At 56.3% G+C, this 135,563-nt stretch overlaps 3 protein-coding genes and 1 long non-coding RNA gene across 15 annotated transcripts; all 4 read left to right on the forward strand.

Annotated features, from left to right (window-relative positions):
* The first annotated feature begins 4,830 nt into the window (after nucleotides 1–4,830).
* On the forward strand, nucleotides 4,831–78,869 carry ATP2B4 (ATPase plasma membrane Ca2+ transporting 4). 7 transcript variants are annotated; one of them, XM_064173417.1, is made up of 22 exons: nucleotides 4,831–4,998; nucleotides 30,514–30,965; nucleotides 38,613–38,810; nucleotides 41,659–41,916; nucleotides 43,979–44,104; nucleotides 44,227–44,352; nucleotides 46,294–46,329; nucleotides 48,161–48,322; nucleotides 49,022–49,236; nucleotides 50,701–50,943; nucleotides 52,002–52,243; nucleotides 53,575–53,809; nucleotides 56,808–56,987; nucleotides 57,707–57,794; nucleotides 57,931–58,037; nucleotides 59,102–59,293; nucleotides 60,971–61,184; nucleotides 62,680–62,891; nucleotides 67,306–67,413; nucleotides 67,760–67,942; nucleotides 70,449–70,538; nucleotides 76,867–78,869. In XM_064173417.1, the coding sequence occupies exons 2-22, from the start codon at nucleotides 30,770–30,772 to the stop codon at nucleotides 77,170–77,172; spliced, it is 3,717 nt and encodes a 1,238-aa protein (XP_064029487.1). In that variant the 5' UTR covers nucleotides 4,831–4,998; nucleotides 30,514–30,769; the 3' UTR covers nucleotides 77,173–78,869. The 7 variants fall into 7 exon arrangements, with proteins under 7 accessions (XP_064029487.1, XP_064029485.1, XP_064029481.1 ...); XM_064173415.1 differs by having other exon boundaries at nucleotides 70,449–70,641; nucleotides 76,867–76,987; XM_064173411.1 differs by lacking the exon at nucleotides 70,449–70,538.
* A 2,078-nt stretch (nucleotides 78,870–80,947) lies between these two features.
* Nucleotides 80,948–83,451, forward strand: LOC135191272 (uncharacterized). Its single transcript, XR_010308786.1, has 2 exons — nucleotides 80,948–82,277; nucleotides 82,381–83,451. It is a non-coding gene; the product is annotated as an uncharacterized LOC135191272 (long non-coding RNA).
* A 4,761-nt stretch (nucleotides 83,452–88,212) lies between these two features.
* ZC3H11A (zinc finger CCCH-type containing 11A) lies at nucleotides 88,213–119,988 on the forward strand. Of its 6 annotated transcripts, none has more exons than XM_064173419.1 (18): nucleotides 88,213–88,443; nucleotides 97,488–97,560; nucleotides 98,943–99,143; nucleotides 99,377–99,496; nucleotides 102,396–102,519; nucleotides 103,536–103,739; nucleotides 104,424–104,540; nucleotides 105,836–105,916; nucleotides 107,141–107,251; nucleotides 109,677–109,739; nucleotides 109,999–110,094; nucleotides 110,374–110,439; nucleotides 111,771–112,271; nucleotides 113,582–113,655; nucleotides 114,944–115,274; nucleotides 116,363–116,532; nucleotides 117,084–117,151; nucleotides 117,937–119,988. In XM_064173419.1, exons 3-18 carry the CDS (start codon nucleotides 99,090–99,092, stop codon nucleotides 118,199–118,201), a joined length of 2,445 nt encoding a protein of 814 aa, XP_064029489.1. In that variant the 5' UTR covers nucleotides 88,213–88,443; nucleotides 97,488–97,560; nucleotides 98,943–99,089; the 3' UTR covers nucleotides 118,202–119,988. The 6 variants fall into 6 exon arrangements, with proteins under 6 accessions (XP_064029489.1, XP_064029491.1, XP_064029493.1 ...); XM_064173421.1 differs by having other exon boundaries at nucleotides 97,506–97,560; XM_064173423.1 differs by having other exon boundaries at nucleotides 88,213–88,424; nucleotides 97,506–97,560.
* Nucleotides 119,989–121,262: 1,274 nt separating this feature from the next.
* Nucleotides 121,263–126,214, forward strand: SNRPE (small nuclear ribonucleoprotein polypeptide E). Its single transcript, XM_064173425.1, has 5 exons — nucleotides 121,263–121,414; nucleotides 121,670–121,696; nucleotides 123,490–123,552; nucleotides 123,771–123,849; nucleotides 125,965–126,214. Exons 1-5 carry the CDS (start codon nucleotides 121,361–121,363, stop codon nucleotides 126,018–126,020), a joined length of 279 nt encoding a protein of 92 aa, XP_064029495.1. The 5' UTR covers nucleotides 121,263–121,360; the 3' UTR covers nucleotides 126,021–126,214.
* Nucleotides 126,215–135,563: the final 9,349 nt, after the last annotated feature.

Consider the following 135,563-nt stretch of genomic DNA (forward strand, 5'->3'; position numbering starts at 1 on the left):
TAGCCATGACTCCAAAACACACCACGAAGGAACTTGTCACTTGGCTGAGGTGCTTGGGGACGTGTTGGTGCTAGCAGGGGCCCAGCTGCTTGTCCTGAGGCCATGCTCCTGCTCCTGCCAGGCTTTTGGCATCTCTGTGTGCTTTTTTTCCTTGCCTGTGAACTGGAAGGAGCTTTCACAGGCTCAGTGTTTATGGTGGTTCTTGTTGTAATGGAAAGCCACCAGGCAGGAGCTGCTAAGCAGCAGCTCTGTAATTGCAGGCTGCCACTGGGTGGGAAGCACTTTGATTCCAAGGGATTTTGGCTAGGTCCTTCAGCAGCAAGTGCCCAGGGTGTAAAATCTTTGCCTCTCCACATCTCAGCCCCAAGTCCAAGCAGGCTGCAAATTCTCTGCCTTTTCTGGGAGCACAAATTGCCCTATTAACAACAGGTTCCCCGAGGCAGGAAGGTTGATTTCCTTCCAGGAGTCCAAATCCAGATGGTCAGAGATTCCTTCCAAGCTACAAAACCCTGTTTTAAAAGGCCATTCTGTCTCCATAGCAGTTCTGCAGCCCAGCCCCCCTGGAAGCACTGCCTGGTGGCTGCACAACCATCACACACTCAAGCTGTTGCAAAAGGTCAAAGCCCAGACCTGGAGTGGTCACTGCCATCTACTTTGTTGTATTTCTTTTAGACTCCTCAAGGTTGGAAAAAGGCCTTGAAGATCATTTAGTCCAACCAGCAACCCAACCCCACCATGGCCACTCAACCACCTCCCCAAGTGCCATGGCTTGAACATCTCTAGGGATGGGGACCTCCCTGGGCAGCCTGTGCCAATCCCTGCAGCCAAGAAATTGTTCCTAATCATAGAATGGTTGAGGTTGGGAGAGACCTCAAGGATCATCCAGTTCCAAACCCCTTGCCACAGGCAGGGACACCTCCCACTACAACAGGTTGCTCAAGAACTCATCCAACCTGGTTCTGGATACATCCAGGGAGGTTGTGGAGCACAGAAGCACCCAATGGGATCTTTGATCCCATTGGGTGCTTCTGTGCTCCACAACCTCCCTGGGCAACCTGTGTCAGTGTCTCACCACCCTCAACCTTTGCCAGTGTCTCATCACCCTCAATCTGTGCCAGTGTCTCACCACCTTCTGAAACCTCTCCTGGTGCAACTCGAGGCCATTTCCTCTGGTCTTATTTTGCTGGAGGGGGAGCTGGGCACCAGATGTTTACTCCCACCTTCTGTGATGGTCTAGATGATTGGATAGGGCTGGGTGCTAGGTTGGGCTGGGTGATCTTGGAGGTCTCTTCCAACCTGGTTGATTCTATGATTCTAAGATGCCTGAGCTTGTTTGGTGAGAAAGTTTGCTCCTGTTGTGAGAGCCTCCAGCCCTGGAGCCATAGGATGGTTGGATGGGACCTCCAGAGATCACCAAGTCCACTCACCCCCACACACACCCTGCAAAGCAGGACCCTTGGGGCAGGAATGCATCCAGGTGGGATTGGAAAGTCTCCAGAGAAGGAGACTCCACAACCTCTCTGGGCAGCCTGCTGCAGGGCTCTGTCACCCTCACAGTAAAAAAGCCCTTTCCTCATGGTGAGATGTGATTTCTTCTACCCTCAGGCAGGAATAACTCCACCCAACTGCCAAGCAAAATGCCAAGGACCCCACCACTGAAGATGACCAAGCAGTTATCATCCCAGGCTTCTTTCCTTCCTCCTTCTCCAGAGCAGAAGAGCAGTCTGATGTCAGCTACTGAAAGGTGGCAGACTCCATGCTGCCAACACTGGCAGTTCAGAAGCCATTCAGCTGACTTCAGCTAACAACCCCAGCACCAAACTGCCCATGCACCCTCCACGACCAGCAGATTCCCCCTCCCTGGGTGCTGCTGGTGGGAAGGGTCCTAGCACAGGCAGAGCAAGACCAGGCTGGGTGCTGCTGGTGGGAAGGGTCCCAGCACAGGCAGAGCAAGAGCAGGCTGGGTGCTGCTGGGGGGAAGGGTCCCAGCACAGGCAGAGCAAGAGCAGGCTGGGTGCTGCTGTTGGGAAGGGTCCCAGCACAGGCAGAGTAAGACCAGGCTGGGTGCTGCTGGTGGGAAGGGTCCCAGCACAGGCAGAGCAAGAGCAGGCTGGGTGCTGCTGGTGGGAAGGGTCCTAGCACAGGCAGAGCAAGACCAGGCTGGGTGCTGCTGGGGGGAAGGGTCCCAGCACAGGCAGAGCAAGAGCAGGCTGGGTGCTGCTGGTGGGAAGGGTCCCAGCACAGGCAGAGCAAGAGCAGGCTGGGTGCTGCTGGTGGGAAGGGTCCCAGCACAGGCAGAGCAAGAGCAGGCTGGGTGCTGCTGGGGGGAAGGGTCCCAGCACAGGCAGAGCAAGAGCAGGCTGGGTGCTGCTGGGGGGAAGGGTCCCAGCACAGGCACACCTGTGTCACCAGAGAATCAGAGAACAGTTTGGGTTGGAAGGGACTTTAGAGATCATCCAGTTCCAAACCCCCTGCCATGGGCAGGGACACTTCCCACTGGATCAGCTTGCTCGAGTCCTCATCCACCGGCACCCAGCTTTGGATAACGGCTCCAGCAAAGCCAAGGAGGAATTCCTGGCCGAGAGCCAGGCAAAGGGCCCTAGCAGGGCTGGGCTGACCCGGCAGAACCTGCCTCCTGCAGCACCTCGTTGCCTTGGGACTGCTCAGGAATGCAAAAGTGATCGAGGTGCAGGCCCTCAAGGGGGGAAAAAAAACCTCCACGTTACGAGCTCTAATTAGGGCTTGTGCGTGCAGATGTTCCACTGGTTTAACCTGAACCTGCCTGCGTGCCCCGACCGCGGCTGCGGCAGCAGCAAGGCGCAGTTAAGGTTGCCTACGCCCAGCCTTGCGCTGCGCCCAGGCTCAGCCGCTCCTGGCACAGGTTGCTGCGGCTTAGGCACTGTGGAGGCTTTCACAAGGATGAGTTTTCCACGCAGGGAAAAGTTTTCTACACAGGGAGGAGTTTTCCACTCAGGGAAGAGGTTTCCACGCAGGGAAGAGGTTTAAACGCAGGGAAGAGGTTTCCACGCAGGGAAGAGGTTTCCACGCAGGGAAGAGGTTTCCACACAGGGAAGAGGTTTCCACGCAGGGAAGAGTTTTCTACACAGGGAGGAGTTTTCCATGCAGGTAGGAGTTTTCCACGCAGGAATCTACACAGGGAGGAGTTTTCCATGCAGGGAAGAGTTTTCCACCCAGGTGAGAGTTTTCCACGCAGGGAAGAGTTTTCTACCCAGGGAAGAGGTTTCCACACAGGGAAGAGTTTTCCACGCAGGGAAGAGTTTTCTACCCAGGGAAGAGTTTTCCACCCAGGGAAGAGTTTTCCACGCAGGGAAGAGTTTTCTATCCAGGGAAGAGTTTTCCACACAAGGAGGAGTTCTTCACATAGAGAGGAGTTTTCCACGCGGGGAAGAGTTTTCCACCTTCTTGCTTCTGAAATCCACAGGTGAAGGTTGGACCTGCCTGAGCCAAGAGTCGGTCACCATCAGTCCTCCCTAGCTCGCAGGGGGGTGTGTGAGCCTCCCCAGGGATGCTGTCACCCAAGGGGACAGTGACACGCAGAGGATCACAGGTGGAGCCCCATGGTGGGCACATGCTCAGCCCCCTGTGCCCACGAGTAAACTGAAACCCACAGTGCCCATGAGGAACCCCCAGATCTGCAGCTCTGCCTCCATGTCCTGAGTGGGGAAGGCTTTGTGAATGAGAACACCTCCCACTGCCTGGGACATCTGCACTGCCCTGGTGTGAGGGGGGGTCCCTGCTGCCTGGGGGGGGGGGGGGGGGGGGGTGGGTGGTACATGAACCTCACTGCCATGGGGAGGTCCCAGAGGATTGGGGAGCTAAGGGGTGAGGGCACAGACCACACTGCCTCGGGGCTCCTTGTGCTGCCCGGGGGGGGAGGGGGGGGGAGGGGTCCCGCACTGCCTGGGGACCCCCACATTTCCATATATCTGGGTTTGCCCGGGGGGGTGGGGGGATCCCCAGACTGCCCGAGGGGGCTCACTACATTACCAAGGGGTGCATACACAACTCTGCTGGGGGTATTGGGGTCCCTGCACTGCTTGGAGGTGCAGGTAGGAACCTCCCCGGGAGGGTAGGGGGGGTGTCCCCCCCATATTGCTCCATACTGCCTGCACGTTTCTGCCCTCGGGGGGGGTGTCCCCCCACATTGCCCCATACTGCCTGCATGTTTCTGCCCTCGGGGGAGTGCCCCCCCCACATTGCCCCATACTGCCTGCACGTTTCTGCCCTCGGGGGGGTGCCCCCCCCCACATTGCCCCATACTGCCTGCATGTTTCTGCCCTCGGGGGGGGTGTCCCCCCACATTGCCCCATACTGCCTGCACGTTTCTGCCCTCGGGGGGGTGCCCCCCCCACATTGCCCCATACTGCCTGCATGTTTCTGCCCTCGGTGGGGTGTCCCCCCCCCACATTGCCCGGTACTGCCTGCAAGTTTCTGCCCTCGGGAGGGTGTCCCACCCCCATCGCCTGGTACTGCCTGCACGTTTCTGCCCTCGGGGGGGTGTCCCCCCCACATTGCCCCATACTGCCTGCATGTTTCTGCCCTCGGGGAGATGCCCCCCCCCACATTGCCCGGTACTGCCTGCATGTTTCTGCCCTCGGTGGGTGTCCCCCCCCATTGCCTGGTACTGCCTGCATGTTTCTGCCCTTGGGGGGGGGGATGTACCCACACTCTCGAAGGGTACACGCAGGGTTCTGCCCCGCAGCGAGCACAAACCCCTGCCGCTCTCTCCAGCTCTCTCCCGTCCCCCTTAAGCCGCCGACGGGGCGGGCCGCCACCTTAAGAGAGCCCCTCCCCCGGCGGGCTGGGGCGAGCCCTTCCCAGCTCGGCACGGCTCGGCTCGGCTCCGCACGGGTTGCCATGACAAGCATTTTCTCCCGCTAGCTTCAGGACCGCTCCTCCACCCCCTCCCCTACCCCCCGCCCCAGTCCCCCTCCACCATCCCATGGCCAGTCCGGCACCTTCGTGGGAGCTGAGGCGGTGAGTGCCGGGGAGGGACACGGGGGGGGGCAGTAGGTTTGGGTGTGTGTGTGGGGGGGTTAGAGTTGGTGCTTGGGTTGTTTTGGGTGCTGGGTGGGCGAAAGCGGCGCTCCCACCGCCTCCCAGGATGCGAGCTGGGTGCTACCCCCAGCTGCAGCAGGTGGGGTGAAAGAGTTTGGGGGTGGGGGGGCTCGGTGTGGTTTGTTCCCCTCTTATGGGGCTTCCCAGCCAGCCCTGGGGCGGGGATGTCTCTGGAAGTGAGTAGGATGCCCACGGTTCCTCCACTGTTTTTCATAGTGGGGGTGGGGGGGTGGGGGGGGGGGGCTGCGAGGCGTGGAGCACCTCCCCCCTCCCCTTCCCCACCCCCCCAGTATGAGGGGTGAGTGGGAAGCAGCTCCGGGTTGTGTCCTGCAACTTGTTGCCTGCCCTTCAGAAGTGGGGGGTGGGCGTGGGGCTGTGTTTTCGGTGGGCAGCGTGGGGTAGCACTGCAGAGAGGAGTGGGGAAGGCAGGATGCGACCGCCGTGGGTCGGGCTTCCATCTATCCCAGTCCACGCTGCAGCTTGGCACTGGTGCCAGAGGGAAGGGCAGAGACGGGGAGGGGGGAGCTGGGGGTGGGGGCTTGCTGCAGCCCAAGGACAGAGCGGGGAAGGTGCTGCGTGGGTGGTTTTCCTCATCCCTGGGGTAGGATGGGTGCTACTCCCAGTCTGGAACTGGGTGAGGTGTGTCTGGAGCGGGGAGGATGACCCAGACAGGGTGTTGCGTGGGGCTGGACCCCAGGGTAGGATGGCAGAGTTAGGGAGGGGTTGTGGGTGGCAGGGGTGTGGGGGGGTGGAAGCTGCCTAGTGTTTGCCAACACCACGGTCACGTCCCACACCTCCCCATCCTCCTTCCTGCACCAATCGACTGGATCAAATCCACAGCAGAAAACAGGAGTGGGGAAGGGAAAAAAATAAAGACAAGGAGGGGGGGGGAAGAAGGAAGAAGCAAAGCAGCCAGGCTGTGGCCCACATGGCCAACAGGCAGCAGCCTCTTCCACCTCCGGCACCCTGCCTGCAGCTCAGTCCTGCCTGCACCCTCTCCCGGAGCCTCGGAGCATCCCCTAGGGCTGCCCAGCCTGGCCAGGGACTGGGGTTGTGCCCCTCGAGAGGTTCAGATGACCCCGCTGCCCCCAGACTATGGTTGGGGGGGGGATGTTTGAAGCTGGGTGGTCCCTCCCTGCCTCGCTGGAGGCAAGTGGAGATGTTGAGAAGGGAGGGAGTGGAGGAGGGACAATAGGTTATTGTGCTCTTATCTCCGGAGACCTGAGGTTGGGTGGGGGTTTGGATTGCAAATCTCAAACCAGTGCAGCCAGTTTCTGCCCGTGGATGGGCAGCTGTGGACTGGTACCTAGGGGCAGCGAGCTGGGGTTGGGGGGGGAGGGAGGTGAGTGCTTAGAACTGCCCACGCGGGGCCGGAGGGTACCAGACATGTCCTGAGGCTGTTCTTTGTCCCCTGCCCTGTAGAGGGACGATGCTGCTGCTGTCGGTTGCTCGGGCGGGCAGGGTTTGTGCCAGCTGCCAGCGCTGTGCCAGGCTCCAGACAGTGCCCTCAATCTTTCGCTTCCTTGAGCACTGAAACGCACCTTAATTATTTAATCATGAGCGAGAGAAGCTGACGCCCCCGCGCTCCGCCGGCCCCACCCCGCAGCGGTGCGGGGTTCCCAGCCCACTTCCCACCCGTGACCTGCAAACTGGGCACTCGGATGACCCTCCCCTAGGAAATCCCACTCGTCTCTTTGGGATGCTGTCGGGGTCAGGGGGTGCTGCAGGTGCCCCCCTCCCCTCCTTCTCTTCCTCGGGTAGTGAAGGTTCTCTCAGGCCGAGCGGACTTGGTGGCCTCCCAAATGCTTTTGCTTGCCCAAAGCCCGTCCAGAGGCTGACTCGGATATGGGATTTGCCTGCCCTAAGGTGGGTGCTGCCACCAGTGCCTGGTGGAGGTGCCCACGCCGGGACAGGCAGAGTAGAGCGGGGAAGCAGCTAGCGGGCAGCAAAGCAGAGCTTCCCCATACCTCCAGAGCCCAACCCCTCGGGGTGCTGCCTCCATCCTCCCGCCCATGCCGGCGGTGGGGCCGCGGGTGCTGCCCTGGGCAGGCAGGGACCTCTGCGAAGAGCTTGGCAGCAAGAAGGAGCTGGCTGGCAGCGGGGAGGTGGTGCAAGCGCTGCAGGTAGAGGCTTGAGAGGGTGCTGAGGGCGGGGATGTGCAGGGGGGGCGGAGGGGAGATGCTGGTGGTGTATTTTGCTCTGGGTTGAGATGGTGACGGAGGGAATTCCCTGCGTCTGCTCGTCACGCTGGCGCTGTGGGTCGGGCTCTCGCCGTGTTCTGCGTGCGGAGCAGCTCTCGCTGTTACCGGGGCGAGTGTCGCCGAGCCCCGGAGTCAGCCTCGGGATGAGCGAGTGTCACCGAGCCTTGTGCTGAAGGAGCCTGCATCCACCCTGCTGGACCGAGCCCACCAGCGCAGGGCAGAGGGCAGGGAGGGCTGAGCCGCAGGGTGCCCCGCGTCCTTGGGCAGGGTGAGCAAGAGCAGGGCGGGACTGCTGCTCTGCTCTCCGCTATTGTTTTGCAGTCGAAAGCGCCGGGGTGGAGCTGTGCTCGGAGTTCCCCCCTCTTCACCGAGGCCTTCCCCGGCTGGCAGATGAGTCTGCTCCTTCCCTGCCTGCATCTCGCAGGGCTGTGCGTTCCTTCCAGGTTCCCTTCGCCTCTCTTGGGTGGGTTTTTTCCCCATCTCCTTTTTGTTTTCTTCCTTTCTTTCTTCTTTTTTGTTTTGCTTCTCCTCCCTTTGCTAGGCCCTGGGCAGAGCTTGCCCGCAGTGGTGGCACATGCCTGTTGCAGCAGCCCGCAGGGATTGGAGGGGACAGTGCCGAGCAGCAGGTCTGCAGCAGGGACTTGCTGCTGATGCCTCTTTGCTGCTGCTCCCTGTATCTGTTGCTCCCTAAGGAAGGGCTGGCGGCTGCTGCTGCTGCTTCTGCTGCTTCCTTGCCCAGGGCTCCTCCCCACCAGGGAAGGCTGCGCTGTGCTTGCAAAATCCCTGCTGCTCTCTGGGAACCAGAGGAGAGAAATTCTGGGTTGAACTCCTTGGCAAGGCGTGGGGTGGGCATCCTGCTTGGCTCTGGGTGCTGCTGTGCCACAGAGTGTGTGCTCACTGCGGCAGGGACTGGGGTCCGGGAGGCTTTGGGATGTGGCTGCTTGGTGTGACCAAGGCAATGGGATGCAAATCCTTGGACGTGCTGCAGAGCAAAGAGGTGGCACCTCCCCGGTGGTTGCCCAGCTTCTCTGGGATTTCTGGGAGTGGATCCAGGCAGAGTGAGGGCTGATGACTGATGGTCGTGGGCTGGCTGGAGCCCTCCTGGTTGCAGTGGATAAAGGCAGTGAAGTCCTTTTTGTCACACAAGTGGAGAACCAGTGTGTGGAAGAGGAAAAGAAATGGGTCTGGGTGAGCTGGGAATTTGAACCCATCCCTCTCACCCTCCTGCTGTGCCCAGCAGGGCAATAAGGACCCGTCCCGTGGTGCTGGTGCTGGAGATGCTCCAGGAGGAAGTGGCTTTGCTAGAGGGTGGCAACCTCCCCCCAGCAACCCTCCTCTCAAAATCACAGTGCCTCTTGCCCTGAGCTTTGACTGGCTGGAGGAGAGGGGCAGAGAGGAAGGTGATAGCAGCCTGCCCCCCCTGCCCAGTTGTGGCCAGCTGGATTTCCTGGTGGGATGGGAACAGGGTTTGTGTTTTAGGGTACAGGCCCAGCTTTGGGGTCCTTCAGTGCAGCCAGCCCTGGGAGCCACGTTCTCTGCCACCTCCTGCCAGCCCTTTCAGAGGCCAAACTAATAAAACCTCTGACTTTGATGTTTTAATTAGTTGCTTTTGGCTTTAATGTGGAGGGATAATAGAGTTTCCAAGGACTTATAAAACCTGGCCCTTTATTTGTTCATTAGGAAAAGGGAAAGAAAAACAAAACCCCAAACCCCCCAAAGCAAGGGAAAGGAGGAAAGCAAAATGCTCGAGGTGTGCAGAGCACATGACAAGCTGGTGGTGTGTCACCCACCTGGATGGTGACTCTTTTAAAGCACTAATTAAGTAGCTTAGATCCTAGGAGAGTTGTCTGTGAGTAAGAGGATGAGTTCGGTGTCCTCCCGCGTTTGTGAGCTTCTGGGAGGGGTCTTGGATTTAAACGTGGGAAGCTGAAGCATGTCAGTGTGCCCCCGGGGGATCAGGAATCAGGATCGTGGGGTCCTTGCTCAGGAGCATCCCTCTGCCTGCGCAGCGAGAGGCTGGCCCCAGCCTTGCAAGCATGGCCAGGCCACGGCTGCCCTGGCAGATGGAGAGGGAGGTGGGGACCTTGGCGTGGGTGTGAGGTGGGATGCTGAGTCCTCCCGGGCTGGCTCCCTGTGGGACATCTGTGCTTCTGCGTGGTGCCATCCAGTCCTAAATGCTACGTGGGCCCAGGAGGGGCCAGGCTGCGACGCCAGCCCTGCACACCACCCCCTGCCAAAATCCTGCGGGCAACTCATTTGGGGACGGGGTGGGGGAGGAAGGGAAGGATGGATCCTGTTGGGCAGTGCCAAGGGCTGGCTCAAGAATGTTCCTGGTGTCAGCAAACCCTTCCTGTGGTGAGCCCATGGGGACACAGCAGTCCCCTGTGCCCCCCCTCTCTTCTCAGCCCTGCCCAGCGCAGGCATCTGAGCTGGCACACGGCGGGTGCCCGGTTCGGGGAGCCCTCGTCGGGGATGGCAGGAGCCCAGGGCAGGCTTGGCCACTTGTCTGCGTTTTGTGCTGACAGGCAAACTTCTGCTTCGCTTCCACGGCAGGGATGAGTCGGCAGCCGAAGGAGCCCAGCGGTGCTGGGGGCAGGTCTCCATGCCCCCTCCCCTCCCCCCTTTCCTCGGTCCGTGCCATGGGCTGGCACTTGGCTCCCGCCGGAGCTGCCGGGGGCCGCGGGCAGCGCTGGGCTGCCTGCAGGAGTCCCTACCCGGAAGGGTTTGCCCGGCGGGGCCGGGGCGGGAGGAATCCGATCCCTCCTTTTCCCAGCCCGGGATCCCAGCGAGCTTCGCTTCCCGGGGCCGGGGCCAGCTCCCCGCTCCCCAGCCCCCTGCCTGGCTCCGGCCTCCCGCTCCATCCCGGCTGGCAGAGGAAGGGCTCCACGGCGATCCTGCGGCTCCTGCACCGCCGCTGCCATCTCTTTGTCTCCGGCACGGAAAGGTCAGCCCTGCCTAGCTCGCCAGGCTCCGTTAGGGAGCCGTAAATAAGCCAGCTCTGTCTGCTCCCGGGCCGGCCCCAGCATCCTCCTCTTCCTCCCTGGGCAAGGGAAGGGTTTGTGCGAGGGGAGGGAGCGGGCAGCGGTGCCAGCCGAGGGGGCTGACTGCAGTGCTGCGGAGCCTGGGGGGGGTGGCAGGGTGGGCTGAGGCCTGAGGCACTTGCTTCAGCAGTGGCAGCGTTGTGCCAAGGGGCAGAGCCAGGAGAGCAGCGCTGGGCTCCTTCCCCAGGCTAAAAATAAGCCTCTGGCCCTCTCCCTGCTGTCTCTGCTCCCACCGGGGGGGACACGCGGGGGTGAAGCTGGGCTGGAGGGGACCATAGTGGTGGAACTGGGCTGAGGATCAGAAGGGACCATGGTGGAACTCAGCCTGGCCCTTGCTTGGGTCTGGAGGTGACCTTTGCTCTTTGAGCATCGGATCCAGTGATCAGATTTGCAGGTCCAGGCTCAGATTTCGGACAGAAGGTGTCTGATTTTCAGCACCGTTTCCCACGATGCTAATTAAGGACCCTGCCGCAGCAGCGAGAGCTTTACTGTCCCTTCTCCACCCCTGGCTTGCCCGGGAGGTGCTGATGGCCCCGGCCAGCCCTGTGGCACGTCCTCTACTTTGCTCCTCTTTGCCTCTGTTCCTCCTCTGAGGTGCTCGATGCTTCATCTCTCCGCTTCTGCCCTCCCAGAGGTTCCGTGGCACAGCATCGCCACGCTTCAGCTCTTCACCTCCCTTCCCACCTGCTTGGAAGTAACCCTGGCTGCTGCAGGCAGCTCTGGGGCTGCAGGCAGCTCTGGGGCTGCAGGGATGCTTCTCAACTGGAGCTCAGAAAGCTGCTGTCTTGCTCTGCCCTCTCACAGGTTGTCACTGCTGCAGGCAATGAAGGGGCACAGGGATGAGAAGATGGCTCAGTCGTTGGGCATCTCCCTGCTCTAGCCTCCTTCTGCAGGGGGCTGAAGCCCTCATTTTGTTGGCTCTGCAGGTTGAGCCAGGCTGTACCCTGTGTGAGGAGGAGGAGGGTGTGAAATTCAGAACAGGGTGTCCTGGGCTCCCAGCTTGGCAGGGCACCTGTACAGCCTGGTGCTGGGCTCCCTGCCGGCTGCCTACAAAGGATGCTGTGACATCGCTGCAGCTGGCAGCGGCGTTCCCTGGGCTTCCCAGCACAGCCTCACTCGCTCCACGGGGGCTTCCTGCTGGCACTGGGATCTCCTCTGGGCACGTGGCTGTGCCAGGAGCTCAGATCCAGTGTGGCTGTGGTGATGGAGACAGCCTAGGGGAGACCTAGAGTGGGATGGAAGTGGTGCTCCAGTGGGGATTGGAATTAAATATCCCTGCCTCTGGAGCAGGATGGGTGCAGGAGGAGGGGACAAGGAGGACAGGGAGAGAGGTGGGCGTGAAAAAGAGGGGGGGAGGGAGAGAGGTGGATGGAAGGGTAGGGGAGGAGTGGGTACAAGGAGGGGGGGGAGATTTGTTCAGGGAGGAGGAGAGAAGAGTGCATGAAGGGACAGAGATTGATGCAAGGAAGAGGGGAGATTGGTGCAAGGAGGAGATTGGTGCATGATGGAGATTGGTGCAAGGAGGGGGCTTGCAGGGAAGCAAGGGCAGGCAGGATTTGTGGCTCAGCCAGAGGCTGTTTGGTGATGTCAGGCTGGCAGTGAAAGAGCCTGAGCTGCGGCAGTGGGGGGTGGGCTGGGCTGCCAGGCAAGGCTTCCCTGGTACCTTGTGATGGTCACTTCACTTGTGACATCCCCACTGCTCCAGACAGGGAGGGAAGCTGCCACCACAACCTGCCTCTCTGCAGTGCTTGGCAGAGCTGGCAGAGGCCTGGCTGCCTGTGCCTGGGGGCGCTGGGCGAAGCGAGGCTGCCTTAGCCACAGGGGGCTGGGACCAGCCACTTGGCTGGGCTGTGGAGAAGCTGAAAGTGTGACTGATCTTTCCTGGGTGTCCTAGTGCAGATGTGGCTGTGAGTCACCACATCCTGCTTGGGAAAGTTTGGAGGCTCCAAAACTTCCCTGGGGTGCTGGTAGTCCTTGGGATGGATCCCTGAAGGGTCCTGCTTGGTCCCCTCTTGAACCCTGTGGGAGCAGGGTTGTGCTTTATCACTCAAGGGCATATCTGTGGAGCTGAGGGGACTTTTCCCAAAGCCAGACACCCTTGTGTCCCAGCTGGAGCTGTGAGGTGTGAAGCTCCACAGCCTGCATATTCCAGTGTGACTGGTGCTGGCTATTTTTAGTTGTCCAAATTAAGCTTGCCTAAATGATGTCTTTTGAGGTTTCTTTGAGGGAGGAGGCCTGAAGTGCTGTTATTTCCCAAGTGACGAATTGCTCTTAAGTCTGACCCTGCCTGGACTGTCCAAACATGAAGCCAGATTGTGTTTGGGCAGCGTTTCCTCCTTGGAGAAGCTGCAGGGCACCTCCGGGTGTTTCCCCAACTCCTAGGGGAAGGAAAAGGCAATTAACCGAGCCTCATTCCCCTCCCCGCAGGGGGAAAACCCGACTGTGGAACCTCCTCCTGCTCCAGCATCCCTTGGGATGCCCTGCAGCCCCTATGGAGTGTGAAATTTGGGCTGCTCTTCCCAGGGGCAGCTTGGAATGGCTCCCACGTGCGTTGGGTGCCAAATGCAGCCTGTTGGGAGTTGCTGGGGCAGGAGGCTTGGAGCTGTGGGTCAGAGGTTGCTCTGCAGGTGCCTGGTTTTAAGGGGTGTTCATCCGGGGAGGGGGATCACAGAAACATCCAGGTTGAAAAAGCCCCTCAGGAGCACCAAGTCCAACCAAAAACTCTACAAGATTCACCTTAAACCATATCCCTGAGCACCACCCTTAAACATATCCAGGGTGGGTGACTCCACCATCTCCCTGGGCAGCTCCTTCCAGTCCCTGGCCACTCTCTCCGGGAAAAGCTTTTTCCTAGTGTCCAATCTAAACCTCTCCAGCCTCAGTTTGAGGGCATTCCCCCTCGTTCTGTCTCCAGTTACCTGTGAGCAGAGCCCAGCAGCAGCCTCTCCACGATGTCCCCTCAGGTAGTTAGTTGTAGGCAGCAATGAGGTCTGCCCTCAGCCTTCTCTGAGAGCTGGCTACCCTGGCACCCAGAGGGTGCTCAGGGGCTGGCTGGGTGCAGCCATGGGCTAGGCTCTGGTGAGCCTGCTCCAGGCTCCCTCTCTGCCGCTGAATTCTGCCGTGCTGACTCCTGACCCGTTCGCCTTTCATCTCTTTCCATTTGTTGCTTCCCTTCTTGGCATCGTTTTCCCACTCTTCCCATCTCTCCCTGTCTGTGCCTGCCATCTGTGGCCACACTTCCCTTCTGTGTGTGCCTGGTCTCACCTCGCTGAGCATCGCCTCGGGCACCCTGCGCCGCTTCTACCTAGGGTTTTTGCGGGGTGGGGGGAAGAGAGGGGCAGAATTAGCCTTTTCCTCCTGCTCTCCCTTCCCCTCCCCGCAGCATCTGGGTGTTTCTCTGCAGGGCAGCAGCCAGGGGATCCTCTGGCTCCTGCAGTTGAACGTGAAATGCATCCAATGCCTGCAAGACGTTGCAGATCCTGCTTCTGCAGCGCCGAGCGGCACTTGTGCTGCGTGCAGGTGTCCTCCGCTCGCCGCGGCCAGATGCAGCCCGGGGTAAGGAGGCTGGAGGTGTTTCCTGCCCTGTCTGGCACTTCTATTCAGGGGATTGTCCCTTTTCCCTTTGGAAAAGGACAATAAGGGATCCTCCCTTCCTCCTCCCTCCACTCCCCGGACGCAGCTGCCTGGGCAGACCCAGCTTTGCTGTTCTCTCAGCCCCTGCGAGCTCGCTGTGCTCCAGCCCCACGCCAAAGGATTGCTTTGGGCACAGCATTGCCAGAAAAATGGACCCAGAAAAAGCAGGCAGAGAGATGAGGGGGAAAGGATTCCTCAAATCTCAGCCCCTGCCTGGCTGCCTGCCCTTGAGGGGCTGCTTGAGAGCAGGGTGGTCTCTGGGCACAGCAAGCCCAGGTGGTGCTGGGGAACCCTGGACTAAGCCAAGCTCCCCCTTGCTTTTGCATTGCTGCTTTCCTTGTTCCATAGAGGGCAAAGCCAGGGTCCCCTGGGACGGGGTCAGAGGATGGTGCAAAAGGCTGATGGTGAGGATGATGAAGGATCCCACGTGCATGAGGCAGCTGGGAAAATGTAGAGGCAGAGTAGAGCAGCCAGAGTCTTGAGCAGGGAGGGGATTGGAGCAGGCTGAGCAATCCTGGGTAGGATGCTGAGAGCAGGAGGAAGAGTAGGGGAAATGGTGCCCACGTGAAAGCTCAGGCAGTGGGGGTGGGTTTTGTGCTTTCTTGGGTGGGTTTTGTGCTTTCTTGGGTGGGTTTTGTGTTTTTTTTTCCTGGTGGGTTTTGTGTTTTCCCAGCTGGATCTGAAGCAGGCTCACCCCTGGCACTGCATCCCCCAGCCGGGCGCCTGCGTGCCCGCACCCCGCAGCCCAGTAGCAGCCTGGTGCTGGGTTTGGGTGTTGCTGGGGAGGTGCCAGGAGCACTGCTGGCCACTTGTTTCCACTCCCTATGGATCTGCCTGCTCGCTGCCAATGCAGTGCCCCTAACACCCGGATTGCAGCAGTAATCTCTGCCCTATCGCTGCTAAAGCCACTATTATCCCCAGCTTAGCACTGGTGCTTAGATACCTACCTGTATAAGTGCTGGCCAGAGGCAGGGATGCTTCTAAAGCCTCCCACAGCTCCTGCCACACCAGTACAAAGTGGCTGGTGTCCCACAGTCACCTCGGGTGACCCTGGGGCCATGCCAGGCTCGGTCATGCCACAGAGGGCTGGTTTGTGCCTCTTGCTTGCAGGCTGGGTAGAGGCTTCAGAACTTTGGGACTGGCTCTGTGCTATGGTGGAGGTGCCAGGTGATGTGACCCTTTCCAGCCTGTGTTCTTGTCCCCATTGCATCTTGTCCAGCAAGTCTCAGGCCTTGAAGCAGAGCTCAACCCAAGGTTGGGACTCTTGGAATTGTGGCAGATTCAGCAGGAGGTTGTTTTGGGAGGGGGGGGAGATGACCTGCAGGCTGCCCAGCACCATGAGGGGCAATGAATGGGCATGAAGGATGCGTACAGGGGCAAAGCCTGGGGTATGGGTCAGCACTGGAGGGGCTGGAAGTCACCAGCCTACCTGGGGGCATGCAGGAAGTGGGAGTCTCACCAGTGCCTTCCCACTGGCACTCGAGGGAAGGGCTGTCCCAGTTCCTCTGGGTTACTGGTGCAACTGGGAGCTTCTGGGGTGTTGCCCAAAGCACAGGGGGAGGGAGTGCATGGAGCTCCAGACATTGCATAAACAGGATGGCAGGGCCAGGACAGTGCCAGGTGCCTCTGGCACAAGGGTGTGTGTGGAGGTGGAGACAGAGACCAGAACTGTGCCAGGCACAGCAGTGCCCAGCACGCTGGGGCAGATCGAGGTGGCAGTGGTGTGTCAACAGGTCTGGTTTTAGAGTGCAGGAGTGGTTGCAGAAAGGAACCTGGGGCTGCTGGGAGAGAGGAGCTGAAGAGGAGGCAGCAGTGCCCAGGTGGGCAGCAGAGCCAGTGGCATCCTGGGCTGGCTCAGCAGCAGTGTGGGCAGCAGGACAAGGGAGGTTCTTGTGCCCCTGTGCTCAGCACTGCTCAGGACACCCCTGCAGTGCTGTGTCCAGTTCTGGGCTCCTCCATTGCAGAGAGATGTTGAGGTGCTGGAAGGTGTTTGGAGAAGGGCAGCAAGGCTGGGGAGGGGGCCTGGAGCACAGCCCTGTGAGGAGAGGCTGAGGGAGCTGGGGGGGTGCAGCCTGCAGCAGAGGAGGCTCAGGGCAGAGCTGATTGCTGTCTGCAGCTGCCTGCAGGGAGGCTGTAGCCAGGTGGGGTTGGGCTCTGCTGCCAGGCAGCCAGGGCCAGAAGAAGGAGACCCAGCCTGAAGTTGTGCCAGGGCAGGTCTAGGCTGGATGTTGTTAGGAAGTTGTTGTCAGAGAGAGTGATTGGCACTGGAATGGGCTGCCCAGGGAGGTGGTGGAGTGGCTGTGCCTGGTGGTGTTTGACAGATGTGTGGGCATGGTTCAAGTAGGTTCTTGGGGCACATTTGCCCTTGCCAGCAGCAATTTGGGACTGTGAGAGCCAAGACTGAGAGCCTGCAAACTGCCTTCCAGGGGATGGTGACAGCTGGAAAGCAGAGCACAGAGGTGAGAGACCTGCTCTGAAAGGGTCCTTTGTGTAAAAGCCTCACTGGGGCCTTCACTCTGAGAAGGACATTGAGAGGCTGGAGCGTGCCCAGAGAAGGGCAATGAAGCTGGGGAGAGGTCTGGGGAAGAGAGCTGGGGAGGAGCAGGCTGTGAGGGAGCTGGGGGTGTGCAGCCTGGAGAAGAGGAGGCTGAGGGGAGACCTTCTGGCTCTCTACAACTCCTTGGAAGGAGGCTGGAGTGAGGGGGTGCTGGGTGGTTCTCCCTAGTAACAGGGCATAGGATGAGAGGAAATGGCCTCAGGAGGTTTAGGTTAGAGAATAGGAACAATTTCTTGGCTGCCAGAGTGGTTAGGGATTGGCAGAGGCTGCCCAGGGAGGTGGTGGAGTTCCCATCCCTGGAGGTGTTCATGAACTGTGTGGCCATGGCACTTGGGGCCATGGTTTAGTGGCCATGGTGGTGTTGGGTTGCTGCTTGGACTGGATGAGCTTAGAGGCCTTTTCCAGCTGAAAGACTTCTGTGATGCTAGAGAAAGATGCAGGTTTTGGTAGCTTCTCTGCTTCCTTCTGAGTCCCTTCTGTGCTTAAAAGCCTGCTGGGTGCTGTGAGCTGCTCTCCATCAGTGCTGCCTTGCTGGGATGCTTCTCCTTAGCTGTTGGCAGCGTGGGGAGCCTGGGCCAGCAGCCTGTGGTGGAGGAGGTGTCCAAGTAATGAGTGGCCATGGCACTTGGGGCCATAGTTCAGTGGCTGTGGCTGTGGGTGGCTGGACTGGATGATCTTGGAGTTCTCTTCCACCTGAAGCAGTGCTGTGACCTTTGGGATGTAGCTGCCTGCAGGAGGCAGAGCCAAGGCTGCTGTGTCTGAAGTGGGGTGAGGGCTGGGGTGCCCAGGATGGGCACTCCATGAATTAGATGATCTTTAAGGTGTCCCTTCCAAGCTAAACCATCCTATGAATCTCTGGCCACCCTGTACCCCTGTGCCACCCTTTTCCCTGGCATTTCACTTCACTCCCTTCCCCCCCCCCCCCCCCCCCCCCCCCCCCGAGTCCTCTCTCTGCCTGTGCAGCTTTACTTTCCTATTAACTCCCTGAGCAGACTCCTGCTGTTCACTGAAGTCACTTCTGCAGCCACAGGATGCACGGAGTGGTGGGGGACAAGGAGTGGGGACCCCAGAAGGCTTGTGTGAAGCTGGGGGTGTGCCTGTGCCACCCTTCTCCACCACTCTGCCTTATCCCAGCAACTGGCTCCCATTTGCCTTGGATGCATTTTCTTTCCTCCTTTCCCCTGCCCCTCCCCATGCTCTCCTGGCCCATCTGGCACTCTCCTCTTATTTATTGGTGCATATTTTCCAGGCTCTGATTTTCTTTCCTGTCTTTCTTTTTTTTTTTTTCCCCTTTCCCTCTGCTGCTCTGCCCAGATTTGTGTTCTCCTGATGGCACCGAGGGGGAACTTTTGCTCTTTGCAAATCCGGTGCCCAGGGATGAAGGTTTGGCATTGGGTTGGTTTTTGCTTTGCTTTTCCTCATCTAAACATTGCCTGATGAAGGTATTGGTGATGAAGGTTTGGCATTGGGTTGGTTTTTGCTTTGCTTCCCTCATCTAAATAGGGCTTGATGAAGGTATTGGTGATGAAGGTTTGGCATTGGATTGGTTTTTGCTTTGCTTTTCCTCATCTAAACATTGCCTGATGAAGGTTTGGCATTGGGTTGTTTTTGCTTTCCTTCCCTCATCTAAGCATTTGCCTGATGAAGGTTTGGTGATGAAGGTTTGGCACTGGGTTGGTCTTTTAGTTTCCTTCCCTCATCTAAACATTGCCTGATGAAGGTTTGGCATTGGGTTGGTTTTCTGCTTTCCTTCCCTCATCTAAACATTGCCTGATGAAGGTTTGGTGATGAAGGTTTGGCGCTGGGTTGGTTTTCTGCTTTCCTTCCCTCATCTAAACATTGCCTGATGAAGGTTTGGTGATGAAGGTTTGGCACTGGGTTGGTATTTTGCTTTCCTTCCCTCATCTAAACACTGCCTGATGAAGGTATTGGTGATGAAGGTTTGGCATTGGGTTGGTTTTTGCTTTGCTTTCCTCATCTAAACATTGCCTGATGAAGGTTTGGTGATGAAGGTTTGGCATTGGGTTGGTTTTTTACTTTCCTTCCCTCGTCTAAACATTGCCTGATGAAGGTTTGGTGATGAAGGTTTGGCATTGGGTTGGTTTTTTACTTTCCTTCCCTCGTCTAAACATTGCCTGATGAAGGTTTGGTGATGAAGGTTTAGCATTGGGTTGGTTTTCTGCTTTCCTTCCCTCATCTAAATACTGCCTTTCGCTCTTCTGCCTCTCTGCTCTCTTGCTCGCTCTCTCTCTCCCTCCCTCCTTCCCTCCCTTTAATTAGACTTCTTACTGCATGGAACAGTTTGCAGTTATATATGGAAAACAGCCTACACTTTCCCAGGAGCAGGGCATGTTGGGAAGGGAAGCAGGGAGCAGGAGGAGCGATCGCCCTGGGAGCGCCGCGTGTGTTTTTCCTATCGCAGGGCACACTTTTGCCAGGCTTTGCTTTCTTTTAACCCTTTGGGGGGGCAGAGAAAGGAGCTCACAGCCTGCCTTTCTGCCTCTCTCCTCCTCCTCCTCCTCTCCTTCACACACACTTGTTGCTTCTCCTTTTGCCTGGGGAGGGGGTGGGGAACAAACCATCTCCGCTCTGCTTGGACTTCGGTCAATGGCTAAAGAATGGATCTGCCGCCCGCCGGATGCAGCCTGAGGAGGGAGAGTCGGCGGCTGGGATCGGAGGAGCCGCAGGGTGCCCTGCGCTGCATCCAGCTGGGGATGTGAGCCGGAGCTGGGACTGCGTGGGAGCCCTCGGAGCAGGCAGGAGCTGTAGGTGCCAGGGCCAGGGGGTGCCCAGCCCCTGCCCAGCTTCGCTCACGTGGCGAGGAGGAGCCTTGCTCTTCCTCCAGCCCTTCCCTCCGTGTCCCCCCCAGGGCTGCTGCCAGCCTCGGCGTCGGGATCTGAGCCTTAGGTCACCCCCAGCCTGCTCCTGGGTGCTGCTGTGTGTGTGGGGGGGGGCGCGACTTGGGCTCGCTGGGGCTTCCCCTCTGGTGCAGCTCCGCTTCGGTGGGGAGGGACGGGACGGGACACTCCCTGCTCAACCCACCGACTTTCCCCCCCGTGGTGGCGAACAAGTTTCGCTTCCCCTGCCTCAGTTTCCCCTGTTATGAGCCGGGGGGGGTGGGGGGGAGGCTGTGTGGCTGTTGCTGCCGGGTCGGGTTGCCCGCGGGGGGGGGGAGCGAGCAGCCGACCGCAGCGCTCCGGCGGACCAGGTTAGTGCTGCGCTTGCCCGGGCTGTGCCCTCTGCTTCCCCCCAGCCCCGACGGGGCTCAGCCTCTCTCCTCCTGCCCTCCAGAAGCAGCAGATGCTTCTTCCAGCCGCTGCTGGGAGGAAGTGACAGGACCTATTTTAAGCCCCCCCCCCCCCCCCCCCCCCCCCGGGGATCTTCAGGGTAGGAATCCCCTGTCCCTGTGTAATCCTGCTAAAAATACCAGGGCTGTACCCGTGTGTCCTGGCCCCTGGCTCTTTGCTTCTCCGGGTGGGGGGTGTTTTGCTTGTCAGACTCCTTTGTGCTCGGTAGGTTGGTTCTTGCCCGTTGTTTTTTTCCCTTGGCTTTAAGCTAGGCTGTTCCTCTGCTTCCTGAATGGATGGAGAAAGGTGGGAGTTTGGACTGCTGGGATCTCCTCCCTGCTCAGGGGCTGGCAGAGGGCTGATGCTGTGCTCAGGTGTGGTGCTGCCTCAGTTTCCCCGTCTAAGGTGGAGGGATGTGAGCCCTGCTGCCACTCAGGAGCAGCTGCAGCCAGTGCTCCTGGGCTGTCCCATCTGATGGGCATCCTCAGCAGCCCGTGGGGATGGCTGAACGCTCCAAGGCTGGGCTGGGCTGCAGGGAGCATCCCTGCCTCTTCCCTTGATTCCCTGAACTGGGCAGGGCTGCGGGTGAGCTGGGTCAGGCTGGGCTTTGCCTGAGCTCCCGCCAAAGTTGCAGTGTCTTCTGGCTATGCCTCTGGAACCACTCTGGAGCAGAGTGCTCAGGCTCTTGGCTCCCTCTGTCTCGTTTTCTACACGAGTCCTTGGTTTTCATCCTGCCCCCGTGGCCTCTCCCCCAGTTGCAGACAGCTGCTCCCAGCCACGCATCAGCACTTCTGCTCCGCAGGGACCTGCTGGGAGAGCCCCAGCAGCATCCATGTGCTGGGTGGGAGCCAGGGAAAGCTGTGCCTGGGGATGGGACTTCCATCTGCCCACCCCAGCAGGGTCAGTGGGTCTCATCTCCCTTCTGCAGCAGGGTGCCAAGACCGGCATGCATCCAGGCGTGCCGTGAACTGGGAGGATCCAGGTCAGGCTGGGTGCAGGGCTGGGATGTGACCATCGCTTTGCGTCCATCCTGGGAGTGGCCCAGGGCTCTGAGTGGTGCTGCAAGAGGAGTTTGAGACATGGGAGTCCCAAGCCTGATTTGCAGCCTGATTTCTGCCATCAAACCTTGCTCCTTGCTTTGGAAGTTGCCTAAGTCCCAAACCTCTTTCCCTGTGTTGCTCTGGGTTTGGGCAAACCCAGAACCAGGTCTGTGGTGGGGCTGAGGTGTGGGAGGAGAGGTCAGTCCTTTGGAGGCCGTGGTGGCAGCTGTCTGACCTGGCACCTCCCACCAGAGCAATGCAAAACAGGTTCAACTGGAGGGGAAGAAAAGAGCTGGAGCAAAGCATTGCCCAACGTGTGCCAGCTGATGCCTTGTTGCCTGGTGCTGGGTGCCTGTTGTGCTCCCAGGCTATTTCCTGGTACCAAGTGGGAAGGAGAAGGGGTGGATGGAGCCTTGTGCTGGGGTGCACACTCTGGTACCTTAGAGCTTTGCCATGCCAAGCTTGCTGGGCTCACCATATACCTCAGGGAGATGCCCAGTGCTGGCAAAAGGGTGGTAGGAAAGGATGCTGGATGCTGTGCTCCTCTAGAGCCTGAAGGCTTGAGGGCTGCAAGTATTTGCTGGTGCAGAAGGGGTTTGCTTTTGCCACACTCCTGCATTCCTCCCAGGGCTGTGCTACCTTGTAAAGCACAAAAGAATAATGAGAGGAGCTGGGGTGATTTAGTGCAGGCGCCGGCAGAGAAATACCAAGGCCTTAGATGGAAACATTCCCCTTGACAGCTCCCGTGGAGACTCCTGTCTTTCCTTCTCTTCTGGCCTTTTTTTTTCCCCTTCCCTCCCCCCACCCCCCCCTCCTTGAAATTCCTGAACTGCTGCTCGGGGAAGCCCCAGGGGGTGTGAGCAGATTCCTGCTCCAGCACCCACCCAGGCTCCAGCAGCTGCCTCAGTGGCAGGGCTTGGGCAGCAGGAGCTAAGGGCTACCCTGTGACCCTAATAGGCTGACAGCTGACCCTGGGCTGCCCTGACCCTTGGGCTGGCAGGCAGGTTTTGAGGAGCCACAAGTCATAGATCCAGGCTTGTTCCACCCCTCTGTGGTGTGCCAGGTGCTCTCCTGGGCAGCAGGAGCTAAGGGCTACCCTGTGACCCTAATAGGCTGACAGCTGGCCCTGGGCTGCCCTGACCCTTGGGCTGGCAGCAAGTTTTGAGGAGCCACAAGTCATGGATCCAGGCTTGTTCCACCCCTCTGTGGTGTGCCAGGTGCTCTCTTGCTTCCAACCTCTACCCTCCTTTTTTGCAATAGTTAATTGCTGCCCTGGGCATGCAGGGAAAGAAAAACCCAAACCCCAACCAAACCAACCCAACAGTTTCCATTCCCTTCGTTAACAGGAGGCAAATAATGAGCAAAGGCAGAGCTAAGGCAGCTGTAATTAGTGGGCTAAAGGCAGCCACTCAGGTTCTCTGTGGAGTGGCCTGTAAAGAGGTCCATTTGTGGAGAAGGTCACCTCTGCCTGCCTTCTGCTTCTGCTTTCCCCTTGGCTTTGGCTCCTGGAGTGTGGCTTTGGGCTGCCTTCTGTCCTCTTGGTTCCTCCAGCCTGGGCAGAGGCAGAAGAGGAGGATGATGTGGTGATAACCTTCCTCTTGGTTCCTTCAGCCTGGGCAGGAGCAGGAGGAGAAGGATGATGTGGTGATAACCTTCCTCTTGGTTCCTCCAGCTTGGGCAGGAGCAGGAGAAGGAGGATGATGTGGTGATAACCTTCCTCTTGGTTCCTCCAGCTTGGGCAGGTACAGAAGAGGAGGATGATGTGGTGATAACCTTCCTCTTGGTCCATCCAGCCTGGGCAGGGGCAGGAGGAGAAGGATGATGTGGTGATAACCTTCCTCTTGGTTCCTTCAGCTTGGGCAGGTACAGAAGAGGAGGATGATGTGGTGATATCCTTCCTCTTGGTTCCTTCAGCCTGGGCAGAGGTGGAGAAGGAGGATGATGTGGTGATATCCTCCCTCTTGGTCCCTCTAGCCTGGCCATGGGCAGGAGGATGGTGTGATGGAGGTGCTCAAAAGCTGTTTGGATGAGGAGCTGAAGGACATGGTTTAAGAGCTGTGTGCAGGGAGCTGTTGGGTTTGTGGTTGGCCTTGGTGATCTTGAGGTCTTTTCCAGCCAGGCCACTCTGTGATCCTGTGCTGCCTGCTGTAACCAGATGCTTTCTATCTGTGTCCCCTCTGGTGTCCCAGTCACAGCCTGGCTGCAGGGGACTTGGGGAACTTAGCGAGGCTGACAGGAGGATGCTGTGGGGGCTGCAAGATGAGAAGATGCTGCCTGTCCCAGGGGGCTGCTGGTGAGTTTAGTGTAGGAGGAGCCCACAGCACCTCCTGCTCCCAAAATGTGCACTGCAGTCGATGTTCCTGGGCTGCAGCATCAGCCCTCTGCTGTGAGCCATGAATCTGCAGTGTGACTCAGTTTCCCCTGGCACAGTGCTGCTGCTGCTAGGCTGTGCCCAGGCCCCAGCACTTCCTGGCTGTTTCGTTGGCTGCTTTGCTGCTGCAGTGGCTTGCAGGGGTGGGGGACACATGCATTAAGACCCCCCCCACACACACACTCCTGAAGTGTGAAGGTTGAGAGCTTCACAGGCTCATGGAATTGTTTTGATGGGAAAAGACCTCTAAGGTCAAGTCCAACACCACCATGGCCTCTAAATCCTGTCCCTAGGTGCCATGGGGCACACATCCTCCCTGTGGGGCTGGTGTCCTCCCCCCACTGGGGCTGTGTCCTCCCTCAGTGCAGTCATTGAGGTCTCCTCCATCCCAGCAGTTTGGCTCTTGCTTTTGCCTGTCCTCCTGCGCAGCAGCTGCCAGGTGGCTGTCGCTGGGGATTTCCCACTGGCGGGCAGTGGGGTGGCCCCACGGGGTGGGGGAGGGGGAAGATGCCACTGTCCCCTCCCCTGGGCCACCACCCAGCGTGCTGCGGTGGAAGGAAGCGGATGCAGGGGTGGGAGGAGGCATCGGCGCGGAGGTAATGTGCCATGGGTTGAGGGAGTTTGGTGTTGTGGGTGAGCAGGAGGTTACCTCTCGTGGGCAGCTGCCCGTGGGCCATGCAGGAGGCAACCCAGGGGAGCTCCAGCCTGGGGTGAAGTTTGGTCTTGGCATGCAGGGACCCAGGGAAGGAGCAGTGAGAGGTGGGCACAGGCTTTGGTCTTGGCATGCAGGGGCCCAGGGAAGGAGCAGTGTGAGGTGGGCACAGCTTTGGTCTTGGCACGCAGGTACCCAGGGAAGGAGCAGTAAGAGGTGGGCACAGGCTTTGGTCTTGGCATGCAGGGACCCAGGGAAGGAGCAGTGAGAGGTGGGCACAGGCTTTGGTCTTGGCACACAGGGACCCAGGGAAGGAGCAGTGAGAGGTGGGCACAGGCTTTGGTCTTGGCATGCAGGGGCCCAGGGAAGGAGCAGTGAGAGGTGGGCACAGGCTTTGGTCTTGGCACACAGGGACCCGAGGAAGGAGCAGTGAGAGGTGGGCACAGGCTTTGGTCTTGGCATGCAGGGGCCCAGGGAAGGAGCAGTGTGAGGTGGGCACAGCTTTGGTCTTGGCACGCAGGTACCCAGGGAAGGAGCAGTAAGAGGTGGGCACAGGCTTTGGTCTTGGCATGCAGGGACCCAGGGAAGGAGCAGTGAGAGGTGGGCACAGGCTTTGGTCTTGGCACACAGGGACCCGAGGAAGGAGCAGTGAGAGGTGGGCACAGGCTTTGGTCTTGGCATGCAGGGACCCAGGGAAGGAGCAGTGAGAGGTGGGCACAGGCTTTGGTCATGGCACACAGGGACCCAGGGAAGGAGCAGTGAGAGGTGGGCACTGGTGTTAGTGGCAGAAGAGAGGCAAATCCTGCTTGCTTGCTGGCACTGGGTGCTGTGAGTGCAGCTTGTGCCTTGAGTGGGCTGCCTGGGCTGTTTCAGACGGGCCTTGGCCCCTCCACCCTTCCCAGCTCATGGCATGACCTTGGCATTGGGGTGGAGGGTTCAGGTTGCCACACTATGCCCTCTGCTCTGATCCTGCACCTCCTCCCCTCTCTGCAAGCAGGCACTGGGAAGGGAACTGCTGGCTCCTGAGGGTGAAAATCCTGAGGTCCAGCCCTGGAGCATGCATTTGGCCCCCATGAGTCACAATCTCAGCTCCTTCCCCCTCTCTCTCTCTGGAATTGGTGATAACGCCCTGGGGTCCCCTCTGGGTGTCCTCCCCGGGGGCATCCCAGCTGCCTGGCACAGGAGGGGTTAAGCGAGCAGGGAAGGCTTTGCCATGGGTGTTGCTAAGAGGAGGGCAGCCTGCACTGTGCACTCTGCCATCTGCACGCTGCGATTTGGGGGGAGTGTGTGTGTGTGGGGGGGGGGTCCCAGCCCCAGGGGTGCCTCAGCCCCTCCGTGCTCCCTGGGCAGCTGTGGGGGCTCTGCTGCGCCGCAGAGTGGGAGGTGGAGGACTCGGAGGGAGTTGCTGCAGCTCAGAATCCACCAAGCAGTGGTCGTGGCCATAGCCTGGGGTCTGTGTCTTGCTCTGCCTTGTCCTGGCCATGTCAGCTTCATCTTGGCCATGCCCCTGCCATGGGAGATGGACACAAGGCAGTGAGCTGAACCCTCCCCACGTCTACCCAGAGCAGTGCCTGCCTAAGGCTCTCCTGGGCAGGGTGTGTGGTGCCAATGTCCTGGTACAGCCCACATCTCCATGTGGCTTTACTCCCGTTGCAAGGGGCTGCCCAGCAGGGTCCCTTCCCCTCCTGAAACGTCCCCCCCCGAGCCCCAGCAGCTCTGAACACCTCTCTTGGAGATTTGCTTGGCAGGTGTGGGCATTCCAGCAGCTTTTTGGTTCCTTCTCCTCTTAAAGCATCACTTCCACGTGGGACCACAGCTGCCAGGAGTGGATGCTGAGTAGTGTGTGTATGTTGGGGGGGGGGGGTCTGTGCAGTGGGAAGGAGAGCTGGAGGAGCTGCAAAGTCTCTCCCAGGGTACTTCTGGGGTGAGCAGACAGTGGAAGGTGCTTCAGGCTGGGTTTTCTCCTTGGGAGCTCTGTGTCTGTCTGCAGAGTCTTGTCTGTCCTCTGCTCAAGGGCTCAGTGCAGCCTCCACTGGAGATGGAGCTCAGCTTTTTCACTTCCAAAGAGAAATATCTTAAACCCAGGCCAGAAAGGGTGAGTTGGAGGTTTGGGATGTTTTTTTTGCCTCCCCACTTGGCAACATAAAGCAGCATCCCTGGCAGCTTTACATTGAGTTTGCCATGGCAACCTCCAGCAGCTGAGTTGTTTCCAACACCCCAGCAATGAAGTGGGAGAGGAGTTGAACCCCAACTGGTGCTGCCTTGAGGGGCAGGACAGCCCCTGAGTGAGGGGCAATGTGTGGAGCTGGGACCTGGGTGGCCTCTGTCCCAGTGCAGCTGGGCAGGGACTCGGGCAAGGTGATCCCAACGCTCAGTGGGCCTGATCCTGCCTGGCTGAGCTGCCTTGATGGGGTTTGTGGCTCTGGGCAGGAGAGCTGGTGACTGGTGGTGGTGTTCCTTGGGATGGTGCTTTCTGCCCTGGGATGGTGGCAGATCCTCCAGGCTGGAGCCTGTGGGGGGGAGCTGAGCTGGGGTGTGGGCTTCCCCCACCTTCACAGCTCCAAAACCCCCACCTGAGCTTGGTCCAGGCTTGCTCCATCTCTGGGTGCTGGACAGGCTGATGCTCAGCCTGATCTGACCTGAGTGTGCCAAGCTGCCTGGGGAGGCTTCATGCTCTTGCCCAGTGAGCCAGCAATAAGCATTCAGGCAGCAACCACAGGCTGGCATGTGCCAGGCTGTTGATGCCAGGGGCTGTGCTGCCGGCGTCGCGGCGAGGCCACCGATGGCTTGGCTGAAGGCATCCCCCGGGACGTGTCTAGCTGAGTGTGTTGCTGCTGTGCCCCTCTCAGCAGCCCACTTTTCCTCTCAGCTTGAAAGCCAGCAGGTGCCCTTCCTCATGCCAGGCAGAGGCTGCTCTGGGGTCGGCCCAGGAGTGCTGTCCCCAGCCGGGGCAGAGGTGCCAGCCGGGGCAGAGGTGCCAGCCAGGGCAGAGGTGCCAGCCGGGACAGAGGTGCCAGCCGGGACAGAGGTGCCAGCCGGGACAGAGGTGCCAGCCGGGACAGAGGTGCCAGCCGGGACAGAGGTGCCAGCCACCCGTTTATTATTCTGGGCAGGTTTGTCTGCAGCACCACATCGGCTCCTCTGCTCCTCACCAGCCTCTCCCTCCTTCCTGGAGCATGCAGACTCCTTCCCCTAGCTCCCAGCCCAGCCCGGGGGGTGTGAAGCTCCACATCCTGCACTGCCTCCACCCCCCAGGCTGCCCCTTGGCTGCAGCTTGCCTCGTCCTCCTCGGGATGCTCGCTGGGAGGTGATGCAGCAGCCTGGGGGGGATCTGTGCAGCCCCATTCCCACGCAGGGTAGGACAATTGGGCTTCTTCTCAGGCTCTCTTGCCTGGTGTGCCAAGGGAACCCTCAGGGAGCAATTCCTCCTCTCCAGTGCCTGGGGGCCCTGAAAATGAATTACTCGAGTTAGGGATGTCTGCTGAATGCTGCTGGAGGCATTAGGAGCTCGTTGGAGTTGTTAGGGATGGATCCTTCCCAGCCTGGTCAAGGAGGAGAGGGAGCCAGTTCTGTGCCAGCAGGATGGGCCAGGAATGGAGCTCTGACTCCCAAACTGGGGCTGGAGGAGGAGGATGCTGAAAGCAGACAGCAAGAGCTTATTCCCTGCCATAATTCCTCCTTGACCAGCAGAGTGAATTCCTGGGGCCGGCAGTGCTGGAGGGAAGGAGTCCTGTGGCTGGGCACGAGCTGGTGATGATCTGAGCCACATGGGTTCCTTCAGGCATAATTAGGGACTAGGTGGTTACAGTACTAATTAACTGTCTCTCGCTTAACCTCTGAGCTCTCCTCAGAAGCTGTTAGCTGCTGTGGAAGAGGGAAGGAAAATTCAGTCTGCTGAAGTGGGGGGAATTATTCTGAGTGGGTTTTTTTTTCCTCCCTCTTGATCAGCAGGAGCCTGGTTAATTGGAGCTGCCATCTCCTGCCTCCTGCTGCCAGCAGCCTTCCTGCCTCTAAATGATAGATCAGCTTGGTGAGGAGCTACGAAGTGACCAGGCTGGGCAATGCCAACCATGGGGGTGCTCTGCTCCATGGAACCCCAGCAGTGCTCTGCCCCAGAGTTTTGGGTGCTCCAGGAGCAGCAGTGCTGGGGTGGAGGGAAGCACAGCCCTGTGCTCCCTGTGCCCTTGCTGTCTGCAGTTGGTGGACAGGTCCCTCCCGTGGCAGTGGCATCGGTGGTGTCCCTGAGGTTCAGTTGGTGCCTGTTGCCTCTTGATAACACCAAGAGCCTCCCTGGGTGTTAGTGGTGGGGAAGGGAGCTGCTTGCAGGGGCCAGGCCCTGGGCTGGGTGTGCAAGGAGGGGTTTGCTGGTAGGGGATCTTGCTGCCTTGGGGATTGCAAAGCTGAGGTAAGCAGGGCTGGGATCGAGGTGGTGCTGAGACAGCTCTGTAATGGTCTGGTGCCCATCTGCTGGATTTGTGAGGGCTGGCACATCCCTTGTGCTCCTGGGAAGCAGCTGATGGGCATTTTGCCTCCTTCCTCACCTTCTTATCTGGCTGCTTGGCTTCTCTGGCCTCTTGCTCTGCTACCTCTGGACCTCTGTCTCAGTGCTGATGCTGCCTTAATGGCCACCATTCTCCTTTTTTCAATCACTTCTACCTCTCTAGGCTTTATTTTCTCTCTATAAGGAGCCTCTCTTGCAGGCTCTTCACCTCTAGAGCTGGAGAGGTCTCTGAGAGCATTGCTGCTGGCATCTGAGCTTGAGAGAAAGCTCTTTGGTCCATGCTGCTCCCTCTGTGTCCCTTCCTATCCCTGGTGCCCATCTCAGCCTGGAATGCCGGTGGGGGACCCCAGACCCCAAGCCCCTGGAGCAGGGAGGGAGCTGCAGGATGCTTGTGGTCTCTGCATGGTTGAAGTAGGTTTTTGGGGCTCATTTGCCCTTGCTGGCAGCAGTTTGGGGCTGTGAGAGCCAAGGCTGAGAGCCTGCAAACTGCCTTCCAGGGGATGGTGAGAGCTGGAAAGCAGAACACAGAGGTGAAGAACTGCTCTGAAAGGGTCCTTCATGTAAAAGCCTCATTGGGGCCTTCACTCTGAGAAGGACATTGAGAGGCTGGAGCGTGCCCAGAGAAGGGCAATGAAGCTGGGGAAGGGTCTGGAGAAAAAAGCTGGGGAGGAGGAGCTGGGGGTGTGCAGCCTGGAGAAGAGGAGGCTGAGGGGAGACCTTCTGGCTCTCTACAACTCCTTGGAAGGAGGCTGGAGTGAGGGGGTGCTGGGTGGTTCTCCCTAGTAAGAGGGCATAGGATGAGAGGAAATGGCCTCAGGAGGTTTAGGTTGGAGAACAGGAACAATTTCTTGGCTGCCAGAGTGGTCAGGGATGGGCAGAGGCTGCCCAGGGAGGTGGTGGAGTTCCCATCCCTGGAGGTGTTCATGAACTGTGTGGCCATGGCACTTGGGGCCATGGTTTAGTGGCCATGGTGGTGTTGGGTTGCTGCTTGGACTGGATGAGCTTAGAGGCCTTTTCCAGCTGAAAGACTTCTGTGATGCTAGAGAAAGATGCAGGTTTTGGTAGCTTCTCTGCTTCCTTCTGAGTCCCTTCTGTGCTTAAAAGCCTGCTGGGTGCTGTGAGCTGCTCTCCATCAGTGCTGCCTTGCTGGGATGCTTCTCCTTAGCTGTTGGCAGCGTGGGGAGCCTGGGCCAGCAGCCTGTGGTGGAGGAAGCAGCTGTTTTCCACTGCTGAGATATATTTTTCAACTCTAAATGAATGGGAGCATTGCTCTGGGCTGGGCAGCTGGAGGCTGAGTGAAGAACCACCTGGGAGCCCTTCCTGCCCTGCCCCTGCACGCTGCCGGAGTCGCTGCCGCTGGTGTTCCCTGCTCTGGGTCCATGCTCAGCCTGGTTGAGCTCCTTCCTCAGTCACCTTCTGCTTATCAACAGGCTACAAGAGCTGGGGCTGGTCGGTCTGGAGGAGACAGAAGGCTCCAGGGAGACCTTGGAGCAGCTTTTCAGTACCCAAAGGGAGCTACAAGAAAGCCAGGGAGGAACTTTGATAAGGGCTTGTAGGGATAAGGTGAGGGGGAATGGGTTGAAGCTGGAAGAGAGGAGGCTGAGGCTGGAGATGAGGAAGAAATTGTTGAGAGTGAGGGTGGTGAGACACTGGCAGAGGTTGAGGGTGGTGAGACACTGGCAGAGGTTGAGGGTGGTGAGACACTGGCACAGGTTGAGGGTGGTGAGAGACTGGCACAGGTTGCCCAGGGAGGTTGTGGAGCACAGAAGCACCCAATGTGATCTTCGATCACATTGGGTGCTTCTGTGCTCCACAACCTCCCTGAAGGTGCTCTTAAGCCAGGTTGGATGAGACCTTGAGCACCCTGTGCTTGCTAGGAGGTGTCCCTGCCCATGGCAGGAGCTTGGAACTGGAAAGCTCTTTAAGATCCCTTCCAACCCAACCCATTCCACGAGTCCACTCACCAGGCTGTTACCTCCAAACCGGTTCTCTTTCTGGCGAGGCTCCCAACCTTTTTCTGGCTAACCATTCCTACTGCTTGCCCAACCTATTTTTTTTTTGTGTGTGGCTAACCATTTCTGCACCTCCATCCACGAGCAGGTCTCCTCATGCCAGCTCTTTTTTTTTTGTTTCCCATTCTTGTTTTTGCAGCTCCAGTTGCTGTGGTATCCAGGGAGCCCTCCTCCTTCTGCGGGAGATGCACGCTGGTCGTTGCTAAGGTCGCCTCCGCGGTAACATGCACATCCTGTTTACACCTTCATCCGGAGAAGTTGGGCTCGGTTAGAGGCACCACTTCACCCGGGCAGCCCCCCAGGGAAGGGGTCACACCGAGCATCCCCTCACCGGAGCCTTCGAGGAAGGCGCTGCAAGAGCCTCCGGCTGCCGGCGGCGCCGCTGAGCCGGCAGGATGACGAACAACGTGGCCGACCACCACCCTGCCAACTCGGTTGCTGAAGGCAACCATGAAGGGGACTTTGGGTGCTCCATGGTGGAGCTCAGGAACCTGATGGAGCTGAGGAGCGCCGAGGCGGTCTCCCGGCTCAATGACTCCTACGGCGGCGTGCAGAGCGTCTGCAAGAGGTTGAAGACATCACCGGTGGAAGGTGAGTGGCTCGGCCCTGGCGGAGGGAGTCCCTGCTTGGCTGCGGAAGGGGTTGGGCTGGAGGAGCTTTGGAGGTCTATTGCAAGCCAGAGTGTTCTGTGATCCTGTGGTCTGCAAGGTGGTGGCTTTGGAGGTCTTTTCCAAGCCAAAGCATTCTGTGATCCTGTGATCTGCAAGGTGGTGGCTTTGGAGGTCTTCTCCAAGCCAGAGTGTTCTGTGGTCTGCAAGGTGGTGCCTCTAGATTGGAGCTGGTGGTGGCTTTGGAGGTCTCTTCCAAGCCAAAGCATTCTGTGATCCTATGGTCTGCAAGGTGGTGGCTTTGGAGGTCTTCTCCAAGCCAGAGTGTTCTGTGGTCTGCAAGGTGGTGCCTCTAGATTGGAGCTGGTGGTGGCTTTGGAGGTCTTTTCCAAGCCAAAGCATTCTGTGATCCTATGGTCTGCAAGGTGGTGGCTTTGGAGGTCTTCTCCAAGCCAGAGTCTTCTGTGGTCTGCAAGGTGGTGCCTCTAGATTGAAACTGGTGGTGGCTTTGGAGGGCTCCTCTAAGCCAAAGCATTTTGTGATCCTGTGGTCTGCAAGGTGGTGGCTTTGGAGGTCTTTTCCAAGCCAAAGCATTCTGTGATCCTGTGGTCTGCAAGGTGGTGGCTTTGGAGGTCTTTTCCAAGCCAAAGCATTCTGTGATCCTGTGGTCTGCAAGGTGGTGCCTCTGGATTGGAGCTGGTGGTGGCTCTGGTGAGTGTCTTGTAGCTGGTCCCACTCCAGCTGTGCATCTGTCGTGAGCCTTGTGGGAGCTGCCTGCCTGCCCCTCCATAAAGAGATGGCTTGGGGAAGAGGAGGAGGAGAGAGAGAGTCAACGTCTTAAGAGTAGTTCCTCCAAGGTGTAGCCTGCATCCCGTGGGATGTGGGCAGGGTGAGGAGCTGGATGTGGCATCAGAGTGGCACACTGTGGTGGTGGTGGGGATCCTTTCCAGCTGTGTCATCCTCCCTGCTGGTCAGCACCAGCTTGTCCCCTGTTTAATGATTTACCTGCTCGCAGCAGGCCTGTGAGGGGTGCAGGTGGAGGAGGGTGTAAAGGTTGGAGAGTGCTGGGGAGGTGGCCAAGCTACCTGGAGCTCCTTTCTCGGGTGTTAGCATCTCAACCAAGTGACAGGCAGCCTGTCCCCGAAGGGCATCACAGCTGAGAGGGGCTGCATGCAGCTCTGCCCTGGATCTGTTGGACACCCACCCTGGCTGGGTGCTTCTGAGCATCGTGAGCTTGAGCAGTGGCTGTGATGCTTGCCTTGATGAGGGCCAGGTCACTTCAGTGAGGCTTTGGTGGAAGGATGTCACTGCTCCTCAGGGGCTGGGCTGGCTTTTTGGGGTTCCCCCCCCCCTCCTTGTGGGTGAGTGGTGTGGGCTGATGGTTTAGAGTGAGCCTGGGTGCCTTGGTGTGGTGATGACCTTGGCGTTAAAGGGGGTACAGTGAGGTGGGAGGTCCCTGCTGAAGGCTTACCTGGCAGGATGCAGCCCCGTGGGGGCTGCCTGGGGTGGGGGCCGTGGCCGTGGGCGGGCTGCGGAGCCTGCTGGGTCATTGTCAGTGCCGGGAGCTGGGGCTTAGCTCTTTTCCCAGCTGGGAGCGGCAGCGGGAAGGGGAGACAATCTCGGGATGTCATTAGAAGGGGGGGGAGAGTCCCGGTGGAAATACCAAGTCCAGGTCACAAAACAATGTCGTTTGACCCTGCCAAAGTGGGAGCGAGCTCCTTGGGGGGTGGGAGGAGAAGGGGGGTGGAAAGTGAACCCGAAGGGTTCTTGCTGAAGGCAGGGGGGGAAGGAGCTGCCCCTTCCATCCCGGGCACTGGTTGGTGCTGTAGCTTCTTCCCGCAGCGTATCCCTGCCTCGTCCTCTTGGGATGGAGGTGAGCTTTGCTGCCTGTCCTGAGCTCGGTTCTGCTGAGCCCAGAGAGCCCCCCCGAAAAACACCAGTATTTTCTTACAAGCTGGAGCCTTTAGGAAGAGTGAAACCCCTGTGGCACCTCTGATCCCATCGGAGCCAGGGCACTTGGCTCCTGCTGTGCCAGCTTGAGGGAGATGCTGACAGGTTGGGGAGCTGCAGGCTGGAAGCATCTCCTCTACTTTGGTGTGTCCTCAAGCCTGCAATCCCATCATAAGCTGGCACAGCTTGGCCAAAGTCTGGGACCTTCTCTGGACCCGTGGACACCACAGTGTGTGTGGGCAGTGGGTGCTTGCCCAGCTCTAGGTTGCAGTAGGTTTGTGCCCATCCCTCTGCTTATTACCACAGTGGGCAGGGGACCACTTGGCTCTGTCCTCTTTCTGGTGTCACCAACGGAGACTGCAGGGCACAGCAGCATACATCAGCCTGTTGCAGGCAGCACCTGGAGCAGATTGGTTCTGTCTGGGTGCATTTTGCTCCTACCCCTTGGTGCTGCCACCTCTCCCCTGGGTCGAGCCTGGCATTGCCTTCACAGGGCAGATGCTGACCATGGTCCCCCTCAGGGGCTGCTTGTCCCTGAAGGGCAGCTGGGTGGCTTGGCATGGTGGTGATCCCAGCACCTCAAGGCTGTGGGGTCCCGAGGTGGTTGATCTCCACACACAGCAAAGGTCCTCACCAGTGCCAAGGTGGGGATCTGCTGGGACCTCCTGCTCTGGCTCTTGCCCTGGAAGGTGTCATTGGACCCCAGATCTGCTGGGCTTCTCCCAGAGGAGTTTGGGGGTGAGGTGAGCTGCTGCTGGGTGCTGACTTTCCACCTCCTCCATCAATCCTGTGGCTGAGCTGGGTCGGGCAGGGTGAGGAGGGGAGCAGGGCGGTGGTGGAGGAGCTGGGATGAGTCACCCATTAGAGCGTCTCCCTGCCTGGTGTCCCTCGGGTGACAGTGTCAGCAAACACTGCCCTGACTCACCTCCTGCTGCAGTGGCTGTGAGGAGCCTGCTCTGGGGGCTCTTTGCCTGAAGGTTTTGACACCCCACCCCACCCCCCCCAACCCAGGAGCAGCTTTGCCCCTTCCCCCACTCCCCAGGAGCAGCTTTCCCAGCCTGCAGTCCCTCCCCCTCACCAAGGACTGGTGACAGTGGAGTGCTTGCTTCTGCTGTCACTTGGGGCCTCCCCCCAGACTCTCTACCCCCCCCCCCCCCCCACTAACACTCCCTGCAGCAGCCAGGAGGGATTTGCTGGCAGCCCAGAGCCCCAGGAGGCTCCTGGGGTGCTGTGCCCACAGGTACCCTGGGCATGTGCCCGCAGCTTCTCTTTGCAACCTCCCCTGCTGGGGGTCACGGCAGAGAACAGGAAACCTTCCCCTTCCCCTTTCCTCTCACCCAGAGAGGGTCGGGAGGCAGCTCTGGGGTCACGTTCATGGACGGGACACGGATTTTGGAAGACCCACATGTGCCAAACCCCCGCCCCACGTCCCCTGGCAGCATCCTGCATCCCCACGCGAGAGCGTGTCGCGTGTGCCTGGCACATGCTGTGCCAGCCTGCCCCTCCGTGCCACCCTGAGTCCAGCCGAGGCGCTTTAAGCCATTTTTTCCATCCTCTGGGCGGGGAATTGGGGCTGGGAGATCCCAGGATCCTGCTGCCTCGTCACAGCTGGGTGGGGACACCCGAGCTGCTCTGCCAACCTGCCCCCCCTGCCAGCCCTGCCTGGGGTGGGGTCGCAGCGGAAAGCCTTGGGGAACGGGATTCATCCTGCTGCTTCTCCCACGGAGCTGGCGGGGAGGTGTCCCACGAGGGGCAGAGCTTGGTCCCCTCAAGAGGGCATCGCTGCCAGGCTGCTCCAGGCACCGGGATGTGGCCAGGGCTGGGTGTTGGTGCTGCCTGCCCGATGCATCTCGGGAGCTGGCAGCAGCCCCAAAGGCTGTCTTAAGGTGGAGAAGAGAGGTGCTGAGCCCGGGGGGGGGGGCCCCACACCCCAGCAGCTTTAGCATGGCTTTAATTGGGGGGGTGGGGGTGGGGAGGGTACCAGGGGTGGCCGTGGGGACAATGCTCAGCTCCTGTCCCGGGCTGGGAAGGCTGCCAAGAAAGAGCTCTTTTGGGCGTTCTGCCTCCCCCCACCCCCGTTGGGGTTATCTTCCCCCCCCCCCTTTTTTTTTTCCTTTCTTTACCCTCCTGTGGTTTTTTTTTACCTCTTCCTCCTCCTATTTTCTCTTTTTTCCTCCTCTTCTCCTGAACTTTTTCCTCCCTTTTGTTTCGGCCCTTTCAGTTCTTCCCTTTTCCTCCCTCTTTTTCCTGCCTTGGTTTTCTCTCTCTGCCCCTCCCCCCCCCCCCCCCTTTTTCTCCTCTCTCTGCCCCCCCCCCCTTTTTCTCCTCTCTCTGCCCCCCCCCCCTTTTTCTCCTCTCTCTGCCCCCCCCTCCCTTTTTCTCCTCTCTCTGCCCCCCCCTCCCTTTTTCTCCTCTCTCTGCCCCCCCCTCCCTTTTTCTCCTCTCTCTGCCCCCCCCTCCCTTTTTCTCCTCTCTCTGCCCCCCCCTCCCTTTTTCTCCCCTCTCTGCCCCCCCTCCTATTTTCTCCCCTCTCTGCCCCCCCTCCCTTTTTCTCCCCTCTCTGCCCCCCCTCCCTTTTTCTCCCCTCTCTGCCCCCCCCCTCTTTTTCTCCCCTCTCTGCCCCCCCCCTCTTTTTCTCCCCTCTCTGCCCCCCCCCTCTTTTTCTCCCCTCTCTGCCCCCCCCCTCTTTTTCTCCCCTCTCTGCCCCCCCCTCTTTTTCTCCTCTCTCTGCTCCCCCCCCCCTTTGCTCTCCCCCTTTTTCTCTCTCCTTTTCCCCCTCCTGCCCTCCCCCCCCCCGCAGGCGGCAGCAGCCCCTCAGTGCTGTCCACATCCCCTCCTGCCTCCCTCCCTTTCCCTCCCACCCCACAGTTCCCGCAGGACCAGCTCCGGTTCTGCTCCTCCACCACTTCCCCGCAGGAGCTCTGTTCGGCTGCGCTGCCCCCTCCGAGGCTTTACGCCCGTGGGGACCACACGGGGCTCGGACACCCTTCCGCAGCGCTGGAGGGGGCTGCCGGTGCCTGCCGGTGCCTGGAGTGGGCTGCCGGTGCCTGCCGGTGCCTGGAGTGGGCTGCCGGTGCCTGGAGGGGGCTGCCGGTGCCTGCCGGTGCCTGGAGTGGGCTGCCGGTGCCTGCCGGTGCCTGGAGGGGGCTGCCGGTGCCTGGAGGGGGCTGCCGATGCCTGGAGGGGGCTGCCGGTGCCTGCCGGTGCCTGGAGTGGGCTGCCGGTGCCTGGAGTGGGCTGCCGGTGCCTGCCGGTGCCTGGAGGGGGCTGCCGGTGCCTGGAGGGGGCTGCCGATGCCTGGAGGGGGCTGCCGGTGCCTGCCGGTGCCTGGAGTGGGCTGCCGGTGCCTGCCGGTGCCTGGAGGGGGCTGCCGGTGCCTGGAGGGGGCTGCCGGTGCCTGGAGGGGGCTGCCGGTGCCTGGAGGGGGCTGCCGGTGCCTGGAGTGGGCTGCCGGTGCCTGCCGGTGCCTGGAGGGGGCTGCCGGTGCCTGGAGGGGGCTGCCGGTGCCTGGAGGGGGCTGCCGGTGCCTGGAGGGGGCTGCCGGTGCCTGGAGGGGGCTGCCGGTGCCTGGAGGGGGCTGCCGGTGCCTGCCGGTGCCTGGAGTGGGCTGCCGGTGCCTGGAGTGGGCTGCCGGTGCCTGCCGGTGCCTGGAGTGGGCTGCCGGTGCCTGCCGGTGCCTGGAGTGGGCTGCCGGTGCCTGGAGTGGGCTGCCGGTGCCTGGAGTGGGCTGCCGGTGCCTGGAGTGGGCTGCCGGTGCCTGGGAGGCTGCCGGTGCCGGGAGCTGGCAGGAGCAGAGGGATCAGGTGGCTCCGACAGCTCGGAGCGCTGCTGCCGGTGCCAGACTCAGGGCTAATTTGATGCAGCATGTAAACAAGCTGCCCGGTGCCAACTGGCATTAACTGGCACTCTGGGCGCACGGCGAGGCTGCAGCGCTGGGCAGAGTTGGCTCGGTGGGTTTTGTGGCTGGGGGGAGGCGGGGGGTTGGAAAGGACCTCTGGATGGAGATCGTTGAGTTCAAGCTCCCTGCCAAAGCAGGGTCAGCCAGGAGTGTGTCCAGAAGGATGGGAGGATGTTAGGGGTTGGAAGGGACCCAAAGAGATCGAGTCCAACCCCCCTGCCACAGCAGGACCACACAGTCCAGCTCAGGGCACACAGGAACACATCCAGACTGGCCTGGAAAGGCTCCACACAAGGAGACTCCACAACCTCTCTGGGCAGCCTGTGCCAGGGCTCTGGGAGCCTTCCAGGCAAGAAGTTGCCTCTTGTGCTGAGCTGCAACCTCCTGTGCTGCAGCTTCCATCCACTGCTGCTTGTCCTGTGCCTGGGGGCAGTGAGCAGAGCCTGTCCCCCCCTCCTGACCCCCAGCCCTCAGAGTTAGAAACATTTAGTCCCCTCTGAGTCTTCTCTTCTCCAGACTAAGCAGCCTCAGGGCCCTCAGCCTCTCCTCACCAGGCAGTGCTCCAGTCCCCTCATCATCCTCATAGCCCTCCCTTGGACACTCTCCAGCAGTTCCTGTCCCTCTTCAACTGGGGAGCCCAAAACTGAAGGCAGTGCTCAAGATGAGGTCTTAGCAGGTCTGCTGGACACACTCTGCTTAATGCCTCCCTTGGCCACAAGGGCACATTGCTGTGCCGTGGACAAGTTGTGAAGGTCTCCAGAGCAAGGGGACTCAACAACCTCTCTGGGTAGCCTACTCCAGGGCTCTGCCACCCTCACACCAAAGAAGCTTTTCCTCATGCTGAGGTAGAGCTGGCAGCCAGGAGGTGCTGTATCTGCTGCCCCTCATCCCAGGGCACCACTGTAAAGTGGTAGGTTTGCCCTGGCATGCATGTCCTGCCCTACCACTTGCACGTCTGCTGCCCCATGGGTCCTGCACCTGGGGAGGCACAATAAACTCCACCAGTACAGGCTGGGAGCAGCCCTGTGGAGAGGGACCTGGGGGTGCTGGTGGCTAACCCATGGCACAGCAATGTGCCCTTGTGGCCAAGAAGGCCAATGGGATCCTGGGGTGTATTAGGAGTGTGCCCAGCAGATCAAGGGAGGTTCTCCTCCTGCTCTGCTCTGCACTGCTGAGACCTCATCTTGAATGCTGTGTTCAGTTTTGGGCTCCCCAGTTGAAGAGGGACAGGGATGTGTTGGAGAGGGTCCAGTGGAGGGATATGAGGATGATGAGGGGACTGGAGGGCCCTGGGGCTGCTTAGTCTGGAGAGAAGAAGACTGAGAGGGGATTTGATCAATAAGTATCTGAGGGCTGCCAGGAGGGGGGACAGGCTCTGCTCACTGCTCCCTGGGATAGGACAAGCAGCAGTGGATGGAAGCTGCAACACAGGAGATGTCTGCTCAGCACAAGAGGGAACTTCTTGGCTGGAAGGCTCCCAGAGCCCTGGCACAGGCTGCCCAGAGAGGTTGTGGAGTCTCCTTGTGTGGAGCCTTTCCAGGCCTGTCTGGATGTGTTTTGTGTGCCCTGAGCTGGATTGTGTGGTCCTGCTGTGGCAGGGGGGTTGGACTGGATGAGCTCTTTGGGTCCCTTCCAATCCTTAACATCTCTGATCCTATGATGAGTGTCAGGAGCAAAGTTCTGCCATGCTGTGCAAGCAGAGAGCTGATCCTGGTGGAGGTCTGGTGGTGGGGGTAGGTTAGTGATGAAGTTTGTCCTCATCTTCATCTCTCTCTTCTGCAGGCCTGTCTGGGAACCCAACTGACCTGGAGAAGAGGCGACAGGTCTTTGGGCAGAACTTCATCCCTCCCAAAAAGTCCAAGACGTTCCTGCAGCTGGTGTGGGAAGCACTGCAGGATGTCACTCTGATCATCTTGGAAATAGCAGCCATAATCTCCTTGGGCCTGTCCTTCTACCACCCCCCAGGGGGTGACAATGAATGTGAGTCCCTTCTGCTGTGCTGAGTGAAGTGCCTGATGTAGGAGCCTCCTGTGCTGCCAGACCTGTGGCAGGAGGGGTTTGAGATAGATGATGTCTGGGTAAGGGTCACCCTGTGGGTCATAGAATGGTTTAGGTTGGAAGGGAGCTCAAAGCACAGCCAGGTCCAATCTACCTGCCATAGGCAGGGACACCTCCCACTAGAACAGGTTGCTGAAGGACTCATCCAGCCTGGTCCTGAACACCTCCAGGGAGGTTGTGGAGCACAGAAGCACCCAATGTGATCTTTGATCACATTGGGTGCTTCTGTGCTCCACATCCTCCCTGGGCAACCTGTGCCAGTGTCTCACCACCCTCAACCTGTGCCAGTCTCTCACCACCCTCACTATGAAGAGCTTCTCCCTAACATTCAGTTCCCCAGGGATCAGTGCTGGGCTCTGTCCTGTTCAGTATCTTTATTGATGATCTGGAGTAGGGGATTGAGTCCAGCATCAGGATGTTTGCTGATGACGCCAAGCTAGGAGCAGCTGTGGAGCTGTTGGAGGGTAGCAGAGCCCTGCAGAGGGACCTGGCCAGGCTGCATGGGTGGGCAGAGGCCAAGGGGATGAGATTGAAGTGGGCCAAGTTCAGGGTTCTGCACTTTGGCCACAACAACCCCAAGCAGCACTACAGGCTGGGGACAGTGTGGCTGAGAACAGGCAGGCAGAGAGGGAGCTGGGGGTGCTGGCAGAGAGGAGCTGCAGAGAAGGCAGCAGTGCCCAGGTGGGCAGCAGAGCCAATGGCATCCTGGGCTGGCTCAGGAGCAGTGTGGGCAGCAGGACAAGGGAGGTTCTTGTGCCCCTGTGCTCAGCACTGCTCAGGCCACCCCTGCAGTGCTGTGTCCAGTTCTGGGCTCCTCCATTGCAGAGAGCTGTTGAGGGGCTGGAAGGTGTTTGGAGAAGGGCAGCAAGGCTGGGGAGGGGCCTGGAGCACAGCCCTGTGAGGAGAGGCTGAGGGAGCTGGGGGGGTGCAGCCTGCAGCAGAAGAGGCTCAGGGCAGAGCTCATTGCTGCCTGCAGCTGCCTGCAGGGAGGCTGTAGCCAGGTGGGGTTGGGCTCTGCTGCCAGGCAGCCAGCAACAGAACAAGAGGACACAGGCTCAAGTTGTGCCAGGGCAGGTCTAGGCTGGGTGTTAGGAGGAAGTTGCTGGCAGAGAGAGTGATTGGCACTGGAATGGGCTGCCCAGGGAGGTGGTGGAGTGGCTGTGGCTGGAGGTGTTGCAGCCAAGCCTGGCTGGGGCACTTAGTGCCATGGTGTGGTTGGTTGGGCAGGGCTGGGTGCTAGGTTGGGCTGGCTGAGCTTGGAGCTCTCTTCCAACCTGCCTGATTCTGTGATTCCCTTCTGCCAGTTGAAACCCATTCCTCCCTGTCCTGTCGTTACCAGACCTTGCCTATAGTCTCTCCCCAACCCTCCTGTAACCCACTTCAGATCCTTGAAGGCTACTCCAAGATCTCCTGGAAGCCTTTTCCAGGCTGCAGAGCCCCAAATCTCTCAGCTTGTCCTCATAGTACCTCCAATGTGCTGCAGATAGAGTTGGGGGTTACCTCTGCTCACCCTTTAGCTGGTGGCTTCTTGCCCTCCTTGGGGTCCTTGGCATGGGCCCCTCCAGGGACTTGCACTGCTGGATGTGTCTGAGTGCAGCTGGCACTGTGGTGTGCTCCTTGTGCTCAAAGATTGATGCCTCTGGTGGCTTCCTAAGGATCCATGGGTTGTCTCTTTTGAGGTAGGCATGGGGGGACAAAGCTGCTCTGTCCCCCAGGCAGGAACTGACAACCTACTTGTGGCTGAGTGACAAATTTGGGTGAGTTTCCCCTCCCCAGCCCTGGATCTCTGCATGGTTGGAGTCGTCCAGCAGGGGCAGAGATCTGGAGTCGAGTAGGGAGTTGGTGACTCACTGGAGGGTCACAGAGCAGCAGGAGGGCTTGGGTGCTGTGACTGGAAATAGAAGCCACTTGTGCCAGCTCTGCCCAACCTCTGCCAAAAGTGAAAAGTGAAGGAAAAAAAATACGAGGGAGGGAAAAAAAAAAAAAAAAACAAAAGAATCCAAAACCTAACTCCAAATGCTGCCAGGGATGTAAAAAGCATCTCCTGAGAGCAGAGGATAGACTTGGACCAGCCTGGGGTAAGGGAGGGAGGAGAAAAAGCATCTCCTGAGAGCAGAGGATAGACTTGGACCAGCTTGGGGTAGGGGAGGGAGGAGAAAAAGCATCTCCTGAGAGCAGAGGATAGACTTGGACCAGCTTGAGGTAAGGGAGGGAGGAGAAAAAACATCTCCTGAGAGCAGAGGATAGACTTGGACCAACTTGGGGTAGGGGAGGGAGGAGAAAAAGCATCTCCTGAGAGCAGAGGATAGACTTGGACCAGCTCAGGGTAGGGGAGGGAGGAGAATAGAGAGCAGAGGATAGACTTGGACCAGCTCAGGGTAGGGGAGGGAGGAGAATAGAGAGCAGAGGGTAGACTTGGACCAGCTCAGGGTAGGGGAGGGAGGAGAAAAAGCATCTCCTGAGAGCAGAGGATAGACTTGGACCAGCTTGAGGTAAGGGAGGGAGGAGAAAAAGCATCTCCTGAGAGCAGAGGATAGACTTGGACCAGCTTGAGGTAAGGGAGGGAGGAGAAAAAGCATCTCCTGAGAGCAGAGGATAGACTTGGACCAGCTTGGGGTAGGGGAGGGAGGAGAAAAAGCATCTCCTGAGAGCTGAGGATAGACTTGGACCAGCTCAGGCTGAGGGAGGGAGGAGAAACTGTCTTGCAGGTTGTTCTGTGCACTCTCTGGGGTGTCTCCTTGTACCAATGGGTCTCCTCCTCCTCCTGCAGTGTGTGGCCAGTCCACGGGTGGCGTGGAGGACGAGGGTGAGTCGCAGGCTGGCTGGATCGAGGGGGCAGCTATCCTCTTCTCGGTGATCATCGTGGTGCTGGTGACAGCCTTCAACGACTGGAGCAAGGAGAAGCAGTTCCGGGGGCTGCAGAGCCGCATCGAGCAGGAGCAGAAGTTCACTGTCATCCGCAAGGGGCAGGTGATCCAGATCCCCGTGGCCGAGATCGTGGTGGGAGACATCGCCCAGATCAAGTACGGTGAGTGGGGCTGCTGCTGCCCCCTGGGCTCTGTCCCCTCCACTGGACCTTGTTGCTTCCTCCTCTCTGCTTTGCCAGCCCCTTTTGCCTTGAGGGGAGGTGCTGGCTTCTCAAAGAGCTCCTCCTCGTCAAAGCTGCTCTGCTTTGAGAGCTCAAGTGGCCAAGAAATCCAACAGCATCCAGGCCTGGGTCAGCAAATGTGGCCAGCAGGACCCCAGGGCAGGGCTTGGAGGACTGGATGAGGCTGTGGGCAGCCTGATCTAGGGTAGGGTGGGCATGGCAGGGGGGTTGGAACTTGGATGATCCTTGGGGTCCTTTCCAACCCTGACTGGTTCTATGATTGTCCTCCTCACCTCAGCGCTGGTGAGGCCACACCATGAGGACTGGGTTGAGCTTGGGCCCCTTGCTCCAAGAAGACTGGGGAGCAGCCAGGAAGAAAGAGGCCTGGGGGTACTGGTAGAGAGGAGCTGCAGAGGAGGCAACAGTGTGCCCAGGTGGGCAGCAGAGCCAATGGCATCCTGGGCTGGCTCAGGAGCAGTGTGGGCAGCAGGACAAGGGAGGTTCTTCTGCCCCTGGGCTCAGCACTGCTCAGGCCACACCTTGAATACTGTGTCCAGTTCTGGGCTCCTCCATTGCAGAGAGCTGTTGAGGTGCTGGAAGGTGTTTGGAGAAGGGCAGCAAGGCTGGGGAGGGGCCTGGAGCACAGCCCTGTGAGGAGAGGCTGAGGGAGCTGGGGGGGTGCAGCCTGCAGCAGAGGAGGCTCAGGGCAGAGCTCATTGCTGCCTGCAGCTGCCTGCAGGGAGGCTGTAGCCAGGTGGGGTTGGGCTCTGCTGCCAGGCAACCAGCAACAGAAGAAGGGGACACAGCCTCAAGCTGTGCCAGGGCAGGTTGAGGCTGGATGTTGTTAGGAAGTTGTTGTCAGAGAGAGTGATTGGCACTGGAATGGGCTGCCCAGGGAGGTGGTGGAGTGGCTGTGGCTGGAGGTGTTGCAGCCAAGCCTGGCTGGGGCACTTAGTGCCATGGTGTGGTTGGTTGGGCAGGGCTGGGTGCTAGGTTGGGCTGGCTGAGCTTGGAGCTCTCTTCCAACCTGCCTGATTCTATGGCATGGAGGGGCTGGAGTGTGTCCAGAGAAGATTCTGGAGCACAGAGCTGGTGAGGAGCAGCTGAGGGACCTTGGGGGTGTTTAGTTTGGAGTAGAGGGGGCAAAGGGGAGACCTCATTGCTTTCTACAGCTCCCTGAAGGGTGGTTGGAGCCAGGTAGGGATTGGTCACTTCTCCTAAGGAGTAAGTGACAGGATCAGAGGAAATGGCCTCAGGTTGGCCTGGGGGAGGTTTAGGTTGGACATCAGAAGAAACTTCTTCCTTGAAAGGTTTCCAGAGGCTCCCAGGGAGGTGGCTGAATCCTCATCCCTGGAGGTGTCTCAGAGCCTCAGAGATGTGGTGCTGAGGGCCACTGGTTAGCCCCAGCCTTGGTAGAGTAAGAGAATGCTTGGACTGGAGGATCTGAAAGGGCTTTGCCAACCAAAACAATTCGTGGTTCTGTGACTTTCTAGTGTGTGGTGGCCAGGAGTGATGTCCCTGGTGGTGACTATAGTGAAGGGCTGTAGCCCTTGGGCCAATCCAGGTCCTGCTGCTTGATTACCAGGGGGCTGCCATCAGGAAGCAGATTGGTCCAACGTGGTGTTTGTTTTCACACTGGGCTCCTTCCTCCCTCAGCAGGTGGCTGGTGGCATCATGGGATGGTTTGGGTCTATTTTCTGTGCTAGCAGGAGGCTTTGGGGAGGATGTGGAGCTGACTCAGGAGAAGCAGATGGATGAAGCACTGTCTGGTGGAGTAAAAGCCCTCCCAACAAATGCTTTCAGACGTCAAGAGAAGCTTTAGGAGCTGTTGGATGTCATCTGTCTCCTCACACCTTTGCTTCTCTTCCCTCTAGATTTGGGCTGAGGCTGAGTTTTGAGTCCTTTTGGCTGGCACACGAAGCCTTCTCCTGGGGTGTGCTGGGCAGGGGTGAGCTGTGACTGCCTAGGCTGGAGCTAATGCCCCTCTTTGCTCCTCTCCTAGGTGACCTCTTGCCAGCAGATGGGATCCTGATCCAGGGCAATGACCTGAAGATAGATGAGAGCTCACTGACTGGGGAGTCCGACCAGGTCAAGAAGTCACTGGACAAAGACCCCATGCTGCTGTCGGGTGAGCCCCTGCTGGCTGCAAGGCTGAGCTGCAGAGATGGTTGCTCCTGGATCCTGGTGGTGCAGAGGAGATGGGAACTGTGTGGGGGCTCTTCTCTGACTGTGGCCTTCTTTCTGTGCCAGGTACCCACGTGATGGAGGGCTCTGGCAGGATGGTGGTGACTGCTGTGGGTATCAACTCCCAGACTGGAATCATCTTCACTCTCTTGGGTGCAGGAGAAGGAGATGAGGAGAAGAAGGTGAAGAAAGGTGAGGAGATCCTCTGACCCTGCTTCTTCCTACCTTCTGCCTTTCTCCCTTTTCTGGGAAGCATCCACTGGTGTGCCACAAACTATGCCCACATCTGTGCCCCACGGTTAGTGCCCTTGATCCAGGCAGGTATGATGAGCTCTCGAGGTGGCCAGGTTGAGGGCTCCCTTCCTGCAGCCCCTTCACCTGCAGCATGGAGATGATGCTGCCTGAGGACAGTCCCCCATGCACCCATACCTCTGCTTGTGGACATGGCTCCAACTCTCTCTTCTCCAGCCTGCTCCAACCTGCAGTTGCAGGGGAGGGGAGTCAAGGATCAGAGGAAAAAGGCAGTGGGTAGCGATGCCCCACGGTGCTCCTTGCCCACCCTGTGGTGGGAAGGTGAGTCCTGGTTGTCCACAGGATGTTCATAGCTCGTGCAGAACCTTGAAGACTTTGCTGAAGATCTCTGCTGGCATCCCCTGAGCATCCTGGGGAAGGAGGCAAGGCACAGAGGATGGCAGGAGGGAGAGGAGGGTTTGTGTGCCGGTGGTGAAGGGCAGGAGAGCAGCTGGGCAGGCTGAGGTGTTCCTGGTCGTGCTGGGACTCAAAAGCTTTCTTGCTGCTTGTTTCTGTGCTCTGTGCCAGCTCTGGTACCAGCTGTAAAGCCAGGCTTGGGAAGCTCCTGCTCTCCTCCATGTCCCCATGGCTCTGGTCTCGCTGGGAGCAGCCAGGAGGAGCTGGCAGGAGGGAGCTGCTGGTTGGTGTCGCTGGCTGTGCCAGGGAGCCCTTTGCAGGAGGTGGTGCCAGGTGGGGAGAGGCTTGCTGGGTCTCTCCTGGCAGCAGTTTTGGCTTTGGGCTGCCTGTGTGCTGGGTTTCTCCAGCTCTGCTCACCCAGGGGGTTCAGTGGCTGTGGAGCTCTCAGGATTTGAGGTGCCAGCTGGGAGGTGGGAGTATGGGAGGAGAGGTGGGAACAGCACTGCTGTGGGAGCTGAGCTGCAGCTCACCAGGCACTGTGCTCCATGTCTTCTCAGCTCTGTCACTCAGCCCCACAGCAAACCAAGCTCTGAGCCTTGCAGCCCTCAGCTTGGGAGCAGAGTAGGGCAGGAGGCTTCAAGGTGGTGCTGAGGGATGATGGAGAATCATAAAATCGTTTTGGCTGGAAGAGCTCTTTAGGATCACTGAGTCCAACCCTCAAGCCACCACTAAACCATGGCCCTCAGCACCACACCTCCACAGCTTTGAAACCCCCCTGGGGTGGGCACTCCACCACTGCCCTGGGCAGCCTGGGGCAGGGCTTGACAACCCTTTGGGGGAAGAAATTATTCCTCCTGTCCAACCTGAATCTCCCCTGCTACAACTAGAGGCCATTTCCTCCTGTTCCATGGCTTCTTCCTTGGGTGAAGAGCCCAACCCCCACCTGGCTCCAACCTCCTTTGTAGTGTAGAAACCCTTTAGCACTCGAGGCTGGTTCGGACTGCAGCTCCTCGTGTTGTAGAGGCACGTTGGGGCCCCCCATGTGCAGCCTGTGTTCACCTCGGACATGGGGAGGGGCAGAGCCCCCAACTCTTGCCGTGGTTGAGGACCCTGGGTGGATCTGCTGGCACCCCATGGGCAGCAGAAGGTAGGGGCACCAACGCTTGGCATGTGCTGCATGGAGGTCAAGCTCCGCTCCGTGGTTTCATGTCTCAGAAGCTCTGAGACGCCACTGGAAGCCCTGCCGGGGCTTGCAGTGGGCGCTTGGCAGCTGGGGAAGCCTGAAGCCTTAGGGCCAGGGGAAGCCAGGCAGCTCTGGAGCCTCCTCAGCGCTGTGCCAGCTGCGGACCGAGGCGCTGGCAGTGGCAGGAGGGCGCCAGCAGGGCGCTGGGATGCTGCCGGAGCCGAGCGTGGCCCCTCGGAGCAGGGCTGCTGAAGGAGGCGGCTCCAGGTGCTCAGCCCTGCACCCTTTCTCTCTTTGAACAGGTAAAAAAGGTGGAGCCCCCGAAAATCGCAACAAAGGTAACCTTTGAACCTCCATCCTTTGAACCAGCACCACACTAACTACTGAGCATTCCTCCTTCCTTCCTTTCTTCCTTCCTTCTTTCCTTCCTCCCTCTCAGTCTGTGCTCTTTGCTGCTCCGCCGGGACTCTCGCCTCGTTGTCCTGGGAGAGGATGCAACGGTCCCCTGGCTGCTGGCCCTGCCCTGGCCTTGGGCTGCAGAGCTGGGATGGGGCTGGGCAGTGTTCCTCGTGGACCTATGTGCAGCAAAAACCTTTCTGCAGGCATGGAGGGAGCTCCTGCAGAGGCCTGGGCTGTGGGCAGAGGGTCCCTTACTTGGGGCAAGCTTAGAATCATTACAGTTGGCCAAGCCAACTGTTGGCAAAGCCCTCCAGGGGCTTCCAGTCCAACCAGTGCCCCAGCCCCACTGTGGCCACTAAACCATGTCCCCAAGAGCCATGGCCACAGGTTCCTTGAACACCTACAGGGATGGTGACTCCCTCATCTCCCTGGGCAGCCTGTGCCAAGGCCTCACCACTCTGCCTGGAAAGGATTTTTCCTAATATCCAACCTAAACCAAGCCCTGGCTCAACTTGAGGCTTTTTCTTCTCATCCTAACCTTCAGGTTGACCTTTCCTCTGCCATCAGCCACAGCCATAACCTGGTGGCTCTGCAGCACTCGGTGTGCCTGCCAGGAGCAGCAGCCCCTTGATAGGGCTTGCCTTTGGGCATGGCTGGGGGAGAGATCTGAGCCTGCGTGGTTGAGGGAGAGATCTGAGCCTTCTCCTGCTGATCCCAGGACAAAACCTCCCCTAGGGCCTGGCCAAGGTGATGGTTGCAGCCTCTCCTCCCATGGCCTCGACTCCGTGAGCGTCTTCTCGCCAGTGTTTCTCACAGTGTTCTTTGCAGGCTGTGGAGGAAGCCCATTTCTGCACCTCTCTCTCCACCTCCTTCTCTCTTTTCTCTTTCTCTCTCCTCTTTCTCTCTTCCTCTCAGCAGTTTGAGTTTCCCTCCTTGCCTTCAGACTGTCCGGGTGCTTGTTCTGTCCGTGTCGGGTCTGTTGTCACCGTGGAGGTGTCTGATGTGGAGCTGCCCTGGGCTCCAGGGTGCCTCAAGCCATCGAGTGGCAGGAGGAGGAGACAGGCCCCAGGGTGCCCTCAGGCAGGGTGTAGCCCTTCAGCTGGACTATGCCAACCGAAGGCTTGGCTGGCTCAGGTTCCAAAACGATGCTGGATGACTCAGGGCTGGGATGCAAGGAGCTGGCTGCCTCCTCTTCAATCTCCATCTGAATCTCTAACCGTCCCCCTCCATCTCACCCCCTCAGCTGCTCCCTTGGCAAGCAGATTCCTGCTCAGCTGCCCACGGGGCACCGGCAGGGAGTTGGGGATGCTTGGGGGGAGGACTGGAGCCTTCACTGGGGTCAGCTCATAGCACTCCCCAGCTGCTGTAGGGTGTCAAGCAGCCCGCAGGGGAGGCTGGATGGGAGCTGCCTCCACCCCAAAGCTTGGCCAGAGGGTTTCTTAGCAGCGTTGCCTTGAAGCCATGACCAGTGTGGAGCTTGCATCACCAGCCCTAAGGATCTTTTATCCTTGGGGCTGGGGGAGATGGCAGAAAACTGCCCCATAGAGAGGTGGCAGGGCCCTGGGGCAGGAGGTTTCCATCTGCTGGGCTGTGTGTGTCGGGAGTGGTTCTTGTGCTGGGTTCTCTCTCTCTCTCTCTCTCTCTCTCTCTCTCTCTCTCTCTCTCTCTCTCTCTCTCTCTCCCACCACCATCTTCCTCAGTGGTGTCCTCCAGGTTTTCCTGGTCTCTCTCCTGTTCACACGAGGTGTCTTGTTTTGCCCTGGGCTGTAGCTAAAACTCAGGATGGTGTGGCCTTAGAGATCCAACCCCTGAAGAGCCAGGAAGGGGTGGAAAACGAGGAGAAGGAGAAGAAGAAGGTGAAGGTGCCAAAGAAGGAGAAGTCTGTGCTGCAAGGGAAGCTCACCCGCCTGGCAGTCCAGATCGGGAAGGCAGGTGAGTGGCAGTGGCCTGGCATGGGCTCTTGGTGGAAGTGGCATGGGGAGAAGGGGCTGTCCCTTCCCCTTGGTGCCCTCCCCTTGCCCCTTGCTGGTGCCCTCCCCTTGCCCCTTGCTGGTGCCCTCCCCTTGCCCCTTGCTGGTGCCCTCCCCTTGCCCCTTGCTGGTGCCCTCCCCTTGCCCCTTGCTGGTGCCCTCCCCTTGCCCCTTGCTGGTGCCCTCCCCTTGCCCCTTGCTGGTGCCCTCCCTCCCCCCCGGCCCCCTTGCTGGTGCCCTCCCTCCCCCCCGGCCCCCTTGCTGGTGCCCTCCCTCCCCCCCGGCCCCCTTGCTGGTGCCCTCCCTCCCCCCCGGCCCCCTTGCTGGTGCCCTCCCTCCCCCCCGGCCCCCTTGCTGGTGCCCTCCCTCCCCCCCGGCCCCCTTGCTGGTGCCCTCCCTCCCCCCCGGCCCCCTTGCTGGTGCCCTCCCTCCCCCCCGGCCCCCTTGCTGGTGCCCTCCCTCCCCCCCGGCCCCCTTGCTCGCCCTCCCTCCCCCCCTTGCCCCTTGCTCGCCCGCCCTCCCCCCCTTGCTCGCCCGCCCTCCCCCCCTTGCTCGCCCGCCCTCCCCCCCTTGCCCCTTGCTCGCCCTCCCCCCCGGCCCCCTTGCTCGCCCTCCCCTCGCCCCTGCCCGCCCTCCCCACGGCCTCCCCTTCTCTCCGCAGGGCTGATCATGTCAGCCATCACCGTCATCATCTTGGTGCTGTACTTCGTGATCGACACGTTCGGGGTGCAGGGCCGGCCCTGGCTGGCAGAGTGCACCCCCATTTACATCCAGTACTTCGTCAAGTTCTTCATCATCGGCGTCACCGTCCTGGTGGTGGCTGTGCCCGAGGGGCTGCCGCTGGCGGTCACCATCTCCCTGGCGTACTCGGTGAAGGTGAGATGTGTGATGCTTTGGGTGTTCCCCTGCCCCCAACCCCCCCCAACGCTTTAGAACTCACCCAGATTGGTCTCAGCCAGCTCTGGGGATATAAATGAAGCTATTTATTTACAGCTGGCACAACAGACAGGCAGATAGAATCAGAGAACCAAGCAGGTTGGAAGAGAGCTCCAAGCTCAGCCAGCCCAACCTAGCACCCAGCCCTGGCCAAGCAACCAGACCATGGCACTAAGTGCCCCAGCCAGGCTTGGCTGCAACACCTCCAGCCACGGCCACTCCACCACCTCCCTGGGCAGCCCATTCCAGTGCCAATCACTCTCTCTGACAACAACTTCCTCCTAACATCCAGCCTCAACCTGCCCTGGCACAGCTTGAGCCTCTGTCCCCTTCTTCTGGCCCTGGCTACCTGGCAGCAGAGCCCAACCCCACCTGGCTACAGCCTCCCTGCAGGCAGCTGCAGGCAGCAATGAGCTCTGCCCTGAGCCTCCTCTGCTGCAGGCTGCACACCCCCAGCTCCCTCAGCCTCTCCTCACAGGGCTGTGCTCCAGGCCCCTCCCCAGCCTTGCTGCCCTTCTCCAAACACCTTCCAGCACCTCAACATCTCTCTTGAATTGAGTGGCCCAGAACTGGACAGAGCACTGCAGGGGTGGCCTGAGCAGTGCTGAGCACAGGGGCAGAAGAACCTCCCTTGTCCTGCTGCCCACACTGCTCCTGAGCCAGCCCAAGATGCCATTGGCTCTGCTGCCCACCTGGGCACTGCTGCCTCCTCTGCAGCTCCTCTCTCCCAGCACCCCCAGCTCCCTCTCTGCCTGGCTGCTCTCAGCCACTCTGTTCCCAGCCTGTAGTGTTGCTTGGGGTTGTTGTGGCCAAAGTGCAGAACCCTGCACTTGGACTTGCTAGAGCTCCTGGCACTGGACTGTGCCAATCTGCCCAGCCTGTCCAGGTCTCTCTGCAGAGCCCTCCTATCCTCTAACAGATTGTCACAGTTATATACAGTTACAGAGAGAAATAGACAAGGTAAAAGGTAATACAGAAGCACAACTCCCCTCCCAGAAACCTGAGTCCCCAGGAGGAGCTCTCAACCACCCCTGCACCTTCCCCCTACCCCTCTCAACCTTACCCCAGCCCCAAGGAAGAAAAGAGGTTCGGCCAAGAGGTTAAGAAGCAAAGGTGAGTGGAAGGTGTGTCAGAGAGATGCAGCTCAGTCAGCAGCCCAGCCAGAGCGTGGCAAAACGGTGAGAGTGTTACCTAACGTTTTCCTTTCTTCTTCAGCAAGACTCTGAGGGGAGCAGACATCACCACTCTTTGCCTTTCACAGCCTCTGATCTAGCTCCTCACACCAAAACATTCTACCCTGCTTCCAACTGGCAGAGGTTGCCGTTGGCACGGGGGTGGCGAGGAGGCAGCTCAGGCTCTTGGCTCTGACCTCTTTGCCCGCGGTGGTGCCGCCTCCCCTTGCAGAAAATGATGAAGGACAACAACCTGGTGAGGCACTTGGACGCCTGCGAGACCATGGGCAACGCCACTGCCATCTGCTCCGACAAGACTGGCACCCTCACCATGAACCGCATGACCGTGGTGCAGGCTTACGTGGGGGACACTCACTACCGCCAGATCCCCGACCCCGAAGCCATCCTGCCCAAGGTGCTGGACCTCATCGTCAACGGCGTCGCCATCAACTCTGCCTACACCTCCAAGATCCTGGTGAGTTGGGAGAGCCACAACCTGCTCGGAGTCAGAGCTTCCTGGGCCTGCAGCCCCTGGCTGAGGGCGGCTCCAGGCTTGAGGGCTGCAGCGGCTCTGCTCTGGGGACAGGCTGAGAGAGTTGGGGCTGTGCAGCCTGGAGAGGAGAAGGCTTGGAGGAGAGCTTGGAGTGGCCTGCCAGGATCTGAAGGGGACTACATGAGGGCTGGGGAGGGACTACTGGAGGAGACCTTGGAGTGGCCTGCCAGGATCTGAAGTGGGCTACAGGAGGGCTGGGGAGGGACTATTGGAGAAGACCTTGGAGTGGCCTTGCAGGATCTGAAGTGGGCTACATGAGGGCTGGGGAGGGACTATTGGAGAAGACCTTGGAGTGGCCTTGCAGCATCGGAAGTGGGCTACAGGAGGGCTGGGAAGGCACTATTAGAGGAGACCTTGGAGTGGCCTTGCAGGATCTGAAGGGGACTACATGAGGGCTGGGGAGAGACTACTGGAGGAGACCTTGGAGTGGTCTGCCAGGATCTGAAGGGGACTACATGAGGGCAGGGGAGGGACTATTGAGAAGGGCTTGGAATGACAGGAGGAGGAGGAATGGGTTTGAAGTGGCAGAGGAGAGACTTAGAGTGGATGTTAGGAAGCCGTTTGCAGTGAGGTTGGTGAGAGACTGGCACAGGTTGAGGGTGGTGAGACACTGGCACAGGTTTCCCAGGGAGGTCTAGGCTGGATGTGAGGAGGAAGTTGTTGTCAGAGAGAGTGATTGGCATTGGAATGGGCTGCCCAGGGAGGTGGTGGAGTGGCTGTGGCTGGAGGTGTTGCAGCCAAGCCTGGCTGGGGCACTTAGTGCCATGGTCTGGTTGGTTGGGCAGGGCTGGGTGCTAGGTTGGGCTGGCTGAGCTTGGAGCTCTCTTCCAACCTGATTGTTCTATAATTAAGCTCTTCCTTCCCAAGCTCCAAGCCCCAACTCCTCAATCTCTCTTCATAAGGAATCACTGAGTCCTTCTGCCCATCTCTGCAGCTCCCATCCCTAGGTCTGGCATTGAGTTTCCTTTCCCCTTTTCCAGCCCCCCGAGAAGGAAGGAGGCCTTCCCCGGCAGGTTGGGAACAAGACTGAGTGTGCCCTGCTGGGCTTTGTGCTGGACCTGAAGCAGGATTACCAGGCTGTGAGGAACGAGGTGCCAGAGGAGAAGCTCTACAAGGTCTACACCTTCAACTCCGTGCGCAAGTCCATGAGCACCGTGCTGAGGAACGGCGGCGGCGGCTTCCGCATGTACAGCAAGGGAGCCTCCGAGATCATCCTCCGCAAGTAACCACCCCCTCTGCCCCCCAGGGAACCACCCACGCTCCCTGTGCCACCCACTGCCCCCCCAAGGAGCCACCCAGGCTCCCCATGCCACCCCTCTCCCCTCCAGATAACCACCCATGCTCCCTGTGCCGCCCCTCTGCCCCCTAAGTAACCGTTCTCCCTCTGTGTGCCCCCTCCTCCCTCCCTAAGTAACTGCCTGCCCCCCTCCATGCCACCCCTCTGCCCCTGAGGAACTGCCTGCCCACCTGTGCCACGCCTCCCCATGCCACCCCTCTACCCCTCAGTAACCATCTTCCCTCCCTGTGCCACTGCTCTCCTCTAGACTAACCACCCACCTCCCCTCTCCCTGAGTTACCATCCTTCCTCCCCATGCCACCTCTCTCCCCCCCTGAGTAACCTTCCTCCCCGTGCCACCCTTCTCCCTGAGTAACCATCCTTCCTCCCCATGCCACCTCTCTCCCCCCCTGAGTAACCTTCCTCCCCGTGCCACCCTTCTCCCTGAGTAACCATCCTTCCTCCCTGTGCCACCCTTCTCCCTGAGTAACCATCCTTCCTCCCCGTGCCACCCTTCTCCCTGAGTAACCATCCTTCCTCCCCATGCCACCTCTCTCCCCCCGAGTAACCTTCCTCCCCGTGCCACCCTTCTCCTTGAGTTACCATCCTTCCTCCCTATGCCACCCCTCTCCCTAAGTTACCATCCTTCCTCCCCATGCCATCCCTCTCCCTGAGTTACCATCCTTCCTCCCTGTGCCACCCCTCTCCCTGAGTTACCATCCTTCCTCCCTGTGCCACCCCTCTCCCTGAGTTACCATCCTTCCTCCCCGTGCCACCCCTCTCCCTAAGTTACCATCCTTCCTCCCTGTGCCACCCTCCCGCCAGCCCCTGGCATGTAGGGTCTCAATGCCCCATGAAGCTGCTTTGGGCACTGCAGGGTGCCCAGCTGCTGCAGAGCAGGGAGGGCAGTGTCAGGAGATGCTGCTGGGCAAAGGGTCTAAGTGTCTCGGGGTGGCTTTGGTCCAGCCCTGGGGAGCTGTGGGGGAGGGGCTGCCCCTCTTGTCTGGGTGAGGGAGTCACACACACAGAGAACCACAGCGTGTCAGGGGCAGCAAGGGACCTCCAGAGCTTATCCAGTGCAAGCCCTGCCAGAGCAGCATCACTCAGAGCAGATCACCCAGGAGCACAGCCAAGCAGGTTACGAATATCACCAGGGAGGGAGACTCCACAACCCCCCCACCCCGGGCAGCTGCGTGGGGAGGAGGAGGAGGTTGCTGAGCTGGCAGCAGTTCCCACCCTTGGTCTCTCTCACCCCCTCTATGCTGGTCCTGCTTTAGGTGCACCAAGATCCTGGACAAGAACGGCGACCCCAGGGTGTTCAAGGTGAAGGACAGGGACGAGATGGTGAAGAAGGTGATAGAGCCTATGGCCTGCCACGGGCTCAGGACCATCTGCTTGGCCTTCCGCGACTTCCCCGCCGACGCCGAGCCCGACTGGGACAGCGAGAACGAGATCCTGTCCGACCTGACCTGCATCGCCGTGGTGGGCATCGAGGACCCTGTGCGGCCAGAGGTACCTGCGCCCCGCCCCCTCCCCGCCTGCGCCCCGCCCCCTCCCCGCCTGCGCCCCGCCCCCTCCCCGCCTGCGCCCCGCCCCCTTCCGCCTGCGCCCCGCCCCCTCCCCGGGCTTCTTCTGCAGACTCAGCAGCCCCCAGGTCCCTCAGTTGCAGAGGGACAGGGATGTGCTGGAGAGAGTCCAAGGGAGGGCTATGAGGGTGATGAGGGGAGTGGAGCACTGCCTGGTGAGGAGAGGCTGAGGGCCCTGGGGCTGCTTAGTCTGCAGAAGAGAAGACTGAGAGGGGATTGAATCAATGTCTGTAACTCTCTGAGGGTTGGGGATCAGGAGTTGGGGACAGGCTCTGCTCACTGCTCCCTGGCATAGGACAAGCAGCAGTGGATGGAAGCTGCAGCACAGGAGGTTGCAGCTCAACACAAGGAGGAACTTCTTGCCTGGAAGGGTCCCAGAGCCCTGGCACAGGCTGCCCAGAGAGGTTGTGGAGTCTCCTTGTGTGGAGCCTTTCCAGGCCTGTCTGGATGTGTTCTGTGTGTCCTGAGCTGGATTGTGTGGTCCTGCTGTGGCAGGGGGGTTGGACTGGATGAGCTCTTTGGGTGCCTCCTGACCTTTGACATCCTATGAGGAGTCCTCCCTGTCTCTCCTGAAAGCACAAGCAGCTCCTCTGCATCCAACCCTAAAGTGCCACCCACACCACCAGCTCCCTGCTGCTGGCATTGCTGTCCCATACCTGGGTGAGGTGCCCTGGTGCAGGATGCTTCCATCCAAACTTTTTGAACGAATGAATGGTTTAGGTTGGAAGGGAGCTCAAAGCTCAGCCAGTTCCAACCCCTCTGCCATAGGCAGGGACACCTCCCACTAGAACAGGTTGCTCAAGGACTCATCCAGCCTGGTCCTGAACACCTCCAGGAAGGTTGTGGAGCACAGAAGCACCCAATGTGATCTTTGATCACATTGGGTGCTTCTGTGCTCCACAACCTCCCTGGGAAACCTGTGCCAGTCTCTCACCACCCTCACTGCAAACAACTTCTTCCTAACATCCACTTTCAGTCTCCCCTCTGCCACTTCAAACCCATTCCTCCTCCTCCTCCTCTCATTCCAAGCCCTTGTCAATAGTCCATCCCCAGCCCTCCTATAGCCCACTTCAGATCCTGCAAGGCCACTCCAAGGTCTCCTCCAAGCCTTCTCAACTCCAGGCTGCAGAGCCCAAACTCTCTCAGCCTCTTCTCAGAGCAGAGCTGCTGCAGCCCTCTGAGCATCTTGGTGGCCTCCTCTGCACTGGCTCCAACACTTCCATGTCCTGCTTGTGTTGGGGGCTCCAGAACTGCACACAGCCAGACTTGATTCCAGGAGCAGTTGAAAGGAGAAGAGATGCCTGTGGGGGGGATCTGATTGCTGGTTATAGATAACTTAAGGAGGGGGTATCAAAAGGTTTGGGGCCAGACTCTTGTCAGTGGTGCCCAGCAACAGGACAAGGGGCAGTGGGCACAAACTGGAACCCAGCAAAGTTCTACCTGAAAAGAAGGAGAAAGTTCTTTGGTGTGAGGCTGCTGGAGGCCTGGAGCAGGCTGCCCAGAGAGGCTGTGGAGTCTCCTCTGCAGAGCTTCCAATCCCACCCTGGCCATTGTGCTCCTGGGCAAGCTGCTGTGGGTGCCCTGCTTGAGCAGTGGGGTTGGAGTGGATGATCTCCAGAGGTCCCTTGCAGCACGTTGGGATTCTGTGCATGGAGATCTCATGCTGGAGGTGTTGCAGAGGTACCAGGCTGGGCTGATGTCACTGGTTCCTCCCTCAGCTCACTGTCCTGCACAGGGGTGATGGGCAGCAGCTGGCCTAACACAATAAACCCTCTGGTACCTGCCTCTTGATTACATTTTGGAGCTTGCCCCTGTGCTCCTGCCCTGCCTGCTGCTTCCCTGATTAGATGTTCAAGTATCTGGGGCAGGGAATTGCATTTCAGCTGCCCTGTCTGCACCAGCTCTGGAGGCCCCTGATTCAATTTGCTAATTCCTCACTAATATCCTCTTCTCCTACCACTCCCTAATGAATAAAGCCATTAGTGCCACAACATGCTGCTGGAGTGGGCAGGGAGGGATGGGCAAAATACCCCTGTTGGGATGGGTTGTCTGACCCTGCCTTGGCACCCAGCTCCTCCATGTGCCAAGGAGGAGGCAGAGAGGTTGCCTTCCCCTTGGGACAGAGGCTGGAAGATCTCCTGCTGGCTGCTGGAGGAGCTGCTCTGGGCACACAGCTGAGTGTGGCTGGAGCCGTGGTGAGGGCAGCCCCATCAGGGCTGGTGTCTCCTCCAGTCCCTGATGGCTTCCTGCAGCACCTCAGGGATAAATCATGGAATCCCAGACTGGAATGGGTGGTTAGGGACCTTCAGAGCTCATCTAGTCCAAGCCCCCTGCAGGCAGCAGGGACATGGGCAACTCCAGCAGCTTGCTCAGAGCCCCATCTGACCTGCAATGGTGCCAGGCATGGGGCATCTCCCACCTCTCTGGGCAACCTGGGCCAGGCTCTCACCACTCTGTGTCAAACATTTCTCCCTTCTCCCCAGTTTCAGTCTCCCTCTTTTAGTTCCAAACTGTCCCTCTTTGTCCTGTCACAGCAGGCCCTGCTCAAAAGTCTGTCCCCAGCTTTCTACTCTGCCCCTTGAAGCATGAAAGGCCACCAGAAGGTCTCCCTGGAGCCTTCTCTTCTGCAGGCTGAGCAAGCAGAAGGTCTCCCTGGAGCCTTCTCTTCTGCAGGCTGAGCAAGCAGAAGATCTCCCTGGAGCCTTCTCTTCTGCAGGCTGAGCAAGCCCAGCTTCCTGAGCCTGGCCTGGCAGCAGAGGAGCTCCAGCTGAGCTCTCAGTTCCATTCTCTTCCCCCCTGTCAGGGCAGGTTCCTGACCCCTTCCAAATCCTTGTGGGGAGGACAGGAGAGAAGCTGCCTGGCTCCCAGCATACTCAGTGCCTTCCCCTCCTCGACTGCCCACCCTGACCCTGTGCTTTTCCCAGGTGCCAGATGCCATCCTGAAGTGCCAACGTGCCGGGATCACCGTCCGGATGGTGACAGGGGACAACATCAACACTGCCCGTGCCATTGCCACCAAGTGTGGCATCCTGCTGCCAGGGGAGGACTTCCTGTGCCTGGAGGGGAAGGAGTTCAACCGCCTCATTCGCAACGAGAAGGGAGAGGTGGGAGAGCAGCCCTGGGGCCTGCTCTGCAGTGGGTGTGGGTGGCCTCTCCCAACAGCTCCAGCAGCACAAGGCCCCGAGTCCTGCTGCACTGTCCCCTTCTGGATAAATACAGCTGCTTGCTGCCATCCATCCTGCTCCAGTGGAAGGTGTCCCTCACCATGGCAGGGGAGTTGGAATTCATAGAATCTGTCAGAGTTGGAAGGGACCACAAGGAGCAGCCAGTTCCAAGCCCCCTGCCATGCTCAGGGACACCCTACCCTAGAGCAAGCTGACCAGAGCCCATTCCATCCTGGCCTTAAACACCTCCAGCCATGGGGCCTCAACCACCTCCCTGGGCAACCCATTCCAGCCTCTCACCACTCTCTTGCTCAACAACTTCCTCCTCACCTCCAGGCTAAACCTATCCATCTCCAGCTTTCCTCCATTCCCCCCAGTCCTGGCACTCTCTGAGAGCCTCAAAAGTCCCTCCCCAGCTTTTTTGGAGCCCCCTTCAGCCTTTTCTGCAGACTGCACAGCCCCAGTGCTCTCAGTCTGCCCTCATAGGAGAGATGCTTCAGCCCTCTGAGCATCATCTTTAGGGTCCCTTCTAACTCCAGCCACTCTGTGATTTGTTTCTTCAGCCCAGGAGCAGTCTGAGTGCTGTCCCATCCCACTTAGGCTTTGCCTTCTGGTGGGGTAGAAGGTTTCTGGAGTGACTCCTTGTCCTTGTCCTGCAGGTGGAACAGGAGCAGCTGGATAAGATCTGGCCCAAGCTGCGTGTGCTGGCTCGCTCCTCCCCGACAGATAAGCACACCCTGGTGAAAGGTGAGCCCCTGCTCAAGCTGCTGCATCTCACCAGAGGGTCTCACCCTGCCCTGCCTGAGTGCTTGCCCAATGTGATCCATGCTGGGAGCCTGCTCCTAGGGGTTTCTTTTCCCTGAGCTGCTTGTCTGTGCTTCAGGAATCATCGACAGCACCGTTGGTGACCAGAGGCAGGTGGTGGCTGTGACTGGGGATGGGACCAACGATGGCCCAGCTTTGAAGAAAGCTGACGTTGGGTTTGCCATGGTAAGGATGGCAGGGTGGGAAACTGGTGGCATGCTTGGTTCTTCTCAACACTCACATGATCTCTGGGCTGCTGAAGCTCTCTGTGTTTTGAAGCTGTCCAGTAGGTTGGGTAAAAAGAAACCATTGGGAGGTTTGCTTTCCTTCTCCTGCCCTTGACAGGGCTGTGAGTGAAAGATGAGCAGCTGTAAGCAGCATGAGGAGAAAAAGTTCTTTGCTCTGAGGGTGGCAGAGCACTGGAGAAGGCTTGCCCAGATTGATGATGTGGGGGTCTCCATCTCTGGAGGTATTCAGAACCCACCTGGATGCACTTCTGGGTGATTTCACTCGAGCTGATCTGGCTTCAGCAGGGGGAGTGGACTGGGTGATCCTCAGAGGTCACTTCCAACTCTCACTGTGCTGGAATGTTGTGATGATCTTTGGGGGTGCAGGCAGAGCTGCACTGCCCCAGAGCCAAGCTGATGTCTCTTTTGGGGGGCTTCAGACTCACAGAATTAATCAAGTTGGAAAAGACCTCTGAGATCATCCAGGCCAACCTAACACCTCCTAATTAACTAACCCCTGGCACTAAATGTCTCATGCAGCCTCCTCTTCAACACCTCCAGGCACAGCCACTCCACCACCTCCCTGGGCAGCCCATTGCAGTGCCAATCACTCTCTCTGACAACAACTTCCTCCTAACATCCAGCCTCAACCTGCCCTGGCACAACTTGAGGCTGTGTCCTCTTGTTCTGTCCCTGGCTGCCTGGCAGCAGAGCCCAACCCCACCTGGCCACAACCTCCCTGCAGGCAGCTTTAGACAGCAATGAGCTCTGCCCTGAGCCTCCTCTTCTCCGGGCTGAGGCTGTGTCCTCTTGTCCTGCCCCTGGTTGCCTGGCAGAAGAGCTCAACCCCTTGCTCTGCCCTAGGGTGAGTTGCTGCAGCAGGCCAGGCTGGCAAACGCAGCTCTGGCTCCAGCTCCCTTGGCTCCACTGCATTCATTTTCTCTGAGGGGTTCTTTGAGGGAAGAAGCAGAACTTCATGGAGCTTCTTGACTCACCCTTGTGGTTTTCTCCCTGCTCCTCAAGGGCATTGCAGGCACAGATGTGGCAAAGGAGGCCTCAGACATCATCCTGACAGACGACAACTTCACCAGCATCGTCAAGGCAGTGATGTGGGGCCGCAATGTCTACGACAGCATCTCCAAGTTCCTGCAGTTCCAGCTGACTGTCAACGTTGTGGCAGTCATTGTGGCCTTCACAGGGGCCTGCATCACACAGGTATGGGGCTGCTGAGCTTGGCAGGAGCCCTGCAAAATGGGGAGTGGAGGAGAGCCAATGCCATCCTGGGGTGGGTTAGAAGGGCTGTGGTTAGGAGGTCGAGAGAGGTTCTCCTCCTCCTCTGTTCTGCCCTGCTGAGGCTGCAGCTGGAGTGTTGTGTCCAGTTCTGGGCCTCCCAGTTCAAGAAAGACCTCAGGGAACTGCTGGAGAGAGTCCAGCACAGAACCACAGAGATGCTGCAGGGAATGGAACAGCTCTGTTAGGAGCAGAGCCTGAGGGAGCTGGGGCTGGGAGCTTGGAGCAGAGCAGCTGAGAGGTGACCTCAGCAATGCTGATAAAGATGTGCAGGTGAGTGGCAGAGGCTGGGGCCAGGCTCTGCTGGGGGATGCCCAATGCCAGGGCAAGGGGCAGTGGTGGAAGCTGAGGCAGAGGAAGCTCCATGGAAACATGAGGAGGATTTTTTTGCCTGTGAGGGTGGCAGAGCCTGGCACAGGCTGCCCAGGGGGGCTGTGGAGTCTCCCTCTCTAGAGATGTTCAAACCCACCTGGCTGTGTTCTGTGTGACCTGCTCTGGGTGCTGCTGCTCTGGCAGGGAGGATTGGACTGGCTGAGTTTTGGAGGTCCCTTCCAACACTGCCATTCTGTGATGCTGTGAAAGAGAGGATTTGGTGGTGCTGGCCTCTTCCCCCAAATGGCTAATGACAGGACAAGAAACAGCCTCAAGCTGCTCCAGCAGAGGCTTAGGTTGGATGTGAGGAAGAATTCCTTGACTGAAAGAGTGGTCAGGGCTTGGAAGAGGCTGCCCAGGCAGGTGGGGGAGGCACCATCCCTGAAGGGTGTTCCAGAAAGGTGTGGACATAGCACCTGGGACATGGTTTAGTGGCCATGGTGGGACTGGATGGTTCACAGATTGCATCAGGTTCAAAGGCACCCTCAGAGCTCAGCTTGCCCTACCCCTCTGCAGGCAGCAGGGGCACCTCCAGCTAAGAGCAGGCTGCCCAGGGCCACCTTGAGCCTGACCTGGAATGCCTCCAGGGATGGGGCCTCAACCACATCTCAGGACAACTTCTTCCAGTGTCTGACCACCCTCATTGTGCAGGACTTCCTCCTGATGTCCAACCTAAATCTACCCTGCTCTAGCTGTGAACTGTTGTCCCCTGCCCTTTCACCACAGACCCTTCTCAGCACTCTCTCCCCAGCCTTGCTGTAGGTCCCCTTCAGATACTGACATCTGAGAGGCCTTTGCCAACATTCTAGGACATGGTCATGGCAAGGGAGGTGGCATGGGGGGTGTGATGTGGTCATGGCAAGGAGAGGTGGCATGGGGGGTGTGATGTGGTCATGGCAAGGAGGTGGCTGTGGTGTGACATGGTCATGGCAAGGGGGTGGCTTAGGGGGTGTGGCGTGGTCATGGCAAGGAGGTGGCTTAGGCAGTGTGACGTGGTCATGGCTAAGGGGTGGCTTAGGCAGTGTGACGTGGTCATGGCAAGGAGGTGGCTTAGACAGTGTGATATGGTCATGGCTAAGGGGTGGCTTAGGCAGTGTGACGTGGTCATGGCAAGGAGGTGGCTTAGGCACTGTGATGTGGTCATGGCAAGGAGGTGGCTTAGGCAGTGTGACGTGGTCATGGCAAGGGGGTGGCTTTGGTGTGACATGTTTCTCCCCGCTCTGTCTGCAGGACTCCCCTCTGAAGGCTGTCCAGATGCTGTGGGTGAACCTGATCATGGACACCTTTGCCTCTTTAGCCCTGGCCACGGAGCCTCCCTCCGAGTCGCTGCTGCTCCGCAAGCCCTACGGCCGCAACAAGCCTCTCATCTCCCGCACCATGATGAAGAACATCCTGGGCCATGCTGTTTACCAGCTCACCATCATCTTCACACTGCTGTTTGCAGGTGAGCTTCAAGGCCCTAGCCCCTGCTTCACAGGTCACCTTTCCTCCCCCAAGGTGCTGGAGACCCTCCTTGGTCCCCAGCTTGGTCACCTCCTCACCTAGGCAAGGCACGACTCGGTGAATGAGGGCTGGGAAGCAGCAGGGCTGGAGCTTGCTGGGGCAGGGTGGGGGTCTTCTTTTAGCTGGGTCAAGGCTGGGAGGGGATCCTGGTTTAGCTTGCTCAAGGGTGGAGGTCTGGGAGAGAGGGGTCATGGTTTAACCAGGTGAAGACTGGGGGAAGGTCTTGTTCTAGCTGGGTCAAGGCTAAGGGGAGGGTCTTGTTTTGGCTAGGTAGGGAGGGGGTCCTGTTTCAGCTGGGACAAGGATGAGGGTGTGTCTTGTTTTGGCTGGGTCAAGGCTTGGGAGGGACCCTTGCTTTAGCCAGGTCAGGGCTGGTAGGGGCTCTTCCAGCTGGGTTGAGGGCTGGGGGGGAGGCACAGGATCAGAGAGGATCATCCAGTCCAACCCTCCTGCCACAGCAGCACCATCCAGTCCAGCTCAGGGCACACAGAACACATCCAGACAGGCCTGGAAAGGCTCCACACAAGGAGACTCCACAACCTCTCTGGGCAGCCTGTGCCAGGGCTCTGGGACCCTTCCAGGCAAGAAGTTGCCCCTTGTGCTGAGCTGGGACCTCCTGTGCTGCAACTTAACTTCCAGTCCCCTTCCAGTCGGGTCGAGGGCTGTGGGAGGAGTCCCCTTTCAGTAGGGTCAAGGGCTGGGGAGGGAAATCCCCTTTCAGTCAGGTCAGGAGGCCTTCCAGAAGCAGCTGGCATCCCAATCCTCCCATCAGTGGTGCAGAAGAGAAGGGAGGTGGCAGGTTGTTTAGCCTGGAGAAGAGGAGGCTCAGGACAGAGCTCATTGCTGCCTGCAGGGAGGCTGTAGCCAGGTGGGGTTGGGCTCTGCTGCCAGGCAGCCAGGGACAGAAGAAGGGGACACAGCCTCAAGCTGTGCCAGGGCAGGTTGAGTCTGGATGTTGTTAGGAAGTTGTTGTCAAAGAGAGTGATTGGCACTGGAATGGGCTGCCCAGGGAGGTGGTGGAGTGGCTGTGGCTGGAGGTGTTGCAGCCAAGCCTGGCTGGGGCACTTAGTGCCATGGTCTGGCTGCTTGGGCAGGGCTGGGTGCTGAGTTGGCACTTAGTGCTATGGTCTGGCTGCTTGGCCAGGGCTTGGTGCTGGGTTGGCACTTAGTGCTATGATCTGGCTGCTTGGCCAGGGCTGGGTGCTAGGTTGGCACTTAGTGCCACGGTCTGGTTGCTTGGACAGGGCTTAGTGCTAGGCTGGCACTTAGTGCTGTGGTCTGGCTGCTTGGCCAGGGCTGGGTGCTAGGTTGGCACTTAATGCTATGGTCTGGTTGCTTGGCCAGGGCTGGGTGCTGGGTTGGACTGGCTGAGCTTGGAGCTCTCTTGCAAGCTGCTTGATTCTCTGCTTCCTTCCCCCTCCTCCCCCTGCCCCCAGGGGAGAAGTTCTTCGACATCGACAGCGGCCGCAACGCTCCGCTGCACTCGCCGCCCACCGAGCACTACACCATCGTCTTCAACACCTTCGTCATGATGCAGCTCTTCAACGAGATCAATGCCCGCAAGATCCACGGCGAGAGGAACGTCTTTGAGGCCATCTACCGCAACCCCATCTTCTGCACCGTGGTGCTGGGCACCTTCGCCGCCCAGGTATCCCAGCGTCCCAGCATCCCAGTGTCACAGTATCCCAGTGTCCCAGTCTCACAGTATCATCAGGGTTGGAAGAGACCTCACAGATCATCAAGTCCAACCCTTTAGCACAGAGCTCAAGGCCAGACCATGGCACCAAGTGCCACGTCCAGTCCTGCCTTGAACAGCTCCAGGGACGGCGACTCCACCACCTCCCCGGGCAGCCCATTCCAGTGTCCAATGACTCTCTCAGGGAAGAACTTTCTCCTCACCTCCAGCCTAAATTTCCCCTGGCACAGCCTGAGGCTGTGTCCTCTCGTTCTGGTGCTGGCCACCTGAGAGAAGAGAGCAACCTCCTCCTGGCCACAACCTCCCCTCAGGTAGTTGCAGACAGCAATAAGGTCTGCCCTGAGCCTCCTCTTCTCCAGGCTAACCAATCCCAGCTCCCTCAGCCTCTCCTCGTAGGGCTGTGCTCAAGGCCTCTCCCCAGCCTCGTTGCCCTTCTCTGGACACGCTCAAGCATCTCAATGTCCCTCCTAAACTGGGGGGCCCAGAACTGAACACAGCACTCAAGGTGTGGTCTAACCAGTGCAGAGTCCAGGGGCAGAATGACCTCCCTGCTCCTGCTGGCCACACCATTGCTGATGCAGGCCAGGATGCCACTGGCTCTCTTGGCCACCTGGGCACACTGCTGGCTCATGTTCAGGCAGGTATCAATCAGCACCCCCAGATCCCTCTCTGTTTGGCTGCTCTCAGCCACTCTGACCCCAGCCTGTATCTCTGCATGGGGTTGTTGTAGCCAAAGTGCAGCACCCTGCACTTGGAGCTATTGAACTCCATCCCCTTGGACTCTGCCCATCTGTGCAGGTGGTCAAGGTCCTGCTGCAGAGCCCTTCTGCCCTCCAACCCAGCCACATCTGCCCCCAGCTTGGTGTCATCTGCACACTTGCTGATGACTGACTCCATGCCCTCATCCAGATCATCTATGAAGATGTAAAAGAGGTGAAGCCCCTGAGGGCAGAGCCGGTAGTGGGGGAGGGGTTGGAAGGGGTAGAGGAAGCAAATAATTGGGGCTAGATGGGAGCTCAAAGCTCAGCCAGTTCCAGTTTACCTCCCACTAGAACAGGTTGCTCAAGGACTCAACCAACCTGGCCTGGAACATCTCCAGGGAGGTTGTGGAGCACAGAAGCACTGAATGTGATCTTTGATGTAGGAGCTTCCTGTGCTGCCAGACCTGTGGCAGGAGGGGTTTGAGACAGATGATGTCTGGCTAAGGGTCTCCCTGTGGGTCATAGAATGGTTTAGGTTGGAAGGGAGCTTAAAGCACAGCCAGGTCCAATCTACCTGACATAGGCAGGGACACCTCCCACTAGAACAGGTTGTTGAAGGACTCATCCAGCCTGGTCCTGAACACCTCCAGGGAGGTTGTGGAGCACAGAAGCACAGAATGGGATCTTTGATCTTTGATCCCATTGGGTGCTTCTGTGCTCCACAACCTCCCTGGGCAACCTGTGCCAGTGTCTCACCACCCTCAACCTGTGCCAGTCTCTCACCACCCTCACTTCTTCCTAACATCCACTTTCCATCTCCCCTCTGCCCCTTCAAACCCATTCCTCCTCCTCCTCCTCTCATTCCCAGACCTTGTCAATAGTCCCTCCCCAGCTCTCCTCTAGCCCCCTTCAGATGCTGCAAGGCCACTCCAAGGTCTCCTCCAAACCTTCTCTTCTCCAGGCTGCAGAGCCCCAACTCTCTCAGCCTGTCCTCATAGCAGAGCTGCTGTAGCCCTCTGAGTACCTTCCTGACCCTGTCCAAACCACCTCTGTGATCAGCAGGGATGTCCTCAACTAGAGCAGGCTGCTTAGAGCCTCGTTGAGCTTCACCTTGAGGCTCCATCTTCGGAGATAACTCACAGCAACATTCAGGTTGATAAAGCCCCTCAGGATCACCCAAGTCCAACCCAAATCCCTGCTCTACAAAGTTCACCCTAAACCATATCCTCAAGCACGACTTTTAAACACCTCCAGGCTTGGTGACTCCACCACCTCCCTGGGCAGCTCATTCCATTCTTCATAGCAAGAGTGATTGGCACTGGAATGGGCTGTCTGGGGAGGTGGTGGAGTCCCCACCCCTGAAGGTGTTTAAGGGCAGGCTGCATGAGGCACTTAGTGCCAGGGGTTAGTTAATGAGGTGTTAGGTGCTAGGTTGGACTCGATGATCTCAGAGGTCTTTTCCCACCTGGTTAACTCTGTGGTTCTCTAATGTTCAGTCTGAACCTACCCAGTGGCAGCTTGAGGCCATTTCCTCCTGCTCTATCCCTGTTTACCTGTAAGGAAGAGACCAACAGCATCCTCCCCACAGCCTCCTTTCAGGTAGCTGTAGGCAGTGATGAGGTCTCCCCTCAGCCTCCTCTTCTTCAAACTAAAACTACAGAATCACAGAAACATTTAGGTTGAAAAAGACCTTTGGGATCATCAAGTCCCAGCTGTGCCCTTTGTGGATGAGAGCCAATGGCAGCCTGGGGTGCTTCAGGAAAAGTGTAGCCAGCAGGGCTGGGGAGGTTCTTCTCCCCCTCTGCTCTGCCCTGCTGAGACCATACCTGGAGTACTGTGTCCAGTTTGGGGCTGCTCAGTTCAAGAGGGACAGGGACCTGCTGGAGGGAATCCAATAGAGAGCCAGAAGCATGACTGGGGGACTTGAGCATCTCTCCTGTGCAGAGGCTGAGAGCTCTGGGGGTGTTTGGTCTGGAGAAGGCTGAGAGGGGATCTGAGCAATGTCTACAAATGCCTGAGGGGTGGAGGTCACAGGCTCACACATGTCAGGGGTGGGAAGAGACCCAAAGAGCTCATCCAGTCCAACCCCCCTGCTAGAGCAAAACCACACAATCTAGCTCAGGGCACACAGAACACATCCAGACAGGCCTGGAAAGGCTTCACACAAGGAGACTCCACAACCTCTCTGGGCAGCCTGTGCCAGGGCTCTGGGACCCTTCCAGGCAAGAAGTTGCCCCTTGGAATGGGCTGCCCAGAGAGGTGGTGGAGTCGTCGTCCCTGGAGCTGTTCAAGGCAGGATTGGATGTGGCACTTGGTGCCATGGTCTGGCCTTGAGAATTGTGGTAAAGGGTTGGACCTGATGATCTGTGAGGTCTCTTCCAACCTTGGTGATACTGTGTTGAGCTGCAACCTCCTGTGCTGCAGCTTCCATCCATTGCTGCTTGTCCTGTCCCAGGGAGCAGTGAGCAGAGCCTGTCCCCCACTCCTGACCCCCAGCCCTCAGGGAGTTACAGACATTGATTCAATCCCCTCTCAGTCTTCTCCTCTCCAGACTAAGCAGCCCCAGGGCCCTCAGCCTCTCCTCCTCCTCTCCCCTCATCATCCTCGTAGCTCTCCCCTGGACTCTCTCCAGTAGATCCCTGTCCCTCTTCACCTGGGGAGCCCAAAACTGAAGTCAAGATGAGGTCTGACCAGGGCAGAGCAGAGAGGCAGTGTCAAATGGCTGGGACCAAGCTCTTCTGGGTGGTGCACAGCAGTAAGCCAAGGAGCAAAGGATACAAACTGGAACAGAGAAGCTTTCACCTCAGTATGAGGAGAAACTTTGCAGTGAGGGTGACAGAGCCCTGGAGCAGGCTGCCCAGAGAGGTTGTGGAGTCTCCTGCTCTGCAGACTTTCCAAACCCACCTGGCTGCATTCCTGGGTGAACTACCCCTGGGGGGATCCTGCTTTGGCAGGGGGAGGTTGGACTGGATGATCTCTGGAGGTCCCTCCCAGCCTCTAAGCTGCTGTGATTCTGTCATATCCCTGCTCTACAAAGTTCACCCCTAAAGCACATCCCCAAGCACCACCTCTGCACCACCTTTAAAGACATCCAGGGCAACCTGTTGCAGTATTCCAGCAGCCTCATGGTGCAGGACTTGTTCCTAGCATCCAACCTAAATCTCCTCTTCTTCAGCTTGGTCTGGGAGGGGACCATGGTGCAGGCAGGACCTGTCTGCTGCAGTCATTGCCCACAGCTCTCTTCTGTCCTCTTAAGTCATAGATTCAGGGAGTGGTGTAGGTTGGAGGGCACCTTAAAGGTCATCTGGTGCTGACACAAGCCAACAGCTTGCACTAGCTCAGGTTGCTCAAGACCTCATCTAACTTGGTCTTGAATACCTCCAGGAAGGAGACAGCCACAACCTGTTCCAGTGCCTCCCCACCCTCACTGTAAAGAATTTCTTCCTAATCTCCATTCTGTTCTTCTCCAGCAGCTTCCTGGTGACACAAAACCTGAGCTCTGGGGTCTGGGTTGTAGTGAGAGGTGCCAGGGCTGACATCTCTGGTGTCCTGTAAAGCCACTGGCCTAGATGTGAGGTTCCTGGTGCCCGGGAAGGGGGCAGGATGTGCGGCTGCAGCCCTTGGAGCTCTCCCCTGTGTGTGACTTGCTGTCTCCTGTGCTGCAGATCATCATTGTGGAGTTTGGTGGGAAGCCATTCAGCTGCTCTGGGCTCACCCTGAGCCAGTGGTTCTGGTGCATTTTTATTGGAGTGGGAGAGCTCCTCTGGGGCCAGGTAAGAGCCACTCTGTGCCCCCCCACCCACCACGTGTCCCCGTGCCACGCTGTGCCCACAGCCCAGCCTGTCCCTTCCCACTGCTCCCCCACTGCTCAGCCACAGCAGCTTTGCCAGGGGGGTGCTGCCCCAGCCCAGCAGTGAGGAGAGGAGGTTGCTCATCACCTCCTGCCTCACACCCTGCTGGCTGTGGGGCACATCCAGCAGTGGCACAGCTCTGCTGCACGCTGCTGTCTCTTGCCTGAGCGCTGGCAGCTCGCTGCTCCTCTTGACCAAGGCTGGTGGTGGGCCCCAGGCTACCTTGGCCTGCAGGCTAAGGAGCTGCTCTCTCCCTGCCTCTCCCTAGCTGATCTGCACTGTCCCAACCAGCCACCTGAAGTTCCTGAAGGAAGCTGGGCATGGCATCACCAAGGAGGAGATCCCAGAGGAGGAGCTGCCTGAAGACGTGGACGAGATCGACCACGCCGAGATGGAGCTGCGGCGTGGGCAGATCCTGTGGTTCAGGGGTCTCAACAGGATACAGACACAGGTATGGTGGAGCAGCAGCTGCCATGGGGCTCCTCCTTCTCTCTCTCTCTTTCTCTTTCTTTTTCTCCAGGGGCTCTGTCTGGAAGGAGGTGACAGCTGCTGCCTGGAGGATGCCGTCACCTTCTGGGCTAGACTTCTCTCACCACCTGTGCCTTGCTCTGGCTCTGCCCTGGTTGGGCAACCAGGCCAGCCTGGCTTTTGGGACAGCTGGGGTTGAGGGGAGGCTCTGACCTGGTCTGATGCACAGCAGAGTGTCCTGCAGGCTGGGCTTGCAGGGGCCTTTATCTGCTGCTGCTGCTGCTGCTGCTGCTGGACACCTCACGCAGCAGAGGAGAAGGGCAGCTGAGAAGCTGATGGGCCACAGAGTTGCCCAGGCTCTTCCTGAGGTGTGCAGTGAGCAGATCAGCATTGAGGCTGCTCTTGATCACCACTGGGATGCTGCTCCCAGTGAGGAATGTGCTCAGGAGGGATCTGGTTGTGTGAGACCCTCTCTGGTGTTGCTCCTCTCCTGCTCTCTGTCCTTCTCGGTGGCCCTTTGGCCAAGGAAGGGTTCTTGCCACCCTTCCCTGCCAGCTCTCCAGGCTCTTCACCTGGAGCTCTTGGTCCTGCAGCACTGCAGGGGAGGAGAATCACTGCTAATCTGCTTCTACAGCAGCTCTTTCTCTCTGGCTCTTCAGTTTTTCCTTTTTAAGGGTGATTTTTCTCTCCCAAGCTGCTGGCTGGGCAGGGCAGGAAGAGTTCTCTGCAGCAAGGTTCCTCATCTTGCCTTGGAGCCTGGGCAGAGCTGCCCTGTGGAGGAGAAGCTGTAGGCATGCAGGGCTGCTGTGTTCCCTTCCTCTTCCTCTGCTCCCCAAGCAATGGAGACAACCAAACTGGCCAGACACAGGGGCTGGAGAGAGCACAGCAGCTGTGTTGTGCCAGGTGAACTTTTGCTTCTCCTCTGTGAGCTGTTGCCTTGATGGTCTCAAGGTGAGGTTCAGCCTTGCCTCTGCCCACTGTGAATGGTGGCTGGACTCTCCTGGGGGGCCCAGGGCTCTGCTGCCCCTTGGTGCTGCCAGCTTGCTCTGGTCCATCCACTTAAAAACGTGCTGGGAGCACTGAGCTGTCTGGGAAGTGGTTCAGCTGTGTTGGAGACCTGAATGGCTCCAGTAGCAGCCACCTGCTGGGCTGGAGCCTTGAGACTCTGAGTTGTGATGGATCTGTGCTGAGAGACACAAGCTCCTGCACCATGAAAAACACTCCTGGACACTGGCCAGGTCCTGGAGCCTTTTGGCCAGCAGCTCTCCTGGCTGTGGAGCTTTCAGCCAGCAGGTCCAACCTGAGCACCTTGGGGCTTCTGCCCCAGCATGGTGTCCCAGAGTGTGAGGGGCTGGAAGGGACCTCCAAAGCTCATCCCTGCAGAGCAGGATCACCCAGAGCAGGTCACACAGGGACACACCCAGGTGGGTTTTGAATATCTCCAGAGAAGGAGACTCCACAACCCCCCTGGGCAGCCTGTGCCAGGGCTCTCCTACCCTCACAGGGTAAAAATTCCTCCTCATGTCCACATGGAACTTCCTATTGTGGTGTCCCTTCAGCAGGAAGCTCTTCCCCATGGGGCAGCCTGTGCACTGGGTGCATGTGGTCCCCCCCCCATGGATGGAGATCAGACTGGGGAAGGAGCCCAAAGCACTGCCAGGGTGAGCTGGAGCTTTGTGTGGGCCTGCAGGAGAAGGTGTCCCTTCCCCAGCAGCCATATGGCAAAGGTGGGCAAGCTGCTGTGGCACAGGGCTGTGCCCTCTGCCAGTGTTGGGCTGATTGGCACAGGACTGGAGACAGCTCAGCTGCAGAGTGCCTGGGAAGCCACAGTGGCACCCATGGTGGCACCCAGGTGCTACCCTGGCCTCGGTGCAACTGTGGCTCACCACCAAGGTGCTTCCTTGCTGCAGCCCTGCCTGTCCCTGCCAGCTCTGCTGCAGAGCCCTGTGCAGAGCCATCAGCCTGGCAGAGGCTGGACTGTTTGCCCAGCAGGAGCAGTGGGCTCCTGGTTGTGTCCCAGGATTCAGCCCCTCTGGGCTGGAGATCCCAGAGCCCTTTTCCCAGGGACAGTTTTCTGCACCCAGCTGCTGGCAGCTCCTAGAATCAACCAGGTTGGAAGAGACCTCCAAGATCATCCAATCCAACCTCTGCCCATCCACTCTCTTCCTTGGCACAAGCCAAGGTGTTTCCTCTCTCACTGCTACCCACTGCAGCCTCTCTCCTTGGCAGTGGGATGGATGCTGCCTTGGCTCACCTGGGTGAGCCCAGCAGGGGCTGAACCTCTACTCCCACCCATCCCGGTCCAACCCAGCGTGGCTTTAGGGGAGCGTGGGGTGGGCTCTCTCCTCCCTGCCTTCTCCCTCCCTCCTTCCTTCCTTCCTTCCTGTCCTCTGTGTGTGTCTGCCCAACCTCCCTGCTCCCCTCCAGCCCTGCCCCCTCTCCCCCTCTCTGCCCGGGGCGATGCTATCTGACTCTCTGGTTCTTTGCAGATGGACGTAGTTTACACATTCCAGACCGGCGCCTCCTCTTTGCAGGGAGCCCTCAGGAGACAGCCTTCCATCGTGAGCCAGCACCACGATGTAAAAAATGTTTCTAGCCCAACCCATGTAGCTCTTTCCTCCGTCAATTCCACTCCCACCACTTCTGCTGTTGCTGCTGCTGCTGCATCTCCTCCTGCGGGCAGTGAGTGATAGTCTATTACAATGCATGACTTCTAATAACCACAGAGAGCACCTGCACCAAAACCTAACCCAGCCTCTCTTCTCCCTCTTTCTCTCTTTCTCCCTCTAAACTTCTGCCTGGCACAAAGATTTCCAAGAGGAAAGGATGGGGTGGGACAGGAAAGGGGGGAGGGGGTTCAAACCCAAAACCCCCCAACCCACTAAAAGGAGTTGTTGTTGTTGTGCTCTTGCATCTCCAACCGGTTGACAATCCTCTCTGGGTCCTTCCCCCACCCCATTCCTTGGTGCTTCCTCTGGTTTTTGATCTTCTCCTCCCTTTTTGCAGGCTTGATCTATGTCAATCCACCCTTTGGTTTTTTTAAGGGGGGGGGTTGCAAACCAGCAAGTGGTGGTTCTGGTTCAGAACCTGCCCCTCCCTGTGTTCACAAGCAGCTGCAAGCACTGCTGCGCCCCAAAGCTGCTCTTCCTTTCTGCTGCAGCTCTGCCCCCAGCCCCACACTGCCCCGGGAGGGCAGAGATGTTGCTTTCCCAAAGCTGTCCAACCTGTTTGGAGGCAGAGCAGCCACTCTGACCTTCCCAGTGTGCTGCTGGGACTGGCTTGAGCCATAGTGACTGCTGCCTGTGTGCTCTCTGCCTCTTGCACGCCTGTCAGAAGGGCTTCTCTGCTCCTGCCTTGGTTGGGAGGTTGGATGGTGCAGGAGAGCAGCTGGGTGCTGGGGCTCAGACGTGTTGGAGATGCTCACCTGCAGCTCAGCATCTGCCTTCAGAGCTGCCTTGGAAGCAGGCAGCCTCCTCTGGCCCACTTGCAGCTTGCATGCCAGAGCTGAGCGAGCCCTTGGTGGCCCTGGAGCTCTGTAGGGCTCTGCTGGTGTCGCAGTTGGAGCTGTGGGGGCAGCCCTGGGCTCTGCTGGTGTCCCAGTTGGAGCTGTGAAGGCAGCCCTGGGCTCTGCTGGTGTCCCAGTTGGAGCTGTGAAGGCAGCCCTGGGCTCTGCTGGTGCCCAATTGGTGGTGTGGGGGCTCTGCTGGTGCCCCACTTGGAGCTGTGGGGGCAGCCCTGAGTTCTGCTGCTGCCCCACTTGGAGCTGTGGGGGCTCTGCTGGTCCCCTGGTTGGAGCTGTGGGGACAGCCCTGGGCTCTGCTGGTGTCCCCAGTTGGAGCTGTGAGGGCAGCCCTGGGCTCTGCTGGTGTCCCCAGTTGGAGCTGTGGGGGCAGCCCTGGGCTCTGCTGGTGTCTCAGTTGGAGCTGTGAGGGCAGCCCTGGGCTCTGTTGGTGTCCCAGTTGGAGCTGTGAGGGCAGCCCTGGGCTCTGTTGGTGTCCCAGTTGGAGCTGTGAGGGCAGCCCTGGGCTCTGTTGGTGTCCCAGTTGGAGCTGTGAGGGCAGCCCTGGGCTCTGTTGGTGTCCCAGTTGGAGCTGTGAGGGCAGCCCTGGGCTCTGTTGGTGTCCCCAGTTGGAGCTGTGAGGGCAGCCCTGGGCTCTGCTGGTGCCCCACTTGGAGCTGTGGGGGCTCTGCTGGTCCCCTGGTTGGAGCTGTGGGGACAGCCCTGGGCCTCTGCTGGTGCCCCAGTTGGAGCTGTGGGGGCAGCCCTGAGTTCTGCTGATGCCCAGTTGGTGGTGTGGAGGCAGCCCTGGGCTCTGCTGCTGCCCCACTTGGAGCTGTGGGGGCTCTGCTGCTGCCCCACTTGGAGCTGTGGGGGCTCTGCTGGTGCCCCAGTTGGTGCTCTGTAGGGCTCTGCTGGTGCCCCACTTGGAGCTGTGGGGGCAGCCCTGGGCTCTGTTGGTGCCCAGTTCAGAGCTGGGCAGCGATGCTGCAGCATCCCTGCTCTGCCCACGCTGGCTCTGTGTGTGCAGACGATGCCACTCTGCAGGCACCCAGGGGTGGGCACCGTGGCCCTGCTGAAGGTCAGTGGCAGAGCTGGATCCTGGATCTAGCTGCGGGTTGGCAGGCTGCAGGGAGAGGCTGTGCCTGTGCTGAGCGTGAGCTGAGGGGCAGGGAGCTGAGCTCTCTGCGGGGCTGTGAGTGGGCAGGGAGGCTCTCCGGGGGGGTTGGCTGCTTTGTGTGCAGTCATTTCCCCTCCTCTCCTCTCATTAAAGAAATACCCTGGGTGACTTTTTGCCCAGCTTTCAGCCTCACCGTGGGAGAGAAGAGAGAATTTCTGCTTGCCTTTGTTTTCTCTCTCCTCTCTTTAGCTGACACTGATGCTGAACTTGGCTTTGGGTTAACCCCAGTGTTGCTGGAAGCCTGTTCCTGACTGCATTCCCTGCCCCCCCAAGGCTTGCAGGGGCTTGCAGGCTTGCAACAGGAAGAAAATCTCCTCAGAGTGGGGGGTCTCAGGGGGACAAAACCACACCACAAAAGTTGGTTGCAGTCTGTGGGTGATGTTCTCCCTGCACAGATCACTTGGAGAGCTTCTGCCCTTCCAGGCAGCCAACTTGACCAGCAGCTGAGCCAGGTCTCAAAGTCTTCCTTCTCTTTTCTGCCCAGACTTGCCTCTGCTTCCCTCTGCTGCCTCCCTTCCTTCTCTCTCTCAAAGCTCCACTTCCCTCCATGATGAAGATTGATGTCTTTTGTCTTCCACCACCCTCCTGTGGGATGAGTTCCCCAGGGCTGGTCCTCCCAGTCCCACCTGCTGTGCCTCTGTTGGGGTGATGGAGGAGAGGGGGAGGTCTCAGGAGATGGTTTGCAGAGCTGAGCTGCTCTCCCTGGAGGCTTTACCCCGGTTGGAGGCAGCTGGGCAGAGCAAAGCAGCGGTGGAGCTGGTGCTGGTTTCATGCAGGTGTCACTTTCATCTCTAGGAGGGAGGTTTGCCCAGCAGGCTGTGGTGCTGCAGTGGTGGTGTGCAAGGAGAAAAATCATCCAAGCTTGGAGTTGGTGCAGATTGGGAAGGGGTTGTGGGTGGGAAGGAGGCATGAGCCTGGCCGTGGGCAGGGAAGGAGATGGACTCTCAGCTCTGCTGGGGAGGGGGAATTCATCTTCCTTTGCTCTGCCTGGCTCCTTCCAAAGACATTTCTGTGCTGCTAAGCTCCTTTTGACAAGGGAACAGCTGAAGTAATTTCACAGCAGTTGCTGCCAGCAGTGCTTAAATCAAAGTCAGGAAAGCTGAGGGAGGCTGCAGCAGAAGTTGATTGGCTGAGCTGAGGGCAGGGCTATGGTGAATAGGAGTTGGGCTCAGCAGTGCTTGAGGTGATGGGGAAGGGAAGGCTTCTGTGAAGCTGCTCCCACCTCTGAGCTCCTTCTGGACTGGCCTCCTGATTGCTTTGGCTCTCCTGAGCTTGTTTGGGTTGGTTGTGCTTGGTTTAGTTGGGCTCCCACACTGCATTTTTAGGGGTCAGTGCTTGCAGCTGCTGTTCCCAAGATGATGATGATGATGTGAGAGGTGAGGCTTCCTAGAAGGTGACCTGCTTGCTGGTCTCCCTTGTCCTCTGCATCCAAACTCAACCCTGAATCTATCCAGGAGCTTTAGTGCAGCAAACACAGCTCTGAATTTCTCTTCCCAGCTGCCTCAGCTTCCCACTTCTGCAGGCCAAGTGTTGCTCCAGCATCATGAGAGGCTCCACACTCGATGCTCACCAGGATGCCATCCAGCTCCTGTGTGTGTGCTGGCCCAAGAGTTGGCCTGTTTGTTCCTAGCTGGGATGTGCCAAGCCTGTGCCAGGAGGGTGCCCCATTGCTGCCTCATCCTTCTGAGCAAAGTGGAGAGTGGGCTAGGAAGGGCATCCCCCATGAGAGCAGCATCCTGCAGGTAGAACCTCCAGGGTTCCAGGCACGAGACTCATCTTCAGCTTCTCTGGTCTGCTTTTGTGAGTGCTGAGATCAAAGATGCTTAGGAGGCCCTCGTTGGTGGTGCTGGTTGGTGGCTTCCCTCCTGGCCTGCCTGCCAGCCCTTGGTGTTCAGTTTAACTCAGCTCCTCTCTCCAGGAAGAGGAATTGGCATCTCTGTGCCCTCAGCAGACCTGCAGCCCATTGGCAAAGAAGTGGCAGAGCAAAGGAGTCTTTCTTTGCCTTATCAGCCTGCCAGGGGATGTCTGAATCCTTCTCCCTCCAGCAGCTCCACTCTCCCTTGGTCAGCTGCTGCTGGGGAGGTTCTCCAGGGTACAGCAGAGGGATGTGGGGTCTGTGGCTCTCCTCTCTTGTGATCCAGCTTCAGTGCACAAGGACACCATGGGAGCAGGCAGATGACATGGCTGGGGACTGGATTCCTTTGGGAGCAGGTGAAGGTAGCTGAGTAGCAGCAGTGCTGCTTCCTCAGGACAGGAGACAGAGCACTGCTGCCTGGGGATTCACCTCCCAAGTGCCCCCAGCATTGCTGAAATGAGTCTCTTGCTGGTCTTGGAGGTCTCTCCTTCCAAGAGGAGGAACTGAGCAGATCTCTGCTTAACACAGCAAAGGCTCCCACAGAGCCTGGGCAAGATACTTGGTTCCTGCTGACAACTTTGGTCAGTAGCTGCTTCCTCTGCAGGGAGGAGATGGCTCAGGGCAACCCAGGCAGCTCGGGTGCAGGGGGAGCCTCTGGAGGGAGGCAGCTGGGATGCAGAGGGAGCCTCTGGAGGGAGGCAGCTCGGGTGCAGGGGGGAGCCTCTGGAGGGAGGCAGCTGGGATGCAGAGGGAGCCTCTGGAGGGAGGCAGCTGGGATGCAGGAGGAGCCTCTGGAGGGAGGCAGCTGTGGTGCAGGAGGAGCCTCTGGAGGGAGGCAGCTGGAGAAAGCCAGCAGGGAGAGCATCAGTGAGAGCCGCAGTGGAGTCAGCCCAGCAAGGGCACTGTGTGGGTAGCTCCTGGCAGTGCAGTTAGAAGGCAAAGCCACTTGTGTGCGATTCCAGCAGGTCCTCTAAGACTTTGGGAGACCTTCAGCTGCTCAGAGTTTGTTGGCTCTGCTTCAGAAGCCCACATACTGCATCACTCCTCCTTCCATGCCTGCCTGTGGACATCCCTCAGGCGGTCAGAGCCCGGTGAGAGCCGGAGCACTCTGCCGCCCCTGAGCTGCACCTGGTGGTTGTTTCACGATGCCAGCCTCCGTGCTGGGCTGGAGAGCTCTGCTGCAGCCCTCACTGGATCTGCCACTTGTCACCCATCTGACCAAACAACTGTGACTTGGCTGCTAGGGAGGCTGAGAGCTGGAGTTGCTCCTGGCTGGCTCTCCGGAGGAGCAGTGAATCCACTGCTAGCCACCACCCCCAGCTTGTTTCCAGACCTCTCCCTTCCAGTGCCGTGGAGATAGCAGAGCCACACCCTTGGTTGTCCAAACCCAGGCTTTGGATCTGCTTGCAACACGTCGAGCCTGACTTTTGGGGGTGCTAGCAGCCCCTGGGTGTTGCAGGAGCAGCCTGTGGCCAGGCTTTGCCAGCGTGAGGCCGTTCCTCACGCAGAGCATCCCAAAGAAAGATGCCTTTGGAAACCGCTGGAGCATCTTCAGTGTGGAAAGGATCCAGCATCCAGGTGGCAGCTGTGTGAAGGGAGGGGAGGGGGAAAGCTCACAGGGATCCATCTTCATGCATGTTTAGCTGGGGCTGGTTTTGACTGGCCATGGCATTCACTTGAGAGCTGCTGCTTGACTTGGGCTTGGGCTTGAGAGATGATTGCGGCACCGTTTGGAAGCCTTTTCCTTTCCGGGAGGTCTGAACAGTGCCCCTAAACCACTCAGAGCTCCCCCAGCAGGAGGGGTTGGATGTTTTCTTGTCGTTGCCTGGAAGTGAAGCTGCTGTTTTGTCTAACTCACCTCTTCCATTTTCCTTGTTGGTTTGAGTTGTAGTTCCACCTCCTTGTCCTCGTCCACGCACGCAGATCCCGCGGGGCGCACCCCATCATGACCACTAATGCCTTTGGGCTTCCCTTCATCCCAAGTGGGCTCCTTTGTTGGTTTGGTTCTTTGGGGAGGGGGGGGAAGGGAGGGAGGGGAAGGGGTTGAGGGGTGGGTTTTTTTTTTGTGTGTGTCTTTTCTTGCAGCTTCTGAAGTCGTCCCATAGTTGGTTGGTTCCCTGCCACGCACACCTAGAGCCTGAGTCAATGGTCCCTAGCAGAGCTCTCTGGCGTAGCTGTGCGTGGCGTGGTGGTGACTTTGTTCTTGTCGTGCTTTGGTTTGCCTTTTTTGGGTTGGTTTGTGTCTTTCTGATGAGTTCTACGGATAGTTCTCCGTTTAGACTTTCTCCTGGCAGCTTTGGTCCTCCTCCCAGCCTCTACTAACCCTTCCTCCTTGTTTCCTTCCTCCCTCCTCCCTCCCTCCCCCTCCGGCAGATCAAAGTGGTGAATGCGTTCCGTAGCTCCTTGTACGAAGGCCTCGAGAAACCCGAATCCAGAAGCTCCATCCATAACTTCATGACTCACCCAGAGTTCATCCTGGAGGAAGATGAGCCTCGAACACCATTCCTTGACGGCGCCGAAGACGACCCCGAGCCTGACGGACTCCAAAAGCCAAGAGGGGGCAGCCTGGGTGGATCCACAGCCCTCAACAGAAACAACAACGCAGTGGACAGGCAGCAAGCTGAGCTCACCGGCCTGGAGCCTGCAAGCCTCTTACACAGCTTGGAGACATCAGTTTGACCTTGCAAACTTTGAAACTCCCTCCTCCTCCTTTTCTCCTTCCTCCTCCACCACCTCCTCCACCCTGTGTGATGCTGGCACCAGTAACTGATCACAACCCCCTGTGGTCACCTCCTGTCAGACTGCTCATCCTTATATCATGTGGGGGTTTGGGGTTTTTTGGGGGGGAGAGGGGGATTTGAGGGTTTGTTTTTTGGGGGGGGGGAGGGTTTTTTTGTTGTTGTTTGGGTTTGTGTTGGGGTCTTTTTTTCCCACCCCCCCCCCAACCCCGATTTAGCAGTGGGAAGCAGAGTGCCACGATGCTGGGTGGTGGGAGAAGAGGCTAAGCCAAAACCAACCCCTTGTGCATCTCCATCCTTTTTCTTTGCAGTGGTACTCACCCAAGTTGAAGCAGCCAAAATTGTTTCCTCTCCCAGAGGTGTTTTGGGGTTGGTTTGGTTTTTTTTTTGGGGGGGGGAGGGAGGGAGGAGGGAGGGGACCTTTGTGAGGGAGGGGTTTTCACTTTTGCATGTTTCCAAAGGAGTTGAAGTTGTTGTAGTCTTAACCTGCACTGCTCTCATCCCCCGAGGGCTGGGCTGCACTTGTGACATGAGTTGTTGGCTTCCTTGTTTTCCCTTTTTGTCCACTTGTTGTTGTTGGTTTAGTTTCTGGGGGGCGTGGGGGGGGGAGGTGGTTTTGGTTTGGTTTCTCTTTTTTTCTTTAAAGGGTTTTCTTCTACCCTTGGGCTTTGTTCTTTGCTTAGGGGAGGGGGATTTTTACCCTTCCCACCCCCACCCCCAGTGACTTCACAGTCTCAAAAGTGCAAACAGGCTGCAAATAAAGCCCAGCCCAGGGGGGAAGGTGTTTACTCAGAGGTTGCTACGTAGAGGAATGTACACCAGTCTTCCACCTTGAAATATGGTACCTAAGCCTTGACAGTTCCTCCTCCATGTGTGCACACACACACACACTCCCTCCTCTCTCTGTTTCCAGTCCTTGGTAGACAAGGAATGAAGGGGACTTGGTTGGAACCTTGCTGGATAGAAAAGATGTGGAATGATTAACTGGTTTGTGTTCTTTTTCCCTCCCTCACTCCTCCAAAGCAAGGTGGAGGTGAACTGGCAGTGGAAGAAGGGTTGTGGGAATCAAAACCCCATGGCTGGGAGAAACTGAGCTCCTTCCTGGGAAAGTCATTAAGAGATGAATCACTTCTGCTCTTGACCAGCTCTGGAACTTTTGGTGAGGTGTTTCATGCTTTCTGCCAGCAAGAGCACAGAGACATTTCCTTTTTGTTTTTTGCCTCTTCTGGCTTGTTGGGTTAAATTAATCCTTCAGCCTCGGAGTGGATTGCTGAGGAAGCCCAGAGGATGCTCCAGCCCTGCCCATCGGCGCTGCCAAAGCCTGAGCAGGCTGAAAGGAGAAGAAGCATTGGGTTGTGGAGAGTGGAGTCAACTCCTAGACGGTGGAAGGGGAGGAACCAGGTTGTGTCTTTAGCCAGTGGCAGAAAGGGAGGACCCTTGGGAGGACCTTTGGTTTCCATGGCACTTCTGCTGCTGACTTGCCAGCGGAGGCAGCAGCTCGGTTGGTTGGCTGCAGGTCTTCCTCAGAAGGTGCTGCACAGAGGCTTTGCCTCACTTGCTACTTCCTTGAAGGTTTCCTCTCTTCAGCCTGTGTCCTGCCTCACCTCCATCTCTTGTAATAACCATTTGGTGAGAGTCCTCTCTTGTGTTTTGGTGTTTGTTTGGTTTGGTTTGTATTTGAGTGAAGGCCCCAAAGTGGCCTGGGTAAGTTGGCTCTGATCTGACCCTCTTGTGATGCTACAGGACTGAGCAGGAGGCAGGAGCTTGCTTTGCTTGGGCTCAGTTTCTTCCTTAAGGGCTCTTGCTGGAGCAACCCCCGGGGGCAGGCAGGGCTGGAAGAAGCTCTGCTGCCTTGGAGCCCAACAAGGGGAAGGAGAGGTCAGCCCTGGTTTAACTGTGTGGCTGTCCAACGTTGTCAGCTTTGCCCAGCCTCCATCCCTGGAAGCAGAGAGGTCTGGGGTGTGTGTGGGGGAGGTCTGTCTGGTTCCTTCTGCCCCCTCCCTGCCCTTTCCAAGCGCACAGCAGCATCTCCTGTGCCTTCTCCGAGCACTGCCACGCCAGGACCCACCACTTTGCCAGCGATGAAGTGTTCCTTAAACCACACCACAAACCAAGTGTCTTTGTTTCCTTCCCAGCCCAGCACCCCCTCGTCCATTCCTTGGGGTGGGAGAAAGGGAAGGATGAGGTCAGCCTATTCCTCTGTGTGTCCCCCAACACACACAGCCACCCCCACACCTCCCCTCCTAGGTAGCTGAGGAGAGATCCTTGCTCCCAGGTCTCTTGCAGGGGGAAGGGGCCAAGGCTGGGCTCTGTACACTGCCAACAGCAAGAAGTTGCCACCACTGCCCTCCTGGATTGCAAAGTCAAAGTCAAGTCCCCTGCCCACACCCCTATCACTGCCCACACCCCCCTACCACTGCCTCTTCCTCCTCCTCTTCCTCCTTCCCTCTTCACAGGGAGCAGGGGTTGAGGGGTGAGGCTCAGGAGGTTGTTTCCTTGGCTTGAGAGGGAAGACACACACAAAAAACCCAGAGTGGGGATGGGGTCTGTGCTAAAGATGATGCAAGTTTTGTATTGTAAAGAGCTGCACCTGATAAACAAATAAAGAGAAGTTAAACGAAAAGAAAAGGGGGGAAAAAAAGAAGGAAAAGAAAGGGGGAAGGGAAAAAAGGGAAGAAAAGGAGAGGGGGGAAAAGAGGGAGAAGAAAAGGCAAAGGAGGATAAAAAAAGGGGGGGAAGGGGGAAGAAAAGGAGAGGGGGGGAAAGAGGGAGAAGAAGAGGCAAAGGAGGATAAAAAAGGGGGGGAAGGGGGAAGAAAAGGAGAGGGGGGGAAAGAGGGAGAAGAAGAGGCAAAGGAGGATAAAAAAGGGGGGGAAGGGGAAGAAGGGGGGGGAAGGGGAAGAAGGGGGGGGAAGGAAAAGGGGGGAAAAGGAAAGGGAGGGGAGAAAGGGGGGAGGAAAAGGGGGAAAAGGGAAAGGGGGGAAGGGAAAAGGAAAGGGAGGGGAGAAAGGGGGGAGGAAAAGGGGGAAAAGGGAAAGGGGGGAAGGGAAAAGGGGTGGGGGAAAAAAGGAAAAGGAGGGGAGAAAGGGGGGAGGAAAAGGGGGAAAAGGGAAAGGGGGGAAGGGGAAAGGGGAAAAAAGGAAAAGGAGGGCAAAAAAAGGGGAGGAAAATGAGGGGGGGGGAAGGAAAAGGGGGTAAAGAAAGGGGGGAAGGGAAATGGGGAAAAAAGAAAGGAAAAAGGAGGCAAGAGAAATGAGGGGGGAAAGAAGGGGAAGGGAAATGAGGGGGGAAAAAGGGGGGAAGAGAAATGAGGGGGAGGGAAAAAAGGGGGGAAGGAAAAGGAGTGGAATATGGGGGGGAAGGGAAAAAGGGAAGGAAAAGGAAGGGAATATGGGGGGAAGAAAAAGGGGAGGAAGGGAAAAGGAGGGGGATAAAGGGGGGGAAAGAAAAGGGGGAAGGGGGGAAGGAAAAAGAGGGAGAAGGAAAAGAGGGAGGGAAAAGGGGGAAAGGTAAAGGAGGGGAAAGAAAGGGGGGAAGGAAAAGCAGGGAAAGAAAAGGGGGGAAAATTGGAGGGAAAGGAAAAGGGGAAAAAAGGGGGAGAAAAGGGGAAAAAAGGGGGAGAAAAAGGGGGTGAAAAGGGGAAAAAAGGGGGAGAAAAAGGGAAAAAAGTGGGAGGGAAAGGAAAGGGAGGGGAAAAAGGGTGGGGGGAAAGGAGAAGGAAAAGGAGAGAGAAGAAAAGGGGGGGGAGGGGGGAGAAAAACCACTTAAAAAGCCAAAAAGGAGAAAAAAAGCCAAAAAAAAGAAGGAAAAAGCCCAAAAAAAGGGGAAAAAAAAAACCAGCTCAAAATCTGTTTGTGTCCTTAGAAGCCTCCATAAATATTTATTGAGTACTTTTGGGGACACAGATGCAGAGTTTGGGTTTGAGTTTTTGGACCTCTCTCTCTCTCTCTTTCTTTTGAATACCTCAGAGCTCTTTCAAAAGGATAAACAGAAGTGAAAAGCACCCAAAGAAACAAAAAACAGCCCCAAAACACCCCTCCCCCCCCCCCCAAATAAAATAAAGCCAAGCCGACTTTGGAGGCTCCTCAAAGTCACTGCTACAAATCTCTCTGCCTGGCAGGTGCTTGCCCCCAAAAGGCATCTTCGAGGTTGTTTTTGGGTTGAATTTTGCTTCTCGTTTCCAAGTGAAGAAATAGAGGTGGGGAGGGGGGGGGAGAAGACTTCTATATGCAAACCAAACTAAACTCCAACCCAGGTTTTGCTTTAGCTCAGCAAAGAGAATGTTTGGGTTTGAAGCTCAGCCATATCTCTGTGTGTGTGTGGGTGGTTTTTGGGGTGTCTTTTGTTTTAAAAGCAGCTTAAATCTGAAAGAGAGAGAGAGAGAGAGAGAGAGAGAGAGAGGAGGGCATCAAGTTCTGGGATGTCCTGAAGGGAGGTTGTAGCCAGGTGGGGTAGGGCTCTGCTGCCAGGCATGGAGCAAGATGGGACAGCCTCAAATTGTGCCAGGGCAGGTTCAGGCTATGGTTTCCTGAAGGGAGGTTGTAGCCAGGTGGGGTTGGGCTCTGCTGCCAGGCACCCAGGGATGGAGCAAGAGGACACAGCCTCAAGCTGTGCCAGGGCAGGTTCAGGCTATGATTTCCTGCAGGGAGGTTGTAGCCAGGTGGGGTTGGGCTCTGCTGCCAGGCATGGAGCAAGAGGACACAGCCTCAAGCTGTGCCAGGGCAGGTTCAGGCTATGATGTCCTGAAGGGAGTAGCCAGGTGGGGTTAGGCTCTGCTGCCAGGCACCCAGGGATGGAGCAAGAGGACACAGCCTCAAGCTGTGCCAGGGCAGGTTCAGGCTATGATGTCCTGAAGGGAGGTTGTAGCCAGGTGGGGTTGGGCTCTTCTGCCAGGCATGGAGCAAGATGGGACAGCCTCAAACTGTGCCAGGGCAGGTTCAGGCTATGGTTTCCTGAAGGGAGGCTGTGGCCAGGTGGGGTTGGGCTCTGCTGCCAGGCACCCAGGGACTGAACAAGAGGACACAGCCTCAAGCTGTGCCAGGGCAGGTTCAGGCTATGGTTTCCTGCAGGGAAGCTGTAGCCAGGTGGGGTTGGGCTCTGCTGCCAGGCATGGAGCAAGAGGACACAGTCTCAAGCTCTGCCAGGCCAGGTTCAGGCTGGATGTTAGGAAGAAGCTCTTCCCAGCAAGAGAGATTGGCATTGGAATGAGCTGCCCTGGGAGGTGGTGGAGTCCCCATGCCTGGAGGTGTTTCAGAGGAGGCTGCATGAGGCACTCAGTGCCAGGGGTTAGGAGCTGTTAGCTGCTAGGTTGGACTCGATGATCTCAGAGGTCTTTTCCAGCCTGGTTCACTCTGTGACTCTAAGTGCAAGTCCTGTGTCTGCAGCAGGGCACTTGAATCCAAGCTGGCTCTGGTCAGCTTTTCTTTTTGAGGAGCCATCTTTCTATTAACCATTAGCTGAATGGATACACTTTGGGGGGGGGAGGGAGAGGGAGGGGGTTGTATTTTTATATATATACATATATATATATATAATCTAAATTATGGGATGCTTCAAGCAGAACTGTTCCTTGTCTCTACATCTCTCCTGTAAAGTGATTTCTTTGTGTGTGTGTGTCTTGGTTCTGGGTGATCTCCCTCTTGGCAGCAGACAACTTTTCATGGCTAAAACTTATTGGAGGACGTTCCAAACAATCAACCAACAAACCACCCTGAAGGTTTTGGGGGGGAGGGATTTGGTGCTTGGAAGTGGAGGAGAGGAGAAGGGGGGAGGGAGGGGAGGGGATAAAACCTAACCCAAAAGGCATGGTTGGAAGCATGAAGTTCTATTTTTCCTGGGGACACACACACCTATGAACACTCTGTGCCATGCCTTGAGGAAGAGGGTGGGAGGGGAGGGGGGAGGAAAAAAGGGGAGGTGGGGGGGAAAAGAGAGGGGGAGATGTCTATAAATAGAAATCTTATCTATATATATATATATCTATTTTATTTTTGGCTTGGTTTGAACTGCCACCAGTGAGCACGGCAAGAGATGGGGGGGTGGGGGTGGAGGGGGGGTTAAAGGGGAGGGTGGGGAGAGAGGGAGTTGTGCCATTGCCAGCTCTGGAATCCACAGAGCCTTCCCCCTGCCATGGTTGGGGTTGAGGTTTGTTGTTTGTTTGGGGGTTTTCTCTTTTGGTTGCCTTGGAATGCTTTGTTAATTAAACCGACTCTGAACAGTGCTTCTGCATCCAGTTCTTCAGCCCCGGGGAGGAGGAGGAGGAGGAGGAGGAGGAGGAGGAGGAGGAGGAGGAGGAGGAGGAGGAGGAGGAGGAGGAGGAGGAGGAGGAGGAGGAGGAGGAGGAGGAGGAGGAGGAGGAGGAGGAGGAGGAGGAAGGAGGGAGTAGGGAGTGGTGGTGTTGGGGATGGGTTGTGTTCCTTAAACCGACTCTGAACAGTGCTTCTGCATCCAGTTCTTCAGCCCCGGGGAGGAGGAGGAGGAAGGAGGGAGTGGGGAGTGGTGGTGTTGGGGATGGGTTGTGTTTATTAAACCGACTCTGGACTGTGGTTCTGCATCCAGGTCTTCAGCCCTAGTGAGGAAGAAGAGGAGGAGCAGGAGGAGGAGGAGGAGGAGGGGGAGGAGGAGGAGGAAGGGAGTGGGGAGTGGTGGTGTTGGGGATGGGTTGTGTTAATTAAACCGACTCTGAAGAGTGGTTCTGTATCCAGGTCTTCAGCCCCAGTGAGGAGGAGGAAGGGGGGGAGTGGTGGTGTTGGGGGTGGGTTGTGTTAATTAAACCGACTCTGAACGGTGGTTCTGTATCCAATTCTTCAGCCCCGGGGAGGAGGAGGAGGAGGAGGAGGAAGAAGGGAGTGGGGAATGGTGGTGTTGGAGGGGGGGTGTTAATTAAACTGACTCTGAAGAGTGGTTCTGAATCCAATTCTTCAGCCCTGGTGAGGAGGAGAAGGAGGAAGAGGAGGAAGAAGGGAGTGGGGAATGGTGGTGTTGGAGGGGGGGTGTTAATTAAACCGACTCTGAAGAGTGGTTCTGCATCCAATTCTTCAGCCTTGGGGAGGAGGAGGAGGAGAAGGAGGAGGAAGAGGAGGAAGAAGGGAGTGGGGAGTGGTGGTGTTGGGGATGGGTTGTGTTCATTAAACCGACTCTGAACAGTGGTTCTGCATCCAGGTCTTCAGCCCCAGTGAGGAGGAGGAAGAGGAGGAGGAAGGGGGTGGGGAGTGGTGGTGTTGGGGGTGGGTTGTGTTAATTAAACCGTCTCTGATCCATGGTTCTGTATCCAGGTCTTCAGCCCCGGTGAGGAGGAGGAGAACGAAGAGGAAGGGGGTGGGGAGTGGTGGTGTTGGGGGTGGTTTTGGGGGGTTTCCTCCTTTGTTTCTGGGGGGTCTGTGTGGGTTTCATTCTGGTGGATTGGTACCAAAGCTCTTTCCTCCTCCCCTCCACCTCCCCTCCAGGTCCTGCATGCAAGGCAGCTTTGGAGGTGGTTTGCAGAGGGGGTGGGGGTGGTTTGATTTTCAGGGGGTGATTTTTGGTGCAATGAGCTTTGAGGTCAACTCTTTTTGTCTGTCCTTGCTTTGGAAACGATCTCAAGAAGGAGGGTGGGGGAAAAAAAACCCTAACCCAACTTTTAGCATGGGCAGCTTTTGGCTTTGCTCCAGCTGAGGAGGAGGTGTCCTGTAGCCTTCAGCTCCTCCTAGAAATGCTTCTGGGGGTGACACAGTGGTGGGAGAATGAATGGAAAAGCTCCAGCCCAGCTCCAGGGAGGGCATCTCCCAAGATGTCATTTGCCAACCTCCTGCTGCCCACTGCCAAGCAACTCCACCAAGAGCTCCCTGCAAGCTTTTGGACCTCTTGGTAGGGAAATAAGGACACAAGGACCTGCCTGCCATTGCTTCTCCTTGCTCCCTCTGCCTCCTCCACAGAGCATGAAGGCCATAAAAGCTCCTCCTGCAACCCCAGCTCTACCCAGGGGGCACAGAGGTGCCACTCTCCTGGCTCCTCTTCCCAACCAGCAAGGCTGCAGCCATGCCAACGTGGCCATCCTTGGCACTTGGCTCTCCAGCAGCTCTCTTTTGCCAAGGCTGTGCCCCTGCCACCCAGGCTGGCTGCATTTCTGGCTTGGCCTTGCCTCTGCTGCTGCTCTTCTTTGCCCAACACCACTGCCCAAAGGCAAAGCTTCATTCAGAGCCAAGCCCTTGGCTAAAAACTGCCTTTAGTTTATTTCCTCCCCTTAAATATATATATAGAGAGAGCATTAAGTCCCCATTCCTCTGTGTATATAGATGGATCTGCTGCTCTCCTTGCCCAAAACCTTTGTGAAGAGGGCAAGCAGAGCTCAAGTGCTTTGTCTTCTGCTGGTTTGTTTGCTTTCTTGTCCAGCAACTGAATCTAACAAGCATTGAGGTTTTTGTACAAAACCTGAAAAGCAACCCCCCAAAAAAACCAAACTTCAACCTAAACCACCAAAAGAAACCCAAAACTCAACCCAAGAGAGCCAAAGACTCACTGTTCTGTGGTGTGCATGACTTGAAAACTCAACAATTGGTGGTTTCACAGGATCAGAGGATGTTAGGGGTTGGAAGAGACTCAAGGAGATCATCCAACCCAACCCCCCCTGCCACAGCAGCACAATGCTATCTAACACAGGGCACACAGCAACACATCCAGACAGGCTTGGAAAGGCTCCACACAAGGACACTCCACAACCTCTCTGGGCAGCCTGTGCCAGGGCTCTGGGACTCTTCCAGGCAAGAAGTTGCCCTTGTGCTGAGCTGCAACCTCCTGTGCTGCAGCTTCCATCCATTGCTGCTTGTCCTATGCCAGGTAGCAGTGAGCAGAGCCTGTCCCCACTCCTGGCAGCTCTCAGATACTTATTGATCAAATCCCCTCTGAGTCTTCTCTTCTCCAGATGAAGCAGCCCCAGGTCCCTCAGCCTCTCCTCATCAACCATGCCCTCCAGTCCCCTCATCATCCTCACATCCCTCCACTGGACCCTCTCCAGCACATCCCTGTCCCTCTTCAACTGGGGAGCCCAAAACTGAACACAGTATTCAAGATGAGGTCTCAGCAGGGCAGAGCAGAGGGGGAGGAGAACCTCCCTTGATCAGCTGGGCACACTCCTAATACACCCCAGGATCCCATTGGCCTTCTTGGCCACAAGGGCACATTGCTGTGCCATGGGTTAGCCACCAGCACCCCCAGGTCCCTCTCCACAGGGCTGCTCCCAGCCTGTACTGGTGGAGTTTATTATCCCTCCCCAGGTGCAGGACCCATGGGGCAGCAGACGTGCAAGTGGTAGGGCAGGACATGCATGCCAGGGCAAACCTACCACTTTCCAGTGGTGCCCTGGGATGAGGGGCAGCAGATACAGCACCTCCTGGCTGCCAGCTCTACCTCAGCATGAGGAAAAGCTTCTTTGGTCAGAAGAATACAAAGGAACTTGAAGTTCATGGGAAGGACACTTAAGGAAGACCTCTTACTTCATCACTAAAGACTACCAGAGGGACCACCAGCTAAAAGGAGGCATGTGTGGAGGAGACATCTCCCATTCCTAAAAACTAATAAGGAAAACCCAACCTTGTCTTAGAATTAGTAATGAATCTGTAGTAGAATAGGGAATAAAAAGAGACAACTGAAGGCTAAGGCTGTGCATTAGGGTAGAGCAGAGCAGGTTCCTGCAACTCTATTAAGAGCTTTACCTTGCATGAATGCCAGTTTATGCCTGCTAATTATCCCAGTGTCAGAGTGTCACAGTGTCATCAGGGTTGGGAGAGACCTCACAGATCATCAAGTCCAACCCTTTAGCACAGAGCTCAAGGCCAGACCATGGCACCAAGTGCCACGTCCAGTCCTGCCTTGAACAGCTCCAGGGACGGCGACTCCACCACCTCCCCGGGCAGCCCATTCCAGTGCCCAATGACTCTCTCAGGGAAGAACTTTCTCCTCACCTCCAGCCTAAATCTCCCCTGGCACAGCCTGAGGCTGTGTCCTCTCGTTCTGGTGCTGGCCACCTGAGAGAAGAGAGCAACCTCCTCCTGGCCACAACCACCCCTCAGGTAGTTGCAGACAGTAATAAGGTCTGCCCTGAGCCTCCTCTTCTCCAGGCTAACCAATCCCAGCTCCCTCAGCCTCTCCTCGTAGGGCTGTGCTCAAGGCCTCTCCCCAGCCTCGTTGCCCTTCTCTGGACACGCTCAAGCATCTCAATGTCCCTCCTAAACTGGGGGGCCCAGAACTGAACACAGCACTCAAGGTGTGGTCTAAGCAGTGCAGAGTACAGGGGCAGAATGACCTCCCTGCTCCTGCTGGCCACACCATTGCTGATGCAGGCCAGGATGCCACTGGCTCTCTTGGCCACCTGGGCACACTGCTGGCTCATGTTCAGGCGGGTATCAGTCAGCACCCCCAGATCCCTCTCTGTCTGGCTGCTCTCAGCCACTCCGACCCCAGCCTGTATCTCTGCATGGGGTTGCTGTGGCCAAAGTGCAGCACCCTGCACTTGGAGCTATTGAACTCCATCCCCTTGGACTCTGCCCATCTGTCCAGGGGGTCAAGGTCCTGCTGCAGAGCCCTTCTGCCCTCCAACCCAGCCACATCTGCCCCCAGCTTGGTGCCATCTGCACACTTTGCTGTGTTTGAGGAGCTTCAGAAGTCTGCTCAACTCCTGAAGCAAAGGGAAGAGGATGCAGGTGAAGAAGGGACATCGGCGGGTGCGAAGGTCACGGCGGCACCGGGCAGACCTGGCAGAGCAGCGAAACGGACTGCTTCGGGACCTCTGAAGGGGGAAAAAAAAGGTTGGACATGGCCCGTACCCCACTGACCCCGAAGCATGGAGTCAGGAAACATTCTCCCTCCTGCCCACCCCACAGCGGTGAGTTTTGCCTGGGGTAAAAGGCGCCGGTGTGAGCCTCAGGAGGAAGCCGAGGCAAAGAACCCGCCCGCCCGCGCAGCTTTATTCACCGGCCCCGTCCGCGCCACTCGCTCCAGAGCCCGCGAGGAGCCCAGCCCCGCCCGCGCCGGCCACACGGGGCGGAAGTGGGTGAAGCCGCCCCGTCCGCCATCTTAGCGACGGGCGCGCTGACGTTGCCCGTGTGTTAGGCGCCATCTTTGAGGCTGGCAAGGGGAAAGGCAACCGAGCGAGCGGCGGCCCCGGCGGATCGAGGCGATACGGCGGCAGCTGCGGCGGCGGCGGTCCCCTGGGGTTCGGTAAAGTCCCTGCTCGCCGGTAACTAGAGCCGTTCGTAGAACCCCGGGGGCTGGGGAATGGCTTCCTGCCAGGCCCGGCTCCCATCCGCTCCCCTCAGGGGAAGCAGGCCGCGTCCCCTGCGGCCGGCGGGGCGAGCGGCCCAGGCCGCGTCTCGGAGCTCTCCTCACCGAGGTGTCCGTAGCCTCTGGGGCGGGAGTGGGGAAGCCGGAGGGGCGCCTGGGACAGTGTGGCCCCTCCGGGGACGCTGGTGGAGGTGAAGTTCTGCCAGGCCACGGCGCCTCGGGACTTGAGAGGCGGCGGCGGTGGGGGGAGGGGGCGCTTCCCAGCTGCCCGTGCTAGGCCCAAGGCTCCCTCAGTCGCCCGGTACAGGGCCGCGGCCCCGGCCGCGACTCTCCCATTCCCCACCCCTGCCCTTTCCTCGGCTCTTAGACCCTCCGTAGGGCATAGCTGCGGGTTTCCCCTTTCCCCATCCCATCCCCCCCCCCCATCCCGGTGGTGTCCCAGGGAATCCGAGGTGTTGGGCAGGCTCCGGCAAGGTTTCAGTTTGGCAAATAGAAGACCCCCAGCGCAGGTGCCTTAGAAATCTCCTTTCTTTTCGGTTAAAATCTTGTGCCTTCCTTTTGTAGCAATGCGTATAAAGGGGCGTGCTGTAATGTAGCCATCTGACACATTGCTCCTCCGTTCCCCCGAGGAACTGCCTTCAGGATCTGACTAACTCTGGATGCACCCGGTTGTCATCTTTAATTCCTCCTTGAGGTGGTTTAGAACGATCCAATTGGGTGACGTTTGCTTTTTTGTTGCTTAAGAATCGGATCTGGAAGGTTTCCTGGTGGTGTTCAGCATGAAAATGGCACAAGTGATTTTTGGGGTGTTTTTTTGGGGGGTTTTATTCTTATCATTTTTAATGTTGCAGGGATCAGGATGTGGAACCTCCAGATTGTTCCCAGAGCTGGCCCTTTGGGGTGCCTTTGGCACTTTGAGGTCTGGGCCATGCTATGAAAAGAACCCCCCTGTTGTTATTTGATGTTTGGCGGGGGGGGGGGGGGAGTGGAAAGCAGAGCTCCTGGGAAGAAGTGGATTGTGAACTCCTATCAGAACCACCACTCTGGCACATGGTTGAATTGGACACTTATTAAAGTGAACAGGTAGACTGGATTTGATGCTAGATAGCTAAATGTTTGAGGAGGAAAACTAGTCTGGAGAAAACTTCCTCTTGCTGTCACTTCTCATCTGAAATAGCAGCTTTCCAAATGCCTGCTTCCAGGGGAAATTGACTCTTTCTGAGCCTGAAGCAGACACTTCAGTCAGGAAGATGAAGTGTCCCAGTAAATGACCCTGGAGTTGATTACAGAAGCAGAAAAAGACTGAGTGGCTTTTATTTAAGTAGGGCTGATCTCATCAGAGAGTAGATGGAGCAGCTTCAGGGGTCCTTAGTTTGGGATTGATTCCTTGTATCCGTTTGGACACTTACAAGGAACAAAGAGGATGTTAGAGGACAGCTAGGCACTAAAAGAGAAATTAAGGGAAAGCCACTACACTGAGAAGTGGAGTTATGCATTGAGAGAAAGGCACTACGTTGAGAATTGCTGCTACCTAAAAGCTCTTTAAGGATTCTGCTACACCTGCCTGTTGCCACGGAGCAAGATGGAGAATGTGAAGATTTCCATAGTGTGGAACTTTGGATCTGTGCTTCACCTGGGCTGCCATATTCAGAACTAAACCAAAACCAGAAAATCTTCAGCTGTGACAAGCCAGGTGCTCATCTGGGAACACTGAGGACATCTCCAAGCAGAGGGTTGCTTATAGGAGTCACAGCTGTAAGCACTGGAAGGGAAGCTGAAGATGCCTGTCTTGTGTCAGCAGTCTCCTCAGACAGTGGTGGCAGTGTGTTCCCAGCTCTTGGTGATGGTGTGGCAGAGCCAGTGGGCAGGTTTTCCAGCTGGAAGAGGAGAAGAAGTGGACTGCAGATGTGCCTGGCTGAAGGAGAGCTGCCAAAGAGATTTGCCACGGATGTGGGTTGCCCTGCTGCAGCTGCAGCAGTGGTGGGTTCTGAAGCATCTGGAGAAGGCAGAGGGGGTTTTATTTTCATGAAAGCAATGCTGTCAAAAGCCTTTCCATGCCAGAAATCAGGACAAGTGTTGTCCTGTGCTGTGCCTGTTGTCTGGAACTTCTCAGCTGACCCACAGAATACCTGGCACACTTCTTGCAGCCTTTACAAAGTGTGCCAGGCAGGGCAGGGACTGTTCTTGGAGCCTCCACTTTGCAGCAGCACTGCAGCCCACACGCCCTGCATGCTGGGCTGGGGCCTAAAAAGGATGGTGCTGATGGTAACCTGAAGCATTTCTGGAGGTTCCTGCTGTTGCACAGGAATTTTTACCCCATGAAGATGTTGTCTTGAGCTATTTCTTTTCCATTGATAGGCTTAGAAGTAGTCGTGGTTTAACTTCTCCAGGCTTGGATGATCTTTGCCTGCTGAACAGGTGCCTGTAAGAGAAAGGATGTGAGTCTCAACCATGGGATTTAGACTCGCAGATTGGAAAGGTCCTCTCCAAGCTCATCTTGCCCAACCCCCCTGCGGTCAGCAGGGACACCTCCAACTAGATCAGGCTGCCCGGGGCCACACCGAGTCTTATCTTCAATGGCTGCAGGGATGGGGCCTCAACCTTGTCCCTGGGCAAGCTGTTCCAGCTCCAGACTGCTGTGAAGAAGCTCAGATCTGAGGGCGTACTTAAATAACAGATAAACAGAGCTGCTGGAAAGCTGATTGCTGAAGACAATCTCAAGGCCAAGCTCCTACAGACTGTGACACTAGGCTGTTCCCTTCTCTCACTTGACTGGGCAGCATTGTAGAAGAAACATTTTTGATGGATTTGGAGAAAGCATGACACAAAGCTCCAGATTTAACAGCTGGTACCTGGACCTTGAACCACCTTGAACCGCTGGGCTAACTGCCAGTGACAGCCCAAGGATGTCTTCTGAAACACTGCAGCAGCACAAGCTCCATTCTAGGAACCAAGCAGTTCCCTTCCACTGGCTTGGCTAAAACCTGAGCATGAGGAAGCGTCCTACGGAACCAAGTTACCAATCTCAACGTGTGGCTTTCCCTTAATTCTCCTCACCCCTGGAAGTTTTCCATCAGGCAGAGCTGGGTGCCAGCTGCCATGGTTTAGGTGTAGTTTAAAATGGTTGATTCAGGACTTGAAGCACAGGAGAGCTGAGAACTTGTCAGTTAGACTGCTGAGGCTCAGCAATTTCTGCAACCCATCTTCCACGGGGTCACTTGAAGCAGGAAATAGCTCCTCGGGGAACTTCTCTCTGCCTTTTATATGCTAAACTGACTTCAAACCAGCAGAAGGTGGAGCATTGTCCTCCTGGGAATGGAGAATGAGGCTATTCTCAGCTCCTTCCACTGACCCCAGATGTCTCTTGGGTGCAAGATTCTTGGCTTGCAGGTGGAGGCCAGTGAGGAACTGCAGTTTTTAGGTGCTGCCATCGGTGTTGTCCTTCTAGCTTTGCAGAGCAGGTGGAAGGGCTTTCAGATCAAAGGTGTCGCTGTAGCTCTTGGACTGGGAGATGGCTTGAAGCTGAACTTCTGTGGAGTAGTGTGCTGAGACCTATACGTTTTGTCTTGCCCCCATCACTAGATCCCTGCAGGAAAAGTTGCTTTGAAGAAGTCCTTCTGCCTCTTGATCTGGCAAGCTAAAGACTGATGTGTGCTAACGCAGGGCCTGATCAGGGTTCAGGGTTGTTCTTTGACAGCTACAGAGGCACCAGGTCACTCAAACCTTTCAGACCAGGTTGATTTGCCTCTCCTCTTAAGCGAGAACGTCTGAATTCAGGTGAATGAAGTGGCATGTCCTGAAACAGAGCTGCTTCAGCCAGCAAGGGGCAGCTGTGCCTCTCAGTGGAGGTCACTCACAGCTTCTGGCTCTCCGATCACAGTGAAAGGTGACCTCAGCTGAGTGGCAGAGGAAACTGAGCTCTTCATCTGTTTTAACCTTCACCTTCTCGGCTGACAGCCTCCCAGTTGCTGCTCTCAGAGGTTCTTGACTGCTGTAACCCCCAGCGTCATCAGATGCCCCCAGCCTGGGTCTAGCCAGGATTTAGAACTGGAATTGACTAAATCCTGTGTAAAAAGTAGAAGTCATGAGTAGACCCCTTCAGGTTTGGACAAGTCTGCTTTAAGATTTCATACAGAGAGTGAGTGTTAGGTACAGGTTGTTCAGTGCATCAGACAAGCTGAGGTGTGTGGTTTCTGTGTAGTTTGTGACACCTACCACACTGCACTCAGCCTGTGGAGCATGCTGACAAGCAGGCACATCCACAGCAGGCTGATTAAGAGATGGGATTACAACAGGTAGTGCCTGGTGCTCTGACTGTCCTCTTCATCTGACTGTCCTAACAGGGTTCTTAAGCATCAAGAACATTAAAGGCACAAAGTAGACCAGCAAGAGTGACCATCCAAGTCCTTTGTGCTTTAGAAGCATGGGTGTGTGCAGTAATCGTTCTCTTGTGCAGCTCTTGGGGTGCAAAGAGAATTTTTCTTTCCTTCTTCCTCTTCACTGGAAGACAAAGGCAGAAAAACAAGGTTAGAGCAGAGAGTAGGACTGCTCCTTCAGTGCCAAGACAGGCAAGCTCATAGAACCAACCAGACAGACATCAAGGTGCTGTTTACTGAATCCCAGCAGGGTGTGGTTGGAAGTGACCTCTGGACATCACCCAGTCCAACCTCCCTGCTGAAGCAGCAGCTTGCCCAGGATCACAATGCCCAGGAGGGGTTGGAATCTCTCCAGAGAAGGAGTCTCCACAACCTCTCTGGGCGGCTTGCTTCAGGCCTCCAGCACCCTCACAACAAAGCTCCTCCTGTTCAGGTGAAAGCTTCTGGGTTCCAGTTTATGCCCTTTGGCCTATATCCTTTCCACTGAGCACCACTGACAAGAGGCTGGCCCCATCCTCTTGCCTTTTACCCTTTAGCTATTGGTCAGCATTGGTATTTATCTTCCTTTGGCAAAGGTGAGGTCATTGGCACTCCTTGGTGTGGATTTCCTGAGCCATAGCTTTTGGCACCTGTCCTGACTTATTTTTTTCAAAGTGAATTAAAAATCTCTTAATAAAAAAGAAAAGAAAAACTTTAAGTGAAGTTCTGGAGAAAAAAACAACCAAACAAAAGGGTTTAAAATTCTCATCAGCTGCTGAGTGCTCCAGAGTTACTCATTTTCATCCAGACCTTCAGGGATCAGTGCAGTTGATTTCTGTGTAGCACTCAAGATCACCTTGTTGAGCTGATGAGGTTTGGAGTTAAAGTCCTTTCATGTGAAAAGAGGTTTCTGGAGTTCAGAATTTTGAGGGCTTTTGGAGGGTTTGTTAAAGTTTTGCTTCTTTCCCTCCCTCTATTCCTTAAATGAGATCAATTCTAACCTTATTAGATCTGCTCAGGAATATGGAAGGCAACAAGTGAAATACTGAGCTCTTAGGCAGTCCAAAATCCACAGGGATTTCTTTTTCTTTCCCTGCAAACAGCTCCTGAGATCTGCTCAGGAATATGGAAGGCAACAAGTAAAATTCTGAGCTGTTAGGCAGTCCAAAATCCACAGGGGTTTCTTTTTCTTCCCCTACAAACAGCTCCTGAGATCTGCTCAGGAATATGGAAGGCAACAAGTGAAATACTGAGTTGTTAGGCAGTCCAAAATCCACAGGGATTCCTTTTTCTTCCCCGTGGTTGTGGCTATAGTCAGTATTGCATTATCCATGTTTCTCCCTTCCTAGGGAAAAAAAAAAGTCCCAAACTACCACCTTCTAACCCTGAATTCCTGCAGATTTGTGTCTCAATGCTTCAACTCAGCAGAGCATTGAGCCTTGATTGCCATCCCTTTAAGTGCTGGCTTCTGCAAACTGAAGAAATCAGGCTTGAAATTGAACTGAATTTAACCTTTCTTGTCAAATTTCTCCCTGAAGGAGCACCAATGATTGATTTTGGTTTTTTAAGGATTAGATCACAGGAATCTGTACAACACCAAGTCTGGTCCTAAAAGTCCCAAGGGAATAGTCCCTTCAGTACTGAAGAAGGGGGAGAAAAAAACCTTGCACTTAATTCCTGGGTGTTTTTTATTCCTCACTAATCTGAGAACCCAACTTTTCCCCTCTCTTTATTTTAGATTTGGGAAAATTCCCTGCCCAAATCTCCTCCCCCCCCCCCCCCCCCCCATATCCTGGAATATTCACTAGTGTTTGTGTGAGTAAAAGATTCCAACCTTGTATTATTCATCTGTGAGAATGATTTCATTCAGTTTTGTCCCAAAGAGTCTGAAATAGCAGAGCATTGTGGTGAGTTTTTGAAGTGAAAAAGGGGTCAGGATCGTTTGAATTTGAGTTTTTGATCTGGTCTGGTTGCAGGTTTTAGGATGATTTAGGAAAAACAAAATAAAGGGACATTAAGGAAAAGAAAAAAGGAGCATTGGGAGGTGGGGGGAAATAAAGGATTGTTTAAAATGGATCATTAAACTAAAGGAGCAATGGGGGGAAAAAAAGAAAGGATTGTTTAAAATGGATCTTTATAAAAGGAGCATTGAAAAAAGGATCTTTATAAAGGGAAGATTGAAAACAGGACCATTTCAAATGGATCATTATGAAAGGAGGGTTGAAAAAAGGATCATTTGAAATGGATCTTTATAAAAGGAGCATTGGGAAAAGGATCATTTAAAATGGGTCTTTATGAAAGGAGCATTGGGAAAAGGATCATTTAAGATGGATCTTTATGAAAGGAGCATTGGGAAAAGGATCATTTAAGATGGATCTTTATGAAAGGAGCATTGGGGGGAAAAGGAGCAATGGAAAAATGAAGGATCATTTAAAAATGGATCTTTATAAAAGGAGCATTGGGAAAAGGAGCATTGAAAAAAGGATCTTTATAAAAGGAGGCTTGAAAAAAGGAGCATTTGAAATGGATCTTTATAAAAGGAGCATTGGGAAAAGGATCATTTGAAATGGATCTTTATAAAAGGAGCATTGGGATCATTTAAAATGGATCATTATAAGAGGAGGGTTGAAAAAAGGATCATTTAAAATGGATCTTTATAAAAAGAGCATTGGGAAAAGGACCATTTAAAATGGATCATTATGAAAGGAGCACTGGGAAAAGGATCATTTGAAACAGATCATTAAAAAAGAAGCATTGGGAAAAGGATCATTTAAAATGGATCATTATGAAAGGAGCACTGGGAAAAGGATCATTTGAAACAGATCATTAAAAAAGAAGCATTGGGAAAAGGATCATTTAAAATGGACCTTTGTAAAAGGAGCATTGGGGGGAAAATGAGCAGTGGAAAAAAATAAAGGATCATTTAAAATGGATCTTTGTAGCAGGAGCATAGGGAAAAGGATCATTTAAAATGGATCATTAAAAAAGGAGCAGTGGGAAAATACAGGATCAGTGAAAAAGGATTATTGAGAAAGTAAAGAATTAAGTGAAAATCTAAGAGCAAAATAGAATCTTTAATGGAATAAAACTGGAAGTGTCTGACTTCACATCCAAAAAAATAAACCCCCCCAAAACCCCAGGCCAAATTTCTTGTGGCTAAATAAAATCAGTTCCAGCTCTGCTTGGCACCAGACTGTCACCAGCTGTTAAACTGGGCCTAAGCCATCTGGGATCGATGGATAAGGATGGATTTATGGATTAGGGAACCAGCAGATGATGGCAAACTTGGGGAAAAGAAGAACTAAATGCCTAAAAATCCAAGGGGATCAGAATCCCTGGGCTTGTGCAGCCATGCCACTTGCAAAGTGAGCCCTCTGAGCTTGCTGTACCCTCAATCCACTGCCTTCCTGCTGCTAACTCTCCCACCTCTTGTGTCCCAGCAGGGATCAGAGTTGGTCTGGATACAGATCTCATAGCTTCATAGAATGGTGTGGGCTGGAAGGGACCTTGAAGATCACCTAGTTCCAACCCCCTGCCACAGGCAGAGACATCTCCCACTAGCCCATGTTGCTCATGGCCTCATCCAACCTGGCCTTGAACACCACCAGGGAGGGGCCATCCACAGCCTCCCTGGGCAGCCTGCTCCTGTCTCACCCCCATACTGTGCACGCTGTGTGTCTAGAGATGTTCCTCCTGTGTGCATGTACCTGTGTGCAGGTCCCACATCACTCCTGCTCTAAAGCAGCAGCCTTGAAGGGCATAGTCCCCAAAATGTGATGTAGAACTGCTCCTTTATTTTCTGCCAGTTCCCTCAAAATCAGAGACTTTGCCTGCAGCTTTATGTGGCTGACAGCCCCAAAATTCTCCTCCTTTTCCTCCTCTTCTGCTGACTTTTGTTATCCACTCACCTTTGGTGTGTGTAGAAACACATCTATGTGTAGAAACACATCTATGTAGCCACATATTTGTGCTTTTACAACCACAAATATGTTGGTTTGGGTTTTCTTTTGGGGGGGGAGTTGTTTTTTTTTTACTGTACAGGTAATAAAGATGGGGGGGGGGGAGGGGAAGGAAGGTTTTTGTGTTTTCTTACTAGGTGAAGAATCTTGAAGACCAGAAATTGCAACTTACTGAATTTTAAGTTTAAAATAAGAAAATAAAAAGGCCCAAACCCCTCCCAAAAACCAAATCAAAGTTCACTTAAAAATTGCCTGGCTGTGGAAGATGGAGCCTCAATTTTGCAGCCACTTTGAATCCTGAATTCATCTTTAAGAGGCCCTGGGTCTATTTTTTAATTTTTTTTTTTTGGCTTTTTTTTTTGGCTTTTTTTTTCATTTTCAATTTTTTTTTTTTTTTTATCCTCTTTTTGTGGTTTTTGAAGAGCTTAAAACAAACCAACCAAAACCTAACCCTGGCTGTTTCCAGTCTTGACAGCGTTCACATGGACTTGCTTCCTCCATTAGTTGTAAGATGTTTTAAAAGCAAACCAAACAAGCAAACAAAAATTGCACCTCCTCTGGTTGAAGTGGTGGATGAGAGAGAGGTTCCCTTGGCAATGGCAGGAGGCAAAAAAAAAACCAAACCAAACCCAAAACCAAATCAAACAAATTCTTTCTACCCCTTTATTATTAATTCACGGATTCAGTCTTGGTTCGGCCTACAGGAGAAGTTTTACCTGGAAGTCTTTGAAGATCAGTAAAGTTGCTGAAGTTGGCCAGGTGAGTGAACCTGTTGAATAAGATCAATAACAGGCTTTGAAGTTGGTCAGGGTGGTGAAGGGTCCTGTACCTGGGAAGGAAAAGGACCTTGGTGGGGGTCTTGGTGAATGCAAAGCTCAACACGAGCTGGCAGTGTGGGAGTGCAGCCCAGACAGCAACCGTGTGCTGGGCTGCAGCAAGAGGGATCTGTTTGGGGATCAGGAGCTGCAGCAAGAGGGATCTGTTTGGGGATCAGGAGCTGCAGCAAGAGGGATCTGTTTGGGGATCAGGAGCTGCAGCAAGACAGATCTTTTTGGGGATCAGGAGCTGCAGCAAGAGGACTCTGTTTGGGGATCAGGAGCTGCAGCAAGAGGGATCTGTTTGGGGATCAGGAGCTGCAGCAAGAGGGATCTGTTTGGGGATCAGGAGCTGCAGCAAGAGGGATCTGTTTGGGGATCAGGAGCTGCAGCAAGAGAGATCTGTTTGGGGATCAGGAGCTGCAGCAAGAGGGATCTTTTTGGGGATCAGGAGCTGCAGCAAGAGAGATCTGTTTGGGGATCAGGAGCTGCAGCAAGAGAGATCTGTTTGGGGATCAGGAGCTGCAGCAAGAGAGATCTGTTTGGGGATCAGGAGCTGCAGCAAGAGGAATCTGTTTGGGGATCAGGAGCTGCAGCAAGAGGAATCTGTTTGCGGATCAGTAGAAGCCCAAGGTCAGGTTCACAAGACCAAGGGGCAGGGTTTGGGTTTGTCAAAGAGAGGGAAGCAGCTGGGGGGGTCTTGGTGAATGCAAACCTCAACACGAGCTGGCAGTGTGTGAATGCAGCCCAGACAGCAACTGTGTGCTGGGCTGCAGCAAGAGGGATGTGTTTGGGGATCAGTAGAAGCCCAAGGTCAGGTTCACAAGACCAAGGGGCAGGGTTTGGGTTTGTCAAAGAGAGGGAAGCAGCTAGGGGGGGGCTGGTGAATGAAAAGCTCAACACCAGTTGGCAGTGTGCAAGTGCAGTCCAGACAGCAGCCCTGTGCTGGGCTGCAGCAAGAGGGATCTGTATGGGGATCAGTAGCTGCAGCAAGAGGGAGCTATTTGGGGATCAGTAGAAGGCCAAAGTTCTCAAGACCAAGGGGCAGGGTTTGTGTTTGTCAAAAAGAGGGAAGCAGCTTGGGAGGGGTCTTTGATCACATTCTGTGCTCCACAACCTCCCTGGGCAACCTGTGCCAGTGTCTCACCACTCTCACTGCAAACAACTTCTACTTCATCTAGTTCCAACCCCTCCTGCCATGGGGCCCTCCACTAGACCAGGTTGCTCAAGGCATTCTTCTCCTCCCTCAAGAGATTTACTTTGATTAATGGCAACCAATTCCAACCATGCTTAATTATCCTTCATTTTCTTGATCCTTTTCTGCAGGGTTACTTGTAAAAAGAAGATTTCACTGCTCAAGCCAGAAGAAGATTTCAGTCCAAGGAAGAGTGAAGCCAACTCTTGCCAAAACTGGAGGAAGTCGCTGTTGAGTCAACCTTTAGAACCAGAGTTTGTTCCAGCCATTTGTCCACTATGTCCAACCAAGGAGATGATTGCTACTTCTATTTCTATTCCACATGCAACAAGGTTTGTTGAACTTCCTCCTGACTGCAGGTTTTGTTTTCATTCCTTTTGACATTTTAAGAGGTGAAAGAGAGGGGAGAAGAAGAGGGAGAAAACTTCTGTGAACTTAAGCAGTTAGATTCTGGGTCTGGCTTCAAAAAAACCTGTATTATTTTAGGCTGTGCTGGTTAATTTGGGGGGTTTTGGTGGTTTGTTTGATTGATTTTTGGGTGGATTTCATTCTCTTTTGGATGCAGGGAGACAGCTGCTCCTTCCGCCACTGCGAAGCTGCTCTGGGAAACGAAACTGTCTGCACCCTGTGGCAGGAAGGTCGCTGCTTCAGGAATATCTGCAGGTTCAGACACATGGAAATAGATGTGAGTGATGCTCTCAAGGTCTGCTCTCATGCTGAGGCACTGGAAGTGGTTTTTGAGTGCTGTAAAATCACAGAATTCTTTAGGCTGGAAAAGGCTTTGGTCATCTTTTAAGACGAGAGGAGCTTTAAAGGTCTCTTCCAAGCCAAACTGTTCTGTGATTCTATGATCATCCAGCCCAAGCAGTTTCTTAACTCTGCCAAGGCTGGGGCTAAGCCATGGCACTCAGCACCACATCTCTGTGGCTTTGAAACAGCTTCAGGGATGGGGATTCAGACACCTCCCTGGCAACCTGTGTTTGAGAAACTTATCATGATGAAGCTGGGGAGGGGCCTGGAGCACAGCCCTGTGAGGAGAGGCTGAGGGAGCTGGGGGGGTGCAGCCTGCAGCAGAGGAGGCTCAGGGCAGAGCTCATTGCTGCCTGCAGCTGCCTGCAGGGAGGCTGTAGCCAGGTGGGGTTGGGCTCTGCTGCCAGGCAGCCAGGGCCAGAGGAAGGGGACACAGTCTCAAGCTGTGCCAGGACAGGTTCAGGCTGGATGTTAGGAAGAAGTTGTTGTCAGAGAGAGTGATTGGCATTGGAATGGGCTGCCCAGGGAGGTGGTAGAGTCACTGTCCCTGGAGGTGTTGAAGCTAAACTTGGCTGGGGCACTTAGTGCCATGGTGTGGTTGGTTGGGCAGGGCTGGGTGCTACGTTGGGCTGGCTGAGCTTGGAGGCCTCTTCCAACCTGCTTCATTCTATGAATTCTGTGTCCAACCTAAACCTCTCCCAGGGCAGCTTGAGGCCATTTCCCATGGTCCTGTCACTTGCTCCTTGGGAAAAGTGACCATTCCCTACCTGGCCCAAACTTCCCTTAAAAGGAGCTGTAGAGAGCAATGAGGTCTCCTCTTCTCCAGACTAAACACCCCCAAGGTCCCTCAGCTGCTCCACGCCACCTCCCTGGATGTCCTGTGCCAGGCTTTGAGAACACTTGCAGTGAAGAATTTTCTTCTAAAGTCCAAATTAAACCTCCCCTGCTGCAGCTTGAGGCCATTTCCTCTTGTCCTCATTGTCATAGAATGGCTTAGGTGAATTTCTCCCTCAGCTCTAACCTAACCCTGCTCTCCCTCAGCTTCAAACCATTCCTCCTTGTCCTGTCTCTAGACACCCTCAAGAAAAGTGCCTCTGCAGCCTTCCTGGAGGATCCCTTTAGGTGTTGGAAGGTAGCTCTAAGGTCCCCCCAGAGTCTTCTATTCTCCAGGCCAAGCTCTGTTACTTGTTCCTTGGCAGAAGAGACCAACTCACAGCTCGGTCCAGCCTCCTTTAAGGGACTTGTAGAGAGCCAGAAGGTCTCCTCTGAGCCATCCTGTGCTGGAGCAGGATGGTGGTTAAAATCCTGCACTGGGCTTGGCAGTGGTCTGTCAGGTCTGTTCTGTCTTAGATCACTTCAGATATCATTATTCTGACCTCTTGAGGTAGTGGAGGATGAGGAGGGAGAAGATGGGAAAGGAGCTGTGCAGGGAGCACTGTGTCAGTGACACTTCTCACCCCAGCTTGAGGCACTTAATGCCTTCTGGGAAACTTGAGGCACTTAAGTTTCCAGGTAGTTCAAACCCAAAACATCAGGGTTAAGCTGCTCTGAAGCATGAGGCACAGCAGTCCAAGCTGAGAGCAGTAGGGCAGAGCAGGTTATCTGAGCAGAGCAGCACACAGTGAGGCAGAGCAGGTTGTCTGAGCAGAGCAGCACACAGTGAGGCAGAGCAGGTTGTCTGAGCAGAGCAGCACACAGTGAGGCAGAGCAGGTTGTCTGAGCAGAGTAGCACACAGTGAAGCAGAGCAGGTTGTCTGAGCAGAGTAGCACACAGTGAAGCAGAGCAGTGGGGCAGAGCAGGTTGTCTGAGCAGAGTAGCACGCAGTGAGGCAGAGCAGTGAGGCAGAGCAGGTTGTCTGAGCAGAGTAGCACGCAGTGAAGCAGAGCAGGTTGTCTGAGCAGAGTAGCACACACCTGAGGCAGAGCAATGAGGCAGAGCAGGTTGTCTGAGCAGAGTAGCACGCAGTGAGGCAGAGCAGTGAGGCAGAGCAGGTTGTCTGAGCAGAGTAGCACGCAGTGAGGCAGAGCAGTGAGGCAGAGCAGGTTGTCTGAGCAGAGCAGCACACAGTGAGGCAGAGCAGGTTGTCTGAGCAGAGTAGCACGCAGTGAAGCAGAGCAGGTTGTCTGAGCAGAGTAGCACACAGTGAAGCAGAGCAGTGGGGCAGAGCAGGTTGTCTGAGCAGAGTAGCACACACCTGAGGCAGAGCAATGAGGCAGAGCAGGTTGTCTGAGCAGAGTAGCACGCAGTGAGGCAGAGCAGTGAGGCAGAGCAGGTTGTCTGAGCAGAGCAGCACACAGTGAGGCAGAGCAGGTTGTCTGAGCAGAGTAGCACACACCTGAGGCAGAGCAGTAAGGCAGAAGCAGCTCAGCTGCTTGCAGCTTAGCTCCAGCATTTCCCTGAGTGCAAAGGCTCCTTTGGCCACAGAGATTCACCCATCAGATGGCATTTGCCAGGCTGACCATAGGTGAACCCAGGGCTTGCTGACCCTTATTTGAGTGAGACACTAACAAGTACCTAAACACCTCTGGGTATCTGTTCATCACTTTGAGAGGGGACATAGTAGCCCAAGCCTTTGTTTTCCTTCCACCCTTGCTTCCCCCATCAGCAAGCCAGGACATGTTTTAAGCCTGTTAAGCCTTTCACAACCAGGCCTCTTCCAACCCAAACCATTTAATGAATTGAAGTGTGAGTGCCATCTGAGGGGGTTTTGTTGGGGGCTTTGATGTGCTCACCCAGGCTGTTTGCCACTGAGACAAGGCCTCGTGGAAGTGCCTGTCTGAAGATCCAAGCTGAGTGTCACCAAAAGCTTTCCTTTCTTCCTTTCCCTCCTCAGAAGAAGCGCAGTGAGATTCCTTGCTACTGGGAGAACCAACCAGTGGGCTGCCAGAAATCCAACTGTGCTTTCCATCACACAAAAGGACGTTATGTGGATGGGCTCTTCCTACCACCAAGCAAAAGTGAGTTCCTCTGTTCCTTTTCCTTCAAGTCAGAATCGATTCTCAACGTGAATTAGTAGAAGACATCAAGCAGCTCTTGCTCTGTGAGGCAACAGGATGGAATTTGGGGTTTGAATTCTTCCTTTCGTTCACAGCTGCTTTGTGTGATCTGTGCCTTGCAGATCTTTGCTTTGCTCTCATTTAATCCATTCCAGGTGGTGGGGCAGTGAGATTTATGGGTGAAAGGAAGGTTATAGTGTGAGCTGCACCAGGGGTTGACCTGCTGGAATGCAGCTCTGCAGAGAAGGAGCTGGGAGTGCAAGTTGCTCATGAGCCAGCAGTGTGCCCTCGTGGCCAAAAAAGCCAATGGTGTCCTGAGGGCAGCAGGTTCAAGGAGGTTCTTCTCTGCTCTAGTCAGGCAACACCTGAAGTATTGTGTCCAGTTCTGTGCTTTCCAAGTTAGACAGGGAACAACTGGAGAGAGTCCATCAGAGGCTACAAAGATGCTTGAGGGGCCTGGAGCATCTCTGTGAGAAGGAAAGGCTGAGAGCCCTGGGGCTGTTAAACCTGGAGAAGAGCAGCCCCAGAGGGCAAGAGCTAAAGGGTGGGGGGCAAGAGGACGGGGCCAGACTCTTTTCAGTGATGCCCAGGGTCAGGACAAGGGGCAGAGGGCACCAACTGCAGGTTACTTCTGAACAGGAGGAGAAATTTATTTGTTGTGAGGGTGCCAGAGGCCTGGAGCAGGCTATCCAGAGAGGTTGTGGAGTCTCTTCTGGAGAGCTTCCAACCCTACCTGACCACTATGCTCCTGGGGAAGCTGCTGTGGGTGCCCTGCTTTAGCAGGGAGGTTGGTCTGGGTGATCTGCAGAGCTCACTTCCATCCCCAGCATGCTGAGATTCTGGGATTCTGTCATCAGGGGTGAGGAATAGGAAACTCTTGGCTTCAGTAGCCAGGTGAGGTCTCTGCCTTGTCTGCCATATGCAGTGAGTCAGAATTCTAAGTAGCCAAATTACAGCTGCTGCTCCTCTTCCTCCAGCCACGCTTCCAAGTCCCCCTGAGTCTGCAGAAGATGATGTGAAGATGGCTCAGATGTCACTGCAGCAAAACAAACTTTCTGTCCAGTCCAATCCCTCTCCACAGCTGAGGGGGGTGATGAAAGTGGAAAACTCTGAGAATGTCCCAAGTCCTACCCATCCTCCTGTTGTAATCAATGCTGCAGATGATGATGAAGATGATGATGGTGAGTGGCTTTTTAACTTACTGAAGGCATTTCTGCTCTAAGTGAATGTCTAAATCACAGAATCCTTGAACTGTGTAGTGGTTAAAGCTCCACACAAGAGTCTGGAGTCTTAAATCTTTTTTCCACTGTTTAACTCTCTGACTTAGAGCAGTTTGTGAAGCCAGTCCAGCTGCTTGGCCACAAGAATGCTTCCATTCCAACTGCTCCTCTTTGTAGTGAAGAATATGGACAGAAGATAGAGTGGAGTTGTTCAGCCTGGAGAAGAGAAGGCTCCAGGGAGACCTTAGAGCAGCCTTCCACTGCCTGAAGAGAGAGCTGGAGAAGGATTTGTTGCAGAGGCCTGAGTGGTGATGGCTTTAGCCTGGAAGAAACTGGATTCAGATGAGATATTAGGGTGAAATTTTCACCCATGAGGATGGTGAAGCTCTAAGCTTGCCCTGAGAGGTTATGGAGGTTCCAAGGCTGGAAATGATTACAGTCAGATTGGATGGAGCCTTGAGCATCCTGGGATAATGGGAGATGTGCTTGTAGGAGGCTTGGAATTAGATGATCTTTAAGGTCTCTTCCAACCCAACCCATTCTGTGATGATGGAAACCATGGACTGAAATTGTCTGAGCTAATAAACCTGACAGATCTGGTCTGATCCCACCTGTGACTGAAGGGGTTTTGTGTTTGCCTTTCAGACCAGCTTTCTGAAGAGGGAGAAGAAACTAAAGCACCTGTCCAGCAACCATCCCCAGAGGCCCATAATGGATTGAGGATCATTTCCACTAGGAAATCCAACTCCAATGCTAAGCAAGGTATCTTCTGTGTCCTCTTGAATGCTGTGGAAAGCCCTGGCTAGTGAGAGGAGTCAACTGCTGAAGGTCTAAGACCTAATTCTCTGATAATACAGCCAGATTCAGGCATCCTCAGCAAGTCTGCAGATAATACCAAGCTGAGGGGTGCAGCTGATGGGAGTGAAGGGTGGGATGGGTGTCACCCAGAGAGACCTGGGCAGGCTGGAGAGATTGGCTGAGGAAAATCTCTTGAGGTTCACTAAGGCAAAATTCAGGATCCTCTGCCTAGGCTGAGACAATCCCATGTGGCAAGAGGAGACTGAGAGCAGCCCTGCACAGATGGACTTGGGCCTAGAAGGCCAAAGGCAGCCTGGGCTGCATCCAGAGCAGCATGGCCAGAGATGGAGAGAGAGGATCCTGCCCCTCTGCTCTGCTCTGGGAAGACCTCACCTGCAGGGCTGTGTCCAGCTCTGGAGCCCTCCACACAAGAAGGACCTGGGCCTGATGGAGGGGTCCAGAGGAGGGCCACAAAAATGATCAGAGACTGCCTGCAGGACAGGCTGAGGGAGCTGAGGGTGTTCAGCCTGGAGAAGAGAAGGCTCCAGGCAGATCTTAGAGCTGCCTTCCAGTACCTGAAGGGGGCTACAGGAGGGCTGCAGAGGGACTGTTTGGAAAGGCCTGCAGGGACAGGACCAGGGGCAATGGTTTGAAATGAGAGCAGAGCAGATTGAGATTGGATGTGAGGAACAAGTTCTGCACCAGGAGGATCATAGAATCAACCAGGTTGGAAGAGACCTCCAAGATCATCCAGTCCAACCTAGCACCCAGCCCTATCCAGTCAACCAGACCATAGCACTAAGTGCCTCATCCAGGCTTTTCTTGAGCAGCTGCAGGGACAGTGACTCCACCACCTCCCTGGGCAGCCCATTCCAATGGCAGGAGGGTGCTGGAACACTGCAACAGGTTGCCCAGGGAGGTGGTTTAGGCTCTATCCCTGGAAATACTTAAGGTCAGGCTGGAGAAGGCTCTGAACAAGCTGCTCTAGTGGAGGATGTCCCTGCTGAGTGCAGGGAGGTTGGACTGACAGAGCTTTGGAGGTCCCTTCCAACCCAAACCATTCTGGGATTCTGTAGAGATGGATTTAAATGCTTAAATGACAATAAAAGCCTGCAGGAGGGGAGGGGAAGTGAAGAAAGCTCCCAGTTGGGGATTAAACCAGCAGCCATTCTGTGAGTGAGCTGTGAGAAGCTTGAGGATCTGCCCTTCAGCAGCTGTTTTCCCAGCCTCAGTTGCCATGAACCATTTTGTGTTTTCAGATGACAGTTTAAATTTTGGCATCAAAACACTTGAAGAGATCAAACTGAAGAAACTGAAGGAAAAAACAAAAAAACAAGGTGGTGAGTTCATATCCTTAACTCCTTTCTCCTTTTGCCTTCTGGTCACCTCCATGGGTGGGGTTTTCTTTTTACTCCTTCTGTTCCCTGCATCTCTGCCTGTTGGTGAATAGAGTTTAGTAGCAGAAGTTCAAACTGGACAGGCTGGGGGCAAGAAGGGAAAGGGAACTTCCTAAGACTCAGTAAGGACAAGTGTAGAGTCCTACACCTGGAAAGGAACAACTCCAGGCACCAGGATAGACTTGGAGTGGTCCTGCTGGGAAGCAGCTCTGTGGGGTCCTGCTGGGAAGCAGCTCTGTGGAGTCCTGCTGGGCAGCAGTGGGGCAGCAGTGGAACCTTGTGGCCAAGAGGGCCAATAGGCTGCATCAAGAGATGTGTGGGCAGCAGGTTGAAGGAGGTGGTTCTTCCCATCTCCTCTGCTCTGCTGACTTCATACCTGGAACAGTGTGGCCAGTTTTGGGCTCCCAGATTGAAGGATCAGAGGAGAGAGTCACAATGGAAGTGGTGAGGATGATGAAGTTGAAAATCTCTGCTATGAAGGCAGACTGAGAGCCCCAGGGCTGTTTAGTCTGGAGAAGAGAAGGCTGAAGGGGAACCTTATCAGTGTCTATAAATATCTGAGGGGTGGGTGTCAGGGTGAAGGTTCCAGGCCATGTTTGGTGGTGCCCAGTGTTAGGACAAGGATGAACAGGCACAAGCTGGAACTCAACAGGTTCTACCTCAGTGTGAGGAGAAAATTCTTCAGGGTGAGGGTTCTGGAGCCCTGGAGCAGGCTGCTCAGAGAGGTTATGGAGTTTCATTCTCTGGAGACTTTCAAAACCCACCTGGATGTGTTCCTGTGTGCTCTGCCCTGGATGATCCTGCTCTGGCAGGGGGTTTGGGCTGGGTGATCTCCAGAGGTCTCTTCCAACCTCTGCTGTTCTGTGACTCTGTGTGACTGCAGCTGAGAGCTGCTCAAGGCATACATTTCCACATTCATTTGATGGCCTTGAGCTACTTTGGCATGAAACTTGTCTTAAACTCAAGGAGCTGCTATCCTGCATTGGAATTCCAAGGACAAACCAAAGGGCAATTTGCTCTTCTCCTATTTCCATGCTCTGACAGTAATAAAGACCTTTCAGCTTTGGTCTCTTTGATAGTTCTGTTTTTTTTGGTTGAGGTTTTCTGTTGTTTGTTTCTTTGGATTTTTTTTCCTAACCACCTTTCTCTTTTGTTTGCTCTACCCAGAAGGTCCTTCAGGAGTTTCAGTTCATCCACTCCAATCCCGGACTATTCCTGTGCCAGAAAAGGAGAATGTGAGGACAGTTGTGAGGACAGTGACTCTGTCCCAAAAACAAGGTGAGAACCAACGCTGCTGGTTGCATTTCGTGACTCCTAAATCAAAGGGACAAGTAAGAACTAAGACGTGCACCCTGCATGTCTCCACTTGAGGGCAGAAATGAGCTAATCTGACCCTTAAAGCATGTCTGGAGCCCCTGTTACAAGGGGGATGCTGGTGAAAGGCCTGGAACACAAACCCTATGAGGAGAGGCTGAGGGAGCTGGGGTTGTTTAGCCTGGAGAAGAGGAGGCTCAGGGGACCTCATTGCTGTCTACAGCTACCTGAAGGGAGGCTGTAGCCAGGTGGGGGTTGGTCTCTTCTCCCAGACAACCAGCAATAGAACACAGCCACAAGTTGTGCTAGGGGAAGTATAGGCTGGGTGTCAGGTGGAAGCTGTTGGCAGAGAGAGTGATTTGCATTGGAATGGGCTGCCCAGGGAGGTGGTGGAGTTGCTGTGGCTGGAGGTGTTGAAGCCAAGTCTGGCTGGGGCATTTAGTGCCATGGTCTGGTTGGTTGGGCAGGGCTGGGTGCTAGGTTGGCCTGGGTGAGCTTGGAGCTCTCTTCCAACCTGCTTCATTCTATGATATGATTCTCTGTGCTGGAAGGTGTCCAGAGAAGGGCCAGGAGGATGAACAGAGGACTGGAGCTGCTCTACTGTGAGGACAGACTGAAAGAGTTGGGGTTGTTCAGTCTGGAGAAGAGAAGGCTCTGAGGAGACCTTATTGTGGCCTTGCAGTATCTGAAGGGGGCTTCAAAAAAGGCTGAGGAGGGACTTTTTAGGCTGTCAGGGAGTGACAAGACTGGGGGGAATGGAGCAAAGCTGGAAATGGGGAGAGTCAGACTAGATGTAAGGAAGAAGTTCTTCAGCATTAGGGTGGTGAGAGCCTGGCACAGATTGCCCAGGGAGGTAGTTGAAGCCTCATACCTGGAGGTGTTTCAGGCCAGGCTGGATGAGGCTGTGGGCAGCCTGATCTAGTATGAGGTGACCTTGGCCATGGCAGGGGGATTGGAACTGGCTGCTCCTTGTGGTCCCTTCCAACCCTGACTGATTCTGTGTCAGAAAAGAGGAATTAGTGTGGAGATAATCAAGACCTTTGTACTGCTAGGACTGACTTAAGGACATGTATAGGGTGTCAGAGGGGGTTGGAACTTTGAACTGCTAGGACTGACTTAAGGACATGTATAGGGTGGCAGTGGGGGTTGGAACTATGAACTGCTAGGACTGACTTAAGGACATGTATAGGGTGGCAGTGGGGGTTAGAGCTTTGTACTGCTAAGACTGACCTTGGCAGTGGGGGTTAGAGCTTTGTACTGCTAAGACTGACCTAAGGACATGTATAGGGTGGTGGGGGGTGGGGTGGACCTTTGAACTGCTAGGACTGACTTAAGGAGATATATAGGGTGGCAGTGGGGGTTGGAACTTTGAACTGCTAAGACTGACTTAAGGACATGTATAGGGTGGCAGTGGGGGTTAGAGCTTTGAACTGCTAAGACTGACCTAAGGACATGTATAGGGTGGCAGGGGGGACACACCTTTGCACTGCTAGGACTGACTTAAGGATATGTATAGGGTGGCAGTGGGGGTTAGAGCTTTGAACTGCTAAGACTGACTTAAGGACATGTATAGGGTGGCAGTGGGGGTTGGAACTATGAACTGCTAAGACTGACTTAAGGATATGTATAGGGTGGCAGTGGGGGTTGGAACTATGAACTGCTAAGACTGACTTAAGGACATGTATAGGGTGGCAGTGGGGGTTGGAACTATGAACTGCTAAGACTGACTTAAGGACATGTATAGGATGGCAGTGGAGGTTAGAGCTTTGTGCTGCTAAGACTGACCTAAGGACATGTATAGGGTGGTGAGGGGTGGGGTGGACCTTTGAACTGCTAGGACTGACTTAAGGAGATATATAGGGTGGCAGTGGGGGTTGGAACTTTGAACTACTAAGACTGACTTAAGGACATGTATAGGGTGGCAGTGGGGGCTGGAACTATGAACTGCTAAGACTGACTTAAGGACATGTATAGGATGGCAGTGGGGGTTGGAACTATGAACTGCTAGGACTGACTTAAGGACATGTATAGGGTGGCAGTGGGGGTTGGAACTATGAACTGCTAGGACTGACTTAAGGACATGTATAGGGTGGTGGGGGGTGGGGTGGACCTTTGAACTGCTAGGACTGACTTAAGGAGATATATAGGGTGGCAGTGGGGGTTGGAACTTTGAACTGCTAAGACTGACTTAAGGACATGTATAGGGTGGCAGTGGGGGTTAGAGCTTTGTACTGCTAAGACTGACTTAAGGACATGTATAGGGTGGCAGGGGGGGTTGGAACTAGATGATCTTTGAGGTCCCAACCCAAACCATTCCATGAATCCATGAATGCTTTTACTGGCTGCTGCTGCTGCTTTCTGTGCACTGAAAATGTGTTGTTTGCTGTAGGGGAGGAGCCAGTGATTAGGCTGAATCTTGCTGAGAGGCTGGGAAAACGAAAAGCCTCCCCAGGTAAGAGCATTTTTTTGGGGGAGGCTGTTTCTGGGAGGAGGTTATTTTTTGGGGGTGTCCTCATCTAAACCTGACCGCAGCTGAGGGTGTTTTTGCAGCGATGTGTACCGAGTGCTGACCTAACAAATCCTGTTAGCAATTAAAGGCAAATAAAGGAAAATCTGCTTGGGGGAATCGAGATTTGTGGCTGATGGGTGTGAAAAATCCTTCCCCTGAGAAGTGTCCTTCAACTCTTTGCTGCTTTTCTCTCTTCCTGAAGCTGGGAAAAATGTCCTTCCTCTGAAGCGCAACCTCGCCGAGAGGCTGGGGAAGAAGATTGAGACCTTGGAGAATGCAGACAAAGCACCCAAGAGAGGTAACAGCTGCTAAACATCTGCAGCTGAGGGTTTTCTCTTTGTCCTTTCATCTGAGACAATCCTAGAATGGGTTGGATCACAAGGGAGCTCCAAAGGTCATCCATTCCAAGCCCCCTGCAGTCATCCTCTGCTAAATCAGGTTGCTCAGGGTTCTCTCTGATGGGTTGGCTGAGGGTTCAAAGGAACTTTGAACCCCAGAGAGGTGATCTTCTGCCTCAGTTTGAAATGTGAGATTCCTGCAGGCTTCTCTGATTTTTTTTTTCTCTTCTCTCTTGTAGTTCAAGTCCCCAAGTCTCTGAAGGAGAGGCTGGGATTGTCCTCTGAACAGCCCAGTGCAGAGCCAGGTAATAACTGGGGAGTAAATTAACTTTCCTCTTCTTTCATTCCATGAGCTTCCATGCAACCCTTAGAGTGTAAAAAGTGATGATTTAAAGAGTACTGAAGCTGTGCTAATGCCTGGTGTCAGAAATAGGCCTCTGAGGGGGTTGTTTTCCACTTGTGCTCCATCAGGGTTTCAGTCTGCAGCTGGGAAGTCCCAGAAGCTGCAGTGAGCTCACACACAAGAACTGTGGCCAGGAGCAGGAGGTTGAGATGCCAAGGAAGAAACAATCTGAGGAACAGAAGCACAGAATGGTTTGGGTTGGAGGGGACATCCAAAGCTCAGCCAGTCCAAATCCCTGCACCCAGGAGGGACATCCTCCACTAGAGCAGCTTGCTCAGAGCCTTGTCAAGGCTGACCTTGAATATCTCCAGGGATGAGGTCTCAGCTACCTCCCTGGGCAACCAGCTCCTCCCTGTGTTGAGGGCTCCAGAGCTGGATGCAGCACTGCAGGTGAGGTCTCAGCAGAGCAGAGGGGCAGGATCTTCTCTCCACTTGCTGGCCTCACTGCTTCTGGTGCAGCCCAGGCTGCTGTTGCCTTCTGGGCTGCCACCCCACAGTGATGGTTTTATTGTGTGGCAGCTCTGTCAGTAGCAGTGATCTGCAAGATACAAGTGGCTTTGAGGAGAAGGAGAGTATTGGGCAGAATGGTTCTGTCCTAAGATGTCCTAAGACATTGGAACAGGCTGCCCAGGGAGGTGGTGGAGTCCCCATCCCTGGAGGTGTTCAAGAAATGTATGGACATGGCCCTTGAGGCCATGGTTTAGTGACCTCAGTGGTGTTGGGTTGATGGTTGGACTGAGGATGACCTTAGAGGCCTTTTCCAACCTTTATGGTTTTTGGGAACCCTCAAACTTTGTTTGCCTTAACATTGTGACACCTTTTGGAGAACTTCAGGTGTTGTTGGGCTCCTTAACTCTTGGTGCTTCTTTTATTTTGGATGGTTTGGGGGAGGGACAATTGACAAGGGCTTGGAATGAGAGGAGGAGGAGGGTTAAAGTGGCAGAGGGGAGATTGAAAGTGGATGTTAGGAAGAAGTGAGAGTGGTGAGACACTGGCACAGGTTGCCCAGGGAGGTTGTGGAGCACAGAAGCACCCAATGTGATCAAAGATCACATTGGGTGCTTCTATGCTCCACAACCTCCCTGGAGGTGTTCAGGACCAGATTGGATGAGTCCTTGAACAACCTGTTCTAGTGGGAAGTGTCCCTGCCTATGGCAACGAGTTGGAGCTGGCTGAGATTTGAGGTCCTTTCCAAGCTAAACCATTCAATGATTCCATTCTATGATTACACAGAGAAGGCTGCCAAGGCAACAGGAGAAATCCATGTGAAAACCTTGGAAGAAATTCGTCTTGAAAGAGCTACTCAGAGACGAGGAGAGCCCCAAACCAGAGCCCAGGCTGAAGGACGCTGCAAAGCAGAAGATCCCAGCTCAGGGCCAAGACCTTCCCCTGCAGTTCGTATCAAAACCTTCTCAGGAGCCCTGGTTGAGAAGAATGACAAACAGCTGGAGGAGGAGAAACCAAAACCAGAAGAGTTTCCCATCAAGACAAAAGCTGAGAGTGAGCCCAGGAAGTTGAGTGTCCTTTCTCCAACCGTGCCCAGCAAAGTGCAGCTGACAGAGGCAGGGAATAAAGCCAAGGCTGCAGGAGAAGTGAGAATTAAAACCTTGGAAGAAATCAAGAAGGAGAAAGCTCTGCGGATGCAGCAGAGTGGGGAGAACCTGCCAGCAGCCCCAGCACAGCCTGAGCCTGCCCCAGCTGGGAGGAGGTTGTTACGGGTCACAAAGCTCATGGGTAAGGAGCTGCTGCCTGCCCTGTTGCACTTCTGCCCCTGTCAGACAGTTTGGGTTTGCTCAGGATTCACTTTGCCTGCAGAGTGCTGCCCAGAGAGGTTGTGGAGTCTCCTTCTCTGCAGAACTTCCAACCTGACCTGGGCATTGTGATGCTGGGCAAGCTGCTGTGGGTGCTCGTGCACGAGCAGGGGAGCTTTGGGTTGAATCCAGAGGTCACTTCCAACCCTTCCACCATGCTGGGATTCTGGGATTTGGCTTTTGTAGTGTTTTACTTGGCTGTTGCTGTGTCTGTGTTTGCATAGCTCATGGCAGCATCTTAATGTGAAAGGCAGTTTGGGTCTAAAATGGACAGGCTGGATGGGTGGGCAGAGGCCAATGGGATGAGATTTAACAAGGCCAAGTGCAGGGTTCTGCACTTTGGCCACAACAGCCCCAAGTAGCACTACAGGCTGGGGACTGAGTGGCTGCAGAGCAACCAGGAGGAAAGGGACCTGGGGGTACTGATAGATAGTAAGCTGAAGATGAGCCAGCAGTGTGCCCAGGTGGCCAAGAGAGCCAATGGCATCCTGGGCTGCATCAGGAGCAGTGTGGGCAGCAGGACAAGGGAGGTTATTCTGCCCCTGTACTCAGCACTGCTCAGGCCACACCTTGAGTGCTGTGTCCAGTTCTGGGCCCCTCAATTCAAGAAAGGTGTTGAGGTGCTGGAACATGTCCAGAGAAGGGCAACAAAGCTGGTGAGGGGCCTGGAACACAAATCCTATGAGGAGAGGCTGAGGGAACTGGGGGTGTGCAGCCTGGAGAAGAGGAGGCTCAGGGGTGATCTTATTACTGTCTACAACTACCTGAAGGGGCATTGTAGCCAGGTGGGGGTGGCCTCTTCTCCCAGGCAACCAGCAATAGAACAAGGGGACACAGTCTCAAGTTGTGCCAGGGTAGGTCTAGGCTGGATGTTAGGAAGAAGTTCTTCACAGAGAGAGTGATTGGCATTGGAATGGGCTGCCCAGCGAGGTGGTGGAGTCCCCATCCCTGGAGGTGTTCAGGAAAAGCCTGGATGAGGCACTTAGTGCCATGGTCTGGTTGACTGGATAGGGCTGGGGGATAGGTTGGACTGGATGATCTTGGAGGTCTCTTCCAACCTGGTTGATTCTATGATTCTATGATTTCCTCATTAAGCCATGTAATCAGAGATGATGTGATTGAGGGAGAGGGAGCTCAGATGCTGCCTGAATTGCTTCCTGCAGCCATTCCCAAATGAACAGAGGTTTCTTTTCTTTCTTCTGTTGAGAAAATGATGTTTGTTTGTTTGTTTAGCACCTGGGAGAGAAGAAAAGAAGGTTGTGGAATTGAGCAAGACTTCTCCCAAAGCTGTCTCTGCTCCTGCAGAGGTGAGTCCTTTGAAAGTTCTAAGGACACATAGGCAAGATCTGCTCCCATTTTTTTTCCCTTCACCTTCCCAGTCTCAGGCTGCTCCCAACCCTTCCCCCTTTGGCAAGCTCTGCAGTGGAGTTAGGAGTCCTGTCACTTTGTGTGACAATATTATGACATCAGTCTTGGCTTTCATCTTCTCTTTCATTGTCAGGTAGAAACTTTTAGCACCAGATCAAATCTGTGGAGTTCCCAGATGCCAATCCAGGCTGGGAGGTAATGGGGTTGAGAGCAGCTCTTCAGAGAAGGACTTGAGGGTGCTGGTGGGTGAGAAGCTGGACAGGAGCCAGCAATAGGCACTGGCAGCCCAGAAAGCCAAGGGCAGCCTGGGCTGCATCCAGACCAGCATGGCCAGAGATAGAGAGAGAGGATCCTGCCCCTCTGCTCTGCTCTGGAGAGATCTCACCTGCAGGGCTGTGTCCAGCTCTGGAGCCCTCCTCACAAGAAGAACCTGGACCTGATGGAGGGGTCCAGAGGAGGACCACAAAAAGGATCAGAGACTGCCTGCAGGACAGGCTGAGGGAGCTGAGGGTGTTCAGCCTGGAGAAGAGAAGGCTCCAGGCAGATCTTAGAGCAACCTTCCAGTACCTGAAGAGGGCTACAAGAAGGCTGCAGAGGGACTGTTTGGAAAGGCCTGCAGGGACAGGACCAGGGGCAATGGTTTGAAATGAGAGCAGAGCAGATTGAGATTAGATGTGAGGAACAAGTTCTGCACCACGAGGCTGCTGGAACACTGGGACAGGTTGCCCAGGGAGGTGGTTGAGGCTCCATCCTTAGAGATACTCAAAGTCAGGCTGGAGAAAGCTCTGAGCAAGCTGCTCTAGTGGAGGATGTCCCTGCTGAGTGCAGGGATTTGGACTGGCTGAGCTTTGGAGGTCCCTTCCAACCCAAACCATTCTGGGATATCTTCAGCTCTTGTCATGGAAAAGGCCAGAGCTAAGGTCCAGCAGTGAATGCTGGCTTGGGGAGCTGTAGAACTTTGTCTTGCCTAAAGAGAATGCCATAGCTTGCAGCTAGAGTCTTCTGCTGTGCTGCAGAAGCTTGCTGTGGTGGGAATTGCAGGGCTTTTGGAGCAGTATTTCCATGGATCTTGTTACAGGCAACATTTTAAGGAGGAAATGTCAGCTCTGACCAGTGTTGATGTGCTCTGTTCCTCCCATAGTGCTTTCAGAGGGATTGCCACTCAGATGTTCTTCATGAAACCTCCAGAGAGTTTTGTCCTATTCATCCTCTCTTGTTTCTTCCCAGTCCTCTGGTCAGAGCACAACAAACTCCAAAGTTCAAGTGAAGAGCCTGGAAGAGATAATGAGGGGCAAGAGGCAACTGAAACAACACCAAGAGGAGAAGCTTCAGAAGGAGGCAGCTGCTGTGCCATCATCTCCTGCTGAAAAAGCAACCAAGGAGAAAGCTCCAGCAGCAGGGAGTCCTGAATCCAACCTGGTTTCAGGGGCAGCTCATCAGCTTGGCAAGAGGATAACAGGGAAAGCTCTGGAAGAAGAGGGGGCTGAAAGCCCAGGAAAAGATGCTGCTGTGTCCCCAGGGAAGCAGGCAGCTCAGCTTCCTGAGCACAGAGCTAAAAGTAAGGCTGGAGGAGGTGGTCAAGAGGTCCTGCAGGGCATGTTGTGAGGAAAGGGCAGATGGGTGCCCATTTCCACCTTGGATCTCTTTACCTCCTCTTTGTGATTTCTGTGCTACTCTTTTACACCTTCTGGGAAACAGTTCACTGTGTGGAAAAGCTCCTGGGCAGTGGTGGTGTGGTTGTGCAGGCCAGATGTGGTCAGCTGAAAGGATTAGAGTCATGGAGTTGTTTGCTTTGGTTAAAATCATCCAGTCCAAACTATCTAATCCCTGCCAAGGCTGGGGCTAAAGCATGGCCCTCAGCACCACAGCTCTGTGGCTTTGAAACCCCTCCAGGGATGGGGATTTGATTACCTCCCTCAGGAGCCTGAGCTGGTGTTTGAGAGCCCTTTCTGTCAAGAAGCTTTTTCTTATGTCCAACCTAAACCTCCCCTGCTGCAACTTCAGGTCATTTCCTCTCACCCCTATCACTTCTTCCTTGGGAGAAGAGCCCAACCCCCCCACCTGGCTCCAGCCTCCTTTCAGGGAGAGCAATGAGCTCTCCCCTAAGCCTTCCTCACACTAAACACCCCCAGGCCCCTCAGCTGCTCCTCCTCAGCCTTATTCACCAGACCCTTCAACTCCAGCCACTCAATATCCATGTTGGAGTAAGGGTCCCAAACCTGACCCCAGCACTCAAGGTGTGGTTATAGGAGTGGTAAGAGAAGCTGTTTGGTTTGGAAAAAGCCTTTCTCAGTTCTTCCTTCCCAGCTGCTCCTCTCCAAGCCTATTCTCCAGACCCTTCAACTCCAGCCACTCAATATTCATGTTGGAGTAAGGGCCCCAAACCTGACCCCAGCACTCAAGGTGTGGTTATAGGAGTGTTAAGAGAAGCTGTTTGGTTTGGAAGAAGCCTTTCTCAGTTCTTCCTTCCCAGCTGCTCCTCTCCAAGCCTGTTCTCCAGACCCTTCAACTCCAGCCACTCAATATTCATGTTGGAGTAAGGATCCCAAACCTGACCCCAGCACTCAAGATATGGTTCTAGGAGTGTTAAGAGAAGCTGTTTGGTTTGGAAGAAGCCTTTCTCAGTTCTTCCTTCCTTTTCTCCAGCCAAACCCAAGGTGTGCCTGAAGCCCCTGGAGGGCAAAGGCAGCTCCCCCACGAAGCAGACGCTGAAACGCAAGGCAGCTGAGAGCCATCCCTCTGCCGTGGCAGCTGTGAAACCCTTGAATGCCACTGGTGGGGACACCAAGGAGCCCTCAGCTAAGAAAGCAGCTGTGGTAAGAACAGGGTCTGGGGCAGGAGTTGGGTGGCTGGTCAATGTTAGGCACAAGTATTACTCCCTTCTTGGGGAAAAGATGAAAAACTGAAGTGTTCTGCAGCTCTCTTTCCTTTCAGATCCAGAAGTGGTAGGCAGGGAGCTGCCTGTCTGCTTTTGTTAGCTGAGTGGCAGTGTTGGCATCACCTTCTGCTGCCATTTCTCTGTGGCACAAAGCAGTTTTGTCCATTCATGGTGTGTCCTTAAAGACACAAGCTCACAGAATCACAGAATCAACCAGGTTGGAAGAGACCTGCAAGATCACAGAATCAGGCAGGTTGGAAGAGACCTCCAAGCTCCTCCAGTCCAGCCTAGCACCCAGCCCTATCCAGTCAACTAGACCATGGCACTAAGTGCCCCATCCAGGCTTTACTTGAACATCTCCAACTCTCCTTCAGGTGTGCCCTGGTTGTGTAGTTGAGTTTAGGCTCAGCAATGCAAGAGGAGAAGCAGCAGAGGAAGATTCTGTAGGAAGCTTTTTGCCTGTCATAAGATCATTTTGCTTCTTCCTAGGCCATTGTTCCTGCTTTGCCAGAGGACAGCCTGGTCTCCATACCTGTGAGAGAAAAACCCAAACCCAGGTACCAGCTACATTTGTTCTTCTTTTTTGTCTCACTCCAGTCCCCTCAGAATCTTTGTAGCCTCTCTTATACTCTCTCCAGTAGTTCCCTGTCTCTTTTGAAATGAGGAGCCCAGAACTGGACCCAGTGCTCCAGCTGTGGCCTCACTAGGGCAGGGTTCTTTGCCAGAGCTCAAATGTTCTGTCTTGACAGCTAAATCCTTATGCCCACAAAGGCAGCTGCTGCCCCAACTGCTCTCTCCAGGGAGCCCCAAGTTAACTGAATGACAGAGTCATGGAATGGGTTTGGGTTGGAAGGGGCCTTGAAACTCATCTAGTTCCAACTCCCTGCCATGGACAGGGACACCTCCCACTAGCCCAGGTTGCTCAGGGCCTCATCCAACCTGGCCTTGAACACCTCCAGGGAGGGAGACATCTACAGCCTCCCTGGGCAGCCTCTTCCAGTGCCTCTCCACCCTCAGTGGGAAGAATTTCAGCAGTGCCTGTGTGAGGTCCAGGTGTGGGAAGGTTAACTCTACTTTTAAGAGCTGGTTTGCAGCCCACATCTGTCTGGTTGAGGGATGCCATTGGCCATGAACACCTCCAGGGAGGGAGACATCTACAGCCTCCCTGGGCAGCCTCTTCCAGTGCCTCTCCACCCTCAGTGGGAAGAATTTCAGCAGTGCCTGTGTGAGGTCCAGGCGTGGGAAGGTTAACTCCGCTTTTAAGAGCTGCTTTGCAGCTCACATCTGTCTGATTAAGGAATGCCATACACTGATTTTTTTCTCTCTCTCTTGTTCTTCCAAGTCCTGAAGTGCACATTGGAAGCCAGGCAGACTCCATGGCACAGTCAGAGGTCTCCAGCTCAACCTCAGCTTCTCCCCAAGTACCAGCAAAGACTCGGCGGATGAGCTCCACAGGGGCTGGGAAAGCTCCTTTGTCAGTAGAGGATGACTTTGAGAAGCTCATTTGGGAAATCTCAGGAGGCAAACTGGAAGCAGAAATTGACCTGGACCCAAGCAAGGACGAGGATGACCTGCTTTTGGAACTCTCTGAGATGATTGACAGCTGAACTGCAGAGTCCTGGGGATAAAACAAAAAGCATAGGGGGGAAAAAAAAAACCCACAACAACCAAACTCAAAACTCTCTTTTGTTGGACACCTCAGAGGTGAAAGGGTTAAAGGGTTTGCTTGGTTGGACACCCAGAGGTGAAGTTGATCCTCTTTCTATCTGAGGTTTTGCAAGGAGTCTTTAAAGCACAGCTGAACTTGGCAACCTCTGCACTCTGTTGTCCTACATTTCCCTGCTGGTCAGAGTTGAGGTCTTCTGCATCCTTCTGTAACTGTTGGCATGAAGAGGATGAAGGAGGACAAAGCACTTCTGTATTTTGGGACAGAGAGATGCCAACCTCCAAACTGTGGTGGTTGGGAACTCCTCTACTGATTGAGCCATGCCCTGAAGGTTTCAACTTCTAAGTTTCATCCCCTCACCCCTGGGCAAAACTCAACGTTGGGCACGTTTCAAAGCTTTGATGTTCTTCATTTCTTGGACAGTTGCTGTCTAAAGCCTGGAGTTACTATGTCAACTCTTGAGTTTTATTTATGTCTGCTCTCCTTTTGGACTTTCACCTTTTTTGGGGGGTAACTTAATGAGAATATTGGGGGTGGGAGGGAGGAGGAGGAGAATTAATCTTTTGGACCAAACATGCTGCCAGGGGTGGGTGGTTGGGGTCGAGTCCATCCAGCCTTACTTTGACTTATCAGGGATGACACAACATGGGGGTGAGAAGCAGCAGCTCTGAGCACAGCCAGCATCTGCCCCTCACCTTTTGTTGTGCTGTACCAAAACCTGGCTGGGAGTGTGGGGAGAGGGTTTGGTGCTTCTTGCCCACGTGAATCTGAATCTAGGGAGGGTGCTCAGGATTCCTCTCCCAGTCTGCAGTCAGTTGGTAAATGAAGAACTGGTTTAAGTGCCTCCTGCTTCCACTCAGCTGCTGGCTCCTCTAGGGCCTTGTGTTCACCATCAACTTCGTCCCACCAACTTTGTGGCACTGTCAGTGACCCCCACCCGAGACACCAGGAGCATGTTCCCAGGCTGATGATCTTGGAACCTGCTCCTGCTGCAGGCCCAACCATGCTCCCTTGCTTGGGCATCCTCCCTTAAGCCCTCACTTTGTAGAGAAGTCTGTGCTGGAGGCAGGACTGGAGTTGCTGGTTTGCCTGGGGTGTCCCTGGGCAGGCTGTGACACCCCCACCCCCCAGAAGCCAGCTGAGCCTGGAGTGTGTTGTGTTCCTTGCCTCTCCCTAGCAGATTTTGCTTTCTTCCATTTCTTCAGTCTCTCCCTGCTCTGATTCTTGAAGCCCTCAGGCACTCACTGCTGGCAGAGGGGAAAAAAGAGTTTGGGTTGGAGTTGGCTGTAAATAGTTCTTTTTTTGGTCTCTTGGGAAGCAAAACACCTTTTGTGCTTTGATTAAATCCACTGTCAGGTCTTAGTTCTTAGAGCAAAGGTTTGAAACCAAAAGGTAGAAACCTGCAGTTGTGGCTCCAAAAAAATATTCCTCTTCCCCCCCCCTACCCTTTCCCCTGCCACTTCTGCCAGCAGCTGGGAGAGAGAAAGAGCAGAGCAGAGCCTGCTGAGGAAGGCTTTCCCCATGCTGCTTCCCACCTCCTGCTCTGCCAGCCCCTGGCCCAGGCTCTGGGCTGTGGTTCTGTGTCCTGGTTCCTGTAAATATTTTATTCTTCCATTTTATATTTGTATTATTTAAGGGATTGTATCCAACCTAGTCTGGCCTCTGCCCTCGCCTGTGCCCTGCAACAGCCTCAACCCTGGTTTTAAATAAAGCTGGCACAGGAGGGGAGGTCTCTGCATGGTCTGTCTGTGGGGTGGGGGGAGCACAGGAGGGTCCTGGAGGGCACCAGAGACTCCCATGGGGTCTGGAGGAGGAATACAAGAAGGTGCCAGAGAGGAGTGAAAGATAATGTGGGGTGGGGATCAAGAGTGTCTAGGGTGGGAAAACGACAGAGTCCAGGAGGGTGTGGGATGGGTGTCTGAGGGGGGCAGAAGAGGGTCCTGGCTGTGGCATCAGGGGGTCTAGGGCAAGGCAGGAGCCATAGAAAGTCGTGGGGGATACAAGAGGATCCTAGAGGTGGCACAGTGGGTTTTGAGCAGGGTACAAGAGGGTCACGCTGGGACTGAGGGCATAGAAGGTCCTTGGGGTGGCATGGAGAGTCTCAAGGGGAGGATGAGAGGGCTCAGGGCAAACCTCATTGCTGCCTACGACTACCTGGAGGGAGGTTGTAGCCAGGTGGGATTGGGCTCTTCTGCCAGGCACCCAGGGACAGAAGGGGATACAGCCTCAAGCTGTGCCAGGGCAGGTTCAGGCTTGAGTGCTGTGTTCAGTTCTGGGCCCCCCAGTTTAGGAGGGACATTGAGATGCTTGAGCGTGTCCAGAGAAGGGCAACGAGGCTGGGGAGAGGCCTTGAGCACAGCCCTACGAGGAGAGGCTGAGGGAGCTGGGATTGGTTAGCCTGGAGAAGAGGAGGCTCAGGGCAGACCTTATTGCTGTCTGCAGCTACCTGAGGGGTGGTTGTGGCCAGGAGGAGGTTGCTCTCTTCTCTCAGGTGGCCAGCACCAGAACAAGAGGACACAGCCTCAGGCTGTGCCAGGGGAGATTTAGGCTGGAGGTGAGGAGAAAGTTCTTCCCTGAGAGAGTCATTGGGCACTGGAATGGGCTGCCCGGGGAGGTGGTGGAGTCGCCGTCCCTGGAGCTGTTCAAGGCAGGACTGGACGTGGCACTTGGTGCCATGGTCTGGCCTTGAGCTCTGTGCTAAAGGGTTGGACTTGATGAGCTGTGAGGTCTCTTCCAACCCTGATGATACTGTGACACTGTGGCGGAGGGGCAGGCTGCGGGGGCTGCTCCCTGGCTCACGGTGAGCACAAAGGGCTCTGCAGGGTCATAGTGAGCACAAAGGGCTCTGCAGCGGCAGAGGTGCAGGCTGCGGGGGCTGCTCTCTGGCTCACGGTGAGTCCGAAGGGCTCTGCAGCGGCGGGGGGCAGGCTGCGGGGGCTGCTCCCTGCCCGCCCCTGCGCGGAGCAGTCGAGTCCGCAGTCCTCCAGCGTGCCAGAGCGGCCGCGGCCGCCAGCATCCCAGCGGCCCTTGCGCGCTCCCGCCCTGCTGCTCGGCTCCCGGCGGCGGCGGCAGCGTGGGCCCGGCCAGGCCAGCGGCAGCCATGGCGTACCGCGGGCAGGGCCAGAAGGTGCAGAAGGTGATGGTGCAGCCCATCGTATCCTTCCCCTGCTCCAGAGGGGCACCGCAGCGGCCTCGGCTCGGAGCCGCGGGCAGGGCGGGCGGGGGGGGGCGGCGGGCTGAGGGGTGGGGGGGGGGGCAGGCCATGGAGGCGCTGCCTTGCAGGCCCGTGGGGGGCTGGAGGGTGCCCGTGGGGGGCTGGAGGGTGCCCGTGGGGGGCTGGAGGGTGCCCGCCGCGGTCTGGGTGGCCGAGGAGGTGTTGCCGTGCTGGGACCTTAACGATCCGCTTCAGAACCTCATCTTCCGCTACCTGCAGAACGTGAGTACCGCGGGGCCGGGGGGGGGGCGAGGCTGCGGCGGCCTCAGGGCCGGGCGAGGGGAACGTGCTGGGGCTGCGTGGGCAGCCTTAGGCCCGAGTGGGGCCGGCACCGAGCCGCGGGGGTGTTAACCAGCTCGGGATTCGGCTTTGGGAAGTGTTTCTGCTGGACTTAAGGGTCGGGGACAGAGGAAGTCACAGCAGTGGTGCGAGGGATGGAGGCCAGGCGGGGTTGGTGCTCAGAGGTCAAGTCCGACCTCTAACCTCGCTCCACATCCAGCCTGAAAGACTTGCGGGGATGAGGACTCCAGCACCTCCCTGGGCAGCCCTTCCACTGCCTAATCACCTTTCCATGAGGAAGTGCTTCCTAGGATCCAGCCTAAATGATGTGAAGGGATGGAGCCAGGCTCTGATCAGGGATGCCAAGTGAAAGATGCTGAGGTGCTGGAAGGTGTTTGGAGAAGGGCAGCAAGGCTGGGGAGGGGCCTGGAGCACAGCCCTGTGAGGAGAGGCTGAGGGAGCTGGGGGGGTGCAGCCTGCAGCAGAGGAGGCTCAGGGCAGAGCTCATTGCTGCCTGCAGCTGCCTGCAGGGAGGCTGTGGCCAGGTGGGGTTGGGCTCTGCTGCCAGGCAAGCAGCAACAGAAGAAGGGGACCCAGCCTGAAGCTGTGCCAGGGCAGGTTGAGGCTGGATGTTGTTAGGAAGTTGTTGTCAGAGAGAGTGATTGGCACTGGAATGGGCTGCCCAGGGAGGTGGTGGAGTGGCTGTGGCTGGAGGTGTTGAAGAGGAGGCTACATGAGGCACTCAGTGCCATGGGTTAGTTAGTGAGAAGGTGCTAGGTTGGACTGGATGATCCTAGAGGTCTGTTCCAACCTGGTTCATTCTGTGATGCTCTGAAGTGACAGGCCAAGGGGCAGTGGGTGCAAGCTGGAGCAGAGGAGCTTCCACAAGAGCAGAAGGGTGAGAGTGGCAGAGGGTCTGGGTGTAAAGGTGACAGAGTCCTGCAGCAGGCTGCCCAGAGAGGTTGTGGAGTCTCCATCCCTGGAGACTTTCCAACCCCACCTGGATGCATTTCTGTGTGACCTGCCTTGGGTGACCTTGCTCTGGCAGAGGGGTTGGATTGGATGATCTCTGGAGGCCTCTTCTAACCTCTCCTGTTCTGTGACTGTTAGGAAAGGGTTCTTTGCAGTGAGGGTGGTGAGACACTGGCACAGGTTGAAGGTAGTGAGAGACTGGCACAGGTTGAGGGTGGTGAGAGACTGGCACAGGTTGAGGGTGGTGAGACACTGGCACAGGTTTCCCAGGGAGATTGTGGAGCACAGAAGCACCCAATGTGATCTTTGATCACATTGGGTGCTTCTGTGCTCCACAACCTCCCTGGAGGTGTTCAGAACCAGGCTGGATGAGTCCTTGAGCAACCTGTTCTAGTGGGAGGTGTCCCTGCCTATGGCAAGGGCTTGGATCTGGTTGAGCTTTGGGATCCCTTCCAACCTATTCCATTCTATGATTACACAGAGGAGGCTGCCACCAGCCTCCACCAGGTTGCTCAGGGACTCATCCAGCCTGGCCTTGAACACCTGCAGGGCACATTCTGTGCTTCTGTGCTCCACAACCTCTCTGGAGGTGTTCAGGACCAGCTTGGATGAGTCCTTGAGCAACCTGTTCTAGTTGGAGGTGTCCCTGCCTATGGCAACGAGTTGGAACTGGCTGAACTTTGAGATCCCTTCCAAACTAAACCATTCTATGATTCCATGTCTGTGTTTGTGTTCCTCTTTTGGCCTCTTCCACCCCTCTGCAGAGATCCAGGATCCAGGTGTGGCTCTATGAGCAGGTGAACATGAGGATAGAAGGCTGCATCATTGTGAGTACCAGGGGGTCCTGTTAGCATCCTGCTGGTCCTCACCTTTCACATCCCTCTAACTATTCCTTCCTGCCCCCTAATAAAAGAATACTCTGGGCTGTGGAAATACTTCCTGGCTCTGCAAATAACAAATTGTGGCAGGGTTTTGTTGTCAGCACAGCCTGGGAGTGTTGCTGCTGAGGTTTCTCTCACTGCTTGCTTTTGTTGCTGCTTCTTAGGGCTTCGATGAATACATGAACCTGGTGCTGGATGATGCAGAGGAGATCCACTCCAAAACGAAATCAAGGAAGCAGCTGGGTATGTTTGTGTGTCTGTTTCAAGCTGAGTGCTGCCTGCCTCAGCCTTCCACACAGGAGCACCTCAAAGTGCACAGCACCAGAGGGAGGGTGGAGTTTGCAGGGCAGGTGCTGGCTGAGCTCTCCCTGCTGCTCTTTCAGCTGCTGGTTTTGCTGGACCTGCAGAGGAATGTGGTGAGAGATCAGTTGGGGTTTTCAAACGTGTGGAACAACTCTGCTGGGCTTTCTGCAGCTGGGGTGGCTGCAAGGAGTCACTCCCCCAGCTCCTCTCAGCTGGCACAGGCAGCCCTGAGCAGTTCCTGGTCAAAGTTGGGAACCACTTCAGTGGCTTTATTTAGTATTGATCTCCTGCTGATGAGGGTAGAGAGCAGGCAGTGACAAGGGACATGTTTAGACTCTTAGCAGGGGCAGAGCACTGCTCAAACCCAGCATCTCAGCGTGGTAGGGGTTGGAAGGGACCTCTGGAGATCATCCAGTCTGACCCCACTGCTCAAGCAGGGCACCTACAGCAGCTTGCCCAGGATCTCAGTGGCCAGGTGGGGTTGGAAGCTCTGCAGGGGAGACTCCACAGCCTCTCTGGGCAGCCTGCTCCAGGCCTCCTGCACCCTCACACCATGGACGTTTCTCCTGTTCAGATGGAACCTCCTGGGTTCCAGTTTGTGCCCACTGCACCTTGTGCTGACTCTGGACAGCACTGACAAGAGTCTGGCCCCATCCTCTTGCCCCTCACCCTTCAGATACTTGTAACTTACTCAGATGCCCTCTGAGGCTGCTCTCCTCCAGGCTCTCAGCCTCAGGGCTCTCAGACTTTGCTCCTCACAGAGCTGCTCCAGGCCCCTCAGTGTTTTTGTAGCCCCCATTGGACTCTCTCCAGTATTTTGCTGTCTCTCTTGGACTGGGGAGCCCAGAGCTGGACACAACACTCCAGATGTGACCTCACCAGGGCAGAGCAAAGGGGCAGGAGAACCTCCCTGGACCTGCTGCCCACACTTCTGCATGCAGCCCAGCACAGGAGTGGTGCTTCTGTCTGAGGTGCTGCAGTGTGGATTGTCAGGCTGGGCTCACAGCCCATGTAGGAAGGGACAGAGTCTGCTCAGCAAGTTTGCTGATGGCACCAAGCTGAGAGGCTTGGCTGAGCCAGCTGAAGGCTGTGTAGGCATCCAGCCAGACCTGGACAGACTGAGAGTGGGCACAGAGGAACCAAATGAGGTTCAAGAAGGCCAAGTGCAGAGTCCTGCACCTGGGGAGGAAGAATAAACTGCAGCAGCACAGGCTGGGAGGTGACTGCTGGAGAGCAGCCCCAAGGAGAGGGAGCTGGGAGTGCTGGGGGAGAGCATCCCTGGGGCAGCAATGTGCCCTGGGGGCCAAGAGGGGCAATGGGGTCCTGGGGGGCATTGAGCAGAGTGTGCCCAGCAGATCAAAAGAGGTTCTCCTCTGCCTCTACTCTTCCCTGCTAAGACCTCATCTTGAGCACTGCCTTCAGTTTTGGGCTCCCCAGTTAAGGAGGGACAGGAACTGCTGGAGAAGGTCCAAGGGAGAGCTATGAGGATGATGAGGGGAGTGGAGCACTGCCTGGTGAGGAGAGGCTGAGGGCCCTGGGGCTGCTTAGTCTGGAGAAGAGAAGACTCAGAGGGGATTGAATCAATGTCTATAACTCTCTGAGGGCTGGGGGTCAGGAGGGGGGGGACAGGCTCTGCTCACTGCTCCCTGGCATAGGACAAGCAGCAGTGGATGGAAGCTGCAGCACAGGAGGTTGCAGCTCAGCAGAAGAGGCAACTTCTTGCCTGGAAGGGTCCCAGAGCCCTGGCACAGGCTGCCCAGAGAGGTTGTGGAGTCTCCTTGTGTGGAGCCTTTCCAGGCCTGTCTGGATGTGTTCCTGTGTGCCCTGAGCTAGATTGGATTCCTGCTGTGGCAGAGGGTTTGGACTGGATGATCTCTTTAGGTCCTTCCCAACCCCTGACATCCTGTGAGCCTGTGACTCAGTGACCTAAACCTGCTCTGCTGTCATGGGGAACATCTTCCTAGGCACCTTGGAGCTGAGAAATGGCTTTTGAAAGCACAAAGCTATCACCAGAGCTGGGACCTCTCTAACCCTGCTTTCCTTTCTCTCTTGCAGGTCGGATCATGCTAAAGGGGGACAACATCACTCTGCTCCAGAGTGTTTCTAACTAGGGTTTGTTCTTCTCCACCTCAAACAACAGCTCTAGACTGAAGCAAGTGTTGGTGGCAGCAGGAGCAGGCAGTGGAGTGGCAGTTTTGTGTCACAGGGTCAGGCTGCAGGCTGCTTTGGGCAGCTCCTGGGGAGGGGTTTTTGTAGTTTGAAACAATTGAGCATTTCTTTCACAAATAAAACGTTTTTCATGGTACCTGGAAGGGGTAAAATCTGCCTCTCTTCAGTCCCTCGAGGGGAGAAATGTCTGGAGAGAGGCTGCCAGCATGGATCTGTGCACTCCCTGGTCCTTGGCTGTGTCTTCTGCTGTGGGACAGCTGCTTTAGGGGCATGAGGTTTGCTTGGGCAGGCTGCTGGAGCAGCACTGCCCTGGTTTGTGTGGTGCTAGTGAGAGTACAACAACCACAATCTGCAGAGCTCACTGCTGGGTGTGTGCTTGTGAGGTCACTCCAGGAAGAAGTTGTACAAGAGGGATATGGAGGAGCTGGAAGGTGTCTAGAGAAGGGCCAGGAGGATGTTCAGAGGGCTGGAGCTGCTCTGCTGTGAGGAGAGACTGAGGCAGTTGGGGCTGTGCAGTCTGGAGAGGAGAAGGCTCCCAGGTGACCTTCTTGTGACCTTTCAGTAGCTGAAGGGGGCAACAAGAAAGCTGGGGAGGGACTTTCTAGTCTGTCAAGGAGTGATAGGAGTGGGGTGGATGAAACAAAGCTGGAGGTGGGGAGAGTCAGACTGGATGTTAGGAAGAAGTTCTTCAGCAGGAGAGTGGTGAGAGCCTGGAAGGAGTTGCCCAGGAGGTGGTGGAAGCCTCATCCCTGGAGGTGTTTGAGGCCAGGCTGGCTGAGGCTGTGGGCAGCCTGCTCTAGTGTGAGGTGTCCCTGGGCATGGCAGGGGGGCTGGAACTGGCTGCTCCTTGTGCTCCCTTCCAGCCCTCACTGATTCTGTGATCCTTCAGTAGGAGAGTATAGAGGCTCTGGAATAGGCTGCCCAGGGAGGTTGTGGCCTCCTCCTCCCTGGGGGTGTTCAAGGCCAGGAGGGATGAGGTCTTGAGCAGCTGAGTCTAGCTGAGAGGTGTTCCTGCTCATGATGGGGAGGTTGGAGCAGATGAGCTCTGAGGTCCCTTCCAGCCTGAGCCTTTCTATGAGGTGAAAGAAATCTCCAAGCAGACCTCTCAACTGGTCTGGTTCAGCAGGCTGGAAAACTTAGAGACTCCTGGGGTGGGGAAGATGATTGGTGACATGTCCATCACTTTTGGTCACCAGATGCTGATGGCTTTCTCCTCTACCTCCCTGCACACCACCTTCCCATCACCAGCCTGAAGAAGGAAGATGGGGGAAGAAACAGCACAGGCAAGGGTTTGAGTCAGGAGCTGGAATGTGGTAGCTCAGTCCTCTGTGGTCCCCGAGCAATGCAGCGTGTCAGGGCAGGGCTGATGGCCCTCGGTGACTCGATTGTCTCAAACAAGGTGTGACAATAGAGAGGGTGGTGGCTTTGATAGCTCTGGAGGATAGCTGCTGGCTGGGCAGGTGCCTGAGCAATGAACGAATTCCTGCAGAGAGGACTGAGTGGGTTGGAAGAGACCTTAAAGACCTTCCTGTGCTCAGCGCTGCTCAGGCCACCCCTGCAGTGCTGTGTCCAGTTCTGGGCTCCTCCGTTGCAGAGAGATGCTGAGGTGCTGGAAGGTGTTTGGAGAAGGGCAGCAAGGCTGGGGAGGGGCCTGGAGCACAGCCCTGTGAGGAGAGGCTGAGGGAGCTGGGGGGGTGCAGCCTGCAGCAGAGGAGGCTCAGGGCAGAGCTCATTGCTGCCTGCAGCTGCCTGCAGGGAGGCTGTAGCCAGGTGGGGTTGGGCTCTGCTGCCAGGCAGCCAGGGACAGAAGGGGACAGAGGCTGAAGCTGTGCCAGAGCAGGTTGAGGCTGGATGTTGTTAGGAAGTTGTTGTCAGAGAGAGTGATTGGCACTGGAATGGGCTGCCCAGGGAGGTGGTGGAGTCCCCATGCCTGAAGGTGTTGAAGAGGAGGCTGCATGAGGCACTCAGTGCCAGGGGTTAGTGAATTAGAAGCTGTTAGGTGCTAGGTTGGACTGGATGATCCCAAAGGTGTTTTCCAACCTGGTTAATTCTGTGACCATCCAGTTCCAAGCCCTTGCTGAGCATTGCTCAGATCCCCCCTGGAGCTGCTCTTCTCCAGGCTCAACAACCCCAAGGCTCTCAGCCTTTCCTCACAGAGATGCTCCAGGCCCCTCAGCCTCTGCTGGACTCTCTCCAGTGATTCCTTGTCTTGAACTGGGCCCAGTTTTCCTCAGGCAGTAGCTCAGGTGCTGCAGGAAGGGAGGTTTGTGATGCAGGGCTGTGAAATTCACCTGCCTGCATCTCCTCTTTGTCACAGACCAGTGAGGGCCTTGAGCCTCCAGAAAGTTGAGGCTCCACAAACAGATCAGACTCTCTTGGAAGCAACTTTGAAGGAATCAGGTTGGACAAGGCTCTGAGCAACCTGCTCTAGTGGAGGATGGCTCTGCTTGACTGCAAGAGGGTTGGACTGGATGACCTTTAGGGGTCCCTTCCAACCCAGAGCACTCTGAGTTCTCTTTCCCAGTGTCACTTTTTCACTGTCTGTGTCTTTAGGAAAGATTTATTTCACAGAATTGGGGTTGGAAATGCCCTTTGAAGTCATCAAATCCAACCACCCTCTAACTGAATTCATTGCTGACCTGCTGGTGTGTGTCACATCCCTGTGCTTGGCTCATCCAGGGCCCCTGCCACAACACTGGGCTGGGAGCCCTTGTGGAGCTGTTCTTCCTCTCTGCCAAGAGGCTGCTCTTTAAGAGCTGAGCATTAGGGGAAGTGGCTCCCTCTTATCAGCAGGGCTGCTGCCAACTCCAGATTGTCCTCTTTGAGGCACCTTAATGCCTCCTAAAGCTTCTCTGCTCTTTGATACCATCAAATTAGAACAAATGAATGTCAATATTGGGATAGGTTGATGATGGGAGGAAGGAAGTCTGAGCTAATCAGCTCTGAAGCATCTCATGATAAGATACCAAAATAGGCACTAATTATGTTGGGGGAGGAGGGGAGGAGTTGCAGAGGAAGAGGAGAAGCTCCCCAGGAGGAAGCTGTGAAGGCTGCAGAAAGCCCAGAGGAGTGCCTGGGGGTGTGTGGATGTCCAGGAGGAAACACAGCTCCATTGTTTGAGGAGCTCCTGGCAGCAGAGTGCTGTGCTCCAAGAGCTGCTGAGTACAAGCAGCACACAGCCAGGACACAAACCAGCCCTGGCTGTGCCAAAGCAGCACTGCTCTGTCCTCACCCAAACCATGGCACTGACTCAGAGCCACACAGTGTCAGGGGCTGGAAGGGAGCTCCACAGCTCAGCCAGTCCAAGCCCTGCCAGAGCAGCAGCACCCAGAGCAGGTCACACAGAACACAGCCAGGAGGGGTTTGGATATCTCCAGAGAGGGAGACTCCACAGCCCCCCTGGGCAGCCTGTGCCAGGCTCTGGCACCCTCACAGGCAAAAAATTCCTCCTCATCTTTCCATGGAGCTTCCTCTGCCTCAGCTTCCACCACTGCCCCTTGTGCTGGCATTGGGCATCCCCCAGCAGAGCCTGGCCCCAGCCTCTGCCACTCACCTGCACATCTTTATAGCCATTGCTGAGGTCACCTCTCAGCTGCTCTGCTCCAAGCTCCCAGCCCCAGCTCCCTCAGGCTCTGCTCCTAACAGAGCTGTTCCATTCCCTGCAGCATCTCTGTGGCTCTGTGTTGGACTCTCTCCAGCAGTTCCCTGAGGTCCTTCTTGAACTGAGTGGCCCAGAACTGGACACAGTACTGCAGATGCAGCCTCAGCAGGGCAGAGCAGAGGGGCAGGAGAACCTCTCTGGACCTCCTAACCACAGCCCTTCTAATGCACCCCAGGATGGCACTGGCCCTGCTGGCCACAGGAGCACATTGCTGGCTCAAGCTCACCCTCCCATCCACCAGCTCCCCCCAGAACCTCTCTCGACCTCCTCACCACAACCCTTCCCAAGCAGTTAGGACATTGTGAACACCTCTGCCCCTCACCCTGGCACTGGGCATCACCCAGCAGCAGATCCTGCCTCCAGCCTGCCTCCAGCCTCTGGGCACATTTTTCAACCCCACAGCCTCCATCTGAAGGCTGCCTGAGCTTTTTCAACTCCAAACCCCCTTCCAAACTTCCCAAACCCTTCCCTAGCTGCAGGCAGCCCCAGGGTGAGGTGTGAGGAGCAGCTGGAGGCGGCGGTGGCAGGGTTGGGGCTTGCAGCAGGGCGCAGCAGACAGGAGATGGTGCTGCGGGCTCGGGCAGCTGCTGCCACCCCTGCAGCCCAGCGGCACAAGCAGGGACTCTGCGTTCCCCGGCGGCTCCGTTGGTTCCCAAACGAGCTGGAGGAAAGCAGAGCCGGGCGGCTGCTTGCTGGGCTGCTCTCCCATGGTGTGGCAGCCGGACAGGCTGCTTGGATCCCCTGGGTGCCAGCACCTTGGCTCCTTGCAGAAGGGGGATGAGGAGTGGAAGGTGCTGAGCAAGAGGCAGTGAGGAAGAGCAAGGTAGAGTGAACGCTTGCAGCTGGCTTCAAATGCCCTGGCTTGGCTTCTGCTGCTGCCTGGCAGCCTGCTGAGGGCTTTGCTTTTGCCGATTGTTCTTGTCCATAACCTGCAAATTCCTTTTCCTCCTCCAGGGCGGGAGTGGTGGGGAGCAGGGAGGGAGGGGGAAAGGGCTGTGGGGTTGGGGTGAAGTTGTGCCAAAGGAGGTTTGTGTTGGATATTGAGAAGAGTTTCTTGACTGCAAGAGGGGTCAGGGATTGGCACAGGCTGCCCAGGGAGGTGGTGGAGTCTCCATCCCGGGAGGTGTGCCAGGGAACCTGTGGCCGTGGCACCTGGGGACGTGGTTTGGTGGTCGTGGTAGTTGGACTTGGTGATCTCGGTAGGTCTTTACCAGCCTTAATGGTTCTGTGACTCATTAAAAGCTCCTTTTGAAGGAGATGCCCTGGGGTGGCACTGTTAGGAGCACCTCGGTGTGCTGGGCATGGCACAGAGGCTGGCAGGGCTCGCACAGCCTGGCACACACAGTGCCCGTGGCAGGGGGTCGCCAGAGGGGAGGTTTTCTTACCCTTCCCAGCACTTGGGTGTCTGTCAGAGCCAGGAGTGCAGCCCATGGCAGTTTCAGACACCAACTCAGCCTCTCCTGGTGCCGGTTTTTGTAGCAGCAGAGCTCACACCTTAAAAAGGAGAGTGGTGGAGACCTGCTTGGCCACTGCTGCTGGCACAGCCTGCCTGAGGCAGAGCTCTCTGCCCTGTGGGGCTTCGGTTTGGCACCTTGGGGCTGGTTGTGGCAGATGAAAGACTGCACAGAGCCAGGCAGAGCTCTGCAGTGTTTGCTCGCTCGCTCCTTCCTCTCCTTCCTCTCCTTCCTCTCCTTCCTCTCCTTCCTCTCCTTCCTCTCCTTCCTCTCCTTTCCTTCCTCTCCTTCCTCTCCTTCCTCCTTTCCTCCTTTCCTTCCTCTCCTTCCTCCTTCCCCTCCTTCCTTCCCCTCCTTTCCTTCCCCTCCTTTCCTTCCCCTCCTTTCCTTCCCCTCCTTTCCTTCCCCTCCTTTCCTTCCCCTCCTTTCCTTCCCCTCCTTTCCTTCCCCTCCTTTCCTTCCCCTCCTTTCCTTCCCCTCCTTTCCTTCCCCTCCTTTCCTTCCCCTCCTTTCCTTCCCCTCCTTTCCTTCCCCTCCTTTCCTTCCCCTCCTTTCCTTCCCCTCCTTTCCTTCCCCTCCTTTCCTTCCCCTCCTTTCCTTCCCCTCCTTTCCTTCCCCTCCTTTCCTTCCCCTCCTTTCCTTCCCCTCCTTTCCTTCCCCTCCTTTCCTTCCCCTCCTTTCCTTCCCCTCCTTTCCTTCCCCTCCTTTCCTTCCCCTCCTTTCTTCCTTCTTCACCAGCACTGGAAGAGGCTTTGTAGGGATATTGTCTCCTTATTCCTTGCCTCTGGTTTGGGGTCGTGGGATAAAGGCTGAGTTTCTTCCCTTTTCCACTTGGGAGTTGCTTGTCCTGGCCCTGCCCTCCAGCAGAATGAAGCACTCTGTGCTTGTGCAAGCCCCCGAGGAGGGAGGCAAAGTGTGCCCTGCCTCTGCAAGAGGGGAGCTTTTCCTGGGGTTCTTGGGTAGGGTGCAAGGGTTTGTAGGATGGGTTGGATCTGTTTGAACCCAAACCTCTGTTGGAGTGAGGGCAAGGGAGGGGATTCTGCCCCTTGGCTCTGCACTCCTCAGACCCCACCTGCAGTCCTGGGGGCAGTTCTGCAGCCCCCAGCACAAGCAGGACATGGAAGTGTTGGAGCCAGTGCAGAGGAGGCCACCAAGATGCTGAGAGGGCTGCAGCAGCTCTGCTGTGAGCACAGGCTGAGAGAGTTGGGGCTCTGCAGCCTGGAGAAGGCTTGGAGGAGACCTTGGAGTGGCCTTGCGGGATGTGAAGGGGGCTCCAGGAGGGCTGGGGAGGGACTACTGACAAGGGCTTGGAATGAGAGGAGGAGGAGGAGGAGGATGAGGAGGAATGGGTTTGAAGTGACAGAGGGGAGATTGAAAGTGGATGTTAGGAAGAAGTTGTTTGCAGTGAGGGTGATGAGAGAGTGGCACAGGTTGGGGGTGGTGAGACACTGGCACAGGTTTCCCAGGGAGGTGTTCAAGGCCAGGCTGGATGAGTCCTTGAGTGGCCTGTTCTAGTGGGAGGTGTCCCTGCCTGTGGCAGGGGGTTGGAACTGGCTGAGCTTTGAGCTCCCTTCCAACCTCAGCCATTCTCTGATTCTGAGCCAGGGAGAGCTGCCTGCAGGCTGGGACCTTGCCTGGCTCCACAGAGGCATCCTTGCACTTCTTCTCAGGCCATGTGAGCTCCACCCTGGGGCAGGGCATGGATCTGTGCTGGCAGGAGACCACACACAGTAGCATACCCTTTGCTGCTTGCTGAGCTTGGAGGTGGTGGAGTCCCCAACCCTGGAGGTGTTCAGCAGCTGTGGCCACAGCAGTTGAGGATGGGGTTTAGTGGCCATGGTGGTGTTGGGTTGCTGGTTGGAGCAGAGGATCTTGGAGGGCATTTCCAGTTCTCTGATTCCATGATAGAACCACAGAGTGCAGTGAGTTGGAAGGGACCTGAAGGGATCCTGCAAGAGGCTTTTCCTGAGGGTGTCTGGGGACAGGCCAAGGGGGAATGGTTTGAAGCTGAGGCAGAGCAGGGTTAGAGTGGAGCTGAGGAAGAAGTTCTTCAGTAGAAGGGTGGTGAGCCCCCAACACAAGAAGGACATGGAACTGTTGGAGGCCACCAAGATGCTCAGAGGGCTGCAGCAGGGTTAGAGTGGAGCTGAGGAAGAAGTTCTTCAGTAGGAGGGTGGTGAGAGTCTGGAATAGGCTGCTCAGGGAGGCTGTGGCTGCCTCCTCCTTGGAAGCTGGATAAGGCCTTGAGCAGCTGAGTCTAGCTGAGAGGTGACCCTGCCCGTGGTGGGGAGGCTGGAGCAGATGAGCTCTGAGGTCCCTTCCAGCCTGACCCATTCTATGACCTTGTCCACCCCTGTCCTGCCATGGGCAGGGACATCTTTAAGGAGATCTCTTCAGCTCTCCTGAGTGTCTGTGCAATGAGTAAGTGTGGAGCTGGGATGTGGAGCTGCTGGGGCTGCACAAGGGGGGGGAAATCCTCCTTCACCTTCTGCCAGCCTTGGCCCCTGCCCTCCCTGAGCTCCTTGCTCCCACAGCCTCACCACCTCCTGCGCTAGGGCAGGTCTTTGGGGAACTTACTCCAAGTGCTGCTGCAGTTTAAGGGTTCTGTGCCTAAAAAGAATGGCCCCGAAGTGCCACCAGTGCAAGGTCACAGCCTGCGGTGGCTCAGGAGCTGTCCCCTTAGGGCAGCATCTGAAGGGTGCAGGAGGGCAGAGGCAGGAGCTGGAGGGGAGCAACTTTCAGGCACTTTCTGCTGCCTCCCTGAATTCTCCCTGCCTGGTGTCCAGGATGGAACCACTTGGGGTTGGTTCACAGTATCACAGTGTCACAGTATCACCAAGGTTGGAAGAGACCTCACAGCTCATCAAGTCCAACCCTTTAGCACAGAGCTCAAGGCCAGACCATGGCACCAAGTGCCACGTCCAGTCCTGCCTTGAACAGCTCCAGGGACGGCGACTCCACCACCTCCCCGGGCAGCCCATTCCAGTGGCCAATGACTCTCTCAGGGAAGAACTTTCTCCTCACCTCCAGCCTAAATCTCCCCTGGCACAGCCTGAGGCTGTGTCCTCTCGTTCTGGTGCTGGGCACCTGAGAGAAGAGAGCAACCTCCTCCTGGCCACAACCTCCCCTCAGGTAGTTGCAGACAGCAATAAGGTCTGCCCTGAGCCTCCTCTTCTCCAGGCTAACCAATCCCAGCTCCCTCAGCCTCTCCTCGTAGGGCTGTGCTCAAGGCCTCTCCCCAGCCTCGTTGCCCTTCTCTGGACACGCTCAAGCATCTCAATGTCCCTCCTAAACTGGGGGGCCCAGAACTGAACACAGCACTCAAGGTGTGGTCTAAGCAGTGCAGAGTACAGAGGCAGAATGACCTCCCTGCTCCTGCTGGCCACACCATTGCTGATGCAGGCCAGGATGCCACTGGCTCTCTTGGCCACCTGGGCACACTGCTGGCTCATGTTCAGGCAGGTATCAATCAGCACCCCCAGATCCCTCTCTGTCTGGCTGCTCTCAGCCACTCCAACCCCAGCCTGTATCTCTGCATGGGCTTGTTGTAGCCAAAGTGCAGCACCAGCACTTGGAGCTATTGAACTCCATCCCCTTGGACTCTGCCCATCTGTCCAGGCAGTCAAGGTCCTGCTGCAGAGCCCTTCTGCCCTCCAACCCAGCCACATCTGCCCCCAGCTTGGTGTCATCTGCACACTTGCTGATGACTGACTCCATGCCCTCATCCAGATCATCTATGAAGATGTTAAAGAGGATGGGGCCCAGCACTGACCCCTGAGGGACACCACTGGTGCCAGCTGCCAGCTGGATGTGGCACCATTCACCACCACTCTCTGGGTCCAGCCCTCCAGCCTGTTCCTAACCCAGCACAGAGTGTTGCCATCCAAGCCATGGGCTGACAGCTTAGCCAGCAGTGTGCTGTGCTCTTTCCCCACCCCCCTAGCCCCTGGCTGGGTGAGGATGAGGATTTGTCCCACCGGGAGCAGAGGAGATGCTGCGGGCAGAGTTTTCCAGGCAACCTTTCGTGTCCCCCCCCCCGCAACACCCCTGCAGAAAGGCTTCTCCTGGCACACGATGCCACCGAACTGGCTGCAGCAGGTTTTTGTCGGTGGCAGTCCCCTCGCTTGGCAGCCCACACACAAGGTGCCCAGCATGGCTACCCCCTCCCCCCTCCTTGCCTCCCCGCCCCCCCGCCGAGCCTGTTCACATTCAAACCCACCAGGGGCATCGCTCCCATTGTTTGTGACAGCTCGGGGAAAAATGAGTCACGGGCACGGAGCCTGCCCTCAGCAGGGGAACTCTGCCACATGAGCAGCAGCAGCAGCACCGCCCGTGCCCCGCAGCCTGCTCCCGGGGCCGGCAGCCCCTTC

This window comes from Pogoniulus pusillus, chromosome 39 (assembly GCF_015220805.1).
Source record: "Pogoniulus pusillus isolate bPogPus1 chromosome 39, bPogPus1.pri, whole genome shotgun sequence".
In the NCBI taxonomy this organism is placed as follows: domain Eukaryota; kingdom Metazoa; phylum Chordata; class Aves; order Piciformes; family Lybiidae; genus Pogoniulus; species Pogoniulus pusillus.

Bases quoted from the DNA above. Each gene is read 5' to 3' on its own strand.
- ATP2B4 (XM_064173417.1), top strand. From the start codon at position 30,770: ATGACGAACAACGTGGCCGACCACCACCCTGCCAACTCGGTTGCTGAA. The intron at 53,810-56,807 runs GTACCTGCGCCC...TGCTTTTCCCAG, and splicing joins AGGACCCTGTGCGGCCAGAG to GTGCCAGATGCCATCCTGAA. The intron at 56,988-57,706 runs GTGGGAGAGCAG...CTTGTCCTGCAG, and splicing joins TTCGCAACGAGAAGGGAGAG to GTGGAACAGGAGCAGCTGGA.
- ZC3H11A (XM_064173419.1), top strand. From the start codon at position 99,090: ATGTCCAACCAAGGAGATGATTGCTACTTCTATTTCTATTCCACATGC. The intron at 110,440-111,770 runs GTAATAACTGGG...ATGATTACACAG, and splicing joins ACAGCCCAGTGCAGAGCCAG to AGAAGGCTGCCAAGGCAACA. The intron at 115,275-116,362 runs GTAAGGCTGGAG...CCTTTTCTCCAG, and splicing joins TCCTGAGCACAGAGCTAAAA to CCAAACCCAAGGTGTGCCTG.
- SNRPE (XM_064173425.1), top strand. From the start codon at position 121,361: ATGGCGTACCGCGGGCAGGGCCAGAAGGTGCAGAAGGTGATGGTGCAG. The intron at 121,415-121,669 runs GTATCCTTCCCC...GATCCGCTTCAG, and splicing joins AGGTGATGGTGCAGCCCATC to AACCTCATCTTCCGCTACCT. The intron at 121,697-123,489 runs GTGAGTACCGCG...ACCCCTCTGCAG, and splicing joins TCTTCCGCTACCTGCAGAAC to AGATCCAGGATCCAGGTGTG.